At 39.5% G+C, this 144,179-nt stretch overlaps 1 protein-coding gene and 2 long non-coding RNA genes across 4 annotated transcripts; 2 read left to right on the top strand and 1 right to left on the bottom strand.

Annotated features, from left to right (window-relative positions):
* Window positions 1-32,595: 32,595 nt before the first annotated feature.
* KLHL31 (kelch like family member 31) lies at window positions 32,596-53,624 on the top strand. Of its 2 annotated transcripts, none has more exons than XM_008954380.5 (3): window positions 32,596-32,905; window positions 43,147-44,351; window positions 46,115-53,624. In XM_008954380.5, the coding sequence occupies exons 2-3, from the start codon at window positions 43,180-43,182 to the stop codon at window positions 46,845-46,847; spliced, it is 1,905 nt and encodes a 634-aa protein (XP_008952628.2). In that variant the 5' UTR covers window positions 32,596-32,905; window positions 43,147-43,179; the 3' UTR covers window positions 46,848-53,624. The 2 variants fall into 2 exon arrangements, with proteins under 2 accessions (XP_008952628.2, XP_003828987.4); XM_003828939.6 differs by having other exon boundaries at window positions 32,609-32,856.
* A 13,457-nt stretch (window positions 53,625-67,081) lies between these two features.
* Window positions 67,082-70,089, bottom strand: LOC130541634 (uncharacterized). The gene is made up of 3 exons (XR_008955718.1): window positions 70,023-70,089; window positions 69,778-69,894; window positions 67,082-67,463 (listed from the first exon to the last, which is right to left on the bottom strand). It is a non-coding gene; the product is annotated as an uncharacterized LOC130541634 (long non-coding RNA).
* A 56,879-nt stretch (window positions 70,090-126,968) lies between these two features.
* Window positions 126,969-139,552, top strand: LOC130541633 (uncharacterized). Its single transcript, XR_008955717.2, has 4 exons — window positions 126,969-127,044; window positions 130,629-130,811; window positions 135,343-135,482; window positions 135,811-139,552. It is a non-coding gene; the product is annotated as an uncharacterized LOC130541633 (long non-coding RNA).
* Window positions 139,553-144,179: the final 4,627 nt, after the last annotated feature.

Below are 144,179 nucleotides of genomic sequence, written 5' to 3'. Positions count from 1 at the left end.
TACTAAGAAAGACAAATTAAGAGGAATTCTTTCACTAATGGGGGAAAAAGTAACAACTTCCCTTTTGTGAAATTCTCTTTCACATAAAGTCTAAATGACATTATCCTAGTGCTTTCTTCTGACTTTTTTTACTATAAGTTCCTAGCAGTGGAACTGTTGTGCCAAAGAGTATTATTGGAAGGCTTATAATACACATTCCCAAATTGTCCTCCAGAAAGGTGTGCCTCAGCTTTCTATAGGAGCACTGGTTTCTGATACTCTCACCCTGGCTGGTATTGTCCAAATGCTTTTAATTTTACCAGTGGGAAGTGTGCTTAAATTCTGCTTGATGGTGGAAGGATAAAATTCATGCTGAGGGGTAAAATTCATGCTAATAATGTAGGATTTCATTTTTCTTTACTGAGAAAGGTATAAAATAACATAAAAACACCATGACAAGAAGAGAGAGATCATGGAAGAAAGGATAAGCTTTATCTGAACCTTTCATGGCACTTTTTCCTTTGAACAATGGGCCCTGCATTCTCATTTTGCTCTGGGCCCCACAGATTATGAAGCCGGTCCTGTCTCTGCCTCTTCCTCTCCATCCTCACTGCTACTTCCATAGTTCAGGCTGAAATCTACCTCCAGGACAGGCTCAATAGCCTCCTTACCATCTCTCTGCCTCCCATCTTAGCACCCTTCCACCACAACACAGTCTCCAGTTTGCAAAAGGAATCTTTAAAAATGCAAAGTCTCCTAATGTCTTCTCTGCCGTGTGTAAACTACATAATACCGTTTTAGTGACCTGCCCTCCAGCCTAGAAAGTCCTTGTAAGATCTAGCTTCTGCCCTGCTCCAGCCCTATTATTTTCCAGTGACTCCTGTGCCCACCCACAGAAGATTTTTCTCACTGCCTGTGCGTTCCACGCTCTCCCGAAGCTGGGTCCCAGCACTGCTCCTTTCTCTGCCTTAAGTGCTCACTCCATGGCACTGGCTCCATATTAGGAGCTCACCCTTCACGTCTCAGCTCAGGTGATCTTACCTGAATTGTCTTCTCAGATGGGCAGCATGCAACGTGCAATTTAAACTGTGCAAATGCCAGTTTTAAATACAATTATGAGCATTCGACTCGTGTGTAGAATCACCAAAATCACACAATTCGTATTTTGTGTCTTATCCTGGTGGGTGCCTGGAGCTGGCCAGAGAGACAACTGTAGGTCAGATTCAGGAAGGCTGGAAGAAAGAGAAGAGGGTCCCAAGGCACAGAGCTGGCTGAGAGAGCACTCCTGGGCACCACAACACTCGTGGGGCCAGTGCAGATTCCCGCAGCTGCCCAGGGGCCTCATCCCACAATGTGTAGCGTGAGTGCGTTTGCTCTGTCAGTTGGCTTCTGTGCTCCTCCTCCCACCAGCCACTGAGTCAATGTGTTACCCCCATCAGGGGTGGGATCTGGAGAAGTCAAACCAGGTGGCTCCCTTCCCACTAGCCTAGAGCCTCAAACCCTGGCAGACAGGTAACTCCCAAGGATCTTCAACCTCTGTGTCAGTATGGGCTGGGTACTGGATGGGGTAGTAGGGGAGCTTGTTCCCACCAAGAGACAACTTCCAGCAGCCCCCCATGGACCTGCTAGCCTAGACCTGCTAGTCTGGGACAGGGACAGCAGCCACAGCTCGTGCCTGACCCATCTGGCCCTGAGCAGGAAGGTGAAGGCTGGGCAGGCAGGGCACTAGGAGGCACAGGAGGGAACAGCCCCAAACTCATCCACTGAAGACAGCGGGAGGTGGGATCATGCATGAATTTAGGCTCTTAGCCCCTGGCACATGCTCCATTGCCCCACTGAACTTGACTTACAAAGCAGAAATGTGAAGTAAACATTATTAAGAATTTCAAGATAACTGCAGAGCATTAAACCCCAAGTATGTAACCTTGCTGAGAGAGAGGCCCTGTCCAAGTGCACAGGTTGGATGCCCATGAAGCTGGCCCTGGACAGAGATAAGAGGTACTTAGGAGGTAAGAATGATAAGATGTCAGGCTTCATTGTGTATTATGTATTTAGTGGGAGGCACGAGGTCTCTGAAGAGAGAGGATCCTATGACAACCAGTAGTTTTCTGTCTTGGGTGACAGACGGATGCTGGTGCCATTACCCAGACAGGGAATACAGGGAGGAAGAAGAGAGTTTCTGTGCTTGGCTCCTTCAGTTCAGGTTCTCTACTTGCCTGTTGTCTGAGTACACTTCCATATTCAATGGACAGTTGACTTTCAAAGAAAAGCAAAAGATTCCTGAATAATATGCAAGAGTTGAGCATGTAAAAAATTCCATGGAAATCTCTTGACCCAGACTGATAACTGAGTAATAGAAAAATTAAATTAAGCTATTCTTTAACTTACCACTAAAATTAAATTTTGGAGAATTTCCCAATGCTTTTATAAGGAAAGGAAAATATCTTGCCTTGTGTACCTCTCCTATTCCCTCAACATACTCAATAGAGACTTATTCACGTTCAATGTCTGGGTCATAGTAATAAATTGGCTGAAAATAAAATTTCTGCTAAAATATTAAGCATGGAGATATTAATTCACAATGACTTAAGGCAAAAGTTTTCTGAAGCTTCCTGTGTTTTAAAAGTAAGCATATAAAACATGAAAGTAAACATATCATTCATTCATTCATTTATTCACTTAACAAATATTTGTACTGAGAACGTACTGTGTGCTAAGCTGGAGGTACAGAGCAAAACACATAGAGCACAGGCTGTTCTGGTACAAGAGCATTCTTGTGGTGGGAGATCTCAAAAAAAAAAACTGAATATATAAAAGTGGTTATTTACACCTATATTTTCCTGAAATACAGCTCTGGATTCCAGAATGGCTCTGGAATCAGCCATTTCTCCAAGGAACCGTGATTCCTTTTAGTAGAATTTAGAGCCTTCTTGCTAAAAGAGTGCCACTGCTACGGGGCTCTCAGTAAACACAGAGCTCTATCTCGTTATCTGCACATGCACACAAAATAAGTTTACACCAATAATGCCAACTCTATTCAAACACCACAAGGTTCATTCTGTTTTTCTCCCTTTCCATATTTATATCCCCCTTCACTGACAATGAGAAACCTGGCACCCATTATTCCTGATCTGCTTACTTACCTAATCAATCCTTCGCTATCACCAAGTTCTTATTGCTGCTGCCACCTTCTCTTACCACACATGCTCCCTTCACGCCACCCATGCTGCCACATCCATGCTAGACCCCACTGGTGAGTGGGAGCCCTCCTCACTCTACCTGTGCCCTGATGGCCTGCACTGAGCCAGCCACTGCATGGGCACCCTCCTCACCCTGCTTTGGCCTCAACACCCTGAGTCAGGCTGCTCTCCCATGGGTACCTCTTCCTTCCTCTTGAGCTCCAATGTGAACCCCATAACAGGCCACTCTTCCAAGTGGACAGCCTCTTCACTGGTCTTTGAGCCTGCAATCTTATCTACCTTGTCAAATAGGTGATACAAGTAAAGAACAAATACCAGAAAGCTAGCATATGCATTATTTAAGGGAGTAGGGCAGGAGAGGAAACTTTGGATGTCAAACAGCTCCTCCTGCCACAAAGCAACCTTTTACTCTTTAACTTTTCTCCTTTGTACTGACCCAGTTTATTAAAGACATTCATCTTCTATTAATCGAATTGAAATTTAACTAACAGCAGTGACCATTGGTAACCAGGGCAATAAGTTAAAGGACATTCTATTGTACTCTAAACATTTTTCCATCAAAAATAAGCCAGGTCTAAGGATCCTGTGTTGCTATTTTTCAGAAAATTCCTCTGGGGTCAGGTTGACCTACAAAGAAAGCTAGTTCTACTTCAGTGGGCCCCTTGTAAAGGTCTTTTGTTTGGCTGCTTTTGTTTTATTTTTATCTGGAAGACTCCGCAGAGCTTGTTACATAAGGAGAATAAGTTAAAACTTACTAAAAGTAGACTGATTGACGGAACCCTGAGACATAAATAGTGTACTCACCTTCCAAAGATCCTTTAATGTAAGGCAGGGTTTTCTATTTAATGACATTCTACCCTTTTGATTCCTCTATTTAATGACATTCTACTCTTTTGATTCCTCTCACTATAGCCGTCCTTGACATGAATGCCTGAGAACCCTTGCCCCTGACTTTTTCCCTTGACCTTGCTCTCCAACCTAATCCTGGAATTCCTTCCTAATATAATTATAAATTCTGGGATTCCACCTGAGACCAATGATGACTTCTTCCTAGTGTAATTGACAGTCTTCAGGGCCCGGACATCATCTGTCACAGCCTGGAGCGCATATGGAGAAAAAGAATGGGGTATGTGTGCACAGGTGTGTTTGTGGAGAGCCCACATTGCTTTTCTCTCTCTGTCTCTTTTTTTTTTTTTTTTTTTTTTTTTGAGATAGACTCTTGCTCTGTCACCAACGCTGAAGTGCAGTGGCATGATCTCAGCTCACTGCAACCTCTATCTAATGGGTTCAAGTGATTCTCATGCCTCAGCCTTTCAAGTAGCTGGGATTACAAGCGGTCGCCACCTCACCCAGCTAATTTTTGTATTTTTAGTAGAAACAGCATTTCATTATGTTGGCCAGGCTGGTTCAAATTCCTGACCTCAAGTGATCCTCCCACCTCAGCCTCCCAAAGTGCTGGGATTACACGTGCCCAGCCTGCCAGCCTTCTCTTCTTATCTTTGCTTGAGTCACTTTAAGTCCCTTATTTGCCATATCCTGGGCAAGACTTTGAGAGAAAGAAAAGACGACTTAGAAGCCTCTCCTGCTCAGCACTGGACCACAATTTAAATTCATCATAGATGTGGTATATGTTACCCAAGCATCAACCCCAAATTTGAGGATTTAAGTCAGGATTCTCTCACGGGCTCTATGGGCTGAATCCAACCCCTTAAAAATGTTAGCATGTGTCCAGCAGAGCATTTAGGAAGTGAATGTGAATGTTGCAGATAGGGTGTGCCCTCCCGAGGCTGGTCCAGTGCCTTCCATTTCTGCTGTCCCGCAGCAACCACCACACCCTCTCTACATACATTGTCTGTTGTGGGGTACATGACATAGAACCACACACATAGTTTCCTTTATTTATTACACGATCTTTTCACCCATCCCTGTTGTTTTAAGAGGTCTTATAGATGCTTTTTCCTCTGCCTCTCCTTCCACCTTTTATCATACATTCCTTTTTACTGTTTACTTAGCCACAAAATCCGACTGTCTTAGAGCTGGCTCTGCCCACAGTTTTTGTAAAGAGGGAGCCAGATTCAATCATGACACCTGGCTTTATTCTGGACTCTTCCCTGGTGGGTTGAGTGACATTGAGCAAGTCACGTGGAACTCCAGCATCTGCTTCCCCATCCCAAAGTAAAGGGATGGGAACAGGTGATCTCGATTTCCTACCAAGTGCCACATGGGGCCCTCTCGGACTTTTTTTGGTTACAATCCAAATAAAAGAAAACAATAGAGAAAAGGTAACATCTACTTTATTCACTCAACAACTATTAATTGAGAAAAAAGTAAGTGCTGGGGATAAAGAGATGAATAAGACAGATAAGGTCACTGTATTAGAGGGACACAGTACACGAAGAATGGCAGATTGTGGTAGGTGCTCTGTGGAGAGTAAAGCATGCTAGTCCAATGAAGAGTGATTGAGCATGGACTAAGGAGGCCAGGGAGGGCATCTCGAAAGAGATGATATTTGAGCCATGACCTGGGTGAGAAGTAGCAGCAAGCCATACAAGGAATATTCAAGGCACAGGGAACACCAAATGCAAAGGCCACGGGTCATGTTTGAGGAAAAAAACCAGGCCAGTATGTCTGCAATGCATTAGATAAGACAGGAGAAGGTACAAAAGGAGGTGAGCAAAGGAGGCAGAGATCGGATCATGAAGGGCTATGCGGACCCTGACAATAGGACCACTGGAGGAAGGTAACAGAGAAATGACATGGAACTTTCTATGTGTCTGCTAAGTGCGTGTGAATGGCAGCAGGGAGTCTGGGGCAGTGGAGTTGGAGAAAACAGGAAAATTTGATTATATTTTGGAGGTAGACCTGGCAGGACTTGCTGAAAGATTGTTGGGTTGGGGGAAGAAAGTGAGTCATTCAGAATCACTGTTGGGTATTAGGATTGAGGAACTGAATGAATGCTGTTTTCACATGGGCTGGTATTAGCAGAACCTCAAGTCACAGGCATTAAATCCAATAGCTCTTCCAATCTTCTCATTGTATCTCCCTGCTTATCTCATAAATATCAAAGCTTTATTCTCCCATCGAGCACATGTTTATTGATTGCCTATATGTTTCAGGCACTATTTTAAAGTAACATAGCTATTTGGTTAATTTTAGTGTGGTTGTTTAAAACAGCTTAAATTGGAACCTACTTAATCAGTAATCTAAGCTACTGGTGAAATGAATTCTTTTTTTAGTATTGGCAGGCATTTGCAACAAATGAAGATGCCTTAGCTCAGTGCCAGCTGTGAGCAAATAGTTTCGGTTCTCGATTTGTGCTAATCTAGAAATTCATAGGAAATAGCCAGGATAAGGCTTGGGAATGTCTTGTCCTTGCTAAACTCTGTCCAGCTGTACTGCTCAGCACTCTCAACTGAAAATTTTACTTGCTGGAGAGGAGCGGCACAGATTCTAAGGACTCTTCTGGAGTCTGCTGTGGTGTCTATTAGTAGGGGATATACTCAGTCCAGTCAGCTCCTTAGAAATGATTACCTTGTTGCTGCTTTTGTAGAGTACAGGTCTGAGCATGCCCTATGCAGTGTTTTTAGGTATGCAAATCTAAAACTCAGCTCACCACTTATTACACGTCAAGTCCTATGTAGTTACACTAAGAATTGAGACCCTTTACAATTGAAACAAAAAGTAAAAGCCTATTTAACTGACTTGAAGAAAAAAAACAAAACAAAACAACAACAACAACAACAACAACAAAACCTCACCCTGACTTATTCAACTGTGTAAATATTTCTGCTCTCTTGGGATTATCATTTTAAGATTCTTCTGATAAACAGGTGCACAGCCATTTATTGAGGTTGGCCCACTTCCAAATGGCAAAAGCCTCATCTTAACTGAACATTTTAGCTGCCATTTGCAGACATTTCAGCTCATTTCCACTTGAGCAAGGCCCAGGCTCACATCCCAAGTTTACTCCTGGTGTTAGTCCCTTGTGTGAGTACAGCTACATTGTAAAATCATCTACTTCTCATGCCTGAATGACCCACAAACACTTCCTCACACCCCAGATTTCACCCTCCCAACTCACAAAGTGATAGGTATTGTACCAGAGTAATAGGATATTAGGCAAATGCTTTCTCCTGTTGTAGAGAATTTTGCTAAGGCTCAAAGAGGTGGAAAAAAGGCACTACTACACCCTACATCTAGCAGCTGAAGCCAGCCACAGATCTGATAGAGTAACACCAATTGAAGAACCAGTTTTTGTGCCCCAACCCACCCACCCCAATCCCAATCATTATAAGAAGACAATCAGGTAGCACAGGGGAAGGTAGTCTCCTCTCCCCAAACTCTGGGCAGAAAGGGAGTTTTGATTCTCTTTTCTCTGTTTCAATAGATCTATCCAAGCTGACTCAGGGAAAGGAGAATTGAGAGAGATGGCAGGGCTGAGAGGGAGCAGCAGAGGAACACCCTACACATCCACCATTTGGCATGGCAGGATACATAAGTATCCCTTGAATGGTGGGGAACATGGAAGTTTACTAGGACTGACTGTCTTTCTGATAGTTCTCCCAAGAGACAGCCACCCACTGGCAAGAGGTGGCAAGGGGTGAAATAGAGTAAGCATTGGAAAGTACATCATAGGTGTTAATTTTATTGCAATGCAGGTAGTCCTCAGTAACCTCAAAACATATAAATATTAGAATATGGGGCTTCTAGGATGTTTACAAAGTAGGAGGGTAAAAAGTGACTAGGATGAAGAAAGTATTTATTGATATTTCAGTTAGATGGTTCAAATAATTTAAATACTAAAGAAAGTGATACTAAACAATTTATAGATAAGGGCATCTCCATACTCACCCCTAATGGTTTTATATATGGTAATGAGCAAGTGCTATTTACTGCCAAAGAATTTTTCCTTGTGACCAAGAAACTGAAATCTCCTTTACCAGGATAAAATTCTTCTTGAAGCTTTTTATTGTGTTTGAACACATGAAACACCTAAGATTTTCTCTTATGACCTTGTTAAGAACATTCTGGGGTTAAATGTGCACTTCGAAGGTAAGCTTTTCAGGTTCAAACTTTTAGATGACAGTGGCTTCGTGCTACTGCTATTTTAATGTTTGGTGTCAATGAAAAGACCAAACAAGTCCCACTGAAAAATATCTGTTCTGTAAATTGGACCATCTCTCAACCGTATACGTACAATTTGATGTACATGTTGGAGTTTTTTGTATCATGTCACCGCCATCATGTTGACATCTCATTCATCATAGGCTTGTCACATTCGTTGCATTATTTCCATGGACAAATTAAAACAGTTTGGATATCACATAAATTGTGAGTTGGAGTCAGGAACGCAAGCCATACTCAGTATGTAAAACTCATGCTCGTGCGTATGTGTATGGAAGATATTTATAGCATATATTTCTACACATATTTGAAGAAACAGATTCTGTATATTTGTACAAATACAGATCTGAAAATAATTCACATAAAATATTATAATTTTAACTTTTCAAATTGATTTTGTGATATGGACCAATATGATGTTTACCTTACATAATGCCTGTTCTGCAAGTAAGGCACACTTCTGTCTTTTAAAAAAAAAATCAACATTTTTTTCCCATATATCCTCTGTGTAGACTAAAAAATAATCATCAATGCTTGTATAATAGAGCGGGACTTAGTCAGTAGCATGAGAGAGTTAGGAGAAAGCTTGGGTTGAACTATTGTGTGTGCCTACCAAAGTTTCTCAGTAACTGATATTTCTTGGTTTGGCCCTTTTTAATACATATTAATTCAGAACTTAGGTTCTTTGATCTTAGTGTGACAGTCAATCCGCTGTACGGACTAATAATTTTGATTATTTAGACTTTATGAGTAATGCAAGGGAGACCAAAAGAAGAATGGAGTCTATAACTACAAGGACAGTGGAGAAGTAGACAATTACAAGAACATACTATAGTCAACTTAATACCAATAAGTTTATAAATCTATATATTTTTATCAATTATCTAGAAAAACATAAATTATTAAGATTAACTCAAAAAGACAGAATAGTAACTAGAACAATAACCATAGGAGAAAACAAAGAAATAATTACTCATCTACCACTAATAAGGACTTCACAATGAAGCATGAATTTTTTCCCATTAAAGGAGACATCCTAGAAGTCTCACTGTAAATTTCCCAGAACAACTCATTTAGTCACATGGTTAAGAGAGTTTGGAAAAGGTAATCTTATAGTTGGAAAGGAAAAGAAAGGGTGGAATGGAAGAAGAGAATAGTTGTTGGGAGGAGGCTAGAAATATTTGCTACACCAGCAATAATCAACTAGATAAAGTAGTGGAAGAAAGATTCTGTGGTAAAAAATTAAAAGTCAGAAAACCACACCAATAGCAAATGCACATTGTATTATTTTAATTATGAAACTTTGTTGAAGAACAAAAGGAAGACCCAATAAAAGCATTGGCTGCTTCAATATTCAAAATGTCAACATGTCACAAATCAATCAGTGAAGTAAATATAATGCCAATCAGAATTATAAGCAGGTTACTTTAGAGAATTTTTAAAGATGATTGTAAAGTTAACATGGAAGATAAAATTCACAAGACTAGACAAATAAACTTTGACAGAGAAAAAACAGTGAGGTGTCAATTGTCCTCCAGATATCATAACATACTCTAAAGCTGTTATAATTAATATAGTGTGGTAGGCCGGCACAGTGGCTCACGCCTGTAATCTCAGCACTTTGGAGGCCTAGATGGGTGGATCACCTGAGGTCAGAAGTTCGAGACCAGCTAGGCCAACATGGTGAAACCACATCTCTACAAAAGAAATACAAAAAATTAGCCAGGTGTGGTGGTGGGTGCCTGTAATCCCAGCTACTCAGGGGGCTGAGGCAGGAGAATTGCTTGAACCCGGGAGGCAGAGGTTGCAGTGAACTGAGATCGGGCCATTGCACTCCAGCCTGGGCAACAGAGGGAGACTCTGTTCCAAAAGAAAAAAAAAAAAAAAAAAGTGTGGTATTTGGCTCAGTAGTAAAAAAATAAATTAATAGAACAAGAATCAATTTAAGTAAATTCAATTTAATTTATTTTAGTAAAGAAGCATTTCTAACAAATGGGAAAGCTTAGACTTTTGGCAAATGAACTGGGACAATAAGAAAAAAATCACTGGGAGGCTGAGGCAGGAGAATCGACTGAATCCAGGAGGCAGAGGCTACAGTGAGCCGCGATTGCGCCACTGCACTCCAGCCTGGGCGGCAAAGAGAGACTCTGTCTCGAAAAAAGAAAAAAGAAAAAAATCAGGTTAGACCCATCATGCTATCTTGTTTAATTCTCACAACTTCACCAGTTAATGTTATATAGAAATTAGAGCATTTAACTAGGGAACGACAGATGTGAAGAAATAGGTAATATAATGCACAGTTCTGTCTGTTGACATATTTAATTATGTTGTCTGTTGCTATCTCACAGAGGAGTAAATTTTCAGACACATAATTTCTGTGTTATCCCCTCTACTAATGCTATATATGTTATTCACAATAGTTCAGAATCCATTCATTCACTTACTTGAAAAGTATTTATTATTTCCTGATCAAAGCACTTCTAAGTGCTACGAGTAAAGTTGTGAACAAAATTAAGTTCTTTCCCTTGTGGAGCTTGCTTTAGTAAGAGATAAATAAATAAATAAATAAATAAATAGTGATAAGTACAATGGAAAACTACTTGGTCAAGCAAGGGAAATAGGGTGTGCCAATGGGCAAGACCCTTAGATGCAGGCAAAAGGAGCCCTGGGCCCCGCACATGCCTCCTCCAGCCATGACCCACCTCACGGAGCTGGAATTCTGAGAGCCAAGGACACATGCCCACATGTAGCCCACAGCACTGCCTGACAATTATGCTCCAAGTTGCCCAGGTTCGTGGAATTACCTGCACTAAGAGAGGGCCTGATAGGCCTCATCCTTTCAAAAATGAAGCTCACCACAGGTCTGTGTGCCTGTAGGCCCCGTGGGAAGTCAAAGGCAGCTTTTGGAAGAGGCATGTTGAGGGCGCTAGGACGGACTGACTGAGGTGTTAACATGTGCATGCATGAAGCCCTACTGGACCTTAGACATAGGATATGTGGGCCTCCATTTATACCTTTGTCCAGCCCTGAATAAGCCTGAGGTGGGTCTGGCCAGGGGAATTAGAGCTGGGGTTTCTATTTTATATAAGAAGGCAGAGAAATCCTCTGTTAAGGTGAATAAGTAGAAAGTTATGGAAAGAGTATTTCATATAGGTAACAAAATGAACAAGTGAGGATATAAAATTTTAATCCAGAAGAAAAAGCAAATCAACCCATCCAAACCCAAACTGTGTACACACTTGTGTAAACAAGTCACATGAGAAATGTTCTTAGAAAATTATCTTAAGAAATCTCAATTATGTGGATCGAGATCTATTCAGCGTTCTAAATGGAATTGTAAACCCCTAGCAATCTCCACCTCACCTGTGCTGTAAGAGTGATTCTGGCTGAAGCCTAAAATGGAACGGCTGAGTGTGCAGTGAGGTCAGCAGCTATGTGTGGTGCAAAGAGAGATAGATTGTTACGCTGAACTATAATTGGGTGGTAGAAATGTCACCAAGCCAGGCCTGCAGCAAAAGAAGGGACCAAACTGAACTCAGTAACTCTCAGTAGCAGAACTTACATTAGCATTTCTGCACATTAGTGAGAAGCACACAGCTCCTTATAAAACAAACTCCCAGCAAAAGAGCTTTGCATATTGAAGGCATTTATTCTTTTAGAAAGTACACCCAGTTAGTTATACTGTGTGATTACAATTATGTAAAAGAAATTATGCAATATAAAAAGAATGAAAACTGATGCAAGGAAAATGATACTAGTCGTTATCAGTTGTTGGGGTAATTTTTTTCTAGATTTCTAATTTTCTTTATTGAGTGCTTATTAGCTTCATAGTTGAAAGTAGAATTTTTAATAAATGAATTTTGCCAAATAAAAGCTCTATAGCTCCAAAGATAATTCATAAAATGATTAGATCTTATGAGACTCTGGTAAGCTGCTTAATTGGAAGAAAAATACTTTTAAAGTAGTAGCTATCATATATCAGCAATAATCAGTTAGAATGATGATTTGGAAAAGGATATATGTATTTACATATATAGTACATACGTAAATATATGTATATATATAAATATGTGTATATGTATTTGTGTATATATGTAAATATATATATGAAGATAAATATAAGCTGGGTGCAGTGGCTCATGCCTGTAATCCCAGCACTTTGGCAGGCCGAAGCTGGCGGATCACCTGAGGTTGACAGTTTGAGACTAGTCTGGCCAACATGGCAAAACCCCGTCTCTACTAAAGATAGAAAAATTAGCCATACATGGTGGCATGTGCCTGTAATCCCAGCTGCTCGGGAGGCTAAGGCAGGAGAATTGCTTGAACCTGGGAGGTGGAAGTTGCAGTGAGCTGAGATCGCGCCACTGGACTCCTGGGCAACAGAGCAAGACTCTGTCTCAAAAAAAAAAAAAAAAAAGAAAGAAAGATAAATGTATTTAAAGATTATTTATTCCCTTATATATATTCATCCAGGAATAAACCTAACTCTTGTTATGTGCAAATCTACATTTGTGAAGACCATATAGAATATTTTATCTGAATAAATGAAGTGACATACCTTGTTTCTGCATGGAACATTCAATACTATAAAGATGTCAATTTTCCCCATACTAGTGGATCATTAGAATAAAATTTCAGTAAAAATTCCAATGCAACTTTGCTTTAGAACCGGATATGGGCATTTGAAATTCATCTAAAGAAAAGTAGAAAAAAAATTTGGTTTTAAAAAAGGAAGAAAAACTAAAAAATAATAACAGACTGGTCTTTCCAGAAGTTCTATAAAACTACAGAAATTAAAACAACTTGAGGCAGGCATGGAAGAAAAGGGATGAAAGGAGAAGATGAGACTTGTACATATGACATTTCTATCGTTTAATAAATTTAATGATGAGACTTCTATCGTTTAATAAAGAGGGCATTTCAAATCCAGGATTAATGATGGTCTGTTCAACGAATGGTGCTGAGAATGGTATTTGGGAGTAAAAGACACAAAAAAAACCCTCTAACTTCAAGTCATAATTCTACTTTATATACAGAATATATTTTGCATAAGGATTAATGATCACATGAATTAATGAGTGACAGATGGAAAAAACAGGGATATGTATTTTATAATTTGAGGATGAGGAAGTCTTTCCTAAATAAGAAGTAAAACAGAAATAAATCATGGAAGAAAATTGACAGACTTGACATAAAGAAATGAAACAATTCTGTAAAATATTGTAAAACAAATTTAAAAAGTGAACCGTAGGCCCAGAGCAGTGGCTCACACCTGTAATCCCAGCACTTTGGAGGGCCAAGGTGGGAGGATGGCTTGAGTCCAGGAGTTTGAGGCTAGCCTAGGCAACATGGTGAGACCCTGTGTTTACAAAAGATTAAAAATTAGCTGGGCATGGTGGTATGCACCATCCCAGCTGCTACTTGAGAGGCTGAGGTGGAAGGGTCGCTTGAGCCTGGGAGGTCAAGGCTGCAGTGTGCTGTGATTATACCACTGCACTCCAGCCCGAGCAACAGAGCAATACCCTGTCTCAAAAGAAAAAAAAAAAGCGAGTATTAGGCTGGGAGGATGACATTTGCAGCATATATAAGAGACAAATAATATAAAATAGATAAGCAACCAAATAACTAACAGGGCAAAAGGATATAGACATACAAGCCATAAAAGAAGAAATATTAAGTCTAATGCACATATTAAAAGATTTTCATACTCATGCATTCATGACACACAAATTAAGAATCATTGAGAACCACCTTTCATATATTGTATTGCTTAATACACAAAAGATTGATAATACCCAGTATTTCAAGGTGGTGGAGGAAAGGAGGCATTTTTATATATGATGGCACAAGTGTAATTCAGTGAACCTTGTATTTGAGAATAGCTTTTTAAATAAACCAGCAATTTCACATCTAGAAGTTGATTCTACAGAATGACTTATACACATGCCCATGGATATATGCACAAAGCATTATCTGTAAAACTGAAAAAAATTAGAGTCAGCTTAATGCCCACCTATGAAGGAATAGATAAATTATGGTTTCATTGTGCTATGGAATACAATGCATTGTCAATAAGGATGAAGTAAGATGAAGCAGATTATAGTAGTGTATACTTACTACAAAAGAAATTTATGATACATCATGGAGTTAGAAAATTGTTGCATAAGTGTGTGCAGTAAATAGCTTGATTATATTTTATTTTCAAAAACTCTTGTTAAAGGAGGAAGATTTTTACCTTTTATTTTATAAACTTGTATATTGGTTCAAATTCATTACTATTTTTTGTTTGTTTGTTTTGTTTTGTTTTGTTTGATACGGAGTTTCGTTCTTGTCACCCAGGCTGGAGTGCAATGGTGTGATCTCAGCTCACTGCAACGTCTGCCTCCTGGGTTTAAGCAATTCTCCTCCCTCAGCCTCCTGAGTAGCTAGAATTACAGGCGCGTGCCACCACACCTGGCTAATTTTTGTATTTTTAGTAGAGATGGGGTTTCGCCATGTTGGCCAGGATGGTCTCTATCTGCCGATCTATGGTGATCTGCCTGCCTCAGCTTCCCAAAGTGCTGGGATTATAGGCGGGAGCCACCGCGCCTGGGCACTACTGTATTTTTAAAACACATTTTTTAAAAAATTAAAGTATTTGAAACCAAGTATCACTAAGTCAATCCACTTCCACAACTTTTCTACCTTTCCTGGAGGAATAATTATCTCCACTCTGTTTACGAAAGATTCCTGGAGAGCTTTTAGAAAACAGGGATGCCTGGGCTCCATCTCAGAGCAGTTAAGTTAGGATATCAGGATTTTCAAGATTTGGTCTGCAGACCAGCAGCAGCAACAGTATCTGGGCGCTTCTTAGAAGTGCAAAATCTCAGGCCCGACCCCAGACCTACTATTTCAAAATTTTCATTTAAATAATACCCCCCTGGTGATTTGTTTGCACTTTAGAGTTTGAGAAGCACTGATTATTCATTTATTGCCTACGTGACCTAGAGTAAGTTATTTAATTTCTGTACATTTCAGTTTCCTCAACTGTAAAATGAAGGAAAGTATTATCTGTGAAAGCTAAATGAGGTTTTATTCATTTAAAGTGTGTGTAAAGTGCCCAGTGCCCTGCCTGGCACATGGTAGATACTCAGTCAATGGTAGCTTTTATGATGGTGTTTACATCTCAAATATTGGACCTAAAATAATGGTGCCTCAGTAGATTGTTGTCCATTTACCAGCTCCCTAGATAATCCTGCATGCTCTGTCTCTCAGTAAGATCTGGAGACGGATGATCAGGACACATGGAAAGCTCACCATGAGCAGGCTACTCTCCAGTACAGCCCTGTGCTTCTGCTCCCACAAATTCAAGCGTGCCTTTACCAAGGGTCAGCTGGGCATGTGCTCTGCTGTTTATGCCAATAGTACTTGTTGCTGAATTACATAATTTAATTAAATATTATGTAAACCAATGACATATAAGTATAAAAAGAGTGGTTGTTTCTATGAACTACTAAACTAAATGCTTTCAAAAGGCCTTTTACAGTTGTCTCACCCACACCCATTTTCATTTCAAAAAAAGGGTGTGGGTGAGACAACTGTAGAAGACAAGAGAAAATAAATCGTATACATTTTAAACTATATTTGGGTGGTTTTGCAAATTTCTTAACATTTTCAATCCAATGTGAGGAAGCCAAAATTGGAACTCATAGTTGCTGTTTTGTGGGTGAGTTTAAGAAAGATCAGTTGCCTGTGCTCGCACAAAAGGTCTTGGCTCTACATCAAAAGATTGGGGATAAGTGTACATTTATATATCTCACGTTAAAATAAAATGCTTCAGGCCTGCTTACTGAAGGTTTGGAGCTCAACAGGCTACAAAGAGAGCAATATCGACTCCTCCCCAATCCCTCCTCCTTTATACCTACTGAATGGGCTGATTCTTTCCCTGTTCTTATATGAAGTCTCAAGCAGATCTCCCAGTCACTTAAAGGTTTTAAATATCCTGAGCTCACCTTTGGTCTTAACAGAAGTCTTATTTTAGTAATTAAAATGTTCAATTTAGTGTAATAACCAAATTCCAAATTTTTTACCCTCCCTGAGCTGACACCTGACTTTGGCCTACAAGCCTAGAGTGAGGGTCTTGGGAGTCTGGGGCTGGGGGCTTAGGGCACGGTTGGCATCTTTTCCTCTTCCGATGCTTCCTCTCACAAGCTGTCTTTCTATTCCCTCCAGGACTGGGCCCAGGGCTGGGGTTACGCAAAGGGCACATGGACGGAACCTCTGTGATCTGGCGTTGCTGCTGATTGAGGTTGAGTGCTCAGGGTGGACTCTCATGGGGTTCTTTACCCCATGGGAAATCCCCACTGCACTGTCCATGATGAGGACAGCCACTCCAATGCCTGGCCACTTTCACTGCCAACACTCAGCCCTCTGGCTTTCAGTTGGAGGGGTCCTCTCTAGGTTTTTTTCCCCTAAGGGCCTTCTCAAGAAGGCTTCAGGCTGGTTTCCTTACATGGACCCACGTGGCCAAGCTGAAAAACTCTCACATCCTTGTCTCATTGTTGGTGAAACTCCAACTTGCTCCTAGTGCCCTTGTTTTCCTCTTTGCAATTAACTAACTGCAGCTCCAACCACCATAGCTTACCTCTAGGAGAGTCAGACACCCAGAGTCTCCAAATATAGTTTGCAGATTTCTAAACATTGTTGTCTATGTGAATGGGACCTTCTAGAGTTGTGCATTGTACAACCTGAACAGCCATCCTCAGAGTTCAGACACTAGTCCACTGAATTCCAGAGGACATAGATCAAGTTCCTTATGTGACTCCCCCGAAGTCTTTCTCACTTGGATTAAGAAGAGGGGAAGCACACTTCTTCCCTCACCAAAAGAATGGGAAAATGCCACAATCCTTCAAAAACTTTCACCTTAGGAATCCTCGATTCTCATTCTCTGATCTCTTTAGCCTTTGTCTCAACTCTTGGCTCCATCTTAAATCTTTTCTAAGAGTCACAGAAGCAGTTGTTTTGGCAACCTGATTTGCATACTACACTTCAAAATATGAGTTTAATTCTGTTCTTAGAGCCTAGCCCTCCCACCCCTACAGATGGGACCAAAAGTGTTCCTGTTAAACCTTTAAGTGGCGTTTAAAATTATCTGAGCAACTGTGGACGAAGTTGCTGCTATACATGGAAATACTATATGTAGGAGAATTAGTCAACAGGAAGAATTCAGCCTTGTAGAAATCTTTCCCAGAAATGCTATTTTCCATGAGTACAATTGAGATCACCCTTGAAATATCTATCAGAACAAGTCTAAATAGACAGAGAAGGAAGCTGGGCTGAGGGGTGCTATTGGTATAGAGATTGACTTTGAATGTTCACATTTGCTATTATTTCTGTTAAAACTCAATTTGGAAAACATCAAAAAGTCACAAGAATGGAATAGTCTTAGCTTTTTTTTACTGCTTTATAATTTAAAATGATTGTGCAAGAAGTGTCAGGCCGAATATTTACCAATTTGCCTCATGCAAGAGCTTTGAACTCTATCAGAACCATGTCCCTAAACCACCAAGGATGCGGCAAGAGCCAATCTTATTAATTCTGTCTGTTCTCTTGTCAAGTAATCTCATTTGCTCATTGGAATCCATGTCTCTCTAATTCTACAAGCCTACCTGTACCCTCCCTACAGAGGAGACTCTGTATCATAATTTTACATTAGATGTAAATTAGATGTAAATTTTGATTAGATGTAAGACAAATGATAGCCTTCTTTGTTCAGAGAATTTTAAAAAGGGTGACATTTTACCTGTCAACTATTATTTTTGCAAATTTCATACCGGAGGAGGTTTTGACTCTTGCTCTGCTGCTCTAGTTTTGGGGATTACCAAGGTAATGCCTTTAGACCTTTTTAGAGTTTTCACACTGATTGCTGATTTAAAATATAAATAGGTGAAATTATTGATGCTGTTGAACTTTTTAAAAATTAGTTTTCTTCTGCCCTTTAAAAGGCATTTAGTGATACAGTCACCTGGAGGTGGCTGTGTGCCCAGCTGAAAACTGGAGAATGCTAATACTAAGGAAAAGAAGGAAAACAGATGTTAAGAGAAGCAACTAGCAACCTCTGCCACAATCCATTTTCTCCCTCTTTAGCCCTCTCCTCATCCAGACCTCCAAATTTGCCAAATCAAAAGGATTTTCTCACTCAAAAAAGCATCACTTTCACAACCCAGTAGAGAAAACCAAAAATTCCAGTCTCCATGACAATCACTGCTGTGGTGGCAGCCATATGATACTGCAGTCGAACACATCCTGCGTTCAACCACTGCTTACTGACACCCTTGCTTGAGCTATGAGATGGTTCCCCTTCCACAAGCTCAGCCACGTATCCCGAAGCAGAGCGCCATGGCTGTGTTCTGATGGGCTTTACCCCTCATTCCTGGGCTGCTCCAGAACCGGCTTCCCCGTGGTGCAAGCTCAACCCAGTGGCCAGACCACCTCTTCTCTCCTGCTGAATTCCTCGTTAGGCCCTTGTCCTTTTTGGTGGGCTTTACATGTTGGGGGTTTCAAGGTCAACACTGCAGGAAGCAAATTTCCTTGAAGCCCTTCAAACTGCAGTAAAACTACACGGCCACTGGGTGGAAAACAACACCTTGTTAATGACCCTGAAACCCAAAGAGTAGGAGCTGCAAACATGTGACCTGTGTTTTTGTTTTGTTACCATGGACAATGTTGAAAAAAAATCAGTTGCCAACATTTAAAAATTAGAACATTTCACACGAAACGCTGAATTTCCAACTTGTATTATAATCTAGAAATTAGAATCTCTCTCCACATTCTGGGCCTGAATTCCTGCGTGGCAAAAGATAGTTAAAGTGTTTCTTGGTATCCTGTGATAATAAATGCATTTGAAAATGTGGACCCTGAAATTGTACAGCAGTGTCCAGTGATAAGGTGAATGAATAAACTTAAAAGTAACTTTAAAAAGATTATCCTGAAAGTAAAAGTCAAACTTAAAATTCTCATTGATGACTTGAAGACTCCCAATAATGCATTGCAGATTCCCTTCCCAGGATGAAATATACTCTGTCAGAGTCCCCATCATTCACCTGGCAAATTCCTCCAACTCCTTCTGGACCCAGCCAGAAGCACTGTCCCCTGTACTGAAACCGCCCCAGTTTCCCCAGGCCAATTCTCTGTGTTTGCATTATACCGAAATACTACTTACCTTTTTTCTGATTCAGAAGTCATCATTCATTTGTCTCCACGACTGACTTGTGAGCAATTTGAGGGGAAAAGATGGTAATTTATATAGTGTGTTCCTAGCAGCTGAGCCATAATAGCTGGTTAATGTTTGTTTGTTTATTTATTTATTTGTTTATTTATTTGAGATGGAATCTCGCTCTGTCGCCCAGGCTGGAGTGCAGTGGCGCGATCTTAGCTCACTGCAACCTCTGCCTCCTGGGTTCAAGTGATTCTCCCACTTCAGCCTCCTAAGTAGCTGGGATTACAGGCACATGCCACCATGCCCAGCTAATTTTTGTATTTTTAGTAGAGACGGGGTTTCACCATATTGGTCAGGCTGGTCTCAAACTCCTGACCTTGTGATCCGCCCACCTTGGCCTCCCAAAGTGCTGGGATTACAGGCATGAGCCACTGTGCCTGGCCGATTAATGTTTATTTAATAGCATATCATCCTTTAGTCTGTGATTAAATACCATTTCTAAAAAGAAACTTTCCTGGCTCAATCAACTTCCCAGAATCCCTGTTATGCCTCTCAGAATAGAATAGACTTCTCCTTCCTAATGTTACATGATGGGTAATTGTCTTAGGGAAATTATTTATTTATCATTGCTTTCCCTACCAGATCCGTGAGGCCAGGGTCTGTATTTTCCTGTTCCCCTATATTCCCCCTTTTGCCTAGTACAGTGCCAGGCAGCTACTCTCATGTGGTCAGATGGCACATTCACAACAGTCCTGGGTCATGAGCCTCCTGCATGATGATCCTGCAGCTGCCACTTGCTCCTGTATGCCTATTCACCACCACCTACCTGTGTTTGCAAGTTCCATGAGGAAGGGCCCATGCCTCCTCCTGCTTACCACAGTGTGTCCAAATCAGTGCCTGGTTCAGGGCCCGTGTGTATGGGACATCTCCTAGGCACCACTTCACACCCTCTCGGCCCTACCTTCCACTCCAGCCGCCACCTCAGCAACCAGTTCTGTGCAAACTTATACCCACTTTGTGTAGGTGCAATCTGTTAGTGCCTCACCTGGGTCTAGGCCATGTACCTCTCTGTTCCTGTCCTTGAGTTTCTCCAGCCAGAGGAGTGGGACCCTGTGAGAACACCCTGGCCACACAAGCATGCATAAGCCAGTCTGCACAGTGTTAATATTTGTGGGGCCATCCTTGGCCAATGTGGACAGTTACGAGACCCACTTTAGAAAGCTTCTCAGGAGGTCCGGGGGTTGGAGCATGGTCGCCTACAATACTGGCCAACTTCATAATACATCCTTGTACTGTCTTTCCCTCCTTCCTTCTGTCCCTGGCCTCTCACTCTTGCTCCCTGGAATCACTTCTCAAATAAACTACCTGTCTCTGGCTCTGCTTTTAGGGATATTCAGGTCAAGACATGATGCAACAAGTTTTTGTTGAATGAACAAGTGAATGAATAAAACTATAACCATGTTGGATACATAAGCATAGTTGAGTCACCAAAAATATCGTAAATGATTATTGGCATTTGTGTAGCTCCTGAGAACAGAATTATCTCCAATAGAAACATGTGAGAGACATTTCTATCCCAAAGAATCCATTTAAAAGAACTCACTTATTTAAAAAAAAAAAGAAAGAAGAAAACAGTGGGTGCCAGGGGCTGGGGCGAGGGGAGAATGAGGAGGGTTTTTTCATGAGTACAGTTTCAGTTTGGGAAGATGAAAAATTCCATCTTCCTGGGGATGGATGGTGAGGATGGTTGCACAGTGGGTATGTACTTAATGCCATTGAACTGTATACTAAAAATGGTTAAAATGATAAATTTGTGATATGGATATTTTACCACTATAAAATTATAAGTATAATACATTCATAACCATTAAAAAACACAATGGTCATAAAGAAACATTGGCAGGAAATAAATACAAATGTTGATAATTCCTGTGATATGGAGGTAGAATTTCATCAAATATATTTTTTAGCTTCCAAACTTTCTCCACCATGGTTGTATTGTATTCCTAACCTGATAGCAGCAATTATTAGTAACTACAGTAATAATTATTAAGAATTATGGTATTAATAATTCCATTTTTCTTGACATGGCCTCAAAACATACATACATACATACATATATATAGGCTAACACTAAACTTTTTTAATTTTTTTTTCGTATACTTTAAATTCTGTGCAGAACATGCAGGTTTGTTACATAGGTATACACATGCCGTGGTGGTTTGCTGCACCCATCAACCCGTCACCTACATTGGGCATTTCTCCTAATACTGTCCCTCCACTAGCCCCTCAACCCGACAGGCCCCGGTGTGTGATGTTCCTCTCCCTGTGTCCATGTGTTTTCATTGTTCAACTCCTACCTATGAGTGAGAACATGCAGTGTTAGGTTTTCTGTTCTTGTGAGAGTTTGCTGAGAATGATGGCTTCCAGCTTCATCCATGTCCCTGCAAAGGACATGAACTCATCCTTTTTTATGACTTCACAGTATTCCATGGTGTATATGTGCCACATTTTCTTTATCCAGTCTATCACTGATGGACATTTGGGTTCCAAGTTTTTACTATTGTGAATAGTGCCACAATAAACATACATGTGCATGTGTCTTTATATTAGAATGATTTATAATCCTTTGGGTATATACCCAGTAATGGGATTGCTAGGTCAAATGGTATTTCTAGTTCTAGATCCTTGAGGAATTGCCACACTGTCTTCCACAATGGTTGAACTAATTTACACTCCCACCAACAGTGTAAAAGCATTCCTATTTTTCTACATCTTCTCCTGCATCTGTTGTTTCCTGACTTTTTAATGATTGCCATTCTAACTGGCGTGAGATGGTATCTCATTGTGGTTTTGATTTGCATTTCTCTAATGACCAGTGATGATGAGCTTTTTTTCATATGTTTGTTGGTTGCATAAATGTCTTCTTTTGAGAAGTGTCTGTTCATATCCTTTGCCCGGTTTTTGATGGAGTTGTTTGTTGTTTTCTAGTAAATTTTTTTAAGTTCTTTGTGGATTCTGGATATTAGCCCTTTGTCAGATGGATAGATTGTAAAAATTTTCTCCCATTCTGTAGGTTGTCTGTTCACTATGATGATAGTTTCTTTTGCTGTGCAGGTCTTTAGTTTAATTAGATCCCATTTGTCAGTTTTGGCTTTTGTTGCCATTGCTTTTGGGATTAACACTAAACTTTGAATACAAAAGAATACATCATTAACTAGACTGCTGATTTTTAATAATGATAATTTAATGATGATATTGTAAAATTTTGTTTTGTTCTGTTCAATCTCTCATTAATTGGGACTTAATTTTCAAGGAGCTGGAAATTAGACCACAATCATCGTACGGCTTGTTTTTATAAAGAATACGCTGATAACATACTATACTTTATGTAAAATGTGAACATTAAGGGAAGTAATGTGAAAGGCTCTTTATGAAAATAAGGCTAAACCCCAATAATTACTCCCTTAATCTCTTTATGGTCTCCCATTTTTTATGATTACTATGTATTTTTATTATCATTGATTCTATCTTAACATTGGTATTCTTCTTTTAAGGATACCAATGCTTTCTTGCTCCACAATTTTGGATTTAACCAAGTGTATTTATCCCTGGATATTTCCCTAAATTTAGTGATCAGTGCATTATACTCTATGAAACACTCCACTGAATCCTGCTAGGAGACAGTATTCTGGAATTCCAACCCCATTTCATAACAGCCACAATTCCTGTATTCTTGGGCAAATTGCTTTACTTTGCTTATGACTGACTTTTATGAATAATTAAGACAAAACTAAGAATTCCTATATGCATTTTCCAAGATTATTCTGTAGAATACTTGGGCCACATGACAGTCCCATAAAATTAAGTTTTAGGATCAAATATATATGAAAAAAGACTGAGAATTTATCCTTGGCTTAGAGATCAACAATGCAGAATAGCACCTAAAGGCTCTGGGAAGTCTTTCACTAAAAAAGTAGTAATTTATCTGTTCTGATAAATATAAATATATATACACACATATATACATACATATATATATATATATCTGACTGCTGGATTCTTTAAAAAATTTATTATCAATTTTAACATACCTTAGAACAAAGCGTTCTAAGAACATACTTTAGGAGACACTGATTTTACATAAATACAAGTTATTAATTCTAGAAAGAAAAAAAAAGGCAAGAAGATCTTCTTGGTGGAGCAGAGAACTCCCTGTCATTGCAAAACCAGAAGTGGTTAGGTGGCTGCTTGCTGAGGATATTCTAGTCCAGTCTCCTACCCAAGGAAGTCACTTTTATAAAGGTGCTTCTAATTTCAAAATGGTATGACAATTAGAAAATGTGCCCTGATGGGAAGCCCTTCATGGCAAACGCAGTTGCCTTCATGACCAGGCAAGAAGAAGTAAAATCACTCAGGGCCTTGGTGCAGTACAAACCGTGGGTGGGTGATAGAAACTGTGAAGAGAGAGAACAACTGCCCTATCTAAAGGGAGCAGTCACCACTCAGCTTCAGCTGCCGTTCCCATGTAGATGAACAAGCCTAGCATTACTAGATAGTTTGATGATTCATGAAAAGCCTAAAATTTATATGTCAATGGAAAACTCCCTTAATTTTGAATATTAGCTCAATAAAATAGAAAATGAAAACACTGTAAAAGACAAACAAAATACTCATTGTAGGCCAAGTTTGACCCATAGGGCAATAGTTAGGAGTCCTCCTGTGTTTAGAAATGGGTAGCCCTACCCTAAATAATCTGAGACGGACAAGATGTCAGAATTCCTCTGCTTAGTTTTCACTAGCTTTCCTCCATTCTGGTTACCTGGTCACCTCTTGTTGTGCCTGTCTCCTTGCTTGCTTAGGAACCAGCTCGATTGGAACATGTTAAAAAAAAAAAAAAGAGTGAAAAGGCATTGAGTGAGGACATGAAGGGACATCTATGCAGAGAAAGCATGGATTTCAGAATAATAGATATTATTATAATTTATAGTATCTATTTTAGCAGCTCAGAGGCATTTTTTTTTAGTATTGTGCTCTTCCCAGCTGTTTTCCAGGTAGTAACGATTCACTATGTTGCCTGAAAGTACTCACAGACTGCCATCAAGCTTTAAGAATGTAATTTTAATATAGTCTTCTGTTCAGAAATAACTCTTGCAATTTAAAACTATCTTAAGACAACATGTAATTGATCTCAACATGCATAAACACAAGCCAATATGGTTTCAAGATTTTATGAATTTGGGTCTTAAAAAAAAAGAACAGGAATAAAAAATGATTACTAAGGTTTCACTTAAAAGGGATTGCATATCTCTTCTCAGCTTCTATAAATCTTCCATAATCATGTAGCTCTTGATCAGAGTGAAGCAAGCAGAAATACTTCAATAGAGTAATAGAGTCAAAGTTCAGACTGTAGCTAAGTGGGTGAAATGGGACAGAGTGGCAGGCAAGCATTGGATGGGGCCATCTCTTCATTAGGGCAGTGAGTGAAAAGGATTTTTTAGTCGTTTAATCACCTTTTTAAGAAAATTTGACAGTGCAACTAAAGAGTGGATGATCTTTGGGGTCTTGTTTAATGTTACTTCAATATTGTTGAATTCCAGAGTTAGAAGGTCATTAATGCAAGCAAATGACTCATCACTAGAGTGACAGACTTTCTGGAGCATTGCCCAAGTATTCCGGCACCATGCTGGGGATAGAGATGTTAAAAAAATGAAGACGAGGAAGGAGACAAACACATTGTTAAAATGTAGTAAGTGCCAGGATAGACAGGTATACATCATTACAGAAGCACAGAAGAAGGCACTTCACAGCCTGGGAGATGGGCAGGGGTGGGGGAGAGCCAGGCAGGTCAGGGAAGGAGACACAAGAAGAAGGCAATTGGTAGGGGAGGTACACCATTCAAAACTTGTTAAAAAGGAAAAGTTAAATCATTTTAACTCAATGTGGCCACATGAGCCAGTCTCTAACTTTTATTAAGACAAGTGCTCTGCCAGGAAAGCAGGTTCTCTGAATAATAGGCTTCTACATGCTAAAAGGGTTGACTTTTCTTTTCTTTTCTTTCCTTTTTTTTTTTTTTTTTTTTTTTGAGATGGAGTCTCGCTCTGTCACCCAGGCTGGAGTGCAGTGGTGCGATCTCGGCTTACTGCAACCTCCGCCTCCTGGGTTCAAGTGATTCTCCTGCCTCAGCCTCCCAAGTAGCTGGGACTACAGGTGTGCGCCACCACGCCCAGCTAATTTTTTGTATTTTTAGTAGAGACAGGGTTTCACCATGTTAGGCAGGATGGTCTCAATCTCCTGACCTCATGATCTGCCCGCCTCAGCCTCCCAAAGTGCTGGGATTACAGGCATGAGCCACCGTGCCCGGCCTAAGGGTTGACTTTTCAATGGTGCTACAGCAAATGAGAGTTTGGCATTCATATGCAGATTTTTTTTAGACATGTTTTCTATGTTTTGAAAACTATGCCATACTGTGTAAGTGCTTGCAATAAATATGTTTTCTCCTTTGCAAGTGTGTCTTTACACTAGAATGGTGCTGCTGCCTCCAAAATGTCACAACAGAGCATGTGGTTTGCAAGTGCCCACTTACGTCAAGAACCTCTTAACTATATTGAGCACAGAACAAGTACAACTAGCACTTCTAGATACTATTGGGATAGGCTGTATGAATTCACCAAATTAGCTGCAGTTTCCATCAAAGTTTTTATTTCATTGATTGGACCCATTGTTATTTTTCCAAAGTAAAAATTCGATCAGACTTTTGAACACATTGTCTTGTTGCTGGAGTTATCTTAGCCAATGCTTCTCACTTAAAACTCATGTGTTTGAAATAATAAAACATATTTCTCTGTTTCTCCTTAAAAAGGCAATGTTTTGGCCAGGTGCAGTGGCTCACACCTGTAAACCCAGCACTTTGGGAGGCCAAGGTGGGTGATCACCTGAGGTCAGGAGTTCGAGACCAGCCTTGCCAACACGGTGAAACGCTGTCTCTACTAAAAATACAAAAAATTAGCGGGGCATGGTGGTGGGCACCTGTAATCCTAGCTACTTGGGAGGCTGAGGAAGGAGAATCGCTTGAACCCAGGAGGCAGAGATTGCAGTGAGCTGAAATCACGCCACTGCACTCAGCCTGGGCAACAAGAGCAAAACTCCATCTCAAAAAAAAAAAAAAAAGGCAATGTTTCATTTCTATTATCAGAAAATTCTTGGAATACAGACTTTCCTCCCACTTGTTTGGGGAGTCACTAACAGTTCCTTTTTCAGACAAAGATTACTTCTTCCACATAAAAGATGAGAAATGGCACTTGTCCCGTGTGACCGATCCCTGAGCCAGCCATTCTTAGTGAAGACGGATAAATTAATACTGGTGTAACCCAGATGTCAGCTGAGGTCTCCCATAAAATTGGCTTGACCTTTCTAAGTCACAGCCATGGGGGACCTCTGTGTCCTTGCCAGGATTTCAGAGAATTTCCCAGGTCGTAGGCTCATGTCTGTCACCACTAACTCCAAGTTACTGCTCTGCTGAACTCCCCCTCAGGCCACAGCTCTCCCCTCATGTCTGCTCTGTGCCAACTGGGGTGACTTTTCTTTGATTCCACTCAACACACCGCCCAGGCATTTATGTATAGCAGACTTTACTGAAACTTTTGTGCTATGGAGAGCACTTGTTGAAACAGAATGCAAACAGTGGAAAATGAATCATTAGGCATCTTTGTGGTGGCAGGCCCTTCAACCACCCAGCCATCAGTAATTCCTTGTTTTCCCACACACAACATCTTCCTGTGATGTAGCTCAGCCCCTGTCTTCCGCAAGACTCCTACCATCTCCATGCTTCCCTGTTTTCCAGGCTGTCTCCTCTCAGCTTCTCTCCCTCAATTCCCCTGCAATTTATTATGCAGAGCAGCTGAGCTCTGGAGCTAGCCAACTGAACAACCAAGGAGGAAAGAATCCTTCGAAAGGGTGCCGGGCAGCTCATAGAACCTCTGCTGTATGATCAGAGAACCAGGCCAGAAAAAGGGAGGGAGCAAAAGAAAGAGAAAGCTCTGAAGCCAGGGTCAAGACCAACAGCTCCAGACACCACAGCTGCCTCCATGTCACAGCTTCATGTCCTAAAGCCTCCTGCTCTGGACCCAGGGATGCCACCACTGCCCCACTGCCAGTGCTGTTCATGCAAACCAGTGCTGCCGATACTGCTCAGCCCGTGCAATCCCCACTGCCAAAACAGCGTCCTCTCTGCCTGCTTCTTTGCATCACTAGCTCCTCATTTCTAGTCTGGATGCAGGCATCTGATCAGCCAAGCCTATGTCTTGTGCCCACTCTTGCCATAGCTGCACAGCAGCCTGACAAATGAAGCATCTGGTTTTTGGCTTCTATGGTGAAAGACAGACTTTGCTTTCTGCCTGACCTCACACAGTGGGAAAATCCACAACCATAGGAAAGGGGGTGAGATGTGGGGCAGCTGGAAGTAAAATCCATCTCCTTCACCTTTCCACTGCCTATTTGGCTCCTGGCCTTTCTGGCTCCTTAATGACTTTGTACAACCAAAGACCTAATATAGTCATTGCTAAAAGGTCATCTTCTCAAGTCTCGCCTTCTAAGAACCCAAATCTGGGGCAATTTTGTTCTCTTAACCTTTCCTTTCTTTTGCCTGAAATGAAATTGCCCATTTCATTAGCCCCAATTTTAAAAACATGAAGGTCCATGCCCAAAATTAATGAAACCTTTCTCAGGTGTCCAAGGTGATGAGTCATTTATGTTCTAGCAACTGTCTAAGAGCAACTTTCAGACAACTTCTGTCCCTAAAATTGCTTTCATTTTGAGCTATTTCTGAGGTATCCTGGGATTATAACAGACAGAGCGGTCACAAGGGGAATGGATATTCTATAGATTCCCAAAGGTTGAATCTTCCATCCAAGCTTTACTCCTGCACCATTCACACACCTGCACTATTCACACACCTGCCCTGCACTATTCATACACCTGCACCATTCACACACATACACTGTCCATACACCTGCACTATTCACACACATGCACTGTCCATTCACCTGCACTGTTCATACACCTGCACCATTCATACACTGACACTGTCCATGTACCTGTACTGTTCACACACCTACAATGTCCATACACCTGCACCATTCACACAAATGCACTGTCTATACACCTGCACCATTCACACACATGCACTGTTCATACAACTGCACCATTCACACACATGCACTGTCCATACATCTGCAACATTCGCACACATGCACTGTTCGTACAACTACACCATTCACACACATGCACTGTCCATACACCTGCAACATTTGCACACATGCACTGTTCATGCAACTGCACCATTCACATACATGCACTGTCCATACACCTGCAACATTCACACACGTACTGTCTATACAACTGCACCATTCTCATACATGCACTGACCATACACCTGGGCCAATCAAAACATGCACTGCCTGCACCGTTCACACACATGCACTGTTTATACACCTGCACCTTTCACACATTTGCACCATCCACACACCTGCACTCTCCAATATTAGCCAGGTATGGCTATTGAGTGCTTGTAATAGGGAATATCCAAGTTTCATCACTTGAAATATACTAAAAAATGTAGAAGCCAGACCAAATTTTGAAGCTGTAGTACTTATTCTGAATGTAAAATATCTAATTACTAATTTTTATATTAATTATGTATTAAAATAGTAATAGAGATATATTGACTTCAATAAAATGTTTTATTAAAATAGATGTCACCTGTTTCTTTTTACTTCTTTTTTTTTTTCTTTTTTTGAGATGGAGTCTCGCTCTGTTGCCCAGGCTGGAGTGCAGTGGTGCAATCTTGGCTCACTGCAACCTCCACCTCCCAAGTTCAAGCAATTCTCCTGCCTCAGCCTCCTGAGTAGCTGGGATTACAGGCACGCACCACCACACCTGGCTAATTTTTGTATTTGTAGTAGAGATGGGGTTTCACCATGTTGCTCAGGCTGGTCTCAAATTCCTGACCTCGTGATCTGCCTGCCTTGGACTCCCAAAGTGCTGGGATTACAGGCATGAGCCACCACGCCCGGCCTCTTTTTACTTCTTAAAAGTAACCCCTAGGTCATTTAAAATTACATATGTGGCTTGCGTCATGTTTATATTACACTACTCTACACACTGAAATGCACCTGTAAATTTCAGTCAATTAGTACATAGCCCTGAAGAATCCATACCACAAAACAAGAAGCCTCTGAGACCAAACAGTCACAGTTATACTTTTTGAAAACACTTATAAAATTATCTTGTGTGAACAAAATAAATCTATTCATCATTCATCTAGCAGTGTTCTAGATTAAGTAATTAATTAATTAACCATTATTAAGAATCTACTATGTGCCATACACTATGTTGGAGAATGGGACAACTGTGAACAAATCAGACCCAGCCACTGCCTTCGTGTAAAGTCAAGTAGTTAAGAGAGCACACCTGGGATCCTGACAACTTGGGTCCAAATTCTGACCCCATCCCTTACCAGCCATATGATCTGGAACAAGTTAAAACAGCCTTAGTTTTCTTATATATAAAACAGGAATTTTATCTGGCAAAGATGCTGCAAGAATTAAATTAGTAAAAGGCAAATAGAAGCATACTATGTTAGTCACCTAGTGCTATATAACTTAGCAGCTTAAAACAACATGCATTTATTATCTCACTGATCCTTTGGATCAGGGATGGAGGCAGAGCTTCCCTAGGTCCTCTGCTTTAGGCTCTCTCACAAGGCTTCAATCAAGATGTTAGACAGGGCTGGGGCCTCATCTGAAGGCTTAACTGGGGAAAGATTGACTTCCAGGTTCACTAAATGATGATTGTCAGGATTCCTGTCTTTTGGGATATTGAACTGAAGGCTTTAGTTTCTAACTGGATGTTCCTTGCTTGGGCATCTCCAACCTGGCACTAGGCTTCATCAAAGCCAAGAGAGAAAGTCTGCTGTTAGGACAGATAAAAATCCCTGCCTTCATGGAGCTTACATTTGAACTGGCTGTATGGCAGAGGGTATCAGGAGGTTGGTGGAAGAGAGACAGGCACTAGCAATAGAAACAAATCTAAATTCCATTAAGGTTACATCCCCAAATTATGGAATGTTCATTCTAAAATGCCAATCTCATCATGACCCTCTTTTTTATTAAATATGCTCCAATTGGTAGACTCATTGCTTTAAAGACAAAGACAAAATTTCTTAATATTCACTACAACCTACTGTTCCATGCTGTGTTTCCAGTGTATCTACCATAGCAGTAGTTGAATGGTTACATAGACTAGCTACTCTGAAAATGATTTTTAAAGTGTCTTAGATTTTCCATTTTTTGCCTTTTATTCTTCCACTTGTGTTCATATCTTAACATTATATTATATTGAAAGGAGCATCTCAGTGATGTTCCAGTAAAACTGGAATTAATAGTCTTGAACCCTTGAAGAAGATAATATTGGTACCAACATCTTCTTGAAGGCCCTTTCCATCATTATATCATCATTATCATAAATACTGATATAAGGCTGACTTTTATTACAATTAAAACGGGATTGAAGGCCAAGGCAGAAAGATCACTTGAGACCAGGAATTTGAGACCAGGAATTTGAGACCAGGAATTTGAGACCAGCTTGGACAACATAGTGAGATCCTGTCTCTACAAAAAACAAACAAACAAACAAAGATGGAAGGTTCTGACCCTTTACCTGAGTCAAGGAGGTGGGACCAAGTAGAATTGCTTAGAAGCAAACCATAATAGAAGCTTCTTTGATTTGCTCCTGGTGCTTTCTGTGCTGGAGATCTATGGGTAGAAGCAAAGAATTAAAAAAAAAAAATCCAAATAGTTTTTCCTACTAAAAAATTGGTGGGAATTCCAGCAGAAGTAGTCAATAGACAGATGCTATCCAGTGAATTGAGAGTCTCAGGTGAACTGGAGACCGGTACATATAGAATCAGAGCCTTAGAGTTGGAAAGATATCAGAGATGATACAGTGCAAGCCCCCAGCCATAGACAGAGTCCCTTCAATGTCACACCAGTCCTGCAACTTCTTTTACTTCCACCCTTCTAATTATAGAGAACTGGCTCTTTTACAAGGCTGCCATTTTCATCATTAGAGCCCAGCTGTTATCTGCACTCTTCTTCTTTATTTTAAGGTATTTCCCCGGAATTACTGCACATTAAAATTTTTGACATTTTAGGCTACAGAAATTTTGACTGAATCCTCTTGCTGTACAACAGCCCCCACAACACTTGCTCTCAGGTGTCTCACTTATCTTAAAAGTCCTCTCTTTGTCATACTTCTCTTCAGATGTTTCCAACATGCACCGCCTCTGAAGTTTTTTTGTTCCAGCCATCTCTGTAGGATGAAGAGTAAGTTCTCAGAGTGCCAAGATGGCAAAGCGATGCTTAACATATCATCTGACTAATGAAGAATAATTAGAACATTTATTTTCCATGATCTATTTTTCTATTATTATAGCTTAATATCATGTTAACTTTTTAAGCAACCATTTCACGCTCTTGGTGCCCATTAAAATTTGTAGTCAATTATAATCATTGAATATTTTTTCTCACGAAGTGTTGCCAAAGTAGATATTTCCCAACCTGCATGTGTGCTAGAGTGTGTGTTAATCTCAGACCTCTCTGTGATCACTGGAAAATCGCTGGCCATAAACCTCACTTTATTAAACTATAAAATGAGCCTAATAATGTTAGAACCACATGTGAGGTGCTGTAGAAAGTACCATATCTGGTAGATACGTGCTCCTCTTATAAAGAACGGGCTATTTATAACCACTGTCTTCTCAAAAGACCGTAGGTGACCAGGCTAATTACCTTTCCAAAAACTAATTTTTAATCCACAGCCTTCCCTTCTCCTTACTCTACTAGAATCCCTGCTTCCAACAATTAAACATCCATCGAGTTAATTTTCTTTCCTCTCACACAGGTTGATTGAGCTCTTGACTTTCTTTCTTTCTTTCTTTCTTTCTTTCTTTCTTTTTCATTTTGAACAGCTGGTCATGTCAAGAAACCCAACCCCTCTCCACCAACCGGAGCCCCGCCCCCTGCCCCCGGCTGGCCGGAGAGTTGAAGGCCAAAGACGGAGAGGAGGGCGCTCGCTGCTCTGCTCCCGGCCAAAGCACAGGCTCGGCCTGCCTTATCCAGTGGGACGGCAAAGGGTCACTCTAAAAATTGCTGCAGCCGGGTCTTGTCAGGTGGCTGCTGGTGGCTCCCCACCGGATTTTCCTTCTCCCTCTCTCTGTCTCCACAGATCCCTTCCCAAGAGGAGTCTCCTGCTAAAACTTCATCATCTCAAGTTGACCTGCCACTTCACCCAAGGAGGGTAAGGAGCTGGGACCAGAGTCGCCAATTCCTGCCTTCTAGATCCTGGGGTGTGTGTGGATGTGTGGGTGGGAGAGGGTGGGCTGAGTGTTTGTGGTTGTAGAGCTATTTTACTGAAGGGAGTCTACAGCTGGGTCAGGTGGTTCATGTCCCTAATCTGAAGTTGGGAGACAGAAAACATTTTTTTGAAATCTGAGAAATGTAACGTGTTAGGAGAACTTCACGGTAACAAAATGCATGACAGTGATGCCCTACAAATGTAAAACCACCTGTAATTTCTAACAAAAATTCTAAATCTCTAAAGCTTAAGATATATTTTTCTTTCACTACTTTATAGAGAAGGAGAAGGAGAGAAAATTCTTAGGCTTTGTTCAAAGTTTAGAATTCTACCTTTATTTTTATCAAGAATCATTTTAACATTTGTTACTGATCAGTTTGGATGAAATGTTACCAGTTTTAACTAAATCTGTAGCACAAAACTCAGACAACTCTGAATTCCCAGAAATATAACCTATTGATGAAATGGAAATATCCTTCCTAAAAAAAAAAAAAAAAATTTGTTATTTGGCTAAGAAATAGGTTTTTGTCTTAAATGTGCACATATCATTATGCTGACATATATTTTATATTAAAAATCATGTTGGAAGTGTAATGGTGAAGTGGAAACCACCCCCCTACACCCCACCCCGAGGTTGGACTTAAAATGGCAAGCGACAGAAGCCAGGAGGGTTTCTATTCCTGGAGGTAGGGCTGATGAGCCCCGACAGATGCAGCGATAGGAATGTGGCCAGGACAGGGAGCAGGCGCAGCTGATTCGCCCCTTTGGCAAAAAGACATTCTGGGATCCCAGTTCATACTGGCATGAGAGTGACAGTGACACTTTAGCACACATGGCTTTCCAGTTTACCCTGTTGTGGACTCCTAGGAAGCATGGGTGCAGGGCAGTGGGAAGGAAAATGTTCTCAAATATGAAGTAACAACTCTTTTCTATAACCAGTTCTGGGGGCCTTCATCTGGGATCAGCTGGGGCCAGGAAGAATTTAAGTGGAATACTTTCACATGGACTTGCCCACTTACAGACAAGGGTCCAATTATGTACCATTGCTTGGCAGCATTATTCTCAGTCCAGTCATTTTGGATCTATTTCGGGTTATGGATCTCATGAAAACGCTGAGCCCAGTGTGTGGAAAGTACACATAAACATATGCACACAGTATGTTTCAGACTATTCCGCAGGACTCATGGACTCACCTGATACCCAACCCTGATCAGGAATGCCAGATACAAGTCAGGTCATCCAGCTACATTTGAATTTCAGGTAAGCTACAAATCAACTTTTAGCATAAGTATGTCCTCAACACTGCCTGGGACATACTTATACTAAAATATGATTCATAGTTTATCTGAAATGCAAATGCAACTTGACATCTTGTATTTTTATTTGCTAAATCTAGCTGTTCAGACCCAGACATATAGATCCCATGTAAAGAAACCTTGTCTCAGTTGGTTCATCCCTATCTGATAATGAGTAGATTCTAAAGATATGGAAGGCCATATTACAGGGAGATTTAATGTAGGAACAGATTTTGACAATTCTGACAGCAAAAGTCAGCTGTGTATTCATAACTCTCTGCAAAATTATAGAAGCAAAAGCAATGCATCTCCTAGTTTGACAGTTGATTATACTGAAATCCTGATAGGTTGGACGTTCTGCTATAGGTCTATCAAGTGGTTAGAGCAGAATGAACACCAAAACCCAATTTTCAGTTCTATGATAATCAAAAAGGCATCAGTCTTAAAACTCAATTTCTAACCTCCTCTCCCTCCAACACGCAAAATACTAGGAAAGAAAAAGAGCCAGTTTACTAAAGTTTTCAACAAAACCCAAACAAAAACTTTTGTACTGTGTCCTTGTGTTCTATATAGAGCCTTAGAGAATAGAATTGTAGTTAACTTTGTGCATAGAGTCTGTATACTTTATAGATAAAAGTTAGGCACAGCCTCTAGCTAAGTTGAACCATATGAAATTGAAAGTATTTGCTTTTAAACAAAAAATGATAACTTCATATTCAATCTAATACTTCTAAAGGAAGTGCTTGATTATCTGATAAACAGATTCATGCAAGCCCTCCTTGTCCCTATTTATTTGGCTTACCTAACCTATTGGATTTTCACATTCTTACTACCCTTAATAGGATAAAGAAATCCACAGGATCAATGTGTCCCCAAACAAATTTATTTTACATTCAAAAAGGTAACTCTTTTATTCTAGTATTTGGAACCAGAACCAACCATTTCATGTTCTCCATATCAAAATTTTAAATTTATAAACACCAGCTATACCTTGCACTGTCTCTATCTTCCCATGTTAGAAAAAGCTAACTTTTAACCTGCTACAGTTTTTACCCTACCCTGGATTTAAAGAAGACAGTGTAGGGGCCCAGGGTTTCCATGGGTTTGAATTTTTGCCCCAGCACACATTGCACACTTACTTATGTGATATTGGACAAGTTTTTTTTACTCTTTCTGATTCTTAATTTCTTCATTTGTAAAATGAATATAATATAACCTACCTTCTAGGATATCTGTAATATTTAAATTTAAAAACTAAAATGATGTAAAGTGCTTAACCCAGGGCCCAGCACGTAGTACACCCTCGATTAATAAATGCTAGCTATATAGCTGTTTTTTAGGTGAAAATGGAGCTATCCATTTACATTAAATACATAAAACAGATTCCTGCTTGGTGATGTATATTTAAGAATTAGTATACTTAAATTTGGCAAATACAAAAGATGAGGAAAAATGTAATGATTTACGTAATTCTGCCCAGCTGCTTATCAGGTGTTGAATACATGGCACTAGAAATGGCCCAAGAGCCAGGATCTGCAGTGGGCATGGGGAGGGGAGTGTGCAATTGCGTCTCTGTTACCCTTCTGCCCAGTTTCTAATGGGCAGCTCTTCCAGGGTAGTCAAGAGGTTGCTCTACGTGATAGCAGATACAGCAGAGGGAGAGGAGGCTGTGGAGTCCATAGCCAGGGAAGGTGAATTCTCTGGGCTTCTTCCACAGAAAGAAAGGATAGCTCCAGTAGCATAGGGACCCTTCTACAACCCTCTGCATCCTGTGCAAAGTCTTTTCTTTGACCCAAAAAGGGAAGGGACTGGCAGTGCCTCCAAATAGCTGTTCATCCCATTACACAACCTCAGCTGCTGTGGCTAAACCTGCTCCTCCTTCCAGAATTCCTACTGGTAGGAACAGTGTGAAAACTGCAAGCCACCAACAGTCCTGGCGGAAGCTTGTAAAGTTCTTCCTTCCTTTGATCCCAAAAGGCAACATATTAGAGCCCCCCTTAGGCAGCCAGGGAGAACCAAGCCTGCTGTGGTTTAGGAAAAATGGAGAAACGGCCTTCACACTCTCCTAGCCACTGGCAGCTTAACAAAGATGCATGCCTTGCCATGCAGATCATAACCCGAGTCAAAGCCCTCCCTAGGGTATACTAATCATATCCTGGCTGATGGCCCTGGCTACTGAGCTTGGGCCCTGGCTACCAAGCTTGGGGATGCCCTGAGCAGCTGACAATAAGACCTTCACTCCGTTAAAAAGAAAAAAGAGAGAGAGAGCTTTAAAAAAAAAGAGAGAGTAAGTAAAACCCTCATCCAACTTTGCAAAGTTAAAATATTAATTGAATCAAAAAGAATGGAATGTTTTCAAAATGTATTGCTCAGCATGTAGGTTATACTCTATATATGAACACATACATGTAACTCATTTTCGTAACACCTCTTCCTCACAGCCACATTTTGACTGTCACTGTGACTATCATTGATGATGACCTAGGAGTGCACAGTGAACATTTGTATCACTGTAGAAAAAAACAGTGAGAGTTCCTGTACAAATTGCTCTGACTACATGTTAATATGTGACCTGGTTACTGGATAATATGTTTTTAAAAATACTCAGATTTTCCAGTCATCTTCTATTAGCCATACCATCAGCCTCGAAGCCCAGCACTATGACCAAATTAGTAAATTGAAGTGAATTAAATTGTTCCACTTTCCTTTCCTGTACATATATATTACTTTGCTGGCCTTTTATGACTTCTTTCCTTAAAGATTGCCCTTGCTCTTAACTTAAACATGATTGTGGAAAACTCCTGGTTGGTCAAGTGGCATGCTGTGTGTCTGGGTGGGTGGGTGTTTGTCTGCACCCAGTGTGATGTACCTTGTGTCTGTACCCAGAAAGGCTCCAATGTGAGAGGCCTGGAGAGTTTGTTGAAGCCTTTCCTGTATGCCCCATGACAACGTAGCCTCTGGGTTCTGATCCCCCATAAAGAGGGAGCTAGTCTTTTCTGTAACAGGGCCTGGAGCATAAGATGTGGCTTATTGATTCTTACTAGACTACAGTTCTCCTTAAGTTGAGAAAAGCAGTGGCTTTCGGTGATGCAGGAGCAGTGCCACAGGCAGAGCATTTATTAGGACATAGGAACAAAAGAACAACTCTGCAGCCCTGAAGTTAACATCAGAGCTTTGTTCAGCTTCAAAGCAATGATCCTGATCCCCAGGTTCCTCTGAAGGATCTGCAGCAGTGTCCTTATTGGAGGAACATGGCACAGACTGAGAAAACTTGGGTGGGTAGATGGACAGCCTTACCTATGAGTTGCAGACCCGGCAATAAGATATCATGGTAGCTCTAAAGAAAGACTGAATTTATGAGTATACATAGGAAAATTTGGCCACAAGAAAGTTGTTTGCAGGCTTTGGTTTCAACGGTTTCTTTTCTTTTCTTGAGACAGAGTCTCGCTTTGTTGCCCAGGCTGGAGGGCAGTGGTGCAATATCAGCTCACTGCAACCTCTGTTGTCTCCCGGGTTCAAGCGATTCTCCTGCCTCAGCCTCCCGAGTAGCTGGGATTACAGGTGCATGCCACCACATCCAGCTAATTTTTGTATTTTTGGTAGAGACAGGGTTTCGCCATGTTGGCCAGGCTGGTCTTGAACTCCTGGCCTCAAGTGATCCACCTGCCTCGGCCTCCCAAAGTGCCGGGATTACAGGATTGAGCCATGGCACTCAGCCTGACTTCAAGTTTCTTAAATGGTCTCCTGCCTGTTCCTCTCCTTCTCCCCATTTTGGAGAGAGCTAAATAAGCCAGTTACCTCTAAAGAGTGATTTCACAGGCTTTAGAAGCCTTCTTTTAATTAAAAAAAATATAAATACATAAGTGTTTGCACATGTGTATCTATCTATAAGTTTTCAGTAATGTCAGAGATTACCTGAACAACATTATCAATTGCCCTGATTTAATTGATATTTATAGAACATTACACCCAACAACTGCAGAATACAAATTCTTCTGAAATGCACATGGTATATTCAGCAAGTCAGTATATATATACATATATATAAATATATGTATTCTACAAAGGCTACTCTGATAGAAATTTGTATGTGAGTTATAGAAGGACACTTATTTACAAAACAGAAACCATGCATATCTGGGAAAAAGAGTAGATCTGCCCATTAACTGGTTAGCTCGGATTCATTTGTCAGACTAGCTAATGTATCACCCAGAGGGGTCTTACAGAAATAGGACAAGCGCAAGAGACTATAAAGAAAAAGAAGGGCATGGAAGTTCCCATGAGTGGAACAGGCCAGGGCTGAGTCAACAGTGGGAACACCAGGAGCAGCATGAAGGTCAGGCAATGGAGGAAAGAGAAGCCATCAATAGGAAGTAAGAGAAAGAAAATGGAGAGAGAGAGCTTTTACTGATTTCACTATTTCATCTAGCCTCAAGTTGCACTCTCTCTTCCTGGAGATTTCTTAGTCCTTCTAGACTGCATATGAATTTATCAGGTTCAAGCCTTCCTGGCATCCAACCTCCTGTATGTATTGACCGAATATTACCTGCCCAACTGTCTCCCTCGTGACCTCAGCCATCTCTGAATGCATGTGACAGGCTGAGTCACGCCTCCCTGCTTCAACTTGAAACATTTCCTCTACTTCTAATAACCTTCTCCCTCCTGTACATGCTGCTATTTAAGACCCTTCAGTTACCAAGACCCAACAAGATTCATGTTATCTGCAAAACCTCCCATTCTAACACCACCCCACCACAATAGTCCTTTTTATTTGAATCCTTAAATCCAGACACACAATCTGTTCCATGTACTCTGTTGTTTTGCTCACCTAACCTATAACCAAATGCCCCAAGTTTTCTGAACTTTCGGGGTTAGCCCTACCTATCAAAATAAAAATAATCTGTTTCTCAGGCTGTGTATTTGCATGTATTTCTTTTCTCTCCCTGGTGTTTTTAAAAAATCTCATAGAAATATTTACACATTCCAGAAATCTTCCCTTGGTTGCTGTTTGCCACTTCTTTTCTGAGTCACTATGTGACTGTCCCATATTGCCTCCTGCACCTCATGACTGTTTGTCCATGATGTGGTGGCTTTCTCTGATTCACTTCATTCTAGAGCTTAAACAGGCTCTTTTCTCTATTCCCAAAGACAACTAACAAAGGCTATTGCTTGTCATGAAAATGGTTCAAATTTTTTTGAATATTCACTTTTTGTCAGGTGCTCTGCAAAATGCTGTTACAGGCATTTCCTCATTAGGCTTCACTGACAAACCTAGAGGCAGGCACTATTATTATCTTCTCTTAAGAAATAAGTTGATGGAGACTGTAAGAGGCTAGGTAATTTACCAAAAGTCACACGGTAGATAAGTAGTAAAATTGGTATTTATGTTATATTTTCATTGTCATCCTATTTGAAATATTATAAAAAATTCTCCTGTGATTTCTTTTTTGACTCATGGATAATTGAAAAGGAAACTGTTTAATTTTCAAGTATTGAAAATTAAATGGTTTTCCTAGATAGCTTATTGTTATTAATTTCTAATTTAATTCTATTTGGATCAGAAAGTATGCTGAAATACTAAGATCCCTCTCTAAATATTATATGTATATCAAACAAATTGAAATAATCAAATAGCTACTGCCCTGAACTTCTCTGAGTCCCTCCCACCCTTCCACCCTCTCCTTGGTCTATTATCTAGTAACTGAAGAATTACACAGTGTACTTTAGGGGGACTGCTGGGACCCAGGTCCAGCACTGTGGCCTGAATCCATTCTGGTTAGTAGATATCCTGTTTTATCAGAAATTGATATTTTAAATATCACCCTTACATGCTACTTATGAAACAACATCTTAATGATGGATAACAGAATATTTAGAATTTCAGTCTGAGGCACTCAGATTACTCCCCAGGCTCAGGATTTCCTCTAAAACAATAAGCATTTACAAGCCCTGTATCTATATGAATAAAAAAAAAATGGCCACAGGAGTTCTTCCAGGAACACAGACAGGACTTTCCCCCCAAAATTTACTCTGCTGTGCTAACCTAGCTCCTTATTGATATTTTGCATTTGCCATGTCTTGTGTCTCTAATATAAATTACATCTTGTACTGCTCCATCATTCCCAGCACTGGGCTGCCCACACCAAGATGGATATCTGATAACTGCTTGCTGACAAATATTCAAAAGTTTCTCCCAGAAAATCCAACAAAGAGACACTCAACACATAAGCTAATGCATTTGAGCATTAAAATGATAGAGGGTTCATAATCTATTTTCACAAGGTAAGGATGCATTTTGCATTGTTTGCAAAAAAAAAAATGAGAAGAAGGATGTAGGTGCTACAGCCTTGTAAAAAATATAAATGTGAATATGATAATTGGAGCTTAAAGAGGAAAACAAAAGCACTGGAAAAGAATTAGACCATCTCTATTTTCTGCCTACCTGCTACTCTTCTTCTGCATGGATAGGAACAGGAGCAAATACAATAGAAGGGCTACAAAATTACTTTAACACATACACCACCCATCAAATTGAAAACCCTTCAAGGAGAGCCAAAGCTGAGTTTTACCCCTCAGGATGAAATTACAATGGGATTTAAAACACACACACACACACACACACTCACGCACAAAACAAAAACAAAAAATTGTAAACCACCTAAATACATAAATGCTTATCAACAGGATAATAGTTGAACAATGTATGATATACCCTTACTATGCATTACTATGCACCGATTATAAGGAATGAGGTGGATTTATACATGTACTGCTATAGAAAGGTGTACATGAATTACTACTAGTGAAAAGAGAAAATTGTTGAATAATTAGCATAAACCTGTTTGATATAAGTTTTCTATAGTGTTATGTTGGAGCTGGCTTGCACTGGCTCACAAGAGCTGATTGTTGAATTTTCAGAAATTTGGTAAACTGATTGTTAAGCAGTTGATAGCTTGAAATCAGTCATGATGAGAGTATTTGCACCAAAGAAATCATCAGATTAGGCTGGGCAAGGTGGCTCATGCCTGTAATCCTAGCACTTTGGGAGGCCAAGACAGGTGGATTGCTTGAGCCGAGGAGTTTGAGACCAGCCTGGGCAACATGGTGAAACCCATTCTTTTCAAAAAATACAAAAAAAGTAGACAGGCATAGTGTCATGCACCTGTAGCCCCAGCTATTCAGGAGGCTGAGGTGGGAGGACTGCTTGAGTCCTGGAAGTCAAGGCTGCAGTGAACCAAAATCACACCACTACACTCTAGCCTGGGTGATAGAATGAGACCCGATCTCAAAAAAAAAAAAAAAAAAGTTAAAAATACTTGTTTTCCCAGTCTGTTGCTTGCCTTTTAAGGAGTCAGTTTTGTTTCATGGCTTTTATATTTCTATATTCTGATATTTCAGTCTTTTCTTTTATAGCTTCTGGATTTTGTGTCAGCTGAGAAGGGCCTTCCGTAACCTAACTTATAAAAACAAAAACAAAAACAAGATCCCTAGCTTGTTCTGGTCTTATATAAGTTTCTGTATGTGTGTATGTTACTTAGATATTTAATTCATCTGGAAGTTATTTTAGTGAATATATAGAGTAGCAAATCAGTTGACCTAATGCTGTCATTGCAAGTTCTTTCTCATTGATTTTTAAGTGCCACATTTATCTTAATATATATACTTACACACACATACACTATATAAATATATAAATATGCACACACATATATACTGTATATATCTTCACACACATACACACATATACATATATGGGTTTCTACCCTTTATTTTGTTTTTCTGAATTTATAGGTTTCTACCTCTTATCTTATTCCACTGAATTTCTTTTTATTCCTGATCCAAAATTTTTAGTTCCTCTAATTTTTTGCATCTGGTAAGAATTCCTTTATTTTTAAACAAAATTCCTAGATGTTCTTTTATACTCACTCCCTCAGTTAAACTCTGAAATCATTTTATTAAGTTCCAAAAAGAAAAAATATCTTATAGAGGTAGCAACTAAAATTTCACTGAAATGACATCCATCTCTTCATATAGGAATGTAGAGTCCCTGTCTGTTAAATCCTCTGGCAAAATCCTATAGTACTTATATGTGTCTCACTAAATTAGAGTCAAGTATGTATATCTCTTAAAATATAACAGGTTTCATTGCTACTGCAAATAAAATAATCTTTCCATAATATTTTCTACATTTCACATGCATTCCTGAATTTTAGTATTTTACTGAGGAAAATCTTCAGAGTGTTTATAATTCACTTTTTCATGACAGTAAACTAAGCCCTTTAAATGATACTTAACTACTATTCTACTGTATAGCTTAATCAGAAAATGTTGGCTGGGTATAGTGGCTCACATCTGTAATCCCAACACTTTGGGAGGCTGAGGCGGGCAGATCACTTGAGGCCAGGAGTTCGAGACCAGTCTGGCCAACATGGTAAAAACCCATCTCTACTAAAAATACAAAAATTACCTGGGCATGGTGGTGCACACCTGTAGTCCCAGCTACTTGGGAGGCTGAGGCAGAAGAATAGCTTGAACCCGGGAGGCAGAGGTTGCAGTGAGCTGAGATCATGCCACTGCACTCCAGCCTGAGCAACAGATCGAGGCTCTGTCTCAAAAAAAAAAAAAGAAAAAAGAAAAAAGAAAAGAAAAAGAAAGAAAGAAAATGTGGTCACTTTTTCTGTATAATTACTTGGCAATACAGTTATGGAGAGATTTCATTTGATAACATAAATCTTCCTAGAATTGTCTTCAATGCTTCATGCTGAAGTAAACTGTCTGTAAAATGTACATCTAGTTTAATATGTCTTTAAATCTATTTTAAAAATTAATCTATTTTATGCCATGAAAACTATTATCTTTTGAAAAAGTTTCTCAATGTAGTATTTCAAAGTCTAAAGCACAATTAAAACAAAACCATGCTTTTTTTTTCTCTTTTTAGCAAGCTCTTGCCTGTGGCAGTGTATTTGCCAACATGGCACCCAAAAAGAAGATTGTCAAAAAGAACAAAGGAGATATCAATGAGATGACTATAATCGTAGAAGATAGCCCCCTAAACAAACTGAATGCTTTGAATGGGCTCCTAGAGGGAGGCAATGGCCTTAGCTGCATTTCTTCTGAACTAACAGATGCTTCTTATGGCCCCAACCTCTTGGAAGGTTTAAGTAAAATGCGGCAGGAGAACTTCCTATGTGACTTAGTCATTGGTACCAAAACCAAATCCTTTGATGTTCATAAGTCAGTCATGGCTTCATGCAGTGAGTATTTTTACAACATCCTAAAAAGAGACCCATCAACTCAGAGGGTGGATCTCAATGATATCTCACCACTAGGCCTGGCCACTGTCATTGCATATGCCTACACTGGAAAGCTCACTCTCTCCTTGTATACAATAGGAAGCATTATTTCTGCCGCTGTTTATCTTCAGATCCATACTCTTGTAAAGATGTGCAGTGATTTTCTGATACGGGAGATGAGTGTTGAGAATTGCATGTATGTTGTTAATATTGCTGAAACATACTCCCTAAAAAATGCAAAAGCAGCAGCCCAAAAATTTATTCGGGATAACTTCCTTGAATTTGCAGAATCGGATCAGTTTATGAAACTTACATTTGAACAAATTAATGAACTTCTTATAGATGATGACTTACAGTTGCCTTCTGAGATAGTAGCATTCCAGATTGCAATGAAATGGTTAGAATTTGACGAAAAGAGAGTAAAATACGCTGCAGATCTTTTGAGCAATATTCGCTTTGGTACCATCTCTGCACAAGACCTGGTCAATTATGTTCAATCCGTACCAAGAATGATGCAAGATGCTGATTGTCACAGACTTCTCGTAGATGCTATGAACTACCACTTGCTTCCATATCATCAAAACACATTGCAATCTAGGCGAACAAGAATCCGAGGTGGCTGCCGAGTCCTTGTCACTGTTGGGGGACGCCCAGGCCTTACTGAGAAGTCCCTTAGCAGAGATATCTTGTATAGAGACCCTGAAAATGGATGGAGCAAGCTTACGGAAATGCCAGCCAAAAGTTTTAATCAGTGTGTGGCTGTGATGGATGGATTTCTTTATGTAGCCGGTGGTGAAGACCAGAATGATGCAAGAAATCAAGCCAAGCATGCAGTCAGCAATTTCTGCAGGTACTTGATCTTTTATTAGGAACTGAAATGGCTCAATATTATAGGGAAATAGCCCTAACATAGAAGTAAATTAATCTTGCTTATTAACTTAGTCCATTGGCTTAGTAAATCAAAAATAATAATAATGCCACCTTACGTATGTTCAGCACTTTATATTATATAAAGTACATTCATTTATATTTTGCACTATAGATTTCTGAAACAAGCCTGTGAGGTGGGCGGGGAAGATATAATTATTCTGATTTTACATATGAGAAACCTGATACCCAGAGAAGTTATAACACCAGTAAGCGGCAATTCACATTTACTCATTTCTAGTTGGATACTCTTCACAATACACTGACTTTTGATAGAAATTAGGTACAAATTCAGTTTTTAACACTAAGTAGTAAGAAAGAATAGAATAATACAAAATGTATTTTAAGTGACTGCTACTGACAACTGTCAAATTCATAATTGGCAAATAGAATGAGATCATTAAAAATGTGGCAGCTAATTAATTTGAAATACTTATTTGAAAACCGAATAACAGAAAATGTGTCAGTATTTTTGATACATACAGAAAAGAGTAAAAGAGTAAAACACATCCTTCAGAAAAATGGAAGTCAAATGCCATATTATTTTATATATTTATGATTAAAAATTAAACTTCCATTCATATGAAATGTTCAGAAAATCATGCTTATATCATGGTAGTAGTATAAAGTCAGACATAACTAATGAGCAAGATCTGAAAATTTGTGTAGTATTTCATGAAAAATATTCTTTATGATTCCATTATGTGTGTATGCATTTAAAAGAACACAATTAACTGATTTTTAGTGTTTAATTTGTAACTATAATTGAGTTTAATTTGGGAGTTAAATGGGACAAAGATGAACATCAGACTGAAGGAGTGAGTTCTGTATTTACAATACTTCTGAACTATGTCAACAGGAAAGCATCAGTTCACTATGCTTATTTTCCTCCTGCTGTAAAGACACCTTTTAGTACTCGAGTCGCTTTGTGAGGTATTGATTTCAGTGCTTATACATGGATAGTTCCGAGCACTGAAAAAATATATATATTTATCCCTAAACTAAAAAGTCTTCTCTACTGAAAAGTGCTGGAAGATAGAAGAGTATCCAAAGTTAAGCCTTTGTTGATGCTTTTAGACAGTTCCATTGGTCTCAGTCTAACAGACAAGAGAAGACTTTGCTGAGTGGCTTGGCTTTACTGTCGCAATGGCCAAGAGAGGTGTAGGAATAAGGGGTTTGTGAGAAATGGAGAAATCCAGTCAGTCAATTCGTATCTTAAACAGTGAGAGGGAGCTAGGAATGGTTGGCATCTGAAGATATGCAGAATTGACTTTAATATGGCGATGCCCTCCTCTTATCGCCACTCCTCTGATCGTCACAAATGCCCAGCCTCCCCCATGTGCACATCTCATAAATCCCACTGGATGATAGATATTTGAATATGGAGGAAAGGGGGACTGAAAGCTCAGTCTCTGTGGGCTCTTCTCCAAGTGGCCCCATAAAGGGAGTGCTTATAAACGGAGGAGAGGCGGGGGCGAGGGGTAGTCAATGCCTGCTTTGTCTTTTCCAAGTGTCACACATTTTTACTGGCTGAGAGAGAAACTCCAGCCTCCAGGTGAGGAGCTGGGCCAGGTCCCTCGCCTCCTTGCAGGGGAAGTGTCAGGCTTCCCACTCATGATTTGCAAAGTAACATGGGGTCCCCAGCTGCCGCCGACAAAGCTGTTACACCTTCTCTATCATTTCCAGATACGATCCCCGCTTCAACACCTGGATACACCTGGCCAGCATGAACCAGAAGCGCACGCACTTCAGCCTGAGCGTGTTCAACGGGCTCCTGTACGCCGCGGGCGGCCGCAACGCAGAAGGAAGCCTGGCCTCGCTGGAGTGCTACGTGCCCTCCACCAATCAGTGGCAGCCGAAGACGCCCCTGGAGGTGGCGCGCTGCTGCCACGCTAGCGCGGTCGCCGACGGCCGCGTGCTGGTGACAGGAGGCTACATCGCCAACGCCTACTCGCGCTCTGTGTGCGCCTACAACCCGGCCAGCGACTCGTGGCAGGAGCTGCCGAACCTCAGCACACCCCGGGGCTGGCACTGCGCGGTTACGCTGAGCGACAGAGTGTACGTGATGGGCGGCAGTCAGCTGGGGCCGCGCGGGGAGCGCGTGGACGTGCTCACCGTGGAGTGCTACAGCCCCGCGACCGGCCAGTGGAGCTACGCGGCGCCGCTGCAGGTGGGAGTGAGCACGGCGGGCGTCTCGGCGCTGCATGGCCGCGCCTACCTGGTGGGGGGCTGGAACGAGGGCGAGAAGAAGTACAAGAAGTGCATCCAGTGCTTCAGCCCCGAGCTCAACGAGTGGGCGGAGGACGACGAGCTACCCGAGGCCACTGTCGGCGTGTCCTGCTGCACCCTCTCGATGCCCAACAACGTGACTCGGGAATCCCGGGCCAGTTCGGTATCTTCTGTGCCAGTCAGTATCTGAGCCCAGGTAGATGCAGGGACGCAGGAAGAACACGTTATTTATTCATAGAGCCACGTGGTTAACCTCTGAGTTCGCGAAAAGGAAAATATTTAACATTTACTACACTGATTGTATTGTAAAATATGTCGAGGCACATGTCCTGATGGCTTTAAATTCCTGGTATGGCATAATCTACCTCTTTTTTTTTTTTTTTAATAGCAAAATACAGGGCAATGGCCAACAAAAGAAACAATTTATTTCAGCGGCCACTGGGTGGCAGACGGAATTCGTTATAGGCACTCTCCCAAGGCGGCATGTTTCCTAAATGTATAGCGGTTACACCCACATTTGAGATTTTTTCCTCTACACGTTAGTACACTTGAGGTTTATGTAAGTGATTTCATGTTCAAAAGTTTATTTTCCTCTCTCTCTTTTTTCTTTAGGAAGTTGAAGATATTCATATAGATTTTATTTGTTTAAAAATGGAAATTGTCGATCTCCATAAAGACTTAAGATTTAATTCTGTATTTCAACGCAATTTCCCCCCCATATGTGATTGAGTAAAGGATTTTGAAAGATATCCCATGACAACGTAATAAAGCTTAAAACAAGATCTGACTGAAAAGGAATAGGGATTCCACCCAGGGACCCTAAAGTTGATAACTTTTGTGTTAGCGGACATTCCTCTTCCTCCATGCCTCAGGCCCCAGTTTATTTTCTACCATAAAATCATGCTCTCAATGAAGTAATTGATATGAATCATTTAATTTATAGCATAAATTTAAGTCATTTGGTTGTTTCAACTAGAAGGATTTGCATTTTATCCCTTGTCCTCTATTAAAGAAGAATTTCACGTACCCTGGGAGCCTTACCCTCACCCTAAAAACTACACCAACGTGGTTAAAGGCAACCTTGGCCCTAATGTATGCCCTGCGAAGATCACCAAATAAAACTAAGTCCCTAAGGACCATTAGCCTTAAGCTTAGAGAGCTTGAAGTTTACACAACCAATAACAATAATTTTATTTGCCCCAATCTTTTATATGATAAGAATGATAGAAACATTTGGAATTTGTAGGTTTGGTAGTAACTGGATGAATGGGTTCTCCTGTTGATAAATGCCATTGTTTCCCATTTAATATGGATCCTCCTGATTTCTTAAGTAAAAATCAAACACTCATCTCACGTATATAAAAATATATACTCATTCTGTCCTATTTTTATTAATCTCATCTGCTCCAAATGAGCTTTGGATTTATAATCAAAGTGTACCCACTTGATAGCATTTTTCTTATATGTTTGCCAAGTTTTGGGGAAAGGGAATGGCTGTAGTAAATGATGCATATTTTCCTTTTTTATAATTTATCACTTTATTCTTTGACAGTTTATTTGTTTTGGAGAGGAAGTGGCCTATCAATTATGGGTTATGTGCAATTGGATTTTGAAAAATAAAACAAGCTATTTAGGAATTGAACATGAGATATATGGAAATATAATTTGGTTTTTGTTAATCTCATCCTCTCCACCTTGTGTAGATAGGTTATTGCTAGTTATGATATTTATTTCTAAAATATGTTATTTGAACTGTGAAAAGTGGTTCATATAGTACACTTTGTGGAACAATTTTATATCATTACCCCGATGAAAAGTTCAATCTCTGGGTATTTAATGATAACACTCAGGTAAGGGCTACAAACGCTGTAAATTAAGAACAAGATATTATTAATGTAAAAGCACTGGGCTGTTTCCTTATCCCACACAAAGAATCTTTTACCTTGGTATATGTGGATATGGTATATTACCTTGGTGTATGTATATATGTGTATACGCACACACTCATACAACTGAGAAGCCTATAGTATATGGTTAATTTTTGGAGAAAAGGGTGTTTTATTGTGGGTTACAGATCATAAGTGAGTGAATAGATGTAATTCCTTGATGCACACCAATAGATGTGTTCCCATTGACATCTTAGAAGTATTGTATGAAGAGGAGGACCTAGGGCTTGAAATGAAATGAGAATCAATCAATTGCAACATTACATGATGGAATAATGAGAAGAGATACTGAAACTAGAGGATTTTTCATCTATCAAAGCTTGATAAATTAGGTTGTGCAAAAACTTGGCAGTGGCTTTCTAGAGATGAAACTGGAGACATGTTAGAGCTGGATAAATCATTTAAAATTACCATTTAATTTATTTTCTACATTGTTTATCTGAAGACTCAGAAAATCCACATATTTGAGCTTACCAGACTCTTGGGTGCATTGCTGTTCTATCTTCTGCTTCAACAGTTAGGAAAATAAAGACCAATATGAATTTGGAATGTCAGAATTTCTGACATAACACATTGGCGAGGAGTATGGAATGTAAGGGTCAGTGAAAGTTTCATATCCTGGAACATCTTGCATTGCCAACTGAAAGACATAAAAGTATGCAGAATCAAAATAATATGTGTCCACTTTCATGTGTAAGCGAAACATATTCTTTACACCAACTATTGAAGCAGTTGCTCCTAGAAACCTAGTTTCTCCAGATTTCCCAAGTGGAAAATATTTAGTATGTTTTAAGCTTACATTCAATTACTCCAGAGTCTTAGGACCCAACCATATACTTCCTTTTATTTTTTATTAAAGAAAATGACTTGTTATTTTTGTAACGGCTGAGTCCTGTGATCAAATAAAAGCATCAGTTCAATATATCAGGGAAATTGCATGTTACCCAGCAACTGAAATAATAAAATTCAAGCTCTCTTTTTCTAAATGGGCCAGAGACCTGATGAGAAAGTCTCCAGGAAGCCAAACTTTAACATACTTTGTCCATTTTTAGTTAGGTTCTTGGTGCCAAGTTGTCATCCCTGATGCATTAGTTACTTTCAGTGCATTGAATGAATTTTATTTTTACTTCCTATGTTGTAAGAATGGTTTTGAATAGAAGGTCAGTGATGGTACAGATTCGTATAATTTTAAAACATGATTAGATGGTAGTGAAGTGTTATGAGTGAGGAGGTATAATTGATGTCATGAGGAAGTGAGTACTGAATGGTTCTATGATTTAAGGTAGAGCAGCAGTTGTAGTAAGTGTATTTTACAAATACACATGTAAATAGAGGTTTACCTGGAAATATGTACGTTCTAAAAGGTCAATTTTTTTATTTTATTTTTTTGCTGGTTATCCTGGCCAAGTGTCTTCAGAACTCATCCAAGTTACGAGACGAAATAAACTAAAATCACCTCATTAATTTTTTTCCCTTAGTTACAACCAAATGAATTTATGTAATCTCTGAATGAACTACATCCCTATTCCAGCCACTGATGAATATGTTCTCCAGCATAAGGCAGCATTAAAAGGAAATACTTTTCAGTATTTCTTTTCATGCCAAAAAACCTACAGAATAATTTTCCAAACAGTCCTTTATTCGTAATTATAAGAATTAAACAATCTAAAATATTAAAGATTTACCCTCCAGCACATTCACTGGGTAAAGACCATTTAATTTGCCCTCTCAGGGAATTTGAAATAAATTATTTGTCCTGGATATTCTTTAAAAACTTTTTATTTATTCAGCAAATTTTGGCAAAAAAATTTCTTTCTTTGCTTAAAACATTCGGGTACTATATAAGGAACAACAAACTAAAATGTATGCAGTGTTATTTTGTAATCTCATCACTATCAATAAAGCTGCATTCAATAAGACCTTAGTCAATGACTAAATATGGACAGTTTTGAAATATCCTTTCTCTGATGCTTGGGGTGTTTGTTTTTTTCTCTACTTAGTTTTCGTGATGATTCACCTAGACAAAACAACAGCAAATGACAAGTAATTGAAAAAATGTTTCAACAGCTTGAAGACTAGTGAAAGAAAAAGGTATAAAACATCAGTAGAGACTTGCTTTGTAACTCAAAGAAAAGCCCAACTCTGGTCTAGCTCAGCCCCGACTATTTAGAAGTCGTAGGTTAAGTGTGGTTTCTCTTCCTGTTTCCACCCTGACCACAGCCAGCTTGTCACAGGTTCATCATCATTTGCAACAAAACGTTTTAGGAAATAAAATCGCATTGTTGTGTAGACAATCCCTTATAGCCTTTCTCTTCTACCTTACCCCTCCAAATGAGCAAGTAAAATGTAACCAACATAAGATGCTCAACCTTTGATCTAATGTAGTACTTAAATAATAACATTCAGTTGAGGCCATCAAATCTAGGAAATTCTAAATGGCAGCAATGCTTTTCTTAAACTTCTCCAAGTCCTGTAATCATATAAATAGACTAGATAGCCTCAAACACAAAACAACTGGTGCCACGGTCCAAATTTTGAGCAGACCAGCCAGATGCCTCAGAGTTTCTTTGCATTTTCTTTAAACTCCCACATACTCCAAGCTTCCCTACAGATTTGTACGGCCTCCCACAACAATCTTGGGGATGTCTCCACTCTCAATTACAGTGGGAAACTAGGCAGGATCTTTTTTCGCTAAGCCAGGTATAGACATGATGTATGCCCTCTCCAGGCTTCAGCACTGTGCTGAATTCTGTCTACATCTCTTTGGCCAGAACAGCCATCTGGCCTACTTAGATGAAAGGGAGCTAAGAAAAAGGTCTTCATGTCCAGGAGGAAAAGTAAAGTTTTCATATAGCATTGTCTCTGCACAATGAATGGCTAGTCATCTTCATACCTGGTTACCAAAGGAGCAGAGAGCTTCCCAGTCAAACTGCCTCCCCTCAGCCACACTGCTCTGGCCCTGATCACACCATAACAATGCTCTTCTCTCCCTTTCCTGGGTCACAAGACATGTACTCAGCTCCCCTATTATACCTTGCCTTTTTTCTTCTGAAGAACAAGCCCAGACAACTCTTGCAGCCTTTTCTCAATTCAGTGCCCTTACAGGTCAAGAGCATGTATTAAATGTATTCTGCCAGCCTTGAGTGTTTGCACAAATCTGGTTCCCAACAGCCATCAAATAAACCCATTTAATGTTAAGAATTGCCCACCTCACCCCTCCCTCCCTGGGTCTCCTTGTTCTTCTCTTTCTGGAATCGTCTTAATTCTTCTTGATCTAACCTCTTCTAAAAGAATGTTGAGTGAAAATGATACATCTGTGACTTAATTCCTGCCACTCTAGCCATACTAGCAGGTTCCCAATACATGACGATTTGGGGAGAAGAGAACACATGTAGAGTCTAAAAGAGGACATACACGCATCTGTTCTTAATCCCCATTAGCAGAAGAGGATTCCTGAAAGGAAGAGGGGGAAGGAAGCTAAATGGTGGTAATCTGTCTCTCAAGTTTTATTCTGCAATATTAATGAAACGTTTCCATTTTTTGCAGAGTTCCAAACTGAAAAATGCTTTATTTCATTACAATTCTGCATATAAGTAGCAAAGAAAATTCTGTATGCCAAAAGAATCCTTTGTTGTTTAACAAATGTTCATTAGACATAATTATTTCCCAGCCTCATGCCCCTGATCATATTCTGTCTTTCTCTGCCCTGCTCTGTGCTCCGTCCCCTAGGGACTACATCATCCAGACTCAGGCTCTTTGGCTGAACATTTTACTCATCCAACGGGAGGTATCAGAAGGAGGTCAGAGGGCAGAAGCAAGTGGTTGGGATATTTTTTTCTGCCCTCTTCAGGCTTCAGCACTGTGCTTCTGGCCTAGGCTGTAACTTTCAACAACTCCAGCCCAGTGGCCTTTCCTCCCTTGTTCAAATCTCACCATGCTTACGTGCCATCATAGCTTACCATCTCTGGATATTTTCCTGTTGATTTATGTTCTGCCATCTCTTTTAGAATATCATCCTTAAAGGTGAAAATTTTGTCTCGTTCACAGATGTACCTCCGGTGTCTAGAGTCATGCCTGGTGTATAGCAGGAGATCAATTTTTTGTGTGTGAAGTAAATAAGTGAATGAGTGAATGAAACAATAAAACCATCATGACCTACTGCTTGCTGATCTCTATTCCAATATTACTCATTTATTTAATCAGCAAATACTTATTAAGCATCTACTGCATGCAAAACACTTTCCCTTACCCCAGTAATCACTAGAGGGAAGCACATTAAAGTACACAACCATGATAACTAGGACTTTTCCAAACTAGCTGCAAGCCAAAAATTAAATTGTTAAGACACATTACAGGTGGAAGGAGTTATGCAACCAACACTTTCCATTTCTCGAAAAAAAAAAAAAAAACTCAAAAGATTGATATCTCTATAGCTATGCCCCCATTAAAATTTTTTAAATTGCATGCATCTTCTCTATAATTGCCAATTCTTCAAAAACAGGTTAGGACTAGCTTCATCATTTAGCTAGTAAGCATTTATTCAGTGCTTACTAAGTACACACACACACACATCATTTAAGTGTGAGTGTGTGCATATATACATATATTCTGCGTGTGTGTGTGTGTAAAATATATGGTCTTATGCTTGCATTCTGAAATTAAGAGCCATTATGATTACATCACCTTGTCTGAGAGCTAAATAAGTTAATAGGTAAAGTTCATTTCTTTAAATACTTCTCATGGGCAGCCATGTTTTCAGAGACACGGGGAAACCTGAGAAGGTAGAGCCTACACACAGATACCCAGGGGCCTTTTTCTGACTCAAAAATGAGAGATAAACAGGGACTCCTGGAAGCAGGACCCTTGCAGCCCAATCCCTGGTGCCCTTCGGAACCCCAGACCAGTCTCCATTGAAGGTGTTTCATTTCCCTCATGGGTAAAAATACTGAGGACAAGTCACTCAATGCAGAGTCCTTGGAGATGGACAGTGAATCTCTGGGCCTGAGTCTTCCAGAGACACTTGGAGCACAGTAGTCCATTCTCATGCTGCTAATAAAGACATAACTGGGACTGAGTAGTTTATAAAGGAAAGAGGTTTAATTGACTCACACAGTTCAGCATGGCTGGGGAGGCCTCAGGAAACTTACAACCATGGCTGAAGGGGAAGCAAGTACATCCCTCTTCACATGGCGGCAGCAACAAGAAGTGCTGAGCGAAAGGGGGAAAAGCCCCTTATAAAACCATCAGATCTCGTGAGAACTCACTCACTATCACCAGAACTGCCCCCATCATTCAACTACCTCCCACCGGATCCTTCCCCCGGGGATTATGGGAACTACAATTCAAGATGAGATTTGGGTGGGGACATAACCAAGCCATATCAAGGAGAGTGAGATATTGCATAAAGAAATAAGGGGTGGCAAATTCAGCTGAAAGAAGGACCAGCTCCTGCTTTGGAGGCACTCCACAGAGCCACATTTCTGAAGATGGTGAGGTGTAATGGAGACTGATCCTGGGACAGCTTTGGGAGCCTGCTGGAGATGGCAGGGCCACAAATGGACAAACGGAAAGAGTTACTATTGGAGGGGAGCCTCCCCATGCGGGACTGCTTGTTTTGAACAGGGACAAACTAGCTCCACCGAAAATCCATGAAATGTTAAGGCATTGCCAATTTCCATCATTCCCCCTGAATTCTTAAATTAAAATCCAACTTGATAAATTAGTGCCTTTGATGAAGCCATCCAGTCCTCTGCCCCTGCCTGCCGGCACTGACTAAATACAAAAGAAAGAGGGAGTCTTGGGGGGAAGGAGAGCCCTGTGGCCTCTGCAGGAAGATCAGGGTTCCAGGCTGCAGAAGAAAACTTTAAATCAAGGGAAGAATGACCTTGCCCAGGGCTTTAGGCACATGGGTCCTCCGCTGCAGCATGTGCCACTGTCACTCCCTGACATGTGCTATGCAGAGAGCAGGTATTACACAGCAGTGCTTTGATGTCTCCCAGGTTTGATGTAGGGCCAAGTAGGGCCTAGAGTGGCCAGAGCTCACAGGCTGGTTCCTCTGGCTGTGGCCGGCCTTTTCCATTTTTCCCTAATGCATTGTACAAACATTATCTCTTTCCATTTGTGCAGTGGGTGGAGCAAAGTTACAGAGCACTACTTTATAAAGCCTGGCCTCCCCCCCTCCCAGCCCCACTGATGCCTTTTGCCTAGTCACATGTTTGGGTCAAAGACAGAACACTCAGCAAGGTTCAGTGTGGTTGGCTGTGGCTCACAGAATACAGGCAACCAGAGACAGAGCTGCAGTACCCATTAAAACCGTGGAGAGCTTGCTGATTGCCTCAAAAATCAGCAGTCCTGAGTATCTGTGCAGTGCTCTGCTAGTGTCTGAATGCTAGAGAGAGCACTCAACTCTTTTTAGACTTCCCAGAGATTCTAGTATCTGCTGCTATGACTGTTTTTTGTTTGTTTTGTTTGTTTGTTTGTGACAGGGTCTCACTCTGTCACCCAGGCTCAAGTGCAGTAGTGCTATCCTCTGCTGACTGTGTCCTCAACCTCCGGGCTCAACTGAACCTCCCAAGTAGTTGGGACTATAGGCACATGCCACCATGCCCGGACTGTGACTGTTTTTATAATAAAGACCCAACATACTTTAAGGAGGGGAAAAGAGCTGGCCAAACGATTTTCTGCCTGAGTCACAGAATATGGTAAAGTCAGGGAGAACATAGACTTGATTTCACCAGACTAAGAAGCCTTCAAGTCATTCCCAGTGAACGCCAATCCTCTGATGTTACAAGCGCTGTGTTGGGCAGCACTTGATGAGAATCCGAGTAAGTCCATCTCTTCACTTGAGGGGACAGCAGACCTTCATGACATAGAAAACCGAGACTAATAAGCTTTTATTTCATAAATGAGGATGGTGCACCTTAAAGGAAAGACACAGTCACTGAAAGATACAGCAAAATCACTCCAATCCCAAGTGACTGACACCACAAATACCTTAAAGGCGTCTCAGAAGAATGTAGAACTTTAGACAGCAATAATGGGTGATTTGGATGAAAATGCTCACCTTCGCAGAAGCCTAAAATGACATTCCCAAGAAGCTCTGAGATGAAAAGAAAGAGTTCAGGAATCAAAGAACAAGAATAAAATGCTAAAAAACTTAAAACACATGAATGAAACTGGTTGTAAATAATAAAGACAGCCAGTTAAAATCTCTGCCGGAAACTGTGCTGAAAACAATAAATTTGCCTGCTCTATTTAGGAGAGTACATGGATGACAGCAACTTGGAATGAGACAAAGACAGTGAATCAGAAAATGGAAACCACATAGACTATCAACCAGGACTCAGTGTGAAGAGACTCACTGATGCTGCTAACATAAATGTTTCCTCTAACAGGCTTGAAGGAGAAAAACAAGGTTATTTTTAAATTATGTGAAGAAAATAAAATGAAGAGCTTACAGATCTAATAAAAAGTCACCAAACTGAACATGTAGTCTGAAAATTCAGAGCTTAAAGGTGAGATTCAAATGCCTCAGGTGGGCTGGGCTCAGTGGCTCACACCTGTAATCCCAGCACTTCGGGAGGTCAAGGTGGGCGGATCACTTGAGGTCAAGAGTTCAAGACCAGCCTGGCCAACACGGTGAAACTCTGTCTCGACTAAAAATACAAAAATTAGCCAGGTGTGGTGGTGTATGCCTGTAATCCCAGCTACTCAGAAGGCTGAGGCAAGAGAATCACTTGAACCCAGGAGGTGGAGGTTGCGGTGAGCGGAGATGGCACCATGGCACTCCAGCCTGAGTGACAGAACAAGATTCTGTCACACACACACACACACACACACACACACGCAGAATATGTCATGAAACTTGGCAGAAAATCAATTTAGGAGATAGTTTACCTCTTAGAAATAGAGAATAAACTTTTTGAAACATAGGAATACATCACCAATATAAATGGAAAACACAACTCCTACAGGAAGATGAATAAAGACTTGAAGAAAGAATTGCAAGGAACAACTTCTTTTTATCAGCTCTCTTGACTAAGAAGAAAGAAGCTCAAGGAGCTAAGAAAATAGAAAGACTAAAATTGGCTAAAGCAGAGTTTAAATCCAGGTTTCCCAAGTAGCCTCGTAGTAGGCCAATTAATGCCACCCCTTCCCCACAGGTCCAATACCCTAATCTCTGGGTCCTGTGCATATGTTATTCTACATGGCAAGAGGGACTTTTTGTAATTAAGGTTGTGGATCTCAAGGTGCAGAGATTATCCTGGATTAACCAGATGGGGCCAGTCTAATCACTTGAGCCCTTAAAAGCAGAGAAGTTTTTCCAGCTAAAGTCAGACGTGCAGCAGAAGAGGAAATCTAAGAGCTTCCAAGTGTGAGATGGATTTGATGTGCAATCACTGGCTCTGAGATACAGTTGCCCAGATACAAAGCTAAAAAGAGGCCTCTCAAAGCTAATAGAAGTTCCCAGGTGACAGCCAGCAAGGAAATGGATACCTCAGTCCTACAACTACAAGAAACTGGATTGTGCCCACAATTTGAGTGAATCTCCCTATAACCCATGCTGTCAACACAGATTATAGCCTGGTGAAACCTGAAGCAGAGAAACCAGTCAAGCTAACCCAGACTTCTGACCTACAGAGCTATGAGATAATAAACATGTGTTGCTATAATACACTAAACTGTGGTGATTTGTCTAGCAGCAGTAGAACACGCATGTCCCTGCTCTTCAACCGTACTCAGGAATTTAGGGTCACATGCAGTTTGATTCCATTTTCAAAGCAATGAACTTTTGCATATCCACCACCACAGATTTGCCTGTGTTCTCTCTCCTTAAAAGTTGTTTTATCTCTTTTTAGTTGGACTGCTATCATTTAATTGATGCTATATTTCCTCTTATTGAGGTTTGATAAAGTTATAATTTTTAAGATAGTATTTTTAAAATATAATGCTTTAAATACTATTTTTATAAATACATTACTTCTACTTCAGTGGACCCTACAGAATTAGATCACATAAATATTGTATTTTTAGCCAGGCATAGTGGCCCATGCCTATAAACCCAGCACTCTGGGAGGCTGAGTTGGAGGATCACTTGAGTCCAGGAGTTCAAGACTAGCCTGAGCAACATAGCAAAACCCTGTCTCTACAAAAAATTAGCCAGGCATGGTGGTGCATGCCTGTAGTCCCAGCTACTTGGGAGGCTGAGGTGGGTGAATCACCTGAACCTACGAAATCAAGACTACAGTGAGTCCTGATTGCACAATTACACTCCAGCCCGGGCAACCCGTGAGACCTTGTCTCAAAAAAAAATAAAATAAAATAAAATTGTATCTTTAGTGAAATAGAAGGTCCATCATTATTTAAATGATCATTGAACTTTGACATGACCAGGTGGAGACATTTGAAAGAATCAAGACCATTTCTATATTCTATGAGCTGTTATTAGAAATCAATACGATAAATTAATATTTTCTTCAATACATTTTTATTGTTTTTAAAAACAATGCACATATAGACATTTTTTAAAATCTTAAACAATAACAACACTGTCAACTAAACTTTGTAATATTTTTAGTAGGCTAGATTTAAACGCATATATTAATTTAGGGGAGTTGACATTTTGCAATCATTTGTTTTTTATTTTGTAATTTATTTTTAACCTTTGTTATTTCATTTAGTATATTCTTTGCTGTTTAAGTGGTTTTGTTTTATGCAGTGAAATAAAATATTTTCCATATATATCATATATATGGAAAACTATTCTATAATTGTATTACCTAGATTTTAAAAACACTACCTTAGAAATTATAATACTATCAAGCCTCAACAACAACAAATGTAGCATCAATTAAATAACAGGAGTTCAACTTAAAAGAAACATAATGACTTTTAAGTAGAGATAATGCAGGCAAACTTCTGTGGCTGTGGATGTACAGGAGTCTAGATAGATAGATAGATAGATAGATAGATAGATAGATAGATAGATAGATAAATTTCTTGAACTTTTGTTATGTCTAGCAACCTGTGAGGTGCTGGGGTGCTGGAGTTCCAAAGATGAATAAACCTTTTCTCACTGTCTCTGGGAGTAGGGGGAAATGAAGAAGGAGAGGCTGGGGAAACAGACATGTAAACAAATTATTGCTCTATGATGTAATACCTGTAATTACAGGGATATGCACAGAGCCTCATGGGATTGCTGCAGAAAGATTCTCTCTGGAGGAGTTAAAGCAAGGGAAAAATTCTGAGTTGATTTTTTTTTTAAAGATTTAGAAATTCGGGATTATTGCGGATTGGGTACTGTGTTCAGAAAGCAGTATAATAAAGTCTACACCCTTGCCTCTCGAATTTTGCCGAGAAATTTAGCAAGTGCTATGACCTAATTGCCTCTTCTGTGGCCTTTGGAAAGCAGTTTAAACTGGGAATTGGAAGACTGGAATTTTGTACCTAGATCCAACATTTGCTAAACAAATGGTTTGGGCCTCAGTTTCCACATTTGTAAACATAACAATGAATCATAACCACCCTGCTTATTTCATAGGAAAGTTGTAAAGATTAAACTAGATAATGTAGGTGAAAACACTCTGAAAACACCAGGGTATTCTACACATTCATCTAGGTCATGACATTTCTATCTTGAGTTGTCTGTGGCCAATATTAATTACTACTATGCATTAAAATAGGAAATTAATCAGAGTAATAAAACTATGTGATTCCTTAGAGTCCCATGGCACATTTCTTCTGAAGCTCTGCACATTTGTCCCCTCTTTGGTTTCCTGATTTCTTTGAAGAATAAGCTGGGGCATGCATTACTACTCCAGGATTGCAGGAGACTGAAGAGCGTGAAGTAAGAAGCCCAAGGTAGCATGGCTGAATGAGGATTTGAGCTCCAGTGCTTGTCTTCAGACTTCCTTTACACACATAGTACCCAGAGCACCAGGTAGAAATGACAGTGGTGCTTTCTAACAAATTATTTTGAAAGCTGCCCAGAACAGATAAGGATGTATTTATTCCAATCACAGATGCTCAACAGTAAAGCTCATCCTTTTCAGTATTCAACTGGGAGAAACAATCATGCCTCCAAAATTGAAAAGAAGAGAGCACTTCCTGACTGAGCACCTCTCCTCCTTGTGCCCAGGGCTTCCAACTTTCTTTCAATGGTCTGCACACCGTGGGAGCCTTCTGTTCTTCTGCTCTAGCCATTCTGGGCACACAATGAGATTCCACATCTCTACCTGTAGAAATTCCTCCCATCCCTAAGCTCAGTTCAAAATGCCATTCACCACTGATCCCAGCCACCAGAAATGTCTCCCTCACTTGAAAGTCACTCAGTTTAGACTGATGGGTAAGAGCCCAGGCCCCCAAGGCAGTCTGTGTGCATCCAAATCTCAGCCCTGCTACTATTAACAACCTCTCCACTTCTGATCCATTGTCTGTAAGTGGGATGCTGTGGTGATCATGCTAATAATACTTGGTCATTACAAGGTTATTAAAAAGATTAATAACAGGCAGCAAAAGCAAAAATAGACAAACACGATTATGTCAAACTAAAAAGCTTCTGCACAGCAAAGGAAACAATCAACAGAGTAAAGAGACAACATGCAGAATGGGAGAAAATATTTGCAAGCCATACATCTGATAAGGGGTTAATATCCAAAATATATAAGGAACTCAAACAGCTCAAAAGCAAGAATACAAATAACCGATTTTAAAAATGGGCAAAGGACCTGAATAGACATTTCTCAAAAGAAGACATACATGTGGCCAACAGACATATTAAAAAATGCTCAGCTTTACTAATCATCAGAGAAATTCCAATTCAAATCACAATGAGATATCACCTCATACTCGCTAGAATGACTACTATCGAAAGATGATAGACAAGTATTGGCAAGGATGCAGAGAAATGGGAATGCTTGCATACTGTTGGTGAAAATGTAAATTTTGAGCTTTCTCAAAAAATTAAAATAGAGTTACCATATGATCTAGCGATGCTTCTTCTGGGTATATATCCATAGGAAATGAAATCAGTATGTGGAAAGGATATCTGCACTCCCATGTTCATTGTGCCACTATTCACAATAGCCTAGACATGGAATCAACCTAAGAGCCCATCAATGGATGAAGAGATAAAGAAAATGTAATATGTGCACCCAACTGAATACTATTCAGCCTTTAAAAAGAAGGAAATCCTGTTGCAACAGCATGAATGAACCTGGAGGACATTATGTTCACTGAAATAAGACAGGCACAGAAAGACAAATACCACATCATCTCACTTATATGTGGAATCTTAAAAAAAGTCGAACTCAGTGTGTGATGTTCCCCTTCCTGTGTCCAAGTGTTTTCATTGTTCAATTCCCACCTATGAGTGAGAACATGCGATGTTTGGTGTTTTGTCCTTGCGATAGTTTGCTGAGAATTATGGTTTCCAGGGGCTTGTTGTGGGGTGGGGGGAGGGGAGAGGGCTAGCATTAGGAGATATACCTGATGTAAATGACGAGTTAATGGGTGCAGCATACCAACATGGCACATGTATACATATGTAACAAACCTGCACATTGTGCACATGTACCCTAGAACTTAAAGTATAATAAATAAATATATATATATACACACACACGTATATATACACATATATATATACACACACACATATATATATATACACATATATATATATAAAGTCGAACTCATAGAAGTAGAGAGAAGAATGGTGACTACCGGGGCTGGGGACTTGGTGATGGCAGGGGAGTGGGATTTGTGGAAATGTTGGCCAAAACATACAAAATTTCATTGAAGGGATACAGTCAAGAAATCTATTGTACAACATGGTGACTACAGATAATAATAATGTATTGTTTACGCTTGAAAATCACTGAGAGTAGATTGTGTGTTCTTATCTCAAAAAAATGATAAATACATGAGGTAATGCATATGTTAATTAGCTTGATTTAATCATTCCACAACGTACACATATTTCAAAACATGTTTTTAAAATATATACAATAATATGTAATTTTTATCAATTTTTTAATGTTTAAAAATTAAAAAGATAATCATGTAAAGTACACTTGATGGCACATGGAAATATCTAATAAATATTAGCTATCAAATTTTCTTCTATTCCTATGCAGATTTTTCTTCCTGTACTTGGTAGCCAGTTCTCTAAGATCAGGAATTGGTTGCATTGCCCCTCTTATCTCCTGCATAAAAGTACATCTCACTTCTGCCATTATGAGCTCTGCGAGCTTGGCCTACCGTTTAGTTTCTTTAAGTCTCAGTTTCACATCCATAAAATGGGGATAATATGAAAATTAAAGGCAATAATTTATACTAAAGCATATGGAACAGTGCTGACGAGATAGTAAGTAAGCAATGTATTTTAGCCATACTTGGTGCTTAAGAGTCTGTACTTAAAGTTATATTAAAGGATTAAGGCTCTGACATCACAGTGCTCAATGATCATGATATATAAACATCTATATCATGATCACATCATGAATTCCCTAGAGCGGGGATCCAGAGGCTGTCTGATTCGGTGCTTTTCCTGCAAGGATGATCCTGCCATCTTGGGCAAATACATAGATGCAAATTTTGCATTAGCCGAAAAGGACATAAAAAAACACCAGTTTTGGTGAGGAAAACATTACAACGTATGAGAGTTTATTTCCCAGGTAAAAAGCCAACAGGGTAACTATTAAAGACAAGATTTTGCAGCCAGAGCAGCAGGGCTCATATCTTGGCCCTCACCAGTCTTGTGATCTTGGCAAGTTTTACTTATCACATTAACTCGGATTCCTTAGCTCTAAAGTGAGGATACCTATAGTATCTGCCTCATAGACTTGTTGTCAAAATGAAAGGAGTTATCCTTTAGCAAGCACCCAAAGGAGTGTTTGGTGCATAGGAATCACTCAATAAATGTTAGCTATTATAATTCTTCCGCCTGTGAAATTCCCTGCCTTTGGCTCTACAGTAGGCCCACTGGAACAGTCCAACACTGAAGAATGGTTTTTGCAGTGCCTGTGTGTGCTTCTGCTATACCAGGGACATGGTGCTCTTTACACCCATGTTGTCAAGTATAGATCAAATTAGGGGAGAACGCTCTAAAATAAAACAAAGATGTCAGAGAATTGCCCCTTTGACAGGCACAGACTAAGACAATGGGAGTTCCATGAACATGAGCCATATATTCAGAAGAGTTTAGACAGAACAGTGCTTTGTTGTATTTCATGAGCTCATAGTACCCAAAGAAGCTAGTACAGTAGAACAATAGCTGATGTATCAGGTTTTTCGGTCATGTTATCAGTTACTGACAGCTTGCCAAACTGCCCCGGGCATTGACTCTGAATTCACATAACTAGAAGAGGAAAAGTATTAAAATGATCATTCTCCATTTGACTTTAAAACTCCCAGATTATCCAAATAAAAGATAAATCAAAGTGAAACCAAAGGGTAGCCTGTGTGTGGTATGGATTCCTGATGACAGTCAGGATCATTAACTTTGTTTCATTACTGAGATATCTAAGTAGTAAGGAGCAGGACATTTCATAAAAATGGCCTGAGGGGAACACGCTACAGAATATCTTTGAGTTATTTCACTTCAGCCCTTGGGTGGTAGGTTAGTTGGGTCTTTCATAAAAAGTTACCACAAAGTAGGTGGCTTGAAATAACAGAAATTTATTATTTCACAGTTCTGAAAGCTGGAAGTTTGATATCATCAAGGTTGGTCTCTTCTGGAGAGCTGTGAGGGAGAGTTGGTTCCCTGCCTCTATCTTAGCTTCTGCCAGTTACCAGCCATCTTTGGTGATCCTTAGCTTAGAGAGACAGTACTCCAATCTTTGCCTCTGTTGTCACATGGTCATCTTCTCCTTATTTGTCTCTGTGTCTTCACATCGCATTCTCCTCTGTGTATACATCTGTGTTTAAATTTCTCTTTTTTTATAAGGTTGGTAATTGTGGTGGCTGGGTGCAGTGGCTCAAGCCTGTAATCCCAGCACTTTGGGAGGCTGAAGCGGGCAGATTACCTGAGGCCAGAAGTTCAAGACCAGCCTGGCCAACATGGTAGAACTCCATCTCTACCAAAAAATAAATATATATATTAGCTGGGCGTGGTGGCATGTGTCTGTAGTCCCAGCTACTTGGGAGGCTGAGGCAGGAGAATCACTTGAACCTGGGAGGCAGAGGTTGCAGTGAGCTGAGATCGCACCATTGCACTCCTGTCTGAGCAACAAAAGCGAAACTCCATTTCAAAAAAAAGAAAAAAATAATTGTGGTAATGAAAGTAGTTAGTAAGTAAGTAACTGAAAGTAATGGCAAAAACCACAATGACTTTTGCACCAACCTGATATAAGAACACTGGTCACACTGGATTTGGGCCCAAACTAATGACCTCAATTTAACTTGATTCCATCTGCAAAGATCCAATTTCCAAATAAGGTGACATTTACAGGTATCAAGGGTTAGGATTTCAACATATCTCTTTGGGGGACACGATTCCACCAATAGCAGGTGGCAAATTTGCTAATTGCTAAAGAGAATTTAGAGTTGATGAGGTTCTTCCCATTGGTCTGTACATCTTCATTCCTTAGATAAGGAAGGCAAACATGTTTAACCTTTGGACTTGATTGTGGCTGGGATAATGATCTTCTAGTAGTTTTTCATTTAAGTTTTGTTTTGATATTTTTCAGGTTTTAAAAGAAATGGTATTTGCCTAGTCTTTAAATCTATTAACTCTTTATGTGCGTGTCACCCCCAAAAAAGTAAAATTACTAAGACTTTTTAGTTGGTCACTATTGCCTATGAAGTGAAAGACAAAAGAAGAGAGGCCACTGGGAGAAGTAACTGAATTCTTACCAGAGGCGCTGTGTACAAAGAAGTTCACTAGATGGGAGGGGAAAAGTAGCTAATTCCTCTTTCAAGGAAACCTGGAATAGGACATTCCAGCCCTCTCTGTATCTTTAAAGTAGGAACGAAGTTTTGGTTTCAGAATATTGGCTTCCAAAGTTGTAAAGGTAAGATATGAGAGGAAGGGCAGTGGCTTACAGATCCATGCAGGCAAATGGTTCCTCCTCTCCCCATTCTTTAGCAAAAGGCCATTAAGAAAAAAAAAGTTGGCCAGGCGCAATGACTCACACCTGTAATCCCAGCACTTTAGGAGATCCAGGTAGGCAGATTGCTTGAGCCCAGAAGTTGGAGACCAGCCTTGGCAACCTGGTGAAACCCTGTCTCTACTAAAAATAGATAAAAGTCAGTTGGGCGAGGTGGCTCATGCCTGTAATCCCAGCACTTTGGGAGGCTGAGGCAGGGGGATCATTTGAGGTCAGGAGTTCGAGACCAGCACAGTCAACATGGCAAAAACCTGTCTCTACTAAAAATACAAAAAAAAGAAAAAAAAGCTGGGAGTGGTGGCCCATGTCTGTAATCCCAGCACTTTGGGAGGCTGAGGCAGGGGGATCATTTGAGGTCAGGAGTTCGAGACCAGCACAGTCAACATGGTGAAAACCTGTCTCTACTAAAAATACAAAAAAAAGAGAAAAAAGCTGGGAGTGGTGGCCCATGCCTGTAATCCCAGCTACTGGGTGAGGCTGAGGCAGGAGAATAAGAGAATCACTTGAACCAGGGAGACAGAGGTTGCAGTGAGCCAAGATCGCACCACTGCTCTCCAGCCTGGGCAACAGAGCAAGACTCTGTCTCAAAAAAAGAAAGAAAGAAAAAAAAAGAAAAAGAAAAGAAAGAAAGAAAAAATTAGTGGGGCTTGGTGACGGACACCTGTACTCCCAGCTAATTGGGAGGCTGAGATGGGAGGATCACCTGAGCCTGGGAAGTCAAGGTTGCAGTGAATCATGATTGTGCCACTGCACTCCAGCCTGGGTGATGGGAGTGAAACCCTGACTCCAAAAAGAAAATGTTTTTAATTGACTAAGTTAGAAAGAAAACAAAAACAAAAACAAAAAAGCCACATTGCTCATGGATAGTATGACATTTATTTTTCTGGTTGTTTGTTTATGTATTAATATCAAAAATCACCAGTTATGGAGCACATATTAAATCCTACGACTGCTTGTTTTGTGAACAAGATTTTATTGCACACAGCCACTCCTATTAGATGTTTTTGTCTATGACTGCTTCTCACTATCGTGGCAGAGTTGAGTGTTACCCAAAGGGCCTGAAGTATCTACTATCTGGTCCTTAATAGAAAAATAAAGGTCACACTTTTTTAGACATCTACATAAGGAATTAGAAACTAAAGAACACCACAATACACCAAACACCCTACACATGGATTACAGGTAGTAACTTGCAATGAATTTCTTGGTATCACCATTTCTTTGACAAATCTATGAGCTTAGTGATAAAAACTTGGCATTAGTGCTCATTAGAAAAAGCCAAGTAGGGTTTAAACAACTGAAAATCCCTAGTAATCACAAGAATAAGGATGCCAAAAATTAGTTGAGGTACTATTAAGAATCACAACCCCAGAACTGCTAGAAAAAGAGAGACTGAATCACAGTCTAGCAGAGCTTTCCAGGATTAAAGGAGGAGATGAAAACCCTCTCCTTACCCTTGTTTATAACCACATTTTGTGTTAGGATGAAATTTGGCACAACTTCTGCCTGCTATTATTCTTGTAATTTTCCCATCCTTTTTCTGGAACACTGAACTATGGGAGGGTACACCCAACATTGCTGGAGACACCATGCCCTTCACAGGGTCCTCCCAAAGCGCTCCAGACACCAGCACCCTGGATAAAGCACCTGCCACTTTGTCCCAGGGGCTGAGGCTTCTCTCCAGTCTCCTGCATCTACCCCATTTTCAAGCCCTCTTGCTTTGGTCTCATGTGCCCACACTTTCAACCCAAACTGTGCCTTTCTGGCCAGTCTCTATGGATGAATACCTCAGCTGAACTGTCTACCTGGCTTTCCATAAGATCATCTTTGGTTCCAGGATCTATAATAAAAGCACCAGACCTGATCGATCCCAGTCTGCTCTGACCTCATCATTTTTCCCCTAAGGGCACAAATGTCCGGTCTCTAGCACTAAGCCACAGGGACATCTACATAAAATGGTGGCTGTTTCCGTTTTGCTGAATCTGTCTTTCGATGACAATTTCTGGGTTAACTCATCTCAGAACATACCAGAGCCTGAAGGATCTGCTGATCCTTTATATCCTAGGAGAATAAATGAATTAGCAGATATACAGCTCTTAGAAGTGTGCCTGACTAGAATAAGTATCTTATATGTTAGCCATTATTTGATCAAGGTCTCAGCCGGTGATTGTAGTTTCTTAGTGCTACACGGTGTTCAGAGAGATTCTAGAACCTAGCATCTTCCCCTAAAAGCATGATTTATCTTTGGTTGCTGAAATGTTAGTTTTGTCTAGGATCTCTTTTGAGTATTTCTTAATTCCTGTTTTTAAGTAGAGAAGAAAGTCTTTGGAAATGTGATTTTAAGTAGAATGAGAAGGCAAGAATACCTGTAGTATTTGTTTGTATTTTATTTTTAAGCCACGGAAACAATTTTGTCAATAAATAGGTGATCCTTAAACCTTCAAAAGCTTCGTCTAAAACAGAAGCAGTGTTTTCATTTTCTTAATAGATGTCTTTTACCATTTTGCATGCAGCCAAAAATATATTTCCCCAATACTAGCACAGAAAGAACTGCTAAAAGTGAGAGACATCCTGTTTATTCAGGGTTACTGCAGTCCCTTGGGGCGAGGACCATCTATTTTCATGTACTGCTAAACTGTCCATGATTATGATGTGCTGGGTGTTTTTTGCTCATTTCTCATGCTTCATATCTCTCTCTTGCTGATTTCTTGCCTTTTGAGCTCTTCAGCCAGCTGGCTGTGGTGGACAGGGCTGTAGGAAGGAGTGTAATAGAAATCAGGAAGTGAAGATGCTGATTCCCACACAACTGCCAGACTGGGAACGAGGCTGTCTTAAAGATCATTTGGGCAAAACACACGCTATACTGTTCCTGACATTATCTGTCAAGTGTCCGATCCAGAAGTAGCAAAGTGGGATGGATAATAATTAGTGGGTCTATAGGGACCATAATGATAGCTTGGTGGCCACTGGGAAATTTCAGTCAGTGAGCATGGCTCCTGATATGAGATAATGTGTGATCTTTAGACTCAGGTCTCTTTTAGAATAGCTGAAGCTGGCATTGGGCCCATATATGCCTCCAGGTAAAGGACATTCCAGAGGCATTTTGTCCAATACAAAGCCTGGAAGATTCCTCATATCTTGTACTAGATGTATTGTTGCCCTTGTTATATATCATAAATATCCATCTTCCGCATTAGATTCTGAGCTCCTTCAGGGTTAAAGTCATATAATTTTCATGTTTAGTTCCCCAATGCCCAGCAAGCAATTTATTAATCAATCAACCAATTTTATGAAAAACAAAAAACAAAACAAACAAACAAACAAACCACTGTACTTCATACCTGAATTAGACCAAACAGTTGAAACACTAATGGGACATTAGGACTCCTCCAGGGGGAATTAAAAGTGGTATCTCCCTTTCCTCTGTCCCATTCTCTTGAGTCATTTGCGAATGAGCTGGGAATGTTAGTCCCCCTCTTGCCTTAAAATGGAAAGGCTCTGGATGTAGGGCCCTGGAATAGTAATTAGAACTAACTTTCCCCATCCACCCACCCACTACGTGACACAAACTGCCTTCAAACCTGGCTGGAGAGATTCACCCAAATGCTTATTGTCATCTATTGCATCATCTTCTAGGAAAGAAGAAAATTGCTTCCATATCTCCATGGCCCTAAATGGTCTTTATCTAATCTGACCAAAGTCATCTCTTGGCCTTTTGATGCCAACAGCATTGGCCATCCTTGCTGCACCCAGGGTCACCCTAACCAAACACTCTGGAAGTGTGCGTGATTCATCAGGTCCCACCTTCTGGAAGTTACAACAGTAGTATGGGTAGGACAATAGGACAGAGTTACAGCAATAGCAGTGGCCAACCTGCATTGCAGAGAACCAAAACTGCAAGTTCTATTTCCATTCTCCATCCAAACAAATACTGTATTTTTTAAAAAATAAATAAATAAATCCAGATATGCCTTCCAGTTCCTTGACCTTAATCTCTCACTCTGGATCTGTTTAGATTCTATGCCCTTCATGTAGCTATTTACGACCCACTGGTTTACTATCTCGGTCTGATGTTCTAGACTCTGACATCTGGTCAAATATTTCATCAAATATTTGATACATGAATGAAGAGGAGACTTTAAGACTTTCAAAAGGATAAGAACCAGAGGCTAGGCATGGTGGCTCATACCTGTAATCCCAGCACTCTGGGAGGCCAAAGCAAGTGGATCACTTGAGGCCAGGAGTTCGAGACCAGCCTGGGCAACATGGTGAAACCTCACCACTATTAAAAATACAAAAATTAGCTGGGCACAATGGCAGGTGCCATTAATCCCAGCTACTCAGGAGGCTGAGGCACGAGGATCACTTAAACTTGAGAGGCAGAGGCAGAGTCTGCAGTGAGCTGAGATTGCACCACTGCATTCCAGCCTGGGCAACAGAGCAAGAACCTGTCTCAAAAAAAAAGGATAAGAACCAGAGCAGCAAACTCAACCCTGATACATTGCCATGTATCTCAGAAATATCTACCTGGATGTTAAAAGGGTAAATAGAGTTCACGCTCCATATTCCCCTGGTTAAATTGAGACATTATAAGACGGATGTGGGAAATAGAAGAGAACGAATTATGAGGTGTGCTGGCCCAAAGCCACATGCCTTGTGGGGAAACAAATTCTTTGACCACCCTCAACAACAGTGACTCCCAACCTCCTTGGAATTTTGGCACCCTATCATTATGTACTTGATGATCCAGTCTTGATTTGACAACCTCCACTCCCGCACTTGGCATGAAAAAAGTTATGCAGCATAGATTTATTTCATTTTTTCCTAATGAATGTGAATGAACATGACTTTTATTGCAAGCATTTTATAGCCTTTCTTGAAACAACTTGCATCATCCTGGCTAAATGGAACACAATTTTTCAAAAAAATAAACTTGAGCAGTCGTGTAGCTAACACAACACTACAGTTAGTAAGACAGCATGACTGCAACAGCCCCAAGGAAATAGACAGCAATCCTGGTTTCAGTGAGGGAGACAATGTGAGAGAGGGAGAGCTCCCAGTATACCTGAACATGTTTTCTGCAAATAGATTCCCGAACATCTCCTCACATCCTTCCAGTAAGTTTTCCAGTAAGCCTTCCAGTGAGCCTTCACTTGAGCCAGTTTCAGTTTGTTTTCCATCCCTGCAAACAAATGATCCTGGTCTAGACCATGCTGAATTGGCACTCAGAAAAAGATAAACAGAGACCAGTAAAAAGCCTTGGCAGACCCATAATCTACCTTCTCTCATCAGCCCCTCAGAGCACAATACCTTGCTGGAAGTGGAGGAGTGAGACAGAGGTTACTTCGGTGTCTGGGATCATGTATGTGCCGCCTGGTTTTCCTATAACCAGCTCTGACACTTCTGCCTAACAGAGCCATCTACCCATATCTGAAATCCCTAACTCTAAAGTAAAGATAACATTTTTCTTGGCTTCTTTGGCTGATATCTTTGGATAGAGCAAAGGAAAAAGAGATCAACAACACGGAGAGGAAAGATGAAACAAAACATGGAGAACTGTGTAAATGTATCCCCACCCAAACAAGCACACTTCATTCTACAGAGCACACAAAGAAAAGATCCTGGAGTTAGAAAAAGACTCTGTTACAGCAGAGTAAATACTTGCTGGGCTTTTCAACAAAAATTTCTTTGCCCTACAGACAGGTCTGGCTGCCTAATTTCTGCTATTAAACAAGCTCCAACTTGATCTGGACTTCATGAGGAAATGTGAAATTTGAACCTTTTTATTTCCCCAGCTTTTTTCCGTGCTCCCACTTTATTTTGGTTACTGCCTTGACTTCCACCCCCAGGTGATATAACTGCTTTATTTCCTCCTGCCCATAGCCTGTTCAACACATGGCGGTTGCTGGTCCATTTTCTCGAAGCACTGCTTTCTGCCATATAACCGTGGGTGGTACCAGTTTATACAGGCAGTGGCAGTATAGGCAGGAGGCGTTGGTTTCAACAAGGTGACAGCACACAGCTAAGCAGCCAGTGCCTTCTCTGGGCCTCAATTTCCTCATGTATGAAATAGATATTTCCTCACTAGTAGGGTTGTTGAGGGGATCAAATGAGAGAGCAAATGCAAAGCTCCTGGCTCAGGGGCAAGCACACAGCAGTACCCGCTAGGAGGATCCTGGCCTTCCCTCTGGAGGTGACAAAGTACCTGCTCCTGAGAGTTCAAGTAAGTGGGTCCAAAAGTGCATGGAATTTGAGACAGGTTTATAAAACAGTGGGTAGAGGATGAAGGACTCATGCTCAGGAAGAACTTCTCTGCCCTCACATCCCACTATCCCAGTACATGAACAGAATGTGCTTTTAGAACCCCATCATGGGCTCAGATGAAAAACTCTGAGAAGATTCAGGAAGCCATTCAGCCAGAAAGGCTGAAGGAAGGCAAACAGCAGAACTCAGCACTTTCAGCATAATGGTCAAAACAGAACTCTGCAGATAAACCTTAATTGTAAAACAAAATTGGTGAAAGAAAAATGGGTGAATTAATGGGGATTCTAATTTAATAAAGTTAGAATTAACTACTGTCAAGTTAAAAGGAAGTTTAAAGTCAGTCTTATTATAAATGATTAGTCCACTCAGTCCTCTGCGGGAACCAAAATTCTCCTTAACATGTTAGGGAAATTAAATTTGTTATTTAGAACCTGTGATAAATCTCTTACACTCTTTGTTGGAAAAAACTTTAAATGCATCATTTATTGAAATTAATTTTCTTTCATTAAATAACCTTTGATTCCAAGAAATAGCAAACCTTTTAAAAAGTTAAAAGGTTAACCTACAAGCTAAACAGCCAAATCCAGATAGTAAATTTGAGTTAATTTAGCTGATGATATGGCTGGAAATTTTATTCTCAGAGATATCTTAGAAGATACAAATCTATTATTGTTAATGTGAGAAGAGCAATGTATATGCATATTATTATGTCAATCTTATTTGGTTGTAGTTTTAAAATTTAGCTAGTTATTCTCACAGAATTTTCCATAAAGAATTAAGAAGCCTCCTAGGTTTTATTTAAAAACTTAATAACATAACTTAATAACATAAGCTACATAGAGGTGAAAAAGATAAATGAAAAACAAAAATAAGTAGTTAAACTACAACTAGGAATTAATCCAATAAAAAAAATTTTTAATATACAAAGCTATTTTGCGACCTTGGTAACACCTTTTTAACCAGGTAAGGAAAAAATAGTTTGACTTTTTATAAATATATAATATTTAACTTTTTGCTCTTTCCAGTTTAAACTTTGCCTGTTTGAAGGACATTCCAAAAATATTTCAGTACACTTCTTAAAAACCTTCTAATGCGTCTTCTTAGAATGTCATATGTTATTGCCAAATTAAATTACTGTTTTACTGCCTGACAGCTTGAAAACAAGGACTATCATGTTATTAGAAAATCTTGCAAGAAAATAAATCTCAGCAATAATGTGAACTCATGGAAGTGACAGAATTTTTTAGAGACAGATATATAGATACATCTATATCAAATTTATATTTTTTTAGAGATGGAATCTTGCTATGTTGCCCAGGCTGGAGTGCAGTGGCTATTCACAGGTACAATCTAGGCGTATTACAGCCTTGAACTCCTGGCCTCAAGTGATCCTCCTGCCATAGCCTCCCAAGTAGCTGGGACTACAGACATGCCCTACTGTGCCCAGCTTTATCTATATTTTTTAAAGTGGAAAATTTCTGCAGGAATTTCTTGCAAGTTCCTGTTTACATGCCTCTAAGACTTCAAATATACCCTACCCTCCAACTTAATATACTATTCTTTTATTTAAATGATTTTCCCAGTACAGTTTTAGTTTTATTGGCTGTGTGGTTTTGGTCCCAACAAAAGCAGTTACCTTGTAAATTTCAGAAACATATATCTACTAGGTCAATTCAGCACTCACAATCTTAGATTTTCTAACCAAGTCCTGCTTTCAAATATTCAGTATCATATTCTGTCCCACTGAATCATCAAAGTATCCCAGAAATTCCAGCATTTTGGCAAAAAACAGCACATTCTAATAAAATATATGTTAACTCAAATATACCTTCAAGACACAGACGGTGATGAATCACAAGCTGAAAAATACTTTAGTTAGAAGTAGACCTAGTATAACATTTTTTGAACCCGACATTGTACTAATTGATAAAATGATTTTTTTTCCTCTAGTCTGTATAAAACTCTTGGTAAGATTTCCAGTATGTCAGCTAAAAATGTCAATGTCAACAATATTTGCCTTGGTATCCCCAACATAAGACAAAACAGTTGTTCAATGAATAGTGTTTTGAGTGCTTCTTTGTTGACTATGTACTGAACACTGTTAAGCACTAAGAACATAGTTATTAACAATCCCCATAGAGCTTTCAGCTTTTTTCATTTTTGTATCTAATTAGGGAAAATTTCCAACATCTACAAAAGTGGACAGAATGGTATCATAAAGTCTCACATACTAGTGCCCAGTTTTAATAATTATCAACTAATCACCAATCATAACTCCACTCCATATTAATTTGAAAGCAAATCCCAGACATCCTAACATTTCATCTATAAATATCCAATATTTGATCATGGGTTTAGAGATAAGCCTATCAGTATTATGCCACCTAAAAACCCCAATAATTTCTAAATGTTATAAAATATTCAGTCGGTATTTAAATATCCCTGATTGTCTCATAAACTTTTTGAACAGTTTTTTTGTTTGTTTTGTTTTGTTTTGTTTTGTTTTTTGCTCAGCTCCACACTTTGCAGTTGGTTGACATCTCTTAAGTTTCATTTAATCTATAGTTCCCCGTCTGCCTTAGTTTGAGTTCCTCCAGAAATACATCTAAGACAGGATTCAAGTATAGGTAGTCAATTTGGAAAGTGCAGTGTACACCATAAAGGAGAGAGCATGTGATACAAGAAAAAGCAACCCAAACCCATAGAGGTTGAGCTCTTAAGCAATTTACCAGTGGGTGACTGAAGCTTAATCCTTCGGGGAAGTTCTTGAAAAAGGGATAAACATACACCCACCTCAGAATTATGTCCCTGGGAGTTGAAGGAGCTTGGGTATGTAATCATCCACTTTATTTAATCATTGGTTAAGGGTTGCTTCTGGGGTTGTTAATTGCTTGGCACTTCTGGCGTTCTGCGGTTCAGGAGAAAAAAAAAAAAGCTCTTAGGCACCAAAAGGCAGCTACTGACAGTTGGGAGCAAGGCTGAGCACAGTGAAGGGCACAGAGGATATGGGTGGGCACCAAGAGCATCTGCCACTTCCTCCCCCTAGTCCCTCCTTGCCATGTATATGGTGAAGAAACTAGGTCAGTTTGCCCTGCAGAATTTCCAGAATTGTGGATTTTGCTAATTGCATCCATGTGGTGTCTATTGTTCATATGTTTGCTGTCTTCTGCATTACCTGTGCCCTCACTCCCTAATAGGTAATTTGATCACTTATAATTGGAACTTTTTGCAAGAAGACACCATTGGTGATAGTGACAGGACTTTTGTTAGCAGGTGCCCAGTTGTTTCTCTTAGTGTGATGTTAGACATTTAGCCTAAATCCACTATTTCATTCGAATGTGCAAATACTCGAATTCTCATTCCTTAATCATGTATTAGCAAGAATACTTCATAATAGAGAAACTTCCTTTGTCAACTATTTGGTTACTCTGTGGTACAGTTAGTACAGGAAAGGTAGGATTCACATTTGATCCTTTCCTTGTATTTACCAGTTCTCAAAATAATGAGCTCATTTCCCAGAACCCTCTATAGGTGACCAAGAGTTCTTTTATGAATGCACGGATTTAAACAAAGCTGCCATGTCTCAATCCCTGATTCAAATTGTCTCTTTTTTGGCCACTGAAGTTTGGCCAGATATTCAAATTGGATTCTGAGTCCTTTCTGACACGACTTTAGTGGTCAATGAAATGTTCTTGCTTTGTGGTGTGACAATGTGTTCCAAGACTGCTGTGGTTTCAATGTGTTCTCACAAAATTCATGTGTTGAAATTTAATCTCTATTGTGGTGACGTTGGGAGTTAAGACTTTTGAGGAAGTGATTCAGCCGCGAGACATGGATTAGTACCTTGCAAAAAGGCTACAGGGAACTAGCTTAGGCCCTTTTTCCCCTTCTGACTTCTGCAATGTGAGGACACAGCGTCCATCCTCTTCAGAGAATGCAGCAGAAAGGCGCCATCTTCGAAGCAAAGGCTGGGTCCTTTCTAGACACTGAACTTGCTGGTGCCTTATTCTTGAACTTTTAGCCTCCAGAATTGTGAGAAATAAAGTTGTGATTTTTATAAATTGCCCAGTCTCAGGTATTTTGTTATAACAGCACAAAAGAACCAAGATAAAGGCCTTCTTGAATTTTTTGCTCCCCAGTCTTCAAATTAGCTGACTTTCCAAGAATATGGATTCCTTTTAGTGGAAAATTGTATTAGAAACTACAGTCTGGGTGTTATGGGAATTCACTGCTGCTGAGCTGGTCATTGTTTCTAGGCCTTTTTAGCAGGCAGAGCTAGGAAATAAGTTGTTATTTTGTTTTGTTAAGAGAAAACACATCATGAGCTCATACTGATGTTTTCAATTCAAGTTTAGGATTATAGGGTTTGCGCTTCTTCGCTTTTATATTTTTTTCTCATACTTACAACTTAGTTCTTAACAATATAAGTACTTATTTGCCATATCCTGTAATATATACCATAGTTTCAGAATAGCAGTGCCAGTATTATTATAAACACCATGATAATTGAAAGTGGCATAAAGTGTATTTGCATTTTTTTTTTTTTATTCTTAGGGTATATCCCACTAGGTTTGTATGTTAAATCTCTGTTGTTGTTTTTTTAAAGTTACTTGATATAGTTCTTCTCTGTGTAGTTAAGCAACTAGTTCAATACAGTAATTTTTATTTTCCTTTCAGTTTTTAGAAATTTTTTGTTAATTTGATTTGATAATTATGTAAAATCTTTGCATCATTCCAAAGTCAAACTTACAAAACAAGGTATAATCAGGAAGTTTTGTTTTTAATCCATGTTTTCTCTACTCCGTTCCCATATAGGTAATCAATTTTTAATTTTTGTTCAGTTTTGTTTTGTTATACCCTTGTTTTGTTGTTTTTGTTGTTTTGAGACAGGGTTTTGCTCTGTCACCCAGGCTGGAGTGTAGTGGCATGATCCCAGCTCACTGCAGCCATGACCTCCTGGGCTAAAGTGATCCTCCCACCTCAGCCTCCCAAATAGCTAGGACCACAGGTGCATGCCACCATGCCCAGCTAACTTTTTTTTTTTTTTTTGGTAGAGACAATGTCTCACTCTGTTGCTTAGCCTAGTCTCAAACTCCTGGGCTTAAATGATCCTCCACCTCCACCTCCCAAAGTGCTGGGATTCCAGGCATGAGCCACCACTCCTGGACTGTTGTGATTTTTAATATATGTATATTCATATTCTTGTTACCTGTTTTGGATAAATGGTAGCACATTGTATATTTGCCTCCATTTTTGCTTTTTTCATATAACAATGCATTCTGCAGAGTATATAAAAATAGAAACATATTTGGAGACTCCTCATTTATAGTTGCACAGTTCTCCATTGATAGGTATGTTCTACCAACAAACATTTGGGTTATTTCCACCATTTTGTTGTTATGAAGTGTTGTTATGAATATTGTCTTATGGATTACATATAAACTTTAAAGTTTCAAAAACAAATACTCTGACTTCATTTTAGAAATTGTTAGATAACTCATGGATTGGAGACTTGGTTTAAACTTTTCTTAGTGTATGTTAGTTTTGATCATATGAATGTGGCTTCTACATGTTCTCATTTTTATTACATAGTAAAATTTTCTCTGTGTCCCAGTGGTATGATCAGCTACTGCAAATGATCCATGGTTGCATGAAAAGGTATATTCTCCACTTTTAAAATACAAAATTCAAGATCTGGCTACTCATTCAATCTTGTTTTACTTTTTAGTCTTTCCCAAATCTTGAGAAAAATATTTTAATGTCTTTTATAACAATTATATTTCTGTCAATTTTCCATTTTAAGGTTGTAGTACTATAGAGGCTCATGAATTTTACATCTCTTTTATGGATTACATCTTTTATCAATATAAAATGATTCTTTTTTCTGTCAAATTATTTTTGTTTTGAGAGACACTAACATTATTTACCTTTACTAATATTATTACCTTTGTCTCTTTCTTTCTTTTCTTCTTCCTTCTTTCTCCCTCAACCCCAGCCCTGGCCATTATAATGTTTACCTTTATTAACCTTCACAGCAGAAGAACAGCTATCCACTTTTTTGGTTGGTAAAGGTCTTGTGTTCCCGGATCATGGAGTAGGCATAAACCTCTCTCAACTTCCAGCAAGATTTTTCATGTCAGGGACACAGCTTTTGACGGTTCCTGACAGGGATATTTAGTCAAGCTCCGTAAGATTTTCACTTAGCAATGCTTCCTCCCAGATTCCGACTGCCACTCAAACTTCATTTCCAGTGTCATGGTTATGTGGATTCATCACTTTTCAGTGTCTTCATGACTCTGTATAAAATTAGGAAAAGTTGCAATGGAGTACATTTCCATTTTAAACTGAAAGCCAACTTATCATGTTTTTGACATTCTCTGCTATTTGGTAATATGGTTTTAAAATTAACTTTGTGTCACAAAACTGTATTTTAAAGAGAACTTACTAACTGAGTGTAACACACAAAAGGAGATGATAAAATCTCCTTGTATTAGAGATGATAAAATTTACTTACAGATTTTTATTCTGTGAATGTGAATATTTCATACCTAATAAAAACACATGATTTTGTCTTTTCACTTCTGGGCACATTGAGAAGCAATATTGTTAGATTAAGAACTTTGGATGAATTGGAGGTGTCAACAATGATAATTCAATTTCAATGAAGATTTGCAATGAAATTTGGGGAAAAAAATTCGTTATTGAGCAAACTGAGTTCTTCAAACAATACTAGTAGATCAATATGCTGCTGACTTTAAAATTCAAGTCTTTTATTAACCAATAAAGGTAGTTTGCTACATTTTTATTTCTTGTCATATATTTTAGTATTCTTTAAAAAGTCTATTTATTAATGTGCTTTAACTTATAATCTTTGAAAGACCTTTATCTTTAAAAAATTTAAAGAGATTCCTCAGGCAAAATGTCCCAATTTGCCACTCGGAAAATGTTAGCATCATTCTTTAAGACTATACATGAAAACTCAACTATCTTGCAAATGGAAAAATTGAGTCTCCAAGTCACAAGAGTATTTTTTTTACTTTTTATTTTGAAATAATTTCAAATTTATAGAAAAGTTACAAAAATAGTAGATAGAAGCCTGTATACCCTTTACCCAGATTCATCAAATGTTAACATTTTGCCCCATTCACTTTCTCAATCTCCTTTCATTGGCACAAGAAACTGAGGCACAGAGAGGTTAAGTAACTTGGCCAAAATCATACTACTAGAGTATGGCAAACCTGAACTTCAACCTGTCTGGCATGAGAGGCTTCCATCAGTTCCTTCTCCGCTCAAGTAAACTTCATCAAGTCTTACAGGCATTCAGTCTGGTAAGTGAGTACCTGGTCTTTATGATAAGTTGTCACATGGTTATGATATTATGAAATATGTATTTGGGCTTGCTCCTGTTTCTTGACATACAGTTTCTAAAACCCTTGGGAATCTCCAAAGTGATGAGTGTCTTTGATATGCTGTGGAGATTACTGATGCCTAGGGACCCCTAAGTAGCTTCCGTATGGGGGCTGGTCACCAGAAAGACCAAGGCATGATTAGACAGTTGGGACTTAAAGTCCCACCAATCAACCTTCACCTCCAGGGAAGAAACAGGGGCTGACCAATGGCTCATGACTTAATCAATCATGCCTACATGATGAAGCCTTCATAAAAACTCAGAATGACCAGGTTCAGGAGCTTCTGGATAGCTGAACGTGTGGAAAGTCCTGGAGGGTGGCACATGCAGAGAGGGCATGGAAGCTCCGTGCCCCCTCCCACATGCCTTGCCTATGCATCTCTTCCTCCTGGCTGTTCATCTGTATCTTTTTTAGTATCCTTTATAATAAACCAGTAAACAAAAATAAGTGTTCCTCTGAGTTGAGTTAGTCATCCTAGCAAATTAATTGAACCCAAGGAGAGAGTAGTGGGAATCTTGACTTATAGCTGGTCAGCAGAAGCAGAGGTGACAACCTGTAACTTGTGATCGGCCTCTGAAGTGGCGGCAGTCTTGTGGGGTAGAACCCTTATTCTGTGGGATCTGATGCTATCTCCAGATAGATAGTGTCAGAATTGAATTAAATTATAGTACACATAGCTGATATCTGCTAGGGAATTTATTGGTTGCTGGTGGGGAGAAATCCCTATATATTTCGGAGACTAGAGGTGAAATGCTCTGTGTTGGCTGTGTAAAAAATGGTTTGGTTTGGTTTTTCCTTAGTGAGTTTTTCCTTCTAACTTACTGGTATAGGTAACAAAACCCATAAGAAAATGTCCTCCTCTAACTTTGTAAGCCCCACATTCTACATCTGAGCCAGGTAGGAAAAGGAGACCCAGAGGAGCAATAAGTTAGCAACAGACAACAGTGCCCTGAAAGCAGGAAATGGCAGTGTCTGGACAAATTGTCACGGTCATATTAAGCAAGTTAAGTATTTACTCAGCTGGCAGGAGTATTACATTTTTAATTGTTACCCACTTTAACCAATATTTAGCTAGTGTCCTCTGCATATGGAGGACCATATTAAGCATTTTGGAAAAAACCCAAATGCAAGACAGGATCTCGGGGAGCAATATACACTCATGAAAAAAATAACCTTAAGCATATTTACCAAGAAGTATACATGTGTTGCTAAATTAGTATTATACCAAAAAATTAAAAACCCCCACTGTTCACACAAACCCTGAGAAGCCATTACAGTAGGGAAAGTTTAAGAAGCTATGCTTCTCCTTGATGGTGTAAGGTTTTAAATGGGTTTAGAAAACTAAGGGGCTATGTGGAGTTAAGAGTGCCATGAATGGGGTAAAGATGCAGAGTGGGAGGAAACAAACGTATGTGGACCTAGAAGAGAGGAAAGTTATAGGCTCACCTTGGAAGGCTGAAGGAGGCTGACACCATGTTGGATGATCAAAAATCAGCATTAACTCATTCACCAGATGGGTTGGAATAATGCAGATGAACTCCGGGTCACAGGTGTCAGGATGGGGAGACTGTCTCAAAGCAGGGGAGGCTTTGGGCTTGGGAGTTTTGTTTTACCTTTTGACAATGTTAACGCAACTAAGTAACTATGAAAGAGAAGTATGAAAACAGCCCACTGGCTCAAGGTCAGAAGGAAAGTATGGAAGGCTTTAGAGAAAGTGATGTGTTCATAGGTGGTGAAGCTGAAGTCAGGTGGCAGCAAGTTCAGGTGGAAGTGGATGATGAGGAAATGGAGGTGGAAAGGTAGATTTCCCCCACTCTATACATTTTTTTCATGGATAGATGTAGAAAATGAAATGATAATTAGACACTGAAGTGAGGTCAAGGAAGGAGTATTTTTTAAGTAAGGAGACAACACTACAGACTGGCCACAAATTCCCTGAGACTGTGTCTAACCAGAGCTGTTAGATATTAATATAAAATCAGCTCTCGGCTGGGCACAGTGGCTCTTGCTTATAATTCTAACATTTTGGGAGGCTGAGGTGGGCAGATTGCTTGAGCCCAGAAGCTCTAGACCAGCCTTGGCAACATGGTGAAACCTCATCTCTACAAAAAATACAAAAAATAGCTGGGTGTGGTGGCAGGTGCCTGTAGTCCCAGCTACTCAGGAGGCTTCGGTGGGAGGATCACCTGAGCCCAGGAGGTCGAGGCTGCAGTGAGCCATGATCATGCCACTGCACTCCAACCTGGGTGGCAGAATGTCTCAAAACAAACAAACAAACAAACAAACAAAAAATCAACTTTTAAGGACTGCTTCTATGACTTCTGTCATTAGGAAAATGTTCAGAAGTAATAGGAAGTATGAGAAACATGAACATTTGTGCAGAAAAGGAGGAATCATAGAAATAAAACTTCAGACTGTTGTGCAAATGGGCACATTGCATATGCTTAAAGTTAAAAGGGAGGAACCAGGGGAATGTGATCAGATTAAAATAGCAAAGCAATTAAAAATTTTACATACGAAGCTTAAAGGCAAACTTAAGAGATTGTAGTAACCACAGCAGGCATAGTCGGCACTCAGTAGGTGTTTACTCTGTGTAGGATGATGTTACTGTAGAAGCAAAGGCCCTACTGACAGATCCAAAGCACAGGTGGAGACACTGACTTTTTCATCACAGCTCAGAGTTTTGATAAAGAATAGAGATGGATTTATTTACTAACTCAATAAAACACTGCTAAACACTAGGGGTACAGAGATGAATTTAATATGGCTCCTTCCCTCAAGGAGCTCCTGATCCAATAGAACAAGCAGACGCTAGAGTCCAATGAGACACTAGCTACCAAGAGCAAGGGCAAGAAACATTAGATATAGGGTTCCACCCTGATATAGTTTGGATCTGTGTTCCTGCCCAAATTTTGTGTTGAATTGTAATATCCGGTGTTGGAGGTGGAGCCTGGTGGGAGGTGATTGGATCATGTGGGCAGATTTCTCATGAATGGTTTAGCAGCATCCCCTTTGTCCTGCCCTTGGAACAATGAGTTATCTGTCAGATCTGGTAGTTAAAGAGTGTGTGGCACCTCCCCCTCGCTCTCTTCCTCCTGCTACTGCCATGTGAGATACCTGCCCCTACTTTGCCTTCTTCTATGATTGGAAGCTTCCTGAGGCCACCTCAGAGTCAGAAGCCGCTATGCTTCCTGTACAGCTTGCAGAACCGTGAGTCAATTAAACCTTTTTTCTCTATAAATTACCCAGTATCAGGTATTTCTTGATAGCAATGTGAGAGTGGACTAATACTCACCCAGTAGACTCCCCAGAGCCTCCGGTCTTCTAGCCCTCTTTTATCAGGAGAGGATGCTGGATCAATCCTGCTGCTCTTTGGCATTCTGGGCACTGTGCTGCTGTGAAGATGCCTCTAACACCTCCCCACCCTAGTGAGATCATCATCATTGATTGCTGCAGTTGCATCCCTGCTGTCACCACCACTTCCACCACAGGTGACCAATCTTGCCAGATGGACCTTGCTGTTATTACCAACAACTTTGAGGGGTCTATACCTCACCAATGTTGGAGCTCTCTTATTGGTGTCCACAGTGGTTGGCTGGCTCCTAAAGATTTTTTTTGTGTGTGTAATTCTCTCTCTAAAGCAACTTGAAATACCTCTACTGTGTTCAACTTTGAATGAGTTTTGTAATCACCTAGTAGATGGGATTAGGAAACATACAAACACATATTCTCACTCTTTACTCATTAACCTGAGTTTCACTGTTCTGATCCCTGAGCATCAATCCCCAACTCCTCCATGTCAAATCCAGTCCAGAGTCCTCAAGGCAGCCAGGCAGACTTGGCTTTCCCCAGGGACCCCAGGCCTATGTGCTTTGCTATTTTATTATGTAAGAAGGAAAATCACCTAAAATGTGAGCGTTAGTGAATGAAAGGTGATTGTGTGACGATACCTCCAAACTTACACCAGCAAAAGAGAGGAAATAAAAGTTAAGTTCTCCACATGTCCTTTTTACTAGAGAATCCCAAATCACTGTGACTCAGCACCTGTACTTTGTGGTCATTTGTACCTGATACTAATTCTATTGTGACTCAGACGTTGCTCCAAACAAGTTTCCTTGTCACATCTCGCCACTGTTGTTAGGAAAACACGTTCAATGCAGGGGAACATATTTGTTATGCTAGAAGCAAAGAGGGAGAGAGCGAGTGCACAGCAGAAGCAGGTAGTCATCCAGTAGAGATCAAAGTTCCCTTGCAAAGGGAATTTGTCATTGGTGCACACTCCCTTATTTAAGCTTTTGCTGATTCATCGTGCACTCATCAAAGCTGCACTGAGCTAATATTTAGAAATTCATTTGCTATAGAAGCAAACTCCAACATCAAATCCTTATGTATGTGACTTGATCTATTCATACCTGGGTGTATACTAGTCCTGAGTTTAGGCACATATACCCACCTACACACAGCAGTGCTGAAAAAGCGTGACTGTAAAAAACTGGGGTGATAACTGGACAATGAAGTGAGGTCAATGAAGGGTTATTTTATATAGGAAATAACCCACAGATTGGCCACAAATCCCCTCTGTATTGACATTCATATGTATACCTACACATTCTCACATGAAAACTCTTTTAAAAAACTTTAAATTAGGGAAATTGTTGAAATATGAACTAAGATGATAGTGAACAAGAAGCCCACAGAATATTAATAATTATCTTAATTTTCTTATTATTCAAAGTATACGCTCTAAAACTGTACTGAGGTACATCAAGTGCACAAATAGTAGTATGGAGTTGATGTTTTTTTTCCATATACATGTACCTATGTTACCACCATCTAATTCAAGATAGAGGATATCTCTGATCTCTTAGCTGGAGAAGACCGCCTCATGCCACTTTCCAGTAAATATCTCCCCATAGAGTTAATAGTATTCTGACCTCAATCACCGTAATTCATTTTGTCTGTTCTTGAAATGTATATAATTTAAATCATACAGTAAGATACATATATTTAATTTTTAAAAATACATTTAAAAGGTACAAAAGCCATGCCTCACTCCTGGCTCTGATCCTCAGCCATCTGGTTTCTCTACCCAAAGGCAACCAATGATACTACCTTTCTTTTTTTTTTTTTCAGATGGGGTTTCTCCCTGTTGCCCAGGCTGGAGTGCAGCGGTGCAATCATAGCTCACTGCAGCCTCACACTCCTGGGCTCAAGCCATCCTATTGCCTCAGCCTCCTGAGTAGCAGGGACTGCAGGTACACACTACCACAACCAGCTAATTTTTAACTTTTTTATTTGGACAGAGTCTCACTTTGCTGCCCAGGCTAGGTATCACCTTTTTGTTCATCTCTACAGAAATATTTACTCATATACACAAAAATGCATATGCATATACATAGTTTTCTTCTCTTGAAATCACTTTTGCAAAAATTATAACAATCAGGAAATTATTACAGTGAATGAGATCTGAACTAACCAACCCCCATCTAGCCTTTAACCTCCAAACTGGCCTTAATTATTCCTGGGCTTATGCCAAGATAACTTTGGGAGACATTTAGTTTAGAGTTTAAATGGTAATAGCGCTTCCCCAAAATTATACCACTTTGTAAAGCTAATGAAAGCTAATCCATCCACCAGGCTATTAGGATGAGAGGAGCCTGAATTCTGCTAAGGTGTAGACTTAAACGATTACCAGCCATTACTCTGGAGGTCTCAAAAATTGCAACTCCCCTAATTACTCCCGCCGATAACATCACTATTATAGAACCTAAGATTGGCCTTTTGAGATGTCTTTTCAGGTTTCTGCATTTCTGACGACCAATGAACCAACGTCTCCACCCAGGCCTGCCAAACCCCACTAGCCAGTCCTGTGGCCCTACCCAGAAGCAGACTCCCTGGCCCCTCAAACCACCCTTGAAAAACTCTAGCCTCCAAATTTTCAGGGAGATTGATTTGAGCAATAACTCCATCTCCCACGTGGCATGGCTGGCCTCGTGTCAATTAAATTTTATTGCAATGACTTGGCCTTGGTGGATTGATTTTGTCTGTGCAGTGGGCAGGAAGAAACTATTGGGTGGTTACACTCTCACACAAGTTTGGAACACTACTGAAAATTTAAAAAATTAGCTGGGTGGGTGTGGTGGCATGCTCCTGTAGTCCCAGCTACTTGGGAGGCAGAGGCAGGAGGATCCCTTGAGCCCAGCAGGTCGAGGCTACAGTGAGCTATGACTGTGCACTGCAATCTAGCCTGGGCAACAAAGTGAGACCCTGTCTATAAATAAATAAATTTAAATAAATGAGAAAAAAAAGGTAGTGACATACTACAGCATTTAGGAATATGTTTAGCTAGAAATAACAGAAACTCAAAAACAGTGGCTTAAACAGTAAGTTTGCCCCACGAAACAAGAAGTCTGGGGCAGTCCAAGGAGGTTCAACAGGCTGCTGTTTCTGTTTTCTTACCTCCACCACCCTTAGAATGAGGCTTTTGTCTTAATGCTTATTACTTCTTTGTTGCAAGATAGCTGCTGCATCTCCAGGTATTACATCTGTATTCAAGACAGGGAGAAGAAGAAAGCGGGAGTTGGGAAGGGGAGAGACCTGTGTTAGGAAACCAAAAGCTTTCACAGAAACCCTCTATTTCTATCTCATGGGATCATACTCCTGAATCATACGGTCCCTCCAGCTGCACAACACTGTGGTGAAGCAAATATTTTTAGTTTAGCCTTTCTTTTTTAGAAAGAAAGGGGATGAGAATTGGCATGAGCAGATATAAGGATAGCCTCAGCCTCACATGATATTATGACTGTATTATTTGTTAAATATTGAGAAAGTTATGGAATACTGAGAAATTTTAGTTTTGGATAAATACCCATTCACATTAATTTTTGCTGTCCTTACTACTACTTTGAGAAAAAAGGTAAACTAAAGAACTTCTAAAATTTCTTCTCATATTGTTATTGTACACAGGTCCATCTTTTTAAATCCACAATTGCAAAATCTAAAAACAAAATAAAGAAAACTATGAAAACAGAAAAGTTTATGTAACTGATTTTGTGACAAAAACCTGATGTGACCCAAGGAGAGGCTATTTGAAGTCTTCATTCATATGATTTAGTGTAAATTGTTTATATGTTGCAGAAATATTCATGTTTGATTAAAGAGTACTGCCCCAGACCCTACTTGGGATATTACATAATAAATAGGATCTTCTAACTTTGAAAAGTTCTGAATTCTCAAACACCTCTAAACCCAATGGTTTAAATAGGGAATTGAAGAACTGTGGTTAGAAAGATGACTTCAATGTAAATATACAATTTGGCAGAAAGTTTAGGGGAATCATATAAACAACTAAATGAATGCAGGCAGAAATGAAAAAAGAAATCCTGAAACTTTAAGAATCGGGGATAATATCAGATAAATATGTTGCTTAAATTTGACTAATTTAAACCATTTTTATAAATTAGTCACTCAGCATGAAGACATCAAAAATTCTTCCTAAATTCTAAACACTATGTACATTTGAATGCTGAGTTAGTCCCAGGATTCATCCCCAAAATATCACTGACCAGTATGATTTAATATTAGTATTTGCCCTCTCAGGGGCATCCTTGCTGCAGGATATCACAAGGGTAGAAGGTAAAGCAGCTGCACAAAACATCTTTGCTCTTGTTTGTTACTCTGAGATGATCCTCTGCCTGAAAATATCTAAGCAGATACTTTTCTCAGCTTTGCAATGCAAATGATATTTAACAGTTCCCTGGGAATGTTTTGTGTGCTTATCAAATTTCGGCTAAACACATTTATTTATATGATAAATGTGATAACCAAAAGATTGCATGTATTATCTTTTCAATATTCATGTTATACTGTACAAGCACTGTATTATACAAATACTGTATAATATAGTATTGTAAGGTACAAAAATACAATAAACTAACCATACTTCAACTCTGCGGGGTTGCTGTGGGAGAGCTCTGCAGGGTTGCTGTGCAAGCCCCAGGTAAGTGATTAAGTCAGACAATAACTACATCAGTGCTTCTCAAATTTTCATGTGCCTGCAGATTATCGGTTGGGGGCGGGGAGTTTTTAATATGCATTCTGACTTAGTAGGCCTGGTGTCAGGCCAGAGATTCTGCGTCTCTCCCAAGCTTTCAGGTGATACAGATGCTGACTGGTGGACCACACTTTGAGTAGCAAGATGCTAAAGCTTCTTACAACTCTAAATTTTCAAAATCCTTTATAAAAGGATAGCTATAATGTATATGTGAAATGGACTATGGAAACATAAAATAATAAAAGCTTACTATTGTCAGTCACTTGGGAAGTATCACTTTTGGAAGTTAGTCACTTCCCAAGTGTACATCTCAGGATATACAAACTCTTAGGGGAACTCCATGTGATTTAGAAATCTAGCCAGCTTGCCGAGAGGATAATGAAGAATATAATTGAGGTGTGGGTGAAAACCTCCAAAGACTAGAAACCTTTGCTCTGACATGCACCCTGAACATGGTTGTCTCCAAGCCAAGATTTTATTAAAAGGTGATTAAGCCCAACCTTGAGAAAACATGTGTTTTCAAGAGACTCTTGAACTCTCAGCCCCAAGTGGAGTTAGGCAATTCTGGAGAAACCAGTTAACATCCTGGGCCTATTACTTGCAAGGAACATTTAGGCCCCCCAAACAAACAAGATGTTAGCTAAATAATAGGCCATAAATGTAGAGCAAAGTGGAGCACTCCAAAATAACCAAGGACAAAAGAGAACTTCAGAGAGTCAACAATTTGTACAAGGGCTATTATCCTAGACTCAATTTGTGTTTCTTACACAGCCAAAGTAATCTTCTGCGAACAAAAATTTGTGTATGCTACCCTGCTATAAAATTATCTAAGGCTCACGACGGTACCTACAGAGAAATAGAAATACTGATTCTTCTTAATGTAGAATCCTATGAGGTTTTCCAAAAACATACAATTGTGTAACCACAATCACAATCAAGATATCGAACAGTTCTATCTATCTCAAAAATCCTCCCCTTCCTCTAAGTAGCCAATCCTTTCTGTACCACTCCCACAACCCCTGCCCCAGTCCCTGGCAACCAAACATCTGTATTCTGTTCCTATCATTATTTCTACTCTAGAAGGTCATTCCTATCATTATTCCTACTCTGGAAGGTCAAATGGAATCATATAGAGTGTCGCCTTTTGAGTCGGCTTCTCGTACTTCACACAATGCATTTGAGATTTGTCAATGCTGTGGCATGCTTCAGGAGTTTGTTCCTTTTTATTACTGTAATCCATTGAGATGCCATGCTGAGCCATATTGGAGCCCGAAGCAGAAAAACAAAAAACAAAAATTGCACCCCTCTATACATGTTTTTTATGTATTTTGTGGATATTTAAACACTAAAATAATAAAAATATTGAAAAATTTTTTAAAATACCTATTATTAAAACCCACAATATTATGTTCAGTGTAAAGATTTTATTTACAACAAAACAATTCATTATAATCTTACTTTCCTGGATTTAATGGAAGCAAACTCATCCATAATATTTTCAAAATCTACTTTTTCGCTTATCTTACATTATTTTATGGGGCACCACTGTGATTGCTGTTAAAAAAAATTCTCAAGGCCACTTCCAAATTTGGATAAGATTGCACCAAGTAAAATACTTGCGTCCGTTTCAGAAAATCTGAACCTTATGCTGATTTTATATTACAAATCATTGAAATTGTACACTGCTTAAAACTATTTCGGATGAAATTTCTACAGACCTTAAATTGTCAGAATGTTTAAGAGTCAAGTGGGTGACTGCCTTTTGTACATCAAGTGTAATCATAGAAAATAACTTTTTTTTTGTTACAAATTCAAAATGTTCCAGCCTGGCCAATGTGGTGAAACCCTGTCTCTACCAAAAAATACAAAAATTAGTTAGGCATGGTGGCACAGGCCTGTAATCCCAGCTAACTAAGGAGGCTGAGGTGGGAGAATCACTTGAACCCAGGAGGCGGAGGCTGCAGTGAGCCAAAATCGTGCACTCCAGCCTGAGCAACAGAGTGAGACCCTGTCTCAAAAAAAAAAAAAAAATCAAAATATTAAGATGCTTTACCTGCTTTTTCACATTTTCATTTAAATGTGAAATTAAGATAGCTATAGTCTCCAGAATTTTGTTTGACGTGCACTTTTCCCGTAATAATATCTCCATGCAGTGATTTACAGATTGCCAATTTTTAATTTTTTCTTTTTCATTCATTTACAAATTTTGGAGGTATATTCATCTCTTGCTAAGACCTTTTTATTAATCAAATATTTTTTCAAAGTATTTTTTCTTATTTATTATAAGCAAAGAGATAGGTCTTCTATTAAGCATATAACTTTATATAATTTTTTTTAAAAAATAGAGCTTTATTAATTTTTTCCACTAGCTTAAAACATTATTCCATACAGATGTTTCATTAAAATGTATAATCTATTGCACCAAGATACTTTCAATTATAGAATCATGTATTCTGTCATTTGATATTACATCTTTTAATATTTGATAAGTGTCTTTAATTTGCATACAAAATGTCTTGATTCCATTTAATCTTGATGCCCATCAGGTATCCACGATGTAATTCTTAGAACAGACATATAATATTACATCTGTCTATTGAATTCTCCAAAAAATGTATATATCCTCTGTACAATACTAAAAATGGTTATCATATTTCTATTCACAGAAGCAATGTTTTCATGTATTAAACTAAGACTATGAGCTGAGTACTTCACATGTTTGACATAATCATTTTTGGTGGAAATAATGACCACACACCTTTGTATACACAAGCCATATTTGCTCTATTATCATTTCCCAGGCAATTAGCATTTTTATGTCAATATTATCTGTTTCCAATTCATTAATAATTTCACGAGGTAGATCATATCTAGTTTTTTCTTTCACATTTCAATAAAGTCAGTATAACTTTTTTCTGTTGATATAACATCATTCTTAATGTGAACATAATAATGTTACATACTTGTTCACAATCGGCTACATCTGGTATATAATAAAAATCAAGGTATTTTGCTTCTTTTTTTTTTTTTTTTAATTGAGACATTCTTGCTCTGTCGCCCAGGCTGGAGTGCAGTGGTGTGTTCTCAGCTCACTGCAACCTCCATCTCCAGGGTGCAAGTGATTCTCCCGCCTCAGCCTCCCGAGTAGCTGGGACTACAGGTGCGTGCCACCACGCCAGCTAATTTTTGTATTTTTAGTAGAGACGGGGTTTCACCACATTGGCCATGCTGGTCTCGAACTCCTGACGTCAAGTGACCCACCCGCCTCCGACTCCCAAAGTGCTGGGATTACAGGCATGAGCCACCGCGCCAGCTTGCTCACATACTTATTTCAAGCTTTTGAAATGTCTAACATTTCCCTTTCTTCACTTTTGTCTTCATAATTCAAAACAGATTCTTTAGTTAACTCTGAATTTGATAATTGTTCTATTCTAATAATGTCAACATTAGACACGTAATCATGTTCAGTGGTTTAAGTACTGTGTTTTCCAGCCAAACTTGTAACTGCCCCACATAATTTTGATCCATTTCAGTATGGATGTTTTTTTCCTGAACATTGCACAACTTGGCCTTCTAGATGCCATATTTATAGGAAAAAAATTTTAGTACATATTTAAATTCTATTTATTTTTAATCAATACAAGGTTTCTTTCCAGGAATATAATATATAGTAAATTTATAGTAAGTTATATAAATTAAGTTTTATATATTGTAGTATCTAATGATCCAATAGGTGTTCATAAAAGTTTGCATCAAAAATATAGAAAAAAAGGCCAGGTATGGTGGATAACACCTGTAATCCCTACACTTTGGGAGGCTGAGGCGAGTGGATTGCTTGAGCTCAGGAGTTCAAAACCAGCCTGGGCAACATGGTGAAATCCCATCTCTACAAAAAAATACAAAAACTAGCTGTGGGTGTGGTGGCATGCATCTGTAGTCCCAGCTACTCAGGACGCTGAGGCAGGAGGATCACCTGAGCCCAGGAAGTCAAGTCAAGGCTGCAGTGAGTCCGGCTGTCACCACTACACTCCAGCCAGAGTGACAGAGTGAGACTCTGTCCAAAAAAAAGTCTCAAAAAAATAAAATAAAACAAAATAATAAAAAAGTTTAAAACTCCCTTGTGTACTGTTGATGGTAATTTAAAAAACTGTGCAATTACTATGGAAAACATTATGGTTGTTTCTCAAAAAATCACAAATAGAATTACTATATTATCCAGCAATTCTACTTCCGGATATTTACCCAAAAGAACTAAAAGCAGAGTCTCAAAGACAGATTTGTATATCCACGTTCATAGCAGCATTGTTCATAATGCATCTAATAGGTATGCAGGGCTATCATGCTGTGGTTTTAATTTGTATTTCTCTAATGATTATGATTTATCTATGTTGTGTTTTATTCCATGTGCCAGTTAAAATGAACATGGTATATGTACATGTGCTGAGAAAGAAATAACTTTAAAAATAAGTTGCAAACATCATATAGTATGATCTTTTTCATGTAAATAAATATATGTACACATAATTGAAAGTTTGGGGAAGACTACATAAGAAATTTTCTTCAAGAAAGTAACGTCAGAAAAACCCTTGCAGACATTGGCTTAGGCAAAGACTTCATGACCAAGAACCCAAAAGCAAATGCAACAAAAACAAAGATAAATAGATGGGACTTAATTAAACTAAAAAGCTTCTGCACAGCAAAAGAAATAATCATCAGAGTAAACAGACAACCCACAGAGTGGGAGAAAATCTTCACGAACTACACATCTGACAAAGGACTAATATACAGGACTAATATACAGAATCTACAAGGATCTCAAACAAATCAGCAAGAAAAAAACAAACAATCCCATCAAAAGTGGGCTAAAGACACGAACAGACAATTCTCAAAAGAAGATATACAAATGGACAAGAAACATATGAAAAAATGCTCAACATTGCTAATTATCAGGGAAATGCAAATCAAAACCACAATGTGATACCACTTTATTCCTGCAAGAATGACCATGGTCAAAAAATAGTAGATGTTGGCGGGGATGTGGTGAAAACGAAATACTTCTGCACTGCTGGTGGGAATGTAAACTAGCACAACCACTATGGAAAACAGCATGGAGAGTCCTTAAAGAACTAAAAGTAGAACTATTATTTGATCCAGCAATCCCACTACTGGGTATCTACCTGGAGGAAAAGAAGTCATTATACGAAAAACATACTGGTACATGCATGTTTATAGCGGTACAATTCGCAATTGCAAAAATATGGAACCAGCCCAAATGCCCATAAATCAATGAGTGGATAAAGAAAATATGGTATACATATATATATATATATATATACATATATATACCATGAAATACTACTCAGCCATAAAAAGGAATGAAATAATGGCATTCGCAGCAACCTGGATGGAATTGGAGACCATTATTCTGAGTGAAGTAACTCAGGAATGGAAAACCAAATATCATTTGTTCTCACTTATAAGTGGGAGCTCAAGCTATGAGGACACAAAGGCATAAGAATGATACAATGGACTTTGGGGACTCAGGGGGAAAAGACAGAAGGATGGTGAGGGACAAAAAACTACACATCACGTACAGTGTACACTGCTTGGGTGATAGGTGTACCAAAATCTCGGAAATCACCACTAAAGAACTTGTCCATGTAAACAAACACCACTTGTTCCTCAAAAACCTATTGAAATAAAAAAATTTTTTTAAAAATGTATTCTAATGGAAAAAGAAAAAATAAAGAAAAATTTTCTTCTAGAGTAAAAAGAGACAACTTTCATTTAATAACTTTGGTACTGTTTGAATTTTTTTAAGTATGTGTTACTTTAATGTGCAAAAACTATTTTAAAAATTAATAAATAAAATCCATGCCTCTTATGGGAAAATAATATAAAAATCCATCCAGAAAGACAACTCAGCAGATTCCTCATCTCCAGGGCTCCGATCAGTCACATTCCTAACACAGAATTTTAGGCATGCAGAGGCACAGAGCAGGTAGACTATGGGATCTAAAGAAATCCCTGTGCTGACTGTAGATAGCTTAGCAGCCTAAGGGGAGAAACTCCTCCAAGATGTGTCAAAGCAACATCGCCAGTGCTAAGACAAGATGGGCAAAGGTAAAGGGCTCTGACAACTAAATCTGTCCCTTTTTATCCAGAAAAGTTGAAGCACATCTTTATGTGGGGGAGAAGGTTACGATGGAATAGGAGACAGAGAGGGAATACATAAAACCTCATGCAATTCTTAGATCGGCCTCCTCTCCTGTTACTCCCCCTTCTCTCACTCCACTCCAGCCATACTAGCCTCCTTACTGTTCTTTGACCACTCTAGCTTCCCTCCCTGCCTGAGGCCTTTGTATCAGCTGTTCCCTGTGCCTGGAATGGCTGAATTTCCTTACCTCCTTCAAATCTTTGCTTAATCCCTCCTTCTCAAAGAGACCTAAACACCCTGGTCACCTTCTTTAATATAATATTCTGACCATGCACCTAACCTTACACCCTGATCCCCTGCTCTAATCTGTCTTTTTCATAATGTTTATCACCTTCTGACTTTCTATATAGTTATTTATTGTGCATATTGTGTGCCTCCCCTTGCTAAAATGTAAGCTCCACAAGGGCAGGCATGCTTGTTTGTTATAGTCAGTGATGTATCCTAAGCACCTAGAACAGTACTTGCCTGATGGTGAGTGCTCAATGAACATTTGCAGAAAAATGAATGAATGAATGCCAGGCATTCATAAGCCCACAAAAAAAATCGATGTGTCATTCTACACCTTCACTGTAGCCTAATGCTTCATGCTCCAAAAAGAAAGAAGAGGCATCATTTTCTGTTTCCTGTGCTCCACCTCTCGCACATTCCCCACTCTCCTAGCTGCTGTCTTTCCCCTGACTTTTTTATCTAGTAACAAGAACTCCCTGCCTGGTGAAAGTCGGCATTTTCTTCTCAATTTACTTCTAAATATTAGTGCTTTTGTTTACCCTGTGAAGCAGATGGTAACAGTTAATGTAATAACCAGACTGTCTCCTCTCTCTTGTTTGACACAGTCATGAGCCATATTTTCCCTTGGTTATATTTGTTAAATAGAAGACAGGAGATCTGCTATATGGTCAACATTAGGTCTGGTCACTGCTTTTATATTGTTAACACTGTGTTTTCTTTCATATATTTACATCATTTGGAAACATTTGCCCTAGTTCCAGCAATAAAGGCTAAGAGATAAGGATCCAAATGAAAGAAAGAGGATAAAAACCAGCCCATCTGTCAAATGGCAGAAAAAGGACAGAGCTACAGGTTAGATATTAACAGAATCTTACTCTAGAGTAAAATCACTAGTAAAAAAAGAAAGAAAGAAAGAAAGAAAGAAAGAAAGAAAGAAAGAAAGAAAGAAAGAGAAAATGCCAAAGCATTTAAATAATCCTATCATGTAAACTGACAACAAAAAATTGTATCTGGATTCTTGTAGCAGCATTTAAAATTCAGCTGTGGCCAGGTGTGTGGCTCACCCCTGTAATCTGAATACTTTGGCAGGTTGAGGCAGGAGGATTGCTTGAGCCCAGGAGTTCAAGACCAGCCTGGGCAACATAGTGAGACCCTGTCTCTATTTTTAAAAAATAAAGGCCAGGTGCGGTGGCTGACGCCTGTAATCCCAGCACATTGGGAAGCCAAGGTGGGCAGATCATGAGGCCAGGAGTTCGAGATCAGCCTGACCAACATGGTGAAACCCTGTCTCTACTAAAAACACAAAAATTAGCTGGGTGTGGTGGCACGTGCCAGCTACTCAGGAGGCCGAGGCAGGAGAATCGCTTGAACCGGGGAAGCAGAGGTTGCAGTGAGCGGAGATCGCGCCACTGTACTCCAGCCTGGGCAACAGAGCAAGACTCTGTCTCAAAAAAAAAAAAAAAAAACGAATTAAATTAAATTGAGTTGCATCCTGTTGAGTATTGTGGTGTTGACTTTAGGATTTGATTCAACTAAGAAATAAACCAATTCCATTTTCTGAAACCTAAAATCATAAGCTATTAAGTATGCAAAGAACACAAAAAACACAGCGTGGAGAATAATCCTGTTACACTCACTTTCAGGCCTAAAGATTAAATTTGATTTAGGGAGAACAGAGGCTGAGTGAGCTCCACAGGGTACCAAGAAGTTATTGGAAGAACTGTGTCAGCCAGTTAAAATGTGGGCAGATTGCCCAGCTAACGAGAAGGGATCATGCTTTGTACTTCAAATCAGTAAACAAATCAAATAAAGGACAGAACAACTTAAAATTGTTTATTCCATTCCCGCATCCATTCATCCATCCACCTATCCCAACATTGGATACCTACTTAAAGGCCCACAAAATGAGTTTAAAGTCATCAAAAAAGAAAAAAGAAAGAAACAACTCCTGGCACAGAGTTTCCAGCCAAGTAAGAAAGATTTGTCAGAGAAAGTTTCACTAAAATGCAGCCAGGGCTGAGAATCATTGGCTTGTTTGCAACCCCTGGGTCAAAGTGAAAGAAAGAGGGAACACATCAATTGACATTTCTGTGGCATTCTTAGTTAGTCATGTCTATTTATTTACAGAGCCTTCATACGTACTTTTTTATATTTTAACCAAATTACTATTTTTGGCTAGTTTACAAATGTACCATTGGCAAAATAAAGGAGGTTATATCTTTCTTTCCTTTATATTTTCTTTACTGAAGCAATTAGGATCTTCAACCTTGGGTCTGAATTGCAACAATATTGGAAAAGTGAATAAACTATTCCATTTATTAAATGCCAGTTTAATAGGTCAGAAAACTTATGTTCAAAAGCTGATTCAATGTAACCTCCTGACAATTGTAGCAAAAAACAACAACAACAACATTTCTTTCTGGCTGGTCACAGTGCCTTATGCTTGTAATCCCAACAGTTTGGGAGGCCAAGGCAGGCAGATGACTTGAGGTCAGGAGTTCCAGACCAGCCTGGTCAACAAGGCAAAACCCCGTCTCTATTAAAAATACAAAAATTAGCCGGGCATGGTGGCACGTGCCTGTAATCCCAGCTACTCGGGTGGCTGAGACACGAGAATCACTTGAACCCAGGAGGCAGAGGTTGAAGTGAGCCAAGATTATACCATTGCACTCCAGCCTGGATGACAGAGGAAGACTCCACCTCAAAACAAAACCAAACCAAATAAAACAAAACATTTCTTCTTTACCTTTTTGGTCCTATTTAGTCTAGAAAAACTTATGGAAATTCCAATAAAGATGCATGATTCTGGGCATTTGTGACATATTAACCAACTAATTGTTAAATAATGAATTAATTAATCCAATTTAAATAATCAATTATGAAATAATTAACCACATGGACCATCAAAAATGACTCAGTCATTTTTATCTATAGGGAAGAGAGTGAGCTCAGCAAGATACTATGGCACATGTGAGAGAGATCAAACTGACAAGTGCAGTATTTGAAAAGTCTCAAAGATGCAAGAAAGTTAGTAGACAATATTTAGGCTGGTTAATTTATACATAAAACTGTATGAGGTGCTTTTCTGCTATAGAATCTACAAGCAAGTAAGGAAAGCGCTATTGCAGTGCTTTACCTAAGACTTCCCCTTATTTGTAGTTAAACTGCCTGGAACTTCCTGGAAAATAGGAACTTGATTGAATCTCTACATTTGAAATAGATGGATGAAAAAACTCATGGAGGATTTGCAATAAAATCCGAGGTCTCCTTAATATGATGGACTCTGTAGCCCTGCTGCATGACCAGGTCCTTCTCAGCTCCATCTCACTGACTAGCCTTCTGTCACACTGCCATTCTTCCCATTTCTGGACTGTATCCAATTCTAGCCTGCTTGGCAGGAGAGGAGAAAGGGGGCTTCCTGAATGCTGATCCTCCCAAATGCTGTTTCTCAATCTCAGCATCATTGCCATTTGGGGCCAAAAAATTATTTGCACGGGGGGCTGTCCTGTGCAATGTAAGAAGTTTAGCAACATCTCTGACCTCTATCTCTATCTTGTCTATCTACCACACTCTATTGGAAGCTCATTGAGGCCTGCAACTGTGGGTAGTTTATTTCTTGGCAACCTATCTCTAACCCCAGACATCTTTGTTCTATTTGTGTAACTTTTGTCCAAATTTCCTGAATTACACTCAAGCTCCCTTTTCAGGACAAACTTTTCCCTAAGATCCACCCATTTTACTATGGCTCAAACACTCTCTTAATTATTTCTAGATTTCTCTCTATGTTAAACATAGTCCATCCAATCACACAGACCAGCCCAAACCATAACAACAAATCTAACATCAAAACTACCTAAAAACTCCCATGCTGCCTCTTATCCAGTTATCAGACAAATGCTAGCCCCATGGGCCTGATTTGAGGTAGAATTCCCCTCTGGAGAGTAGGATATTGAGCGCTGAGGCAAAGTCCGAGCTGGGGTCAACTTGAGGAAAAGGCATGTAGAGTATTTGGAGAGAGAAGGAAGAATAGGGTGTATGGCTGGGGACAGTGGCTCACATCTGTAATCCCAGCACTTTGGGAGGCCAAGGCAGGTGGATCACTTAAATCCAGGAGTTCGAGACCAGACTGGGCAACATGGTGAAACCCCGTCTCTACAAAAAATACAAAAATTAGTCAGGTGTGGTGGCACTTGCACCTGTAATCCCAGCTACTTGGGAGGCTGAGATGGGAGAATCACTTGAGCTCAGGAGGTGGAGGTTGCAGTGAGCGAGGATTGTACCACTGCACTCGAAGCCTGAGTGACACAGTGAGACCTAGTCTCAAAAAAAAAAAAAAAAAAGAATAGGGATATGATTAGAAATTGCCAAATCACAACGCCAAGTATCCATTCCCTGCTTTCTCCCCTTCTCCCATCTGTTCTAAAGGCCCCAGCCAGTAGATAATGACAATATCTGTGGGAAAGTCTTAAAAACATACACCATAGCCATGAAAATAGTTAAATATAGCCATAACTATTCCTACGTGTCTAAAAAATCCAGTTCATATCAAAATTGAGGTCAACAACCTCAGACTGTCCTGACTTAATGGTTCTGGTACACAGTGTTTCAGCTAACTATTCCTTGTATTTAATTTCACTAGGTGGGGCTGATATAAGTTAGTAAAAATTTAAGGCCTTTTATTATTGAGCAAGATGTTAATGCCAGTCAAAAAGAACCTGTTGACACATCTGGCTTACTAGGCTAAAGAACAAAGAAAAGAAATCACTGTCTTGGCTTCCAGTTGACTTTTACTCTGTAGCTCCAGGGTTAGCAAATTTTTCCATAAGAAACAAGATAATAAGTATGTTTCAGCACTGAAGTCCACATATAGTCTCTGTTCCTTCTCTTTCTCCTTCTTTTTCTTCTTCTGTTTTTGTCTTAAACCTTTCAAAAATATAAAAACCATTATTAGCCCCTAGTCCCACAGGCCATGGTGTGATGACCTTGCCCCAAACTAACAACTTTCAAATATCTGAGTAATGGTCTTCAAACTGACAATTCGAACCAAAGCCCATTTATTTTATTTGGGATATTATGCTCCTTGGTAAAATCTCAATTATTCCTGGATAAGATTTCTAGCACTTATGAAAACTATTAAGTTATTGTTTGAGCTTACACTTAAGCTCACTCAAGTGATTCATTGAGTTTATATTTAAGATTTATACATTTTGTGATATGAAAGTTTATATCAATTTTTAAAGTTTTAAAACATTATTAATGTGTATTTATTCACTATCTCTGTCTACATTGCTTACCTTTTTATTTCTAGAATGATGCCCAGCACAGAGGTAGGGACTCATTCATTGTGTGTAATAGAAAGAAGAGAGAGATAGGAGGATAGGTGGTAGTGGAGAAGAAGCAAAGAAGAAATTACATGCAATAATCCAGGGCTGTAAACTAAGACTGGTCACAACTGAATAACAGGTTTCTCTTTTTTTAGACGACATTACACTCTTGTTGCCCAGGCTGAAGTGCAATGGCACGACCTCGGCTCACCACAACCTCTGCCTCCCGAGTTCAAGCAATTCTCCTGCCTCAGCCTCCCGAGTAGCTGGAATTACAGGCATGCACCACCATGCCCGGCTAATTTTGTATTTTTAGTAGAGACAGGGTTTCTCCATATTGATCAGGCTGGTCTCGAACTCCCAACCTCAGGTGATCCACCCCCCTCAGCCCCCCAAAGTGCTGGGATTACAGGCGTGAGCCACCGCGCCTGGCTGAAAGACAGGTTTCTTGAAAGACATCTGTTACACAGACAAAATGAGGAACCTCTGGATGCCTGGTTCCAACAAACACATAAAATTTGTCCATGAGAATCACAGACTGGCTTTATCTATGGTTAGAAAAGCTTGCAGGTCATCTAGTGTGGCACAAAGCAGTGATCCCTCACAGGTGTATCAGAAGTGTGACTTGGGAAGTTACGACCAACTAGTCTACAAAGCCAAGAGAGATTTCCAAAATTTCAATTTGGTCCCATTTCTATAGGCATTATAGCCCTATGGGGTACCATAAAATCTGACGCGCTTCAGAGTTGTGTGTAAAAGACATTTATTTACAAACCATAAGAGTCAAGGAAAGATAGATAGTCTGTGTAGAGAATTAGAAGTTTGTGGGGCTAAGTGGTTACCAGTCTCTGGAAATCACAAAGTTCATGGCAAAGTTGCAAGAATCAGGTTTTGTGTGTCCCATCAAGGTCGTCAGAAAGAAAACAGTAAGCCTCCTGGCTGAAATTGCCAGTCATTATGCAACTTCAGGCAAGTAACCTCCACATTGTGTGAAACAATGAAATTTGTTCCTTTATGGGTAAGTACCTTTCAATTCCAGTAAAATTCAAAATCAAGCATAAAAATGCTCAAGATAATTAAAGTTATAATATATCTCTATTGAGATTAGAGAATATGTGCAAAATTTAGTGTTTGCTGTATTGGGAATGTTTAGGATAATTAAGTCTGTCAGAGTGTCAATCTTCTAATTACAATTTAAAGCCTGGGAGTGGTGGCTCAAGCCTGTAATCCCAGCACTTTGGGAAGCCAAGGCAGGCAGATCACTGGAGGTCAGGAGTTCGAGACCAACCTCGCCAACATGGCAAACCCTGTGTCCACTAAAAATACAAAAATTAGTTAGGCACGGTGGTGTGTGGCTGTAATCCCAGCTACTCGGGAGGCTGAGGCAGGAGGATCACTTGAACCCGGGAGGTGGAGGTGGCAGTCAGCCAAGATCGCGCCACTGCACTCCAGCCTGAGCAACAGAGTGAGACTCTGTCTCAAAATAATAATAATAATTTAAATGTATAATTGAGTACTCAGTATAACTTATTACTTTTGGTTGAAATCATCTGTTTGGATAAGAGTTTTAGAATTTTAAGAGAATTTTATCACTGAGACTATGGGCACTTATTGCAATATTTCAGATAGTATCAATTTGACATCTAAGAGGTGCTTAGTAATTTAAAATAACTAAGATTTACTGGTGCAATAATTTCTGAAATTGAGATAAAATGTAAAACAGTTAATATTTTCAAGTGATCCACCTGCCTCGGCCTCCCAAAGTGCTGGGATTACAGGTGTGAGCCAGCCTGGCCAATATGGTGAAACCCTGTCCCTATTAAAAATACAAAAATTAGCCAAGTGTGGTGGTGGGTGCCTGTAATCCCAGCTACCTGGGAGGCTGAGGCAGGAGAATCACTTGAACCCGGGAGGCAGAGCTTGCAGTGAGCCAAGATCGCGCCACTGCACTCCAGCCTGGGCTACAGAGTGAGACACCATCAAAAAAACAAAAACAAAAACAAAAACAAAAACAATATTTTGAGAGATAGTTCAAATTAATCTGCTAATTTCTTTTTTTTTTTTTTTTTGAGACGGAGTCTCGCTCTGTCGCCCAGGCTGGAGAGGGCAGTGGCGCGATCTTTGCTCACTGCAAGCTCCGCCTCCCGGGTTCATGCCATTCTCCTGCCTCAGCCTCCCGAGTAGCTGGGACTACAGGCACCCGCCACCACGCCTGGGTTAATTTTTTGTATTTTCAGTAGAGATGGGGTTTCACACGTTAGCCAGGATGGTCTCGATCTCCTGACCTTGTGATCCGCTCGCCTTGGCCTCCCAAAGTGCTGGGATTACAGGCATGAGCCACCACGCCTGGCCTAATCTGCTAATTTCAAGTTTCTTTGTGCCACAGAAATTTAGCCATGCAAGTTGGGATTTTGACCAATCAACATAATATGCATTGCCTTCTGTAAGCATATTCTGCCTCCAATTCCCCAAATTTTAAATTTAGGGACCCTTAACAAATACTTCACCTGGCATCAACTGACAAGGGGAGTGCAGCAATATAATAACTAAATATATATGATATCTACAGATGGTTTTGAGAACTTTTTTTTCTAATTCTAAAAGTATTGTTTTAATGTAAGAAAATAGTGTTATTAGCTTTGAGTTTAGTAGCCGTAATTTTATAAGGATAATATAAATGCATAATGTTGTAATGGGTGTGAAATTTCCTATAACCACAGAAGAGTGTGGTCGTCATAATTTTTTTCCATAAACAAACTTAAAGGACATGAATGAAAAGAGGAATAGTCCAATTAGCAAAAAAGAAAAAAACTAGATGTTAGGTAGACTTAAAGTCTTTACATCATTTCATTTATGAATATGCTTTCCCTTACTGTAATTCAAGGTTTTTGAATGACAAAATAAATGACAGCTATTTTCGGACATTGGAAGCAAGGCAGCATAGAACTGTGCTCCTTCAGAGAAAGGAAGCCTATGAAGTGAGCAGCACATTTGCCCCAGGTTTGGGGGCAACTTTTTGAACAACAGAGGCCATGAAGTGGAGCCCAAACAGAGCACAGCAGTCTCCCTGAGCTGAAGAGGCAGAGACTAAAGTTCAGGGATGCAAAAAGTTTGGAATTTGCAGGGCATGGTACCAGTAAGGAGGGAGCTGCAAAGATGAGTTCCTAGAAGTCTAAGTGGGAGTTCCCTACAGATCCTTGGCTGAGGGCAGGGCTGCACATGTGCAGGGCAAAACTACACAAGCCCAGCAGAGAGAGGCTGCTGCAGAGTTGACTGCTGAAGGGAGGTAGCAGCGACAGCTGAGTGCTGGGAGACTGGATTTACAGCCTAGCTCGAGTGGGAGAGCTAACTAGGCACTTTGGGTACTTCCTGAGACTGTAGGAAAGTCATAGAATAAGAAGGATTGTACCCTCGAGTGTGGGGGTATTCTTTAGAGCAGAGGTTGGCAAAATTTTTCTTTCAAGTTCAGACAGTAAATATTTTAGGCTTGCAAGTAATATGATCACTTTCACAACCACTCAATTATCTCATTGAGTAACATGAAAACAGCCAGAGACAACACATAAATAAGTTAGCAGAGCTGTGTTCCCATGAAGCTTTATTTATGGATTCTAGGGTGACCTAAATGCTAGAATTGGCAGAGAAGGACATAAAAATTGCCATTGTAAATATGTTTAAGGACTCAACAGAAAAGATAAAGATAGTAAACAGGTGGGAAATCTCGGTATAGAAATAAAAATTATAAAAAATAACCAAATGGAAATTCTCTAACTGAAAGTTACATTTTCTGAAATAAAATATCCATTAAATGACTTAACAGTAAACTAGAGATTGCATAAGAAAACTCAGTGATCTTGAAGACAAATCAAAAGAAATCATCTGCTATGATCTAAATGTTTGTGTCCCTCTAAAATTTATGTGTTGAAATCTAATCCTCAATGTGCTGGTATTAAGAAGTGAGGCCTACAGAAGGTTATTAGGCCATGAAGTCTCTGCCTTCATCAGTGACATTTGTGCCTTCATAAAAGAGGCTTGAAGATGCAGCTGGAAGGCAATATCTATGAAGAATGGGGCCCTCGCCAGACACCAAATCTGCTGGCGCCTTGATCTTGGACTTCCCAGCTTCCAGACTGGGAGCAACAAATTTCCATTGTTTATAAATTACCTAGTCTAAGGTATTTTGTTAGAGTGTAGCAGCTGAAATAGACTAAAACTCATCCAATCTGAAGAACAAGAGAAAAAAATTGTTAATGAATAGAGTTTTGGGGACCTGCGCAACAATACCGAATGCTCTAACATATGTATACTAGGAATGCCAGAAGGAGAAGAGAAAGAAAACAGAGCATAAAAAAAGATTTGAAGGAAAGAAGAATGACATTTTCCCAAATTTAGTTTTACAGCTCCAAGAAGCTCAGTGAAATCCATGCAATGTAACCCTACGAAAAACATACATAGACATTTCATAGCCAAAATGCAGAAAACCCAAGATGATGGTATAGTCTGGATATTTGTCCCTGCCCAAATCTCATGTTGAATTGTAATCCCCAGTGCTGGAGGTGGGGCCTGGTGAGAGGTGTTTGGGTCATGGGGGTGGATCCCTCATGGCTATGTGCTGTCTTTGCAATAGTGAATTCTAACAAGATCTAGTCATTTAAAAGTGTGTGGCACCTCCCCTCACCATCTTGCTCCTGCTCTGGCAGTGTGATATGCCTGCTGTCCCTTCATCTTCTGCCATGATTGTAAGCTTCCTGAGGCATCTCCAGAAGCCAAGCAGATACCAACACCATGCTTCCTTTAAAGCCTGCAGAACTTTGAGCCAATTAAACCTCTTTTCTTTATAAATTACCCAGTCTCAGGTATTTCTTTATAGCAATACAAGAAAGGCCTTACACAGTAGAAGAGAAAAATCTCAAGAGAAGCCAAAGGAAAAGATGCATTACATTCAGGGGAACTATAATACATACTCAAACTGACTTCTCAGTGAAAACAATGGTGAAAAGCAGTCAGAAAATGAAACTTTAAAGTGCCACAAGAGGCCAGCCATGGTGGCTCACACCTGTAATCCCAGCATTTTGGGAGGAGAGGTGGGCAGATCACGAGGTCAGGAGTTCAAGACCAGCCTGGCCAACACAGTGAAACTCCGTCTCTACTAAAAATACAAAAATTAGCTGGGTGTCGTGGCATGCGCCTGTAGTACCAGCTACTCAGGAGGCTGAGGCAGGGGAATCACTTGAACCCAGGAGGCAGAGGTTGCAGTGAGCTGAGACCACGCCATTGCACTCCAGCCTGGGTGACAGAGTGAGACTCTGTCATAAATAAATAAATAAATAAATAAATAAATAAATAAAGTGCCACAAGAAAGAAAAATAACCTATCAACCCAAAATTGTACATTGAAAAAAATTACCATTGCAAAAGGAGAACAAAATAAAGACATTTTCAAACAAATGAAAGATGAAAGAATTTGTTGTCAGCAGACCTGCACTATAAGAAATGCTAAAGAAATTCTCTAGGCTGAAAGAAAAATAAAAAATAAAATTGTAATTTCCCAAAATTCATGTTGAACACCCAACACCCCATACCTCAGAATGTGACTGCATTTGGAGACAGGGCCTTTAAAGAGATGATTAAGTTAAAACAAGGCCATTAGGGCAGGTCCCTAATCCAGTCTGACTGGAGTCCTTATAAGAAGAGAAAACACAAAGACACTAGGATACACACACCTAGAGAAAGGGCTGTATGAGTGAGGACACAGCAAAGAGGCGGCCATCTGCAAGCCAAGGAGAGGGGCCTCAGAAGAAACTAAACCTGCTGACACCTTGAGCTTGGATTTCCAGCCTTCAGACTGTGAGAAATAAGTTTCTGTTGTTTGCCACCCAGTCTGTGGGACTTTGTTACAGCAGCCCTAGCAAACTAATACAGAGAGCCAGTGGTTGTCAGGTCAACTCACCAAATCAGACATTTTGTAAGAAAAAAAATCCGACTTCATTTATCATTTTGACCTGACTTTTTAATACATGTCCTCAAGCCAACCATCTCTGTATTCTAATCCTATGACTAACAGACACCAGCTTCTCCCCAGGGGAAGACAAGGGGCTGCCTCCCTCAACCCCTCTTCCAGCATCTGCTCTGTTCTCACTGGATGCTCCGTTAGGAAAAAATCATTCTTTCACAGTAAAAATGGACAAAGAAGGAAGGTCATTAAATGAAAATTATCTCATACCTACTGCTCCAATGCTCTGTAGGAAATCAGAAAATTTGAATATGGGCTGAAAGACCCTATGTTTAATGGTACTCCATTAACAGACATGCGCCATGCTTATAATGCCTTTTCTAAAGGAAACTCCTCCAACATCAACTTTTCAAAGTGTCCCATTGTTGGTAACCTAGAGGTTTTTATGGCCCAGGACAAAACGCCATAGTAAGATTCAAAGTGAATTATTGGTGTGAGTTTTTAAAAAATGCAAAGGACAATTGAGAAAGAGAAAGTAAGAAAGGAGGACAGACTAATACTGATACCTTGACCCTAGTGTGTGCTGAGTTGGCCCAGGTCACAGAGGATCAAATGCAGAGAGGAGATACGTATAGAATTTTAGAGAATGTGGTGTATCTAGTCCTACAGTTACATTTTATAAAAGTGGAAGCTGGAGGCCAGAGAAATTAAGTAGCCATCCAAGGTCACACAGCCAATGGCAGAATTGGGCCTAAGCCCATGTCCCTAAACGCCCACTGTCCACTTCACAGTACCAAAAATGTGACAGTGAAATCAAGGATATGATAATCGTGTGCTATGAAAAGTAGCTAGATACAGTTTTCTGTGACACTGACTTGACTCCAGGAATGGAAATATTTAGCATCCAATGAATATGTGAAGAAATTGTAATGAATGACAATAATCTGATTGTACCATAATGCATTTTAATATAATGAAATAAAATGAAGTAATAATGCTTTAGAAAGAAAAGAGTTCTTTATTCAATGTTTTATTTCATCTGTTAATGGAAGGCTATCTTTGAGACTGAAAATAAGTTAAAAGTCCAATAGAGTAATAAATTAATTATAGATTATTTTTGATGTCACAGAGTAGTACCTGCAGAAGTATTGACAGAGAAGAGACCCCAGCTGGGGGCTGGTTAGAGGAAAGGAAGCACATCAAAGCTGCCTGCACCTGATTAGCACCTCAAGCTCTAAAAATGTTAAAGAACCATACAGAATGAATGGTGCTTAAAACCAGACATAGGCAAGCAGGCAAAACCACGCAGATCAAGGGGTCAGATTTGGCATAAACTTCTGGAAAAGTGGGGCAGTGATAAAGCACAGATCAGACAGACTGAGCCTAACAACCTTACTGCCTAGATAAAGATAAATTAGAAATGAGCTCTTTCTAGAATCAGCAGCTCAGTCTAAAACACTCATTACCTGTTGTCATGAGTCTAGAGATCTTTATAAATTATTTCTTTTACAAAGGCATTTTTTATATTTGTTTATATGGTAGTATTTGTTTATATGGTAGTGAATGTGAGATTTGAAAGGAGAAATAATGATTTAAATTTACTTAGTGCTTTACACTTAAATACATTTTATAGAGAGGGCACTGGAGCTCAGAAATGTCAAGCAGTTATGTAACATGTAAAGCACCCAGAGACAAATGAGTCTGTTTAAGGTGGAATCTGAAGCAGGCAGGGTCAGGGATCATTGTTGGCACTACTGCATATAGTTGTATGAGTCTGTCTTATGGTGAGTACCTCCAAGGCAGAGCTTCAAACAATCAGTTTGGGACCCTTTGAACACCCTTAGGAAATGTGTCTTAGAATGCTCACAGGGGTGGGGAGTGGAGGGGACAGAGCATTTATCATTTATCTACTGGTCTCTTTCTCTCCCATTGGTCAAGGGTTCCCTCATAGAGCATTATTAATTCCACCCTCCTGCATCCTTCTCTCCCTGCACATCCTGCATTTTAATCTTGCACATGTGTGGATGCCAAGAAGGTTTCCATGGATTAGACCATGGAGGGATCGCAAAAGTACCAAAACAAAAAGTGAGAGACCTAGAGCGGTAGGTGAGCTACTATTCAGGGGCACCTGTGTGAGACTGATTGGCATCAACATAGAACTGATCACTGCAGCTGTGGCTGGAATAAGACGTGAGGTCAAAATAATTGAAGTAATACACAGTCAGTGTCCACCCCCCAGGGCATGCAGTCAAGGTGATGAGCAGAGCTGGAATTCATTCTGTGCTCTGTTCTCCATGCCATGCCCCTGGTGCAGGCTGCGTCTACCTGAAGGAAGTGGCTCACTTCTCTCATGTATTCAAAGATGCCATATGAGTTAGCAAAAGCCCTGGTTTTTCTTTACCAGGTGTTGTGTTTTCTTTACCAGGCTACAATCTTAATTCTAATGTTCAAAAATCTAAAACAACACCTAAACTCCAGATTTTTAAGGAAATAAAACAACTGATTGGAATGACTGAATGACACCTTGTGAGATTTATGCAGTAAATGAATATGTACACAAGATTCTAAAGGACATGGACTATGTTTTTATACCATCTCTGACTTCTCTTCCATAAAGTTCTTAGTGGGGTGAAGGAACTAGCTAGGTTCCAATTTGGTTCTCTACATGACTCATGACACGCACACTCCACTCAATCATTTAGATGTCTGCTTCTTGCTTCGAGATCCTTAGGAGTGATTTCAGAATGTTTGCTTTGCTTATTAGCTTGTTCACATGCATTCCTTTAAGACTAAGTTTTTAATCAGCTGATTAGGATAAAAGGCTTTGCCCATTATTGGCTGCAAAATCCTAGTCATGGATGTAAATTGCTGATCTCTGCCACTGAATCTGTGGGAGTTGGAGTCATGGTGTCCTTTTTGAAAATTATCATCTTGCATGCTGTGGTGACTAAGCATGTGTGTGGTTTTAAACCTATTTTAGTTGTTAGGAGTCACTTCCCACTTGAAATGAAAGCTGGAAATAAATTCTCATTTGACCGTGTTACTAAACATTCTTTTCCCCTTCTTACTTCCCACCCTCATGCCAACAGTTGCTTAGGAATTGGGACTAGTCTGTATCCTCACCCGATATTGTGTAAGTTGCCACATATTGTCCAAAGTGATAGAGATAATAATAGTTGAGACCAGAACTAGAATCGAGGTTTTTCTGATTCCACGTAAAATATTCTTTCAACTATACTTCTTGCTTATAGCGATGGTCAGTGAGGTACTTCATCATAATTCCAATTTTTCAACCGTTTTAAGTTTAAAATATTATTTTCTTGAAGTAATTTTTAAAGTCTAATTTAAAAAAATGGCCAGGCATGGTAGCTTACACCTATAATCCCAAGACTTTGGGAGGCCAAGGCAGGAGGATCATTTATGCCCAGGAGGTCGAGACCTGCCTGGGCACGTGCGGTGGTACACACCTATAGTCCCAGCTACTTGGGAGGCTGAGATGGGAGGATCTCTTGAGCCCAGTAGGTTGAGGCTGCAGTGAGCAGTGATCGCACCACTGCACTCCAGCCTGGGCAACAAAGTCAGACCCTGTCTCAAAAAAATAGAAGAAATTAAAAAAAAATTGCCGGGCTTGGTGGCGGGCAGGGGGGTGGGCACATGTAATCCCAGCTATTTGGAAGGCTGAGGTGGGAGGATTGCTTGAGCCCCCAAGCTTGAGACCAGCCTAGGCAACATAGCTAGATGCCATCTCAAAAAAATAATAATAATAAATAAATAAATAAATAATTTAAAAAAACTAACCAAAATAGTAAAATGTAATCACAATTTTATAAATGCAGAAACTAAGAGGAAAACTAACATTTATTGAGCATCTACTATTTGACAGATCCAGTGAATACTTTATCTTATATAATCCTCACTACACTAGAGGGTATTCATTATTAGGTAAGAATTTTTTCTCTGCACTTTACAGAACAGAGACTAAGGCTGAGAGGAGACAAGTAATTACAGTACAGAGTAGAGTCAGAAACGCTATTCACATTTGTCTGACTCAGAAGATGATGTTATTTTCAATACATGTTAACTTCTGAGGTAATATACCCAGCCATTTTTAAAGACTTAGTAATAATGGTAACACCTGATATTGTCATGTTACTTTTTCATTCACCAAACAAGATCACATGTATCAGTGCATTGCATAGTAAAGATATTAAACTTAAACACAAGCCCATTATTCTAAGTCCAAAGTGCCTTCCACTTCACCACTCAAAAAATCAGAATGACTAGAAAGACTCTATAGTCACAATCTGACTTGTAGGGGAAGAGTATGTGTGTGTGGTGGGGGAATGAAGAGAAGTTGGTTAATGGGTACAAACATACAGATAAATAGAAGGAATACTCTAATGTCTGATAGCAGAGTAGGGTGACCATAGTTAACAGCAATGTATTATATATTTCAAAAAAGCTAGAAAAGAGGACTTGAAGTGTTCCCAACACACAGAAATTATTAATACTATATTAGTCTGTTCTCATGCTGATAATAAAGACAAACCCAAGACTGGGTAATTTATAAAGGAAAGAGGTTTAATTGACTCACAGTTCAGCATGCCTGGGGAGGCCTCAGGAAACTTCCAATCATGGCAGAAGTAGAAGCAAACATGTCCTTTTTCACATGGCGGCAGAAAAAGAAGAATGAGTGCTCAGCGAAGGGAGAAGCCCCTTAAAAAGCCATCAGATCTCATGAGAACAAACTTATTATCACAAGAACAGGATGGGAGAAACTGCACCTGTGATTCAATTATCTCCACCTGGTCCCTCCCACAACACATAGGGATTATGGGAACTACAAATCAAGATGAGATTTGGATGGGGATACAGCCAAACCATATCAATACTCAAGGTGATGGATACCCTAAATACCTGACTTGATCATTGCAATTCTATGCATGTAACAAAATTTCACACGTACCCCATAAATATGTACAGGCACTATGTATCAATTTAAAAATCTGGCTTGTAAATATATTTCAATACGAAGAATTTTTACAAAGCCAGTTGTTGGCTGGTACCACTACAGCAAGTTACAGCCATTTCTTCATATAGCTCATACATAATTTTACTACTTAACAAATGTACAGTTGGGATATTTATTACCCAATTTTGAAAACCCTGAAAAGTAGCAGGGATTATTGGAAATCTACTCTTCTTAACACCATGCAAAATAGAACTTAAAATCAGAATTATGAATGCTTTAAATTTTGTTGTGATTGTCAGCAAGAAAATGTCACAAAGATGAAGTTGAATGATGCAGCAGTTCAGTTTCTTCTTGTCTTCCCTCTGTTGTGGAGTGTTTGGTCTTACTATTTAATGTTTTCCAATTTGGGGAAATATTGAAAGAGAATGAAATCTGTAGCTAAAATAGCCTATAAACATCTCCAGGATTTAATAAATTGGGCAGAGAGGTGAATCTATACGTAATAGCAGACACTTCTCTTTTACAACTTTCTCAATTACTTCTGGTTACAGTCATTCACTTACCCATTCAAAATATTAAAGTACAGGCCGGCGCAGTGGCTCACGCCTGTAATCCCAGCACTTTGGGAGGCTGAGGCGGGTGGATCACCTGAGGTCAGGAGTTCGAGACCAGCCTGGCCAACATGATGAAACCCCGTCTCTAATAAAAAAAGAAAAAATTAGCCGGGCTTGGTGTAATGTGCTTGTAAATCCAGCTACTCGGGAGGTTGAGGCGGGAAAATCGCTTGAATCTGGGAAGCAGAGGTTGCAGTGAGCTGAGATCATGGCACTGCACTCCAGCCTGGGCAACAGAGCCCAGCTCTGTCTCAAAAAAAAAAAAAAAGTGCCTATTATATGTGGGCCCCTACACTGGCTCACAGTGTGACAAACAGAAAGTTGTAAGTGCTGAGAAGCCCTCAGGAGAGGAGCAGTTGATACATGTGTGGATCTTTCAGTCTTCTCCCTTCAGTGAAGACAGGGCAGAAAGGCTGGAAAAAGGGAGTGTCTAACCACCAAAGAGCATCAGTTATTGATAAACAAGTACTTGAAGGAAAAGATGTTAACCAGGAACCAGAGAAAAATGAAATTTTGCTTTGGTATGAGGCAGTGAGAGGTGTTCTAAATTAGGATTCTAAAATAAAAACTCCATAATGGGAAAATTTTACACGTGGCTTTGCCAGGTATAGATTAACTCCTGTAAGTAATAGAATAGTAATAGATCTAACTAACAGTAGGGATTTCATCATTCTCCTGAATGGAAATTCTATAATATTTGCTTATTTTAGATCCAGACTTCAACATAAAATATCTTTATATATTTTCTATACTAAAAAAAAAAAAAAAACCCTCTTGACATCTTAGTCCCTTCAAGTAATTCCATATCTTTCTCATTTCACTCACATCTAAGCCACTTTAAAGAGTAGTCTACATTTGCTGCCCCCTGTTTCTCATTTTCCATTCACTCCTCACCCTACTGTGATCACACTTGCAGTACATAACACTCAATGTGCACTTTCTAAGGTAAAAATCACCATGTTTTACTTGACCTCTCCATGATTTTTTCACTGTTGGACATTCCCTCCTTAAACAACTATCCTTTGCCTTCTGGGATCCCAGTTGTCCAGGGTTCTCCTCCTCCTGTTTATTTTCATCCCTTTGTGGGCTCCTCTTTCTTGGTGTGATTTAATAATGCTATTCCCCAGTGTTCTGTCCTTAGTGCTCCTCCCCTCTCATTATACACACTCTCCCAAGGTGAACTTCCCTGTAAGCAAGACTTTATCTGCCACCCATATGCAAATAACTTGTAATCTTCCCTGAGCTTGACCTCTCTCTTGAGTTACAGGGTCATAATTTCAACTGCCTATTAAATATCCTTCTATTTGTCCCACAGGCCTCTCCAACTTAACAGGCATAAAATCAAACTCATCATCTCCCCACTCTCATATTCTGCTGCGACTCTTATTTCTCGATGTCTCATCTCTAAGTCCACTGACTATCAAGCTGTTTAAACCAAATCTTGGAGACACACCAGGTTCTTTCCTTTCACTCATTGCTCTGTGCCATTATATGAGCGCAGGATCCCTCCAAAGGCAGAGCCTGAGACAAAGGTTTGCTTGTAGTCAGTTTATTTGGGGAACGGATCCCAAGGAACAGATGAGGGAACTTGGGGAAAGAGCCAATCCCCGGATACATAATCAAGATAGTCACTGCTGCAGGCAACCAGGAGCTCTGAGGAGCTGTGTAAAATGCCACTGAGAATTATCCTTCTGAAGCATAGAGGAAGGAGATATGTATAATACACATTCATATTATACCCTGGCTCCCATCCCCCAGGTCAGATTGCCCCCTGGAGTGTTATTCTTTTGCACTTCAAGTGTGTGCATCTGTCACAATGTCTCAGTGGGTTTCTGAGGACATCCACACAGCAAGAACAGAGAAGTAACAGAACAGCGTGAGATATGCGGTGCATCTGAGGCATTACCAGGTCGTATCTGCACCTGTTGATGCCAAGTGAAATGTAAAAGGTGCCCCATATACCCACCAATCACAAACACTTATTCATACAGTTCACACATGCTCTCGTTTGTAGCCCTCATGTGCCTCTCAAATTGTACCCTCATCTTCTGTGGGCCTGACTGCCACGCAGTACCTAGTAAACATTAAAAAACATTTGACTCTCGGCCGGGCACGGTGGCTCACACCTGTAATCCGAGCACTTTGGAAGCCGAGGCGGGAGGATCACCTGAGGTCAGGAGTTGGAGACCCACCTGACCAACATGGTGAAACCACATCTCTACTAAAAATACAAAAAAATTAGCCAGGCATGGTGGTGCATGCCTGTAGTCCCAGCTACTTGGGAGGCTGAGGCAGGAGAATTGTTTGAACCCGGGAGGTGAAGGTAGCAGTGAGCCGAGATGGCACCACTGCAATCCAGCCTGGGTGACAGAGTGAGACTCTGTCTCAAAAAAAAAAAAAAAAATTGACTATAGAGAAATGCCCTCAACCCATCTTTTTCCTGGGTCCAGAATATTAGCAATATCTACACATAGAGATTTTCACAAGTGATCCTCCTGATTTTAATTATCTTTTTGAGATTAAAAAAGGAAAAATGCTAAAAATAAACATGTACTTTTCAGAGTAAAAAAAAATAAAACTGTAAACCATGAGGAGTCACCAAACAGTTGCGACTGTGATCTTTTATTTTACAAAATTATAATTTTGCAGTGCATGCTAGACAGTTTGGGGTGAAACATGCCAAGCAAATGTGGAGGTTAAAAACTCTGGCAGACTGGAAAAATATTTTCAAGACTATACAAAAATTTAGAAAACAAACATTTGATTTTCAACATAGACAATTCAAAACTAAAACTATAAAGAAAACAAATCATTTTTTGCTATTTACATGATTGCTACATGCTATAAGGTAGATATTAAGCTCTATAAAGTAAATGGAGAAATTGGGCTCTTGAAAGTAAATGGAGAAATTAAAGCTCTAGAAATTACTACAGGTGTGGCTGGATAATATTTTTAAACACAGTTTCACATGCACCCACTCACATTTCCATGCTCTCCTTGCCCTTTCAGATTAAGTCATCCAGGGCATTGTTCTTTAAAGCTTCAGGGCAGGTAACACCTGGCAAAGTGAAAAAAACAATGGAATCAAATGTTTGGCATTTCAGTTTTGAAAGGCTGGGCCTTAGCTTAGAGACACATGATTTGGGAGCGTGCATTCTCTGAAATGGAGAAGGAGAAAGATGGAGAAGGAGAAAGATGGAGAAGAAAACTGTGTGATTAGAATACTTGAGAATTGAGAAGAGTATAGTGCTGCCCTGTCCGATATGTCAGCCACTAGCCATGTGTGGCTAAGCACTTGAAAATGATTAGTCCAAGATGAGGTGGACTGAAAGTGTAAATTACACATCAGATTTCAAAGACTTAGTAAGAAAAAAAAGTAAAATCTCTCATTAATTTTTACATAATTATATAAAGAAATCATAATAATTTGGATATATTGGGTTAAATAAAATATACTGTTAAAACTAATTTCACCTGGCCTGTTTCTTTTTTTTCTCTTCTTTTCTTTTTTCAAGATGAGGTCTTGCTGTGTTGCCCAGGCTGGGACTTGAATTCCTGGGCTTAAGTGATCCTCCCCTCTCAGCCTCCCAAGTAGCTGGGACTACAAGTGTGTGCCACTGCCCTGGCTCCTTTTTAATTTTTTTCTAATGTGGTCATTTAAGACAGCCATATTGACATAATCTAGATACATCAAAGAGAGAAAATATTTTAAAACAAAAAGTAATTACTTTGGAAGAATAAAAGCCAATTACAATTACCACAATAAAGAAAAATAACATTATTATATAAAATATTGTTACAGTCTAAATATATAATTAGACTGAAGAACACATACAATAATTTCATTAGTGAAATGTTCAGATTAATTTGCTACAAGAAATAGATAACTTGAAAACAACTCTGGCTGGGCACGGTGGCTTATGCCTGTAATCCCAGCATTTTGGGAGGCCGAGGTGGGAGGATCACTTGAGCTCAGGAGTTCAAGACCAACCTGTGCAACATGGTGAAACTGCAGCTCCGCAAAACATACAAAAATTAGCCAGGGGTGGTGGCACATACCTGTAGTCCCAGCTACTTGGGAGACTGAGGTGGGAGGATCATTTGAGCCTGGGAGATTTGGTCTTTGGAGGAGATTGCAATAAGCCAGGATCACGCCATTGCATTCCAGCCTGGGCAACAGAATGAGATCCCTGTCTAAAAAAAAAAAAGAAAAGACAAAGAAAGAGAAATAAATAAATTAATAAATAAATACATAAATAAATAAATAGAGAGAAAGGAAAAACAACCCTAACATTTAATTAAGTTCAGCACAACTATGAGGGCGATGTGTGCCGGGGCCAGTGGTAGTTGCTGGAGCTTTAAAGTTGAGAAAATCCCATGTGGTCTGCCTCCCGGAGAAAAGCACACATTTCAGAAAACACTGATGGAGGAAATCCCTGGAGGTGCTGGAGGGGGTGGGTTTCCAGACCTGAGACATCAGAGAAAGCTTCTCAGAAAATGGATCATGTAACCTGGACCCTGAAAGAATAATTAGAGTTAGTCAAGCCAAATAGGGGAGGGAGGGGAGAAGAGTATTCCAGACAAAAGGAACTACATATTCAAATGCTGAGAGGTGAAGAGAACACTGATGAACCAAAAGAAATTAGGTTGGCTAGATGACAAAGTTTGGAAGAAATCAGATTGGAGAGTTAGGCACATTATGAATCATTCCCCTAATTTAAATCATGAACTGTATGGGTGTTTATACAAAGGGAAGTGGAAAGAAATTAAAGAGTTTTAACAGAAGGGATGTTCATAACCAGATTTGCATTCTAAGGTCTTTCTGACAGCTGTGTGGAAAATGGAGGGGAAGTGGCAAGGCTGGGGCAAGTGCTCCAGTTACAAAGCTGCTTCATAATCTAGGCAAGAGAAGAGGATGGCTCCGGGCTGGGTAACATGGTAATGTGGCTGTGCGGATGAGGAGAACTGGATTTAAACAAGAACTATTCATGGGGATAGAACTGGTGGGACATATGAATGAACTGGAGATGGAAGAACTCAAGGATGATGCCTGGGTTTCTCTCTTGGGTAACTAGGTAAACAGCCATGTCAGACACTGCAGATGGGATACAAAAAGAGCTGAGGGAGGAAAAAGCAGTGTGTGGGTGGGGGAAGCGGAGATTTCAATCTTCAGTTTTGGACATATTGAGATTGAGGTAGGTGCCTGAGAGATATCCAAGAGATGTTTTTCAGTAGATGGCTGGATTTCTGATGGTCAGGAGAGTGACTTCAATTGGAGACATTGCTTTGGAAGAGATGAATACATACAAGATAATCAAAGCTATGCAAGGCAGGAGATTGCACAGGAAGAGTGTGTAGAGGAAGAAGAGGAAAAGGCCCAGGACCTAAGCTGAAGGAACACCAATATTTAAAGATGGGGAGATACAAAAGAGCCCTCAACAGACACTGTAGAATGGTCAGAGTAACAGGAAAAAGAGCAGAAGATAATGGTATAGCAGAAGCAAAGGGAGTAACGTTCTTCAAGAAGGGAGTGATCAACAATGTCACATGCTGCTAAGAGGTTAAAATAGAAATTGAGAAGTATCCATTGGATTTAGCAATACCAGGTTCTTTGTGGCCTTGGTGAGAAGGTTTCATTAGCATGGGAGAGCAGAAACCAGATTACAATGGGTTGAGGAGTGGCAAGTGAGAGAGAGACAGCACAGAGACAACTGCTGCATCCAATGGATTTACAGCCAAGGACTATAATTATGGCTTCCTAGAATATATCCCTTGGAGCCGTTGCATAGTAGGAATGAGTGACTGAGTGATAAGTGGATGGTGGATAGAACTCAGAGTGGTAATTTTCATATTTAAAAAGTAGCCTGTTGTTGAACTGAAAGGCAGTAAATACCAACCACTCCTTAAGCAAACGCTGACTGATAGTGTACTAGGCAGAGCAAGACTAAAAGCTGGGAGAATCGGCTGATCTTTCATCCAGCTACTAACCGAAAATTTTACCCCTCACCCAACTTCAACTTCACACTGTGCACCAGAGATAATAAAAAATAAAGATCTCTATCAACTAATTCATTTAAATCCTTAGGTAAAAATTCAATAGAACTGACAGCCAGCTGCAAGAAATGTTACATTTTAAGACTCTATTTTTACTTTCTGATATCATCCTAATCCAGTAGTTGCAGCAGGTTAAATTAAGTTTTAAAAAATTTTAAGATAACTAAAAATTCTATAGTATCAGTTAGCTTTTGCTGTATAACAATGCACCCCAAAATGTAGTGACTTAAAGCATGTATTATTGTCCTTGGTTCTGCGGATTGGAAAGAATCCAACACCTACTTTCCAATGGGTAGTTCTTTTAGTCTGGGCCTGCACAGCTGATGGCTGCTGGCTCACTCACACATCTATAGGGAAGCTGGTGGTTCAGCTGGAGTTGGATGGGCTAAGAGAGCCTCCGACTTAGGTTTGGTGGCTGGTGTTTGTTAGTTGGAGTAACAGGGATGGCATGACCCTGTGTCTCTCTTCATCCAGAGGCTCATTCACGTGGTTATCTCAAGGCTCGAAGAGCAGCAAGACAGCAAGCCCCAACAATGCACAAGCACCTTTCAAGCCACTACTTGCAGTGCATTTATTTGTTAATAATGTCCCATTGGCCAATCAAGTCACATGACCAAGCCCAAATTCACCAGGTGGAGAAATACAATTCACCTCATGATGGGAAGACCACAAATTCACATTGCAAAGGGTATGCATAAAGAGATGCATTTGTGTCTAATTTTACAATCGATCACAACTATTTTTTGCTTAAAAATACTTATTAGAAACTTCCTCCTAATTTAAACTTAGTGGAACCATAAACGTAATGAGTCATACATTTGCCACATATTCATGAAATAAGACTCTTACTTCTTTTTTGTCTTCAAAAGTGGCACTAAATCACAATGAAGGAAGGGTATTCTGAGGACTTTGAGCTCCTTAAGGTGCTGTCTCTCTTCTGTATCCCCAACACTATGGTAACTTTATTTGAATGAATGAATGATTTATTACCTGTATCAGTCCTTTCTTGCATTGCCATAAAGAAATACCTGAGACTGGGTAATTTATAAGAAAAGTGGTTTAATTGGCTCATGGCTCTGCAGGCTGTACAGGAAGCATGGCGGCATCTGCTTCTGGGGAGGCCTCAAGGAACTTTTACTCATGGTGGAAGGCAAAGTAGGAGCAGGTATGGATTAGTGGAGAGAAATCATGGAGAAATAGTAAGAGTAAGGGAGAGGATAAATACTTAGTGACTTACATTTTGGTGGTGACTAAGACTAATAGGCATCCCAGTCTATATAAAAATATCTTGATAATAGCTTAACATTGAAGGCTTTAATGGAAGGTGGAACAGAAACTACATGAGTTTCTCTGAATGACGGGTGGAGATTGAGTATAAGGAAGTGCTTCTTGAACCTAAGTATACCTTAGAATCTCCTGAAGAACTTTTATAAAATACAGGTATCCTGGCCTCATTCCCAACCAATTAAATCAGAATCAGTGGGAACAGACCTGAGCACTGGTAATTTTTGGCAGTTGTATTCTCTTTAAAATCCCCAGGTGCAATCAGTACTGAGAAATATTGGTATATGGCAGTGATTCTCAGAGTTGATCCCTGGACTAGTAGTGTCACTATGACTTGGGGATTTGTTAGAAAGCACATTATCAAGCCTTGCCCCAGATTTACTGAATCAGAAACTCTGGAGGTGGAGCCCAGCAATCCCTGTTTTAACAAACTCTCTGGGTGATTATGATGCATGTTAAAGTTTGAGAACCACTCGTATATGGTGGGGGTGGGGGCACAGGGGGAGTAGCTACACTGTATCTATAAGTATCCTTCATGGTCAGCAGAAGTTTTGTTCCCATCAGCATTTTATGAGAATTCTTACTGCATCTCACCAAATTCTTTTTACATACGATTTATAGCAGAATTAGAGGCATAAAAGACAGGGGGAAAAATAAACAACATTATCTTACTTAAAACTGAACATTTTTCATATGTTTGTAATTAACATAAAACTTGCGTGCTACAGTTCAAATTGATTTCCTTGATTTTAACCTGAAATGAAAATGGAGATCAGCCAGTTACCATTCTGTGGAGAGACAAACACACTGAACAATTGCAAAAAGGATAACAAATAGTTCATCCAGCCTGCTTTTAGAAAAATCACAGAATAAAGGTAGTGTTTCAGTTACCAACTTTCAACCCAGTAATAGGAACATATGCAATGATATTTGATCATAGTCTCTATTTTTATTTTTAAAAAGAGGATAGAAAACAGAAACAAAATTTAAAAAAGAAAGAGAACCACTCTAAAAAAAAAAGTTGAGAAAAAGAAAACTAATAAGAGGAAATTCCTCAAACTAAGCAAGTTTAAATATTGGCAGTATGTGGAGTAAAACACACACAAAAATGTGGTATATACTTCCTGAAAATGTTAGCTGTTAAATGAAAGGAATCATGTTTCTGTATTTTCTTAAATAGAACTTGGCATATTCGAGGTGGTCCATAAGTTTTAAATAATTACAATTTGCTCTCCAATCTGGCCTCATTTAGCTTCCTTTTTCACTGTAACATCTTGACATTCTTCCAGTGCTTAGTTTGCAGAATTCACTGCAAAAAAAAAAGAAAGAAAGAAAAGAAAAGAAAAGGCTAAGAATAAACATATGTAAGAAAAAAAAAGCAAAATAAAAGAGCAGCTTCTTCAAGCTTGGGCTCAACTAACAAATAAATCATTTATACTTAAAAAAAAATCTTCTCACTTCAACATACAAACTATTAATCCAGATCTCCATTATTGCTTACTTAAACTAGTAACAGGGTTTCCTTCCTCCTTTTATTGCACTCTGCTGAAAGATTAATCTTCTCACAGCAAAACTCAAAAACTTTCAGTAACCTATCCCTCACTGCTGGCCCCTGAAGTACAGACAAGATCAGGCACAGGCCACAGATGTCCTGGGGAATCAGCCCTAGGAAAAAACTGTGAGAAACTCCTGGAGAGACTAAAGGCCATCATAAACTTTGGGTGGGGAGGAATGCAGAGTTAGAATAATAGGTAGAGTGCTGTTAGGGTCTGCTCTCCTTTTCTCTCCTCTTTCCTTTGGACCATTGCCTGTCCCATAACCACTGTGAGTCAGGAGGCAGCAGCAATCACCCACGCTAAAAAGGGGAGGCTGAGCAGCTTCCCTGAGCACTCACTCCTCCAGTCCTCCCCATGTGTGGTAAATGGTGCATCACTTATGAGATGACTACTGGCTCCCTTTCAAAGGCTTTAGAGGAGAATCCCTAGCAGAGTAATGCCTAGTGGAGGGGCAACAGATGGGTTGTTGACTATCGTTCCAACACCTAAGGGACTCCCTGGGACTCAACTCCTTAATCTTAAAACCATAAGGAAGACAGAAAGTAGGACCTGGTATTGGTATGTCACATTGGTACCTGATAACTCCAGGGGAACATCAGCTCACAGCTTAAAATACCTGAGGTTAGAACCACTGTCAAAAGAAAAACACACACTGAACATACACGATATCAAGCAGAAATACTGGAACAAACAAATTAAGAATTTAAAATAAGCACAACCACGCTGGGCACGATGGCTCATGCCTATAATTCCAGCACTTTGGTAGGCCGAGGTGGGCAGATCACTTGAGGTCAGGAGTTCAAGACCACTCAGGCCAACATGGTGAAACCCTGTCTCTATGAAAAATACAAAAAATAGTTGGGCATGATGGTGGGCATCTGTAATCCCAGCTACTCGGGAGGCTGAGGCAGGAGAATCACTTGAACCTGGGAGGTGGAGTTTGCAGCGAGCTGAGATTACACCACTGTACTCTAGCCTGGGTGACAGCAAGACTGTCTCAAACAACTGAAACAAAATAAGCACAACCAATATTGTCAAAAAGCTACTGGTAATAGGAAGCAGGAAAAAAGTCATAAAGACAGACAGACATTTTACATAAACTATAAAAAATTATGCTTCCAAGTAAGACTCCTAGATGGGATAAATAGCAAGCTGAATGCAGCCAAAGGAAAAATTGTAAAACTGAAAGAGCAGACTGAGGACATCTTTCAGAAGGCAGAAAAAAAGATAAAGAGAGAAATACAGAAATAAAAAGTTAAATACCATGGAGGATAAAAGTAGACATGCTGACATCCTGAAAAGAGGAGTCCAAAGGAAGAGAACATAAAGGGAGGACAAATATTTAAGAGAATAATAAAAACAATTATCTCTAAATTAAAGATAAAAGAAGTCAGATGGAAAGGGTTGCATACCAAATAGGAGAGATTAAGAACCTAGAAAGATTATTGCACATTTAAGAACAAAGAGAAAGAGAAAATACTAAAAGCTTCCAGGAAAAAAAGAGCATATGTCCTCCAAAGATACAAGAAGATTTGGCAGCAGATTTCTTAACAGCCACACTGGGGCCAAATATTTGGGGATTTTTCAGATATTATTCTGTTACTGATTTCTAATGTAATAACATTGTGGTCCGAAAACACACTTTATATGACTTAAACCCTTTCAAACTTATTGAGACATTTTATGGCGCACAATGTGGTTTATCTTGAACAGATACTTTACCAAAGAAGGTAGATGGATGGGAAATAAGCACATGAAAGACAGGCAACACCAATAGTCATTAGGGAAATGGAAATTAAAACCGTAATAAAATACCACCACACACTAACCATACCAACTGTTGCCAAAGCTTTAAAGGAGCTAGAACTCTAACATGCTGTTAGTTGGAATGTAAAATGACTCAACTACTTATATAGTTTCAAATCTCATGCTGAAATGTGACGCCAATGTTGGAGGTGGGGCCTAGTGGGAGGTATTTTGATCATGGAGCGGATACCTCATGAATGGTTTAGCACGATCCCGTTGGTGATGAGTGAGTTCTTTCTCTATTAGTTTGTGTAAGAGCTAGTTGTTTAAAGAAGCCTGGCATCTCTCTTGCTACTGCTTTCGCCATGTGACACACCTGTTCCCCCTACACCTCATGAGTAACAGCTTCCTGAGGCCTCATCAAAAGCTGAGCAGATGCAAAGTGCCATGCTTGTACAGCCTGCAGAACTGTGAGTCAAATAAACCTCCCTTCTGCATAAATTACCCAGCCTCAAGCAAAGCAAACAGATTAATATGACTACTTTAGAAATAGTTTGGCAGTTTCCCAAAAAGGTAAATATACAGACCAGGGGCAATGGCTCATGTTTGTAATCCCAGCACTTTGGGAGGCCGAGGTGGGCGGATCACATGAGGACAGGAGTTTAAGACCAGCCTGGTCAACATGGCGAAACCCCATCGCTACTAAAAATAAAAAAATCAGCTGGGCATGGTGGCATACGCCTGTAATCCCAGCTACTCAGGTGGCTGAGGCATGAGAATCACTTGAACCTGGGAGGTGAAGGTTGCAGTGAGCCGAGATCATGCCACTGCACTCCAGCCTCAGCAACAGACCAAGACCCTGTCTCTAAATAAATAAATAAATAAGTGAAATATACACCTTCCAGATGATCCAGAATTCGACTCCAAAGAATTACCTCAGGAGAAAAAAAAAGCATATGTTCACAAAAGACTTGTATATAAATGTTCATAGCAAATTTATTTGTAATAGTCAAAACTGGAAATAATCCAAATGTCTGTTACTAGGCGAATGGATAAACAAATTGTAGCACATTTATATAATGAAATACTATTCAGCAATAAAAAGAATAAACTATTGATCCATGCAACAACATAAGTGAACATCAAAATAATTATGCTATATAGATAAAAGAGAGTACATACTGTTTTCACCATTTATAAAAAATTCTAGAAAATGCAACTAATCTATAGTGATAGAAAGAAGATGGGTGGTTGCCTGGGAACAGGGGAAACAGGCAGGCAGGCGTGGGTGAGCAGGGTTACAAAGGAACACAAGGAAGTTTGGCGGTGGCAGGAGGGGGAAGGTAGAGATAAGTATGCTCATTATCTTGATTAGGGTGACGGTTTCAAGAGTGTATACCTATGTTAGAACTTTCCAAAACATACGTTCTAAATATTTGCAGTTTATTATATGTCAATTATACCTTAATAAAGCTGTTTTTTAACAAAAAACATAATAAATGAAAAATAGAATTTTTATCTGATAAAGACATATGAAATTCAGATGCTGTTTTTATTTTCAAAAATGAACAAAGAAAAGAGAGAGAAATAAAAATATATTTATAGCATAATAATCCAGAACTAAAATTCTAAATAATATCAACACAGTAGTGGAGAGGAGGAGACAAAAAGACATGAGTTGGTAGCATCAGGGTGAGTCCATACAGGAGGCAGAAACAGAGTTAGCCGGGTTCTAAAGAACCGAAAAATCTAAAAGGGAACCATTACCATCACACCAACCCTATTCTCCCCAGTAGTGGCAGTATTGTTCCAGTAGCAACAGTTGGTTCCAGTTTGCAGTATTTCCAATGTTCCCAGAACCAGCCTCAACATAACCAAAGAAGTCTTAGTTCCAACTCTTCAGGGCAACTCACCAAATTTATAGATTCTCTTTTTTTTTTTTTTTTTTTTTTTTTTGAGACAGGGTCTCACTCTGTTGCCTAGGCTGGAGTGCAGTAGTGCAATCACAGTTCGCTGCAACTTCAACCTCTGGGGCTCAAGCAATCCTCCCACCTCAGCCTCCCAGGTAGCTGGAACCACAGGTGCGAGCCACTATGCCCAGCTGATTATTTGTATTTTTTGTAGAGACGGGATCTCCCTGTATTGCCCAGGCTGGTCTTGAGCTACTGAACTGAAGTGTCCACCTGCCTCAGTCTCCCAAAGTGCTAGGATTACAGGCATGAGCCACCATGCCCAGCCCAAATTTATACATTTTAATAATTTTAACATCCTCTGATATTTTGCAGAAATACTGAGGAAATGTGAACACCACTTATTTAAGAAATATTTTCAAAATTTTCACTACAATTTTTTTTTTTGAGACAGGGTTTTGCTCTCTCACCCAGGCTGGAGAGCAGTGGTGCTATCTCAGCTCACTGCAGCCTTGACCTCCTGGGCTCCAGCAATCCTCCCACTTCAGCCTCCCAAGTGGCTGGGACTACGGGCCCACACCACCATGTCTAGCTAACTTCTCTGTATTTTCTGTAGAGATGAGGTTTCACCATCTCGCCCAGCCTGGTTTCAAAATCCTGGAATCAAGAGATCTTCCCACCTCGGCCTCCCAAAATGCTGGGATTACAGGAATGAGCCACTGTGCCCAGCCTTTACCACCTTTTTTAAGGAAGATAATAGCATTCAAGTTATGTTTCCTCCCCAAAAAGCCCGTATCTTTTAAAGATTTATACTAAAATATTTACAGGTGAAATAATATAATATCTGTGATTTTCCTCAAAATAACCTGAGGGGAAGGAATGGGTGGATGGGGATAGAGATAAACCAAGATTTGGCAATAATTTATCATTATTACAATTGGATGGTAGATAATTGAGAGTTCATTATAATATTCTACTTTTTTTATGTTTGAGATTTTCCATTTTTTATATTTACTTTTTATTATTCTTTTTTTTAGACAGAGTCTGTTTCTCTGTTGCCCAGGCTGGAGGGCAGTGAGGCGACCTCAGCCCACTGCAACCTCTGCCTCTTGGGTTCATGCGATTCTCCTGCCTCAGCCTCCTGAGTAGCTGGGACTCTAGGCGTGCCACCACGCCTGGCTAATTTTCGTTTTGTTTTTTTGTTTTTTTTGTTTTTTTGAGATGGAGTATCACTCTGTCGCCCAGGCTGGAGTGCAGTGGCACGATCTCGGCTCACTGCAAGCTCCACCTCCCGGGTTCACGCCCTTCTCCTGCCTCAGCCTCCCGAGTAGCTGGGACTACAGGCACCCGCCACCACGCCTGGCTAATTTTTTTTTTTTTAGTAGAGACGGGGTTTCACCATGTTAGCCAGGATGGACTCGATCTCCTGACCTCATGATCTGCCTGCCTTGGCCTCCCAAAGTGCTGGGATTACAGGCGGAGCCATCGCACCTGGCCTAATTTTCATATTTTTAGTAGAGACAGGGTTTCACTGTGTTGGCCAGGCTGGTCTCAAACTCCTGACCTCAAGTGATCTGCCTGCCTCAGCCTCCCAAAGTGCTGGGCACGATCCACCGCGATTGGCAGAAAAATATTTTTAAAGCATGCGTACAATAGTATTTATATAATAAAAACACATACAAAGAAAAGCATAAATATCAAGTGCCCAAGAATTGCTGCCATTGGTGGGTGATGGGGATGGAAATCAAAGGCAGAAATAAAAGAAAATAAAAATGAATGAATGATGGAGAAAGAGGAGCCTAACACAGACCATTGGCCAAAGTATGAAATAAACTAAGGAGTATAATTGGACCAATCTTCAACAAACAGGAAAACTGGAAAATGAAAACAGGAAAAACAAAACAGGCCAGGTGCAGTGGCTCATGACTGTAATTCCAACACTTTAGGAGGCTAAGGTGGGCAGATCACTCAAGTCTAGGAGTTGGAGACCAGCCTGGCTAACATAGCGAAACCCTGTCCCTACTAAAAACAGAAAAATGAGCCAGGCGTGGTGGTGCACACCATGCCTGTAATCCCAGCTACTCAGGAGACTGAGGCACAAGAATCACTTGAACCTGGGAGGTGGAGGTTGCAGTGAGCCAAGATCACGGCACTACACTCCAGCCTGGGTGACAGAATGAGACTCTAAAAAAAAAAGTCCTATGTCAGTCCAAAGGCTGGCATTTAAGGATTTAAGGTCTCCTAAATTTGGTCTTGGCCTACCTTTTTAAGCTTATTTTTTCACCCACCTTGAAAAACTAACATCCCATCAAAATTAAATATCTATTGTTGACCATGTGTCTTAGTCTATTTCAGGCTGTTATAATAAAATACCATAACCTGGGTAGCTTATAAACAACAGAAATTTATTTATGACATTTCTACAGGCTAGGAAGTCCAAGATCAAGGCACAGCAGATTCCATGTCCGGTGAAGGCCCACTTTCTGGTTCATAGAGGGTGCCTTCTTGCTGTGTTCTTGCATCATGGAAGGGTTTAGCTAGCTCTCTGGGGTCCCTGTTGTAAAGGCACTGATTCCAATTACGAGTGCTTTACCTTCATGACCTAATCACATGCTAAAGCCCTCACCTCCTAATACCATCAGTTTAAGGGTTAGGATTTCAACATATGAATTTAGGGGGGATGTAAGCATTCCATTCATTTCACCATGTATAGCCTATTCTTCATTGATCCCATCATACAGTTTCTGATGGTTCTACTGCCCTAAACTCTGCCCATGCTCCATATCTGCATAACAACTTCTTACCCATCCTTCCAAATCTACCCCGTACACCATCTCCTCAAGATGCTTTCCCTAGTGCCCTGCTCTCTTCTCTCTCAGTGGAGAGTAATCTATGTACAAAACAAAAAACATCACACTTATCAGATTTGCTTAAGTATTTATCCTTTTATAATTGGTATTAGAATTTTTCTGTATTTGCCTTCTGCTCTGAAGATCCAGTTCTTTACAGTGTAATATCCTAGGACAGGTATCAGTTATATTCATCTCTGTATCCCATAATGCTTAGAACTGCTTCAAACACTGTAATGCAGGTGTCTCCTAGATGATAAATGGGGGAAAGACAGAGAGAAGGAAGGGAGGGAAAGAGAAAGGAAAAGAAAGTCTGAATGAATAAATTGCATTGCATTGGTTCTTTCAAGGGAGAAAACTGACCAAATTCACTTGAAAACCTAAAACAAAATACCCAAATTCACTTGAAAACATAAAAAGGATTTCATAAAAGATGTCATCAAGCCGGGTGCGGTGGCTCATGCCTGTAATCCCAGCACTTTGGGAGGCTGAGGCGGGCAGATTACCTGAGTTCAGGAGTTTGAGACCAGCCTGGCCAACATGGTGAAACCCCGTCTCTACTAAAAATACAAAAATTAGCTGGGTGTGGTGGCAGGTGGCTGTAGTCCCAGCTACTCAGGAGGCTGAGGCAGGAGAATTGCTTGAGGCCAGGAGAGGGAGATTGCAGTGGGCCAAGACCACACCACTGCACTCCAGCCTGGGCGACAGAGCAAGACTCTGTCTCAAAAAAAAAAAAAAAAAAAAAGATGTCATCAATTTTATAACGTTTCTTTCTCAGCTGTTTGGAGTTTCCTTTTTAAAGGCACTTAAGTGCATGCATCAAATGGCACAATAGAAACAAAATATAAGCTAAAAGCTGAAAAATAAATTCAGGGGCCTTTTGGTAGGTCACGACCCCCTTTATCCCTGCTGCAACAACAGCAGTAATGTGGAATAGGTGTTTCAACCCATTGCACATGGAGGAGTTTGTGCTTCCCCACACCTTACCCTACGTACCTCAGCTGATAGGCTCAGCAAGAGGTAAAAACAGCCACGGGACAGAAAAAAATCCAGTCCTTTTATGGGAGATGGCATAGGTGTGTTTGGAGAGAGGCAGTCCTTGGTTCAAATCCTGAGCATGGTTTTCTTAGGTCTGTGACCCTGAGCAACTCATTCAACCTCTCTGATTTTCTCTGTTGAGTTTCCTAACATCAAAATGGAGTGACACCTATTGTGGTTGCCATTGTTATTACTGACTGCCCTGCCTCATCCTTCTTTTAAATGACGTGATGCCTTTTGGGTAGAAGGGAGGCTGTTGCAGTTTTCCTGTTGAAAGGGGAGTTGCAACTGCCCTGAGATTCCATGGAGACTTGTGTATGTGTGGAAGGCTGGAAAACAAAGGTTGCAGTAAGTTTGTGACAGAAGCTTACCTGAGACACCTGGAGACCCTTTGGCTTTGAGCAGAGCTGCTCCTGGACGAAGGAGAGCAAGCCTTGGGGACTAGACTGAAGTCGCCGAGAACCCGACTACTAAACAGTGCTGAGGGGACAGCCTCTGGGGACTGCATGCAGCCAGACCCCGGGATGTTTCATGTGATCCTCCTTCAGGCCACCGGAAGTGCAGTGGGCGTGGCCAGGAACAGATCGGGAGAGCTAGCAGCAGGGACCTCCAGGGGAGGAGCGGGTTATAAACCTGGTGTAAGGCACGTCCAGGACTCCCAGAAATACCGAACGAGAATCGTGAGAAAGTGGAGGATGAGGGAGAGTTCAAGGGATCACAGCCTGGGGAGAAGAACCATGGAAAGTTGGACATTAAAATTTAATAGTATTTCATTTTCTACTCCAGGTGGATGAAATCAAGGCTTGCTGCTGACAAAATATAAATCATGCCATATGATGCCAATTCTAAAATGCCATTAATTGTAAGTTGTGCCATCGATTTAAATAAGACTTTTTTGAAAAAAAATTTTACTCCTAACATTAATAATAAACAATGATCATAAAAGAAATCCTGAATTTAAACTCCAGTCAGCATCTGGCCGGCCATGGTGGCTCACGCCTGTAATCCCAGCACTTCGGGAGGCTGAGGTTGGAGGATCGCTTGAGACCAGGAGTTTGAGACCAGCCTGGGCAACATAGTGAGACCCCATCCCTATTTAAAATTTTTTTTAATTTTACATATTTTATTGTATTGTATTTGATTCTTTTAAAAATTTCAATAGGTTTTTGGGGAATAGGTGGTGGTTGGTTACATTAATAAGTTCTTTAGTGGTGATTTCCGAGATTTTGGTGCACCCGTCATCCAAGGAGTGTGCACTGTACCCACTGTGTAGTCTTTTATCCCTCCCACCCCCATCCCACCCTTTCCTCCAAGTCCCCAAAGTCCATTATATCATTCTTATGCCTTTGTGTCCTCATTGCTTAGCTCCCACTTATAAGTGAGAACATACGGTGTTTGGTTTTCCATTCCTGAGTTACTTCACTTAGAATAATAGTCTCCAATTCCATCCAGGCTGCTGCGAATGCCATTATTTCGTTCCTTTTTATGGCTGAGTAGTATTCCATTTTCTTAATCCACTTGTTGATTGATGGGCATTTGGGTTGGTTCCATATTTTTTGCAATTGCAAATTGTGCTGCTATAAACATGCATGTGCAAGTATCTTTTTCATATAATGACTTTTTTTCCCACCTACTAGTGGGATTGCTGGATCAAATGGCAGATCTACTTTTAGTTCAAAAAAATTTTTTTAGTTTAAAAAATAAAATTAAAATAATAATAATAATTTAAAAAGGGCCAGTTGGTGTGATGCATGCCGATAATACCAACTATTCAGGAGGATTACTTGAGGCCAGGAGTTGGAAACCAACCCAGGAAACATAAGGAGACCCCATCTCTATTTTAAAAAAAAACAAAATCCTGGATTCAGATAGCATAAACTATAAACTGTAACAAACAAGTATCAAAACAGAGAAAATGTGATATTTGTACCATTTAATAAACTTCCCTTTTATTCAGTAAATAAAAAATAAATGGTACATTTAATGCTTTGATAATTGTGAAGATCCTTACAAACATTACTTTTACATTTTGAAATATACATATACAATTTTACATGAAGTTTTTGAACAGAGGTAAAGATGGAATATAAAATATTTTGATCAATATTCTTTCCCACTAATTATGATAACTTTATTTGTAATGTACACTATTTGAGAAGTAACTGTCAGTAGAAAACAAGTGAAAATTCATATCCAAAAGGTAGAAAGTACATATTTTATTTTTCTAAAAAAAAAGATTCTGTTTCATTTTGTCACCATTAAAGGTTGCCAAAATGTCCATTTCCTCTATGAAAAATTAGATATGTTGTAAACCGAGTACATAAATAACATTTTATTGGACATAAAACACTATGTGGTTACATAAGCTTTAGAAATGAGGATTAGTCCATATTTGGTACAATATTAACCTTAAAACAGACACACTGACTGGTGAGAAGATAATTTTTATTGTATATATAGAAACAGTTAATTGGGAAATACAGAAAAATCCTTCACAAAACAAAAGATATTTTATCCGTAAAAATCAGTAATGCTCATGGCTTATTCCAGGTGATATGAAGATAATCAAATAGCAGTTCCTTAAATTTTATAACTAAAGCATATATAGAAGTATTCACTTATATCTACAATTTACTTTTAAAAATGGTAAGAAAACTGTGCATAAGTAATAAAAATAAATGTATTTCCTACTATTAACTACAAATTTCAAAGGCTAATAGTTGTATTATTTTAGAATTATCAATATACAAGTATTTCAGTATTCAAACATAGTTTATAAACATGTCATTTTAAACACGATTTCCTCAGAGAGGCCTTTTCTGAAAAACACACCCCTGTTATCTAAACTATATCTTCTTCCCCTTATTCTTTGTCATAGCCCTCTTTCACCGTCATGAAACATCACAATTTTAAATTGTGCTGTAGCAGGCCGGGTCTCACTAACAGCTGAACAGGCAGGCCTCCATGACAACTGTTTCAGCACTGACTGAGTGTTAAGTTAAATATTAAAAAGTTGATAGAGGCCGGGTGCGGTGGCTCACACCTGTAATCCCAAAACATTGCGAGGCCGAGGCAGGCGGATCACGAGCTCAGGAGATCGAGACCATCCTGGCTATAAGGGTGAAACCCCGTCTCTACTAAAAAATAATAAAAAAAAAATTAGCCAGGCATGATGGCGGGCGCCTGTAGTCCCAGCTATTCGGGAGGCTGAGGCAGGAGAATGGCGTGAACCCAGGAAGCGGAGCTTGCAGTGAGCCGAGATCCCACCCGTTGCACTCCAGCCTGGGGGACAGAGCGAGACTCCGCCTCAAAAAGTAAATAAATAAATAAGTTGATAGAAGGCCGGGCGCAGCGGCTCATGCTTGTAATCCCACCACTTTGGGAGGCTGAAGCGGGTGGATCACTTCAGGTCAGGAGTTCGAGACCAGCCTGGCCAACATGGTAAAACCCCATCTCTATCAAAAATACAAAAATTAGCCGGGCATGGTGGCAGGTGCCTGTAATCCCAGCTACTCTGGAGGCCCAGGCGGGAGAATCACTTGACCCTGAAGGCGGAGGTTGCAGTGAGCAGAGATTGCAGTGAGCCAAGATCATGCCACTGCACTCCAGCCGGGGCGACAGAGCAAGACTTCCTCTCAAAAACAAACAAACAAACAAACAACAACAACAACAACAAACGTAATAGAGCCAGTGTCCTTATACAAAGGCTGGAAGGTAACAAAAGCCCACTGAGAGTTTTGCCTAGACTTTTCCTGGGCCTTGAAGCATGACAAGATAACAAAGGAATTCTTAACAAGATCCGTTTAGTATTAAACAAGTTTTACTGGGGTCTGAAGGAACTCCCTAAACCTCCATGATTTAGCAAGGAGACAAGATAAGGGTAATTACCTTTGGCACCTGGACCCATCTAGATTAAGTAAATTTACTGAGGCTCCAGAGGAAGGTCTTTAGGCCACAGACTTTAGCTATAGGTTAGAAGAAATTAATAACTTATGTCTTTCGATGAATGCACACTTACACGTAGACATGTAGCTTAGAAGGTATATAAGCTCTGCAAAACTGTAATTTTGAGTTGGTCTGCTGATATTTTCCCGGCCTTCTCTCTGTACCCGGTTACAGAAGTAAACTCTCTTCTTTCCCAGTTCATCTGCATCTCGTTATTGGGCCGTGAGAATAAGCAGCCTGATCCTTGTTTCATTCCGGGAACAGTGCATTCATTTATGTGGCTCTTCATTTAACACTAGTCTCCTCCCACCCAACTAAGCTATAAGCTCCATGAGAAATATCCTGTCTTTTGCTTGTTATTTTGTCCCAGTACCTAGCACGGTACCTGATACCTAGTAGGCACTTAATAAATATTCATTAAATCTATTCATATTTCCCCAGTCCCCTTACTTTACTCCTTTGTCTGCATCTTTCCTTTTATTGAACCCCTACACTTCCCAGCTCCTCCATTAACCCCTGCAGAGTATTCACTGACTGCTGAAACTAGAGCATCACTGAGAAGCAAGAGATAGACTGACCTAACTAGAGGGAGAGCTGCCGTCCAGGATGATGCCACCATGTCAGGAGGTGAGAAGGAACACAGCATCTTCTGCAAATGCTACAGTAAATAGGGACGGGGTGCAGGTAAGATCACTGACCCCAGGTCACTGACCCCAGTGTTCTCAGAGCCAACAGCTAACTTTGCAGGAGAGCCCTGAGCCAATTACTAGATACGTAAACTTTAAAAAAAATGCTTAAGTCATCAAAATTTACTTTTTTCAATGGTAAAATGAGGATATTATTGTTCACCTCATATGGTTGTAGTGAGAATTAAATAACAGGATGCTTATGAATTTGAACCCAATGATGAACACATACTAATGTCTCAATTAATGCCATAATTATTTGATCCAGATCTGCAAACATTCAAAAACAGCTTTGCATAAATAAGCCCTGAATTAAATGAATCAGCCTCCTTGATCTTTTCCAGATGAATCATCTGCCCAACTTCTTCCCATACAATGAGATATCATATCTTAAATATGCAAATCAGTAGTTTTTTGCACTAATCAAGAGAGATTGCTCTGCTCCAACTGTCCCCTCATACACTCAGCTGAAATATTAAGACACTCTGCTAGCTTTCTTACAAGATAAACATGTTGTTCATCTCGCACTATGAGCTACTGGGCCAGAGCCCCACTGGAGGCTGCTTGAAATACCTCAAATATGATTTCAGAAATAAGATGGTAAATGGGCATGTGCCTTTTATTAATAGCACCTGTGGAGAACTTTCTTCTCTAGAGAATTTTTCCAAAGCATTTTCATATATGTTGTTGTTTAAGCCTCACAATAACTGTGAGACATAGACAGAATTATTATCCTTTCCAGTTTTTCTTACTAAAAAAAAAAAAAAAATCTTGCTGGGCACAGTGGCTCATGCCTGTAATCCCAGCACTTTGGGAGGCTGAGGTGGGTGGATCACCCAAGGTCAGGAGTTCAAGACCAGCCTGGCCAACATGGTGAAACTCTGTCTACTAAAAATACAAAAATTAGCCAAGTGTGGTGGTGGATGCCTGTAGTCCCAGCTACTCGGGAGGCTGAGGCAGGAGAATCGTTTGAACCCTGGAGGCGGAGGTTGCAGTGACCTGAGATTGCGCCACTGCACTGCAGCCTGGGTGACAGAGGAAGACCCTGTCTCAAAAAAAAAAAAAAAAAAAAATTATTTTTCCCCAGAACTTCGGCTAAGAGTTTCACTTATTTGCTTAAAGTCTTATCACCAGCACACTAATATTTTGAAAGAAGAAATGAATGACTTAATGAATGAACTAGTAAGTAAGAAATCCAAACCCCTAATCCAGGTTGTTGGTCTTCCCTTCCCTTCCCTCTCCCTTTCTTCATCTCTCACTGTCTCTGTCTTTCTCCTTTTTTATTTCTGGTAATTTTCCACAATCTCTACTACAGCTTGTAGGTCCTTCTAAGCTCTGGACCTCTGGAATGCAGTTACTAATGCGATTACTAAAACTATAAGCCTCCAAAAAAAAAAAAAACATAATAGCCATTGTTGTTTATTACTTCAACAGTATTCTTTCTAAGTACAGTTAAAGGAAACTTAGCTTTCTTTAATCATGCAACAACATGTTACCTGAATTGAGCTGTTAACAGACTTTAAAAGTTGAAGTAAATATTTGCAGACTTACGTTGGCCTTTCAAACCAATCACTTTATAATCATCTGAATACAGAACAGCCCTGAAGCTGTACAAACCAGCCATAACTTGAAAACTAAAACTTGGAAACCCCAAAACATATTACTGTAGTTAAAATGTAATGACTCTGAACCTCCTTTCTACATCTAGAAAATATGAGAATGGATAAAAGAGAAGAAACCCTTACTGAGGAGTCTATCTTTAAGCAGAATTTATGTTATTTTCTTATGAGGGAAAAAAACAGGATTTATAAGCAACTTTGAGTATAATATACTAATATGAATTATTTATTTCTTACATATTTGACATCATCAAATGTACCAGATATCTGAAAAACATGACTACTTTTACTTTTTCCTCTTGTTTTACATTCTCTATGTTTTCTACCATCCTGTGCCTGGAACTTTATATCAGCATGGTCTTCTAAAGATTATAGTGTAATACTATCAAAGGCATGCCACTCATTATTGTTTTTATCCCAAGTAAATTCTGAAAAAAATAAAAACCTTCACCACGTAACAACATGGTAAGTCAATTTAAAATATCAGTCGAATTTCTTTAACATTATGACACTATTTTGGTGTGCTGAGTAAATCTCATAAATCTCTCATAAACCCTTCAGGCTTTAGGCATTGGTTAAATACTGTGTTTCTAAAGAACTATAGATTCATAACAGAAACTAGGGATTCTCAAAGAGAACTAAAGCATCTGTCTTTCAATTATAATTCATGCTGATTAACCCACTCCATATTTAAGAAGGATGCTGTATGCCCTACTCGAAGGGAAATGGGGAAAAAAAATTATCTACTATAACTCTCTGATTTTATCTTCAGCAGGAGCAAAGGAAAATTCTCTAAGAGCTGGCAGCTCTTTTGACCTGCAGAGTCACTGCACCTGTAGGTAAATTATTAGCAAAACTAACCAGAAGACAGTCTGACACATTCATAACAACAGGTGCTCTCTATTATTTCAAAATGGCACCTGAAGTGATCCAATGTATTGTGTTTATTTTCTGTCTTCTCTTTCTAGAAGGAAAGCTTCATGACAGCAGAAATGCTGCCTTTCTCCTTCACCCAATATCCCCAGCACCGAAAACAGGACCCATAGAGAGTGGGTGCCTAGTATTTGTTAAATAAACAAACACAAATTTAATCTAACTGACAGATAATTGCCTTAGTTATATAACTGTGGCACTTTACGTATTATCCTTGCAACCCAGATCAACACTGGTACTAACTTGACAGCAGGTTTATGAACATATATATAATCCAAGCTATTAAACATTTAAAAACAACTGTAAAATATTTCTTTCTTTCTTTCTTTTCTTTTTTTTTTTTTTTTTTTTTTTTTTTTTGTGAGACGGAGTCTCTCGCTCTGTCGCCCCGGCTGGAGTGCAGTGTCACGATCTTGGCTCACTGCAACCTCCTCCTCCCGGGTTCAAGTAATTCTTCTGCCTCAGCCTCCTGAGAAGCTGGGATTACAGGCCTGCGCCACCATGCCCACATGCCCAGCTAGTTTTGTTTTGTTTTGCTTTGTTTTGTTTTGCTTTGTTTTGTTTTTGTATTTTCAGTAGAGACGGGGTTTGACCATATTCTTAGTTATTTGTTTTGCATAATGAAAAAAAGAAAATAGTGCCAGATGTAACCTCAATAATAATTTATCTTCAAGGACAAATTCTCACAGTCAAAGTTTCAGCTATTGCCATCACCATTGCAATCAAATTATGACTCAGAAAAACTACCAGATTTCCCCATCACAAATGCCTACAACTACAGGATTGTGCCCCTGACCTTACTGAACACAGCATAAGCAGTGATTAGTTCCCTGGACACGGAAATGGTTCATGATTGCTCACGAAAGTTACATTGGGTTTTCCTAGACAGGACAAAATGGCTTTGTTGTGTGTTTGAGAGACATCTCTAGACAGAGAATTTTCATTTTTGATACCATGAATTTTGGTGAATTATATTATGAAATGATACTGTTTTATTTTCATGGATTTACGTTAAGGATTGTATTGAGAGAAAATTTCCTTTAAAAAGAAATCATCACTTGAGAGTCTTCTAGCCATGCTAACTCTCAAGTTACTTTAATCTCTCAAGCCTCTACTTCAAGTGATTGGTGATTCAACTCCTAACCAATCTGCCATTTGTTCTTACCCTGTATCTTCCTCCACCAGCACATGACATAGATATCCTTCTGAAACCCAAAAATTATGAACTAGGAAATCAAAAGGTATACAGAGAGAAATAGAAATGTATTAAAAAACCTAAAAACAGCATCAAATTTAAGAGTTTATTTTGTACAGTCTTGGTCCAGTAAATATGACTATTTTATGTTGAAAATCTCTTTTGAATTAATTATTCCATTGCTCTTGGGGCAAGGAGGGTCCAGAATTTGCAGTCAAAAGAAATGGGATTAAGTCCAGTTTCTATCATTAAATGTATCTCTAAGAACTGAATCAGTTATTAGAAGGAGTCGGGGACAAGAGTGGAATAATAAACACTGGGGACTATAAAAGGTGGGAGAATGGGGAGAGGGGTGAAGCTTTAAAAATTACCTATTGAATACAGTGTTCACTATTCAGGTGATGGGTATGCTAGAAGCCCATAGTGCAGCATATGCATGTAAGAAAGCAGCACTTTTACCCCCTAAATATACAAAAATAAATAAATAGGAAAAAAAAAAGTAGTGGGGCATAGAGAGAAAATTATGAAAGAGCAAATTAAATTTGTAAAAAATGTACCATAAGTTTATATGTTTATCTACTATAAGTTTATGCAAAACAAATTAAAACCGTTAAAAAGATAAGACTCTTAATGTAAAGCACAAGGTACATTGTAGGTATATGAGAAGTGTTTGTTCCATCACCTCTTATGTCTTCCTTTCTTCTGTCAAAGCACTTCCTAAACCAAAAAGGTCTACGCAGATTTCTGGTGTTATTGTTTTTATGGTTTTGTATTGTTTTCAGCAATGTGAGGAAAGTGGAATGAACTTGGACTTTGAAGGCAAACTAACCTGGAATCAAATACTGGCTCTGCTGTTTGCAAGTGTGATCTTTGGGTGTGCTTCCTAATCTGTGAGCTTCAACTTCCTTCTCTGTAAACCAAGGTAATACCTTATAGTAGTCTTTCCCAAACTTTTTCATAATATTGTACACTTTGAAAATGAGAATATTTTACTGCAAAGGATGTTGCCACCTGCAGTGAGAGGTGACCAAATCAGGGAGCTCTGATCACCTGAATGAAGTCCTGCTTTGCTTTCACAAGGGCTGAGGGCAATTGGCATTTTGGCACTTGGTAACTATACAGGGCACATTAATGTTCTGGGCACACTTTTTGGGAAGTTCTGCTTTACTCAGTTTGTGGAGCAGAATAAATAAAAGCCTTTCTGATCATAATAGATATGGAATAATGTCTTGATTCCCTTCCTTCTCCAGATCAAAGACAAACAGGGAAACCTACTTGTCTGGTGCCCATCCCCTTGGCAGAACACTCCTCTGAAGGATGACAGTTTGGCTGTGCCAGGGCAGAGCTGCCCACACCAAATAAGCCTTCATAGCAACTATCTGATGAGGAACTCACTGGCCTACCTTTCCTTGACAGCTGGGGCCTGCCAGCCTTGAAGCATGACTCCACAACGCCCCTACCCAAGGCCATGGAGGTTGCTGCTGATGAGCAAGCTGTTTTATATTTAATCCAGGTTTCTGCTTGGAGAGGAAGAAGGTAGAGGAGCCAGCGAAGGTTTGTTTGAATGATACTTGCAGAAAAAACACTGGTAGCAGTCACAAAACTTTGAAAATTAAAGTGCCAGCGAGGTGGCTTTTGGTGGCCAGATGAAAGCTGTTATCCCCAGCTTTTACAAATGCTGGGCTTTTGAGTAAGAGGAGAGTGTCTTTCTGGAAAAGTCTGAGACCTCTTACCATTGTAGCAGCAAAAGCATCCACGGCTAGTGTTTTCCAAGCTCACTGCTACTTGTTGCAGTCTAGCAGTGTTGTGTCTTCTGAAATTCCTACCTTTCATGATGGATGTAAAAGAAGTGCCAATTTATTAAGCTCTTAGTATGTGCCAGATGCTCCATATATGTTACTTTTGATCTTCAGAACCACTCAGCAACTTACTGCTTCTCCTCACTCCCAATTACATAGATGATGAAATTGAAGCAGAGTAGTTTGCCTAGGATTACAGAGCTAGGAGGGACCAGAGTTGGGATTCTCCCTCAGTTCTAATACACAGTATGCCACATTTCCTGTCGAGTAGTAACAAAGCTTCTAAGAAATCTGAGTTTTCATTTGTTAAAACTGAATTTTTAAGAAATGTAGACAGGAGCACTAAGTACTCTACAGTTTAATGTTAATAATGGTACAAGTATATAACCAGTTTCTCATGCACTGGCATAACATACTTCAGAGGGTACACCAGGGCTGGATGAATATCTGAACCCAAAAATATCTGAGACAGGTCTCAGTTAACTCAGAAAGTTTATTTTGCCAAGTTTGAGGACATGCACCCATGACACAGCCTCAGGTGGTCCTGACAACACGTGCCCAAGGTAGTTAGGGCAAAGCTTTTTTTTATACACTTTAGAGAGACAGGAGATATCAATCAATATATATAAGATGTACATTGGTTATGTCCAGAAAGACAGGACAACTTAAGCAGGGAGGGGGCTTCCAGGTCTTATGTAGGTGAGAGATAAATGGTTGCATTCCTTTGAGTTTCTGACTAGCCTTTCCAAAGGAGGCAATCAAATATGCATTTATCTTAGTGAGCAGAGGGGTGACTTTGAATAGAATGGGAGGCAGGTTTGCCCTAAACAGTTCCCAGCTTGACTCTTCCGTTTAGCTTAGTGATGTTGGGGCCCCAAGATTTATTTTCCTTTCACACTTCTTCCATTTTCTTTTTAAAAATCTTTTGAAGAAAGCATTTTAGAAGAAAATGAGTCTCTGCTCTCATGGCTAGGATAGTTTATTCCTACAGGGGTAGGTCCCAAGTTATTAGGAAAGCTCATTTTTAGCAGGTTGAGAAGTCTCATGACCTGTGAAGAGAAAATAGTAGGAGGAAGGGAGAAAAACAATAAACAAGAGAACAATCCTAGAAAATCTATATAGACCACGTTACTTTGAAGTCCATACATCAGTAGGTAGGTATGAAAGTGGCTTATGTACCTAAATAGATTGCTTTTATTTTATTCTGAAGTTTAACTTGTCTAGATTCAGTTTGCAGGACTTTAGAAAGTACAGCTTAGTTTTCAATTATTTCGAATTAGGAAAAATGGGGTGAGGGGAAGGAAAAGAAGGAAAAAAATTGAAAACATTATTTTGGAGACTTGTAGCCAGGAAAAATTAGAATTCAGTCTAAACTGTAGAAAATAATAAAAATAGAAAAACATTAGGCAAGACTAAAATCTAACAACAGGTGCACTATAGTTTTTGAAATGTATTTTTTCTCTCTCTAGTTTCCCATTTTTACTAAAAACAAATCATAGAAGAACCAATTTGCTTTATTATACTTGGCCAGATTATTTGTATGAAGTGAAGCAAGAATAATTATTTTTCACATAGGCTTTTAAAATTAGCTTTGATGGACTTCTTCCATAGAAGGAATCTCACATAAGGCTTTTTTAAAGCCAAGCCCAGCCACGGATTTGTACCATCAAATACCTATGAGTTGGGTGAATTATTCTCCTTTTGAGTCCCAACATAACTTAGGTCTCTTGGGCCTGTCAGAAAGTGACATTCTTTACTTACCACAGGTCAGGAACACCGTTCAGGGACTGTGCAGACAAGGTATGAGGCCAGTTTCTCCAAGGGGTTTTTATTGGCTCTATAAATCAAGTTTAATACCTTAAAGGAAAGCACACCATTCCAGCCAAAGACTCAGTAAAACAACCAGTTTCTCCAATTGTGTCCTGTTACAAATAAAAACAGATTCTTATTTCACTTATGCAAATAACTATATTGCCATAAGTCACGACTACTTACAAATAGTTCCCAAATTTTGGAGAAATCAGGTAGAGAGAAACAAATAAGCTCCAAATTTCATTCATAGGAGTATACTTGTTAAAAGCTGTCAATAGCGCAAAAGAAAAGTTTCCTTGACTCTGAAAAACAAAACAAAGAATCAGCAACGTTTTGTGCAAAAAGTCAAAAAGATTACTTCAGTCTTCTACTGGTTCAGTCCATGCAGTTAATTTCTGTTCTGCTTGATATTCGTGAACATTTCAGCTCTCCATAAGTCCTGAAAGTTTTTCCTCTTTTCTAATGTCACAATCTCCAAAGTTATCAGAAAACTGCATTCAAGAACACGTTAAGAGTTTTATAGCTGATTATAAAACTACCTTCAAAAGAGGAACAAAACAAGACAACAATTGTCCATGGATGACAAAAAGTTTTAGGGCAGCCATAGTCAAAGACACAGTTGACAAGAAAATTTGTTACCTCTGTGGCATACAATAATTTAACATAACAATTATAATTACTGATAACATACACTAAGTCATATCAGAATTTTAGGAGTTTCCTATTATTTTGGAACAGATACCAATAACACATTTATACAAATACAGCCCAAAGAAAATCAAATACCATTTCATATTTGACAGTGCTTCCTGTATAATTTTTATACCAAATAAGACAAATATGTCATTTTTGGACTTTAGGGAACATAATATCTTAAAGGATTAATTAGGTCAGAAAAAGACATAATTTATAATTTGATTTTGGAAAGTTTGTCAAATATCAAAGGTTGAAAACACTTAATATCACAAAATAAGATCACAGGTCATTGTAAAAAGTCATTTATTTAACCAAAGTGATAACTCAAGGATTTAAAAAAAAAAAAAAGGCAAAAACCTTCATTATTTTAGAGAGGAGACTTAATTTCCCAAACAAGCCCTAATAAAAACAGCATGAAGCCAATTAAATTTGCTTTCCAAAATTTTATACACAATCTATAAAATTTTAATCCTGACTATAAGATATAACTTCCATAAGCCTTTTAGAACTTTTATAACCTTTATTAAGGAGTCAGTCAATGCTTCCAGAAAACCTTGTTAATACTACACAGGGAACCATATGATGGTCTTGCATCAGTATGCCTTTGACATTAATGGTTAATTTATAGAGAAACTGAACATATTTTCTCTATCAAAATCAGTCCTCACAATCTTAAACACACACCTCTTCCACAAAATAGTCCCTGGGCCTTGAGGAGTTGATTAGCTTTAATTTCTGGCCTTGTGTTTTAGGAATCCAGTTTATTTTGATTGACTTCTTCTACCAGACCTGAAGATGAGGATTTAATTGCTGTCAGTGTTTAAGATTTAGCAAGACTTGGTGTCCTTTTTAGACCCAGGAGTCAAAGCCCTATAACTCAATGTCACAAGTACTTTAAAAGCACATACAGAAAGATACACAGATGTAATACCTTTAATTTTTTAAAAATTTTCTTTTAATCTCCGTTTTTTTCTAAACAAATCAAAACTTAATAATAATGGCATAGGAATTATTTCAATAAAATGTAAAATCTGTTAGTCAGTTACCAAAAAGCAAAACAAAAGACCTTCTGCAGCGCACAAAATATTATGTTGGAAGAAAACATTTCCTTTAGACCTGTATTGTTAGCATCAGGCCACAACAAACAGAACTCAAGGGAAAAAAAACTTACATGAGCTGAAAATGAGATGAAAGTGAGCATTACTATTTTACACCCTTTAAAAGGGGAGAGAAAACCAAAAATGGTGAGATGCAATAAAAGTTGAACTTTGGGTTAAAAAAATTAAAATGTCTTACAATTTATTAAGAGTAAATCCAGCCAGGCATGGTGGCTCATGCCTGTAATCCCAGCACTTTGGGAGGCTGAGGCAGGCAGATCACAAGGTCAGGAGTTCGAGACCAGCCTGGCCAATGTGGTGAAACCCCGTCTCTACTAAAATTACAAAAATTAGCCAGGTGTGGTGGCAGATGCCTGTAATCCCAGCTACTCGAGAGGCTGAGGCAGGAGAATTGCTTAAACCTGGGAGGTGGAGGTTGTAGTGAGCCGATAACACGCCACTGCACTCCAGCCTGAGTGACAGAGCAAGAATCTATCTCGGAAAAATAAAGAAAAAGAGTAAATCAATTCCCTAAGAAACTTTTATTGTTCTAATCAATTCTTTAGTGTATAAGTGTGTTTTTTTTACATCAAACCCAATTTCTAGAAAGACCATTATAATTTCCCTTTAATCATATACAACTTGATCACATAAAAGTTTTGTTTTGTTTTGAGACAGACTCTCACTCTGTCACCCAGGCTGGCATGCAGTGGTGCAATCTTGGCTCACTGCAACCTCCACCTCACAGGTTCAAGCAATTCTCCCTGCCTCAACCTTCTGCATATCTGGGATTACAGGCACCTGACACCACACCTGGCTAATTTTTTTGTATTTTTTAGTAGAGATGAGGTTTCACCATGTTGGCCAGGCTGGTCTTGAACTCCTGACCTCAGGTGATCCACCTGCCTTGGCCTCCCAAAGTGCTGGGATTACAGGTGTGAGCCACCGCGCCCGGCTGAAAGTTTTTTTTAAAAATAAATCCTCTTATTGTGATTTACACAGATCATTCATGACATGCTTGGACTTTCTGGTTTGCCCTGAACATCCCTCTTTCTTAACCAGTCATCTTATTCCAGAATAAATTTACCATACAAGATTCTTTCTCATATAAAATTATTTCCCTTTGAGCTTTCTTAGCAAAAAATACCTTTTATTTCTGCAACTTTCTTCACATCTGCCTCATTTCCTGGTTTCTTTTATCTTGTTTTATATATAACCTTAAAATAAGCTTTGAATTAGACAAAAATTGTTCACCTTTTAAAAAGGACACATTTTGTTTTTTAGAAAAAATATTTTCCTATAATATATTTTCATTGTAAAATACCCAAATAATGAAATATCCATTATTTAATTTAATGCAACTTTAGATTCTAAATTATGACAAGTTTATCTATAAGTATTTATCCCATTACATTTACCTAATTATTTTAATTGTTTACCTAGATTATTTATGAAAACTGTGATAGTCATCATTTAAAGTTATGAAACTCACCATTGCAAAATTATAATTGACACAGTGAAAAAGATATGACCTAACTGACTCCCTCTTGCCACTAACCTCCAAACTATCCTTGTTCATTCCTGAGCATAGGCCGAACTGACTGTGGGAAGAACTTAGTTTGGTTTAGCTTTGAAACAAAGATGATAACAGTCATTTCCCAAAAGAAACCTTATTGCCTGTGGACTAGACTCCCTAAGGCCACAAGATTAGAAGTTACAGTAATTTTACTAAATAATTCAAGATGTAGCTATTTTCATTAAACCAATATCAATGTCTTATTTATTAAAAATTAACACAAACAAAAATCATTCTGTTTTAGGCTGGGTTTATAGTTTTGTAACCCTATGCCAAATTTTGACACCTTACAGTATTTGGCGGGGATAAATATGAAATGACTTGATCCATAAATGCAAACAAAAATGTATGCTGGCAATTCTTAAGACATTTCTAATATTACTTTGCCAGTAATTTTAAAGCTAGCTTATTTATTAAAGATTTTACTAAAATCACATAAACTTGAAAAAGCATTTGGCTAGTCTTTTCTTTTTTCTGATAAAGCATTGGATTTAAGCACCTTTATTTTTCTGCAAGCCAATTAATTACAGCTCTTTTATATATTTTTAGTAGTGAAACGTGTACATAACACATAGATACATAGATGTATTAGGCATACTGATAGAAGTACATCTTATAGATTCCTAAGACCTCCTTTTGTTTTCCCCTGTCTTAGACTTGCAAACTCTTGATAACCTGTTTCATTAACCTGGCAGTTGTCAGCTAAATAGCCCTAAACCTGCATATTGAAGGAAACAACTCTTAGATGAAAAATCAGATAGCAAAATTTACATCTCAAGGTACAGACAGAAAAAGTCTAGTGGTGCTAGAGGGAGACTAAAGATGGATGCCAAATCAAACATAAAAGTATAGAACTCTATCATAGGATTGTATGAGGAGACCAATTTTATTCAGATAGCGATTATTTCTTTTTTGCCTAGATCTCTGAAATCTGGGCAGAGTCCACACTGAATCCTGGGTCTCCAAAAAGGGAGAATTATTATGAGGCTAGACCATGTAATGCTTTTGCAGTGCACTTCAAACAATTTTTTTTAAGCAAAGACATTTCGAAGTGTCTAAATTACACTCTTCCTTAAAAACTGAAGAGTAGCCTCTGTTGCAATACTTATTTTAGTCAATAAATCAGGTAACACAATACAAACGCAAGCAGTTTAAGAGCTGATACAAGTTGTCTGTTTACACTCTTGGAGTTCCATAAGGAAAAATGGGTTTCTCCCCAATAGGGAGTCTGGTGCCTTCTCCATTTTCTTTAAGGAACCCCAGGCTACTATAAACTATTTTAGGCCCCTCATGTGGCAGAGGGTGCAAGAGAAAGGAGAGACAGCGGAAGTAAATGAAGAAAACAGAATTCAGCCAACTGAGAAGAAAAAATCTTTTGCTCAAAAAAAGAGAGGAAGTCCTAGGAGAAAAACAAACAAACCATGATGTCCTCTTAAATACAAACACCCACACCCACACACACACACAAATTGCTGCTACTGCAGAAGTACCAAGTATCAAACCAGAAAGGGCTTGATTTAGGAACCAAAATCAGGCTGTTGTGGTGAAAAAAAAAAGATGGCAGAACCCTTAGCTATGGAACTGCAGTGTAGGGCAACAGCCATTGCTCTTTCAGTTTGGCCTGGCAAGCAAAGAGGTGGCCTTGCTATGTAAAGAAAGCCCCTTAAGTAGTCAAAATCAAAAATATTTTTTTTTTCTTTTGCTGGCCATTTTTCTCCCTCCACCACACCACCTTTTTTCTTTTCTCTTTTCTTTTGTGAGAATTTAGCCACTTCAGAGGCCTTATTTCTCATAATTTGGAACTTTCCTTCAGATTTGATCAAGTCAGACAGTTTGATCAAACCCAATGGGAAAAAGACTGAAACAACAACAAAAACAGAAACAAACAACAATAAAAAAGCAGTTAAGCCAAAAAACAATGGCACAACTTGTAAAATTACTGAGTGTTCTAATGGTAATGAGAAATTAAGACCAGCTAGTTGTTCATCTTAACTTTAGCCAAAACAAACCCCAATTCAGTTACTTACTTAGGGATGAGTCCCAAGCTGAAGACTGCTCTCTACCATCCTAGAAGCAGGAAAAATCTCAAATTTGGCTTCTCTTGGAAGCAAGCTGAAACTCTATAAAGGAGTTACCTGTCTTCAATCTTCACGGAAGCCGGAAAAATTTGCCTTGTACTGGAAGCAAGTAAAACTCCAAAGCAAGTTGTACAACAAAATAAACTTTAGATCTCAACCACATTTTGGGAAATCAGGGATTCTCTGGAGGGGGTGCTTGCAGGCTTCAGCAAATTGTCCTATTGGTTTGAGCCATAAAGCTAGCTCGAGCTGGTACCAGGCACTGATAGGAGATTTGTCAAATGTCAGTGGCAGAAACACTCAGAATCCCTTCATGGTTGCCAAAATGTGAACCCTGAATATCTGAGACAGGTGTCAGTTAATTTAGAAAGTTTATTTTTGCCAAGGTTGAGGATGGGTACCCATGACACAGTCTCAGGAGGTCATGACAACATGTGCCCAAGGTGGTTGGGGCACAGCTTGTTTTTATGCATTTTAGGGAGACATGAGACATCAATCAATATATGTAAGATGTACACTGGTTCTGTCTGGTGAGGTGGGACAATTCAAGCAAGGAGGGGG

Source organism: Pan paniscus, chromosome 5 (assembly GCF_029289425.2).
Source record: "Pan paniscus chromosome 5, NHGRI_mPanPan1-v2.0_pri, whole genome shotgun sequence".
NCBI classification, from domain to species: domain Eukaryota; kingdom Metazoa; phylum Chordata; class Mammalia; order Primates; family Hominidae; genus Pan; species Pan paniscus.
The sequence above is the reverse complement of the archived record's forward strand: the minus strand, read 5'-3'. Positions and strand labels throughout refer to the sequence as shown.

Excerpts from the sequence above, each read along its gene's own strand:
- KLHL31 (XM_008954380.5), top strand. The coding sequence starts at position 43,180 with ATGGCACCCAAAAAGAAGATTGTCAAAAAGAACAAAGGAGATATCAAT. Across the intron at positions 44,352-46,114 it reads GCAGTCAGCAATTTCTGCAG|ATACGATCCCCGCTTCAACA; the intron begins GTACTTGATCTT and ends TATCATTTCCAG.